Source organism: Peromyscus maniculatus, chromosome 2 (assembly GCF_049852395.1).
Source record: "Peromyscus maniculatus bairdii isolate BWxNUB_F1_BW_parent chromosome 2, HU_Pman_BW_mat_3.1, whole genome shotgun sequence".
Classification (NCBI taxonomy): Eukaryota; Metazoa; Chordata; class Mammalia; order Rodentia; family Cricetidae; genus Peromyscus; species Peromyscus maniculatus.
In genome coordinates this window covers 158,509,566-158,651,396 of record NC_134853.1, presented here as the reverse complement: position 1 = coordinate 158,651,396, position 141,831 = coordinate 158,509,566, and the positions used below count along the sequence as shown (strand labels likewise).

Genomic DNA, 141,831 nt, shown 5'->3' with positions numbered 1-141,831 from the left:
TATCTCCATCATCACCACCATCTCCATCAACATTACCACCATCACCATAATCTTCATCATTTTCATCAACATTACCACCATCAGCAGCAATAGCACCATAATCACTATTATCATCACCATATCCATCATTACCATCATCACCATCATCTCCACCATCATCACCATTATCATCATCACTACATCCATCATTGCCATCATCACCATCTCCACCATCATCACCATTATCATCATCACCGTATCCATCATTACCATCATCATCATCACCATTATCATCACCATTCCCATATCCATCATTACCGTCATCATCATCACCATTATCATCACCATTCCCATATCCATCATTACCATCAATCACCATCATCTCCACAATCATCACTATTATCATCACCGTCATTATTGCATGGGTTGGTGCACATATGTCAAATTAGAAGTGTTGAGGTCAGAGATTGACTGGTAAGAGCTGGTTCTCTCCTTTTACCATGTGGGTCCCAGAGGTTGAACTGATCACCAGGTTTGGTGGCAAGCATCTTTACCAGCTGAGCCACCTTATTAGTCCTAAAATTTCCATTTTAACTTCGAGGTGACACAAGAAAATTTTGAAGCAAGTAGTGGGTGGTCCTAGCACGTATGAGGGTAGATAATAACCTGTGCAAAGGTCCTGGGGCAGGAAAGAGCTGCCACCATCCACAATGGCAAGAGGCAGGGTGATGGAAACAAGGATGAACTAGAGACAGGGTATGGTAAGGACATTGGCTTTCCTCTGGGGGCGCTGAAGTGCCAGGCAGAATCTGATTCAGGCTCCTCCTGGCTGCAACATATGAATAGAATTGTAGGAGGAGGCAGAGAACCACAGAGCAGGCCACTCAGCAATCCAAGGCTGACGGGATGGGGCTCAGAACAGGGATTCCAGGGAAGGCAAGCAAAGCACTCCCACCTCCCACCTCTTGTCTCATTTTACCGCAGAGTTAGCTGAGGCTGGGAAGCCAGCTCCTTAGGGGAGCCACCACTGGTATCTAGAAGCTTCCAGAGAGGAGCCAGGGGCCCAGATCGAGGGCAGCTAAGGAGAAACCTTCTTGCCTAGAACCCCATAAAATGAGCCAGAGCATGAACTGATGGTCTGTTAACAGCCTGGAGCCCCCAGCAGCATGTCTCGGCAGTTTATAAACCCATAAAAACATCATGATCACAGTCATGACCTCCTTCAGCTGAAGATGAATGGGCTTGCCTGGGACAGAGACTCCAGCTGTGGGGATCCCCTGAGCTGGGCATCATTTGGCCAACTGTGATTGTCCCCTTCTTCTCTCACCCCTGGGCTGGGCCCCAGGCTGCACAAAAGCCTCAGAGCTCTGTCCCCACCTCCCTAACTCTCCTAAACACAACAAGGGAAGGAGATGTGCAGCTTTTTACAGCCCAGCGTCCCCATGAGGTTGAATCACAGCTCCATCTTGCTCACTGATGGGTCAACTAAAGCCACAGCCCTGAAAGATCCCGTCTCAGGTCACCTGAGAGGTGAGGTTCAAACCCGAGAGACGGCCAAGCTGGTGCCATCCAAAGCCACAGAGCATCCACACACATGCTTTGGTATGCATGCCTGCTTATGTGGATAGATAGATGATCAGGCTGGCACTGATGTGGGGATTCCAGTGTCCCCCTGAGTAGTCCCTGGCATGAGTCAATATGTGGGTTACAGGAACATCCTAGAGCTGGAGCTCAGGGTACCACCTGTGGCCCTTCCTCCCAGCCTGCCTCTGCCACTGTTGAGTGACTTGTCACACATCTTATCATTACCAGCGGTGTCACACCAGGCTCACATCCAAACATTTCATAAATTGTATATTCCTTTTCCTGCCTTGGTCCCATGAGTGGCTGGGAGAAGCCTGACACCCCAGTAGCTCACCAAACCCCACATAATCCCGTGAACCGTGTGGTTTTAGGGGAAAGTGTGGAAGTTCATCAGTCCAGCTCTTTGTGATGTAAAAGGAGAAACTGAGGCCTGCTTCTCAGCACCACAGACTTGGTACTGGAAAAGGTACCCTTAGAGCATGCTCACACGGCCAGGCCGCAGTCATGTCTTGGTTGGTAAAACGACTGTGCCCAGGTCCCCTCGGCAGGTGACACTGGGATCAAGGTCTGGATTCAAATCCCACCACCTCTGCCTAGCTCTGCCCCCTTGCACGAGTTACATGCCAACCTCAGCCTCTCCTCTGTGGGTGTGGTGATGACACCAAATGCCTTCTCAGCAGGATTTTGACTTCCAGGAACCAGAAACCCAGCAAAAGGAACCATGAAGCAGGCGTGGTGAGGTCTGGTTGGGCAAGGGCTAACTACACAGCCCTAATGCCAAGAATCCTCTGCTTCCTCCGTGATCTCTGCCCTGCCCTAGAGCTGCTGGATTTGCCGCTCTTCTCTTGGCTACGACAAAATACTTGACAGGAAGGAGTTTAAGGGAGAAAAGGTTTGTCCTGTTCACAAGTCAAGGACGCACATCCCGTTATACCAGTGAAGGCAGCGGTGGCAGCAGGAGGAGGCCGGCCGTCACACTGCATCTGCAACCAGAAAGCAGGCAGTGACTAGGAAAAAGGGCCACCTTCCCATCGCCACTGGGGACAAAGTGTTCAAATGCTGTGGGGCGGGGGTGTTTCACCTCCAAACCACAAACAGCTGACCGTTGGTGTCAATGGGCTAGCCATTGGCCATTCTGGGGCCAGAGGCACCCTCGTTCACACCCTGCAGGAATGGAGAATGCTTGTGTGTGCACACATAGTTAACATCTGACCGTCCCAAAATGGGCTCCGTCACCCACACAGGCACAGGCATGAGTGTCTGTTCCACAGTGTAACTAACTAAAGGTAGCTTCTGGGAAAGGGGATGTGTGTTGGTTTGAAGAAGAATGGCCCCCATAGGTTCATATATTTTAATGTTTGGTCCTTCTCCAGCACTGTGCTGATAATGGACTAGACCTCTGAAACTCTAAGCAAGCTCCAATTAAATGTTTTCCTTTATAAGAGTTGCTGTGGTCATGGTGTCCCTTTACAGCAATGACTAAGGCAGAAATTGGCTGTCATCAGAGAGGCTTCACCCAGCAACAGATGGAAACAGAAACAGATATTAGGCAGAACTTGGAGAATTCTGCAGGAGAGGAGGAGGAAGGGCTGTAGGACCCAGTGGTGTCAAGGGCACCACAAGAAAACCCACAGAACCAACTAACCTGGACTCTTGGGGCTCACAGAGACTAAACAGATGACCAGGGAGCCTGCATGGGACTGACTTAAGTGCTTTGCATATTTGTTACAGTTGTGTAACTTTTTCTTCCTGTGAGACTCCTAAGTGGGAGCAAGGGCTGTCTCTGTTGCCTGCTTTGGGAACTCATTCTCCTACCAGATTGTCTCATCCAACCTTAATAGGAGGTGACTAGTCTCGTTGCAACTTGATATACTATGGCTGGCTGATATCCATGGGATGCCCACCTGTATCTAAAGAAAATCAGTGGAGGAGTGGATGGGGTAGGGAGATAGGGGAGGTGGGGAGAGGAACTGGGAAGAGGGGAGGGAGGGGAAACTCTGGTTGGAATATAAAAACAAAAATAAAAAAGGACAGAAGTTGGTACCAATGAGCAGGATATTGCTGTGACAGACTTGACCATGTTACTTGACGGCTGAATGTGGACTTTGGATTAGGAAAGCAGTTGAATGCTTTAGTCAGGGCTTAATGGGCCAGCATGGAAGACAGCAGTACAGAGGCCAATGTAGATGATGAAGATCCAGCTCAAGTTTCAGAGAATATTATCAAATGACCTAGAGACCATTCTTGTGATATTTTGGCAAGAACACTGTTACTTTTTGGCCTTGTCCAAAAAAAAAAAAAAAAAATGCCTGAGGCTAAAGAGTTTTGGATTAATGGCATTGGCAGAGGAGATTTCAAAACCACCTAGTATTGACTGTGTTGTTAGGTTATTAGAGGCCACCCTTACACAGATATATAACTGAAAGGAACAAGCTGAGAAAGGAAAAATACAAAATGTACAGTTTGAGGAGAAAAGGAGCACCAGGAAGTATAATGGAGCTAAGTCCTGTGTTCAAGGAGATAAAAAGTTAAAAGAAAAGCCTGATGCCAAATGAAATAAAGGCAGTGGTGACCTCAGGGCTAGACCCCAGCCAGTTAAGTTTCCAACTTGTGAAAAGGAACTAAAGAAAAGCTTAAGAGGTAAAGGAAAGAATCAACAACAGAACAGAAAACCAATGCAGATGTAAGTGATTGAGGGGCCACGTCCCAGTCCCAATGAGCAACAGAACTTGGCAACTTTGGACACGTGGTTCTGGCTTTAGAGTCAAGGGTAGAAGAAAGAGGTTATGGAATCCCCCTCTGTGGCTTTCCTTAGCCACAGAAGCCAGGCATGTGTCAGGGGTGTCCCTGCATGGAGACCTAGAGAGGACACTTGATGAAGATATGAAGGTGAAGCCTGGATTGGCTTGGGGGCCTCAAGATGTTGGAGATGACAGAGCTGTGGGACACCTGCTGAGGGAGGCTACAGACTGAGTGTGGAACCAGCCCAGGAGAGAAAAGTATGTTGCAATCAACAAAGCTGAAAGGAGTTGGAGATCTGAAGAGTGATTTGACATCAGACATGAGATGCAGAGTTTAGAGTTTGCCCAGCTGGTTTTCGGTCTTGCTTTGGTTCAGCATTTCCTCACTATATTCCCTTCCCTATATTTTGGAATGGTATTGTATATCCAATGCCATTGTGTGTTGGAAGTATATGATCTGCTTTTTGATTTTGCTTTTACAGGGGATTACAGTTAAGAGAGTCCTTTGAGGCTCAGAAGAGACTTTGAACTTTGGACTTTTAAACATTGTTGAGACTGTGATAGACTATGGGGACTTTTGAAGTTGGACTGAATGTATTTTTGCATTATGATATGGCTACAAGCCTATGGAGCCAGGGAGTGAATGAGGTGGTTTAAATAAGAATGGCTCCCATAGGCTCGTAGATTTTAATGCTTCATCACCAGGGAGTAGTGCTATTTGACAGTGATTAGGAGGTGTGGCCTTGTTGAAGTAGGTGTGGCCTTGTTGGAAGAAGTGTGTCACTGAGTGTGGGCTTTGAGTTTCAGAAACTCAAGCCAGGCCCAGTGTATCTCTCTTCCTGTTGCCTGTAGATCTGTAAAGCTCTCAGCTCCTTCTCCAGCACCATGTCCTCCTGCCTGCCACCCTGCTTCCCGCCATGACGATAATGGACTGAACCTCGGAAACGCCAGCCCCAGTTAAATGCTTTCCTTTATAAGAGTTGCCATGGTCATAGTGTCTCTTCACAGCAACAGAACACTAAGATAAGATGGAAAGGGGAAGGAGGTGGAGGGGCTGGACCCCTGTCAGAGCTCTGTGTAATTCAGGGAGATTCTTTGGTGCAGCATTCACAGGGGTCTGCAGTCTGTGGAGCTCGGGGCCACCAGAGCAAAGATCATTCCCGAGGTTCAGCAGGAATCTTCTGGATTGGGGCCAGAATATAGGTATAGCATGCTTCCTTGGGGATTATGTTAAATTTTAGTTCATCTTCAGTTATGAAAAGCTGATACATTCTCACATTCTTACAGTAGGTGAGGTAGAAGCAAGAATATGAGGAGTCCATAGACTATTTCAGCTACATGGTAAGCTAGAGGCCAACCTGGGCTACATAAAACCCTGTCTCAAAAAAGAGAAAGAAAAAAACAGAGACTTAAGAGCAGTTAAGAGCATGGACTGCTCTTGCAGAGGACCTGGGTTTGGGTCCCAGCACCCTTATAGCAGCTCACACAGACTTGTAATCCCGTTTTCAGGGGATCTGACTCCTCTCCTGACATCCACAGACCAGACATACATACATTCAGGCAAAACACCCATACACATAAAATGAAATAAATAAATCTTAAAAAATGTTTTTAATGAAAAAATAAAAACAAGGTGAGCAGGTGTCTTGGTTTCCTTGTGCTGTTTTGTTGTGAACAACAGCAACTGACCAAAGGCAACTTGGGGAGGAGAGAGTTTATACTTCCAGGTCATAGTCCATCATTGTGCTGGCTGGTTTTATGTCAACTTGACATAAGCAATATCAGCCAGTGCCTGTGTGCATACATACAGGCAGCTCTAATTGGACTCAGCTTTATCGAAAACAAAAAATGGAGGACATGAAGTTGGGAGGAAGATGAGTAAGAGGTTCTAGAGAATTGGAGGGAAGTGGTGGTATAAGAATATGATCAAAATACATTGTATAAATGTATATAATATTCAAAGAATAAATATAAAACAATAAGAACAAACTAACAACAATAAAAACCCAACCCTGTTGCTGAGTGTGAATGTGTGTTTATGTGGTGTGTGTGTGTGTATGTGTGTGTGTTTCTTCACACATGTTCAAGTGGTCTTGCACCATTGTGAATGGGGCAGAGGACAGCCTCGGGTGTTGTTGCTGAGGTACCATCCTTCTCAGGGTTTTTTGAGACAGAATCTGGCCTGGAGCCCATGGAGCTGGCCAGGCTGGCCAGCCAGTGGGCCTCAGGGACCTGCCTGTCTCCAGCTGCCCAGCACTGGGATTACAAGCATGGGTTACCATGACCAGCTTTCCCATGGAGTCTGGGGCTTAAACACAGGTCTCTGCTTGGAAGGCAAGCCCTTAACTGACTGCATCATCTCTCCCAGCCCAGCTGCTGTCATGATCAGAACCAAAGTGTATTTATCAATTAGCTCAGAGATAATTAAAATTACATGGTGCTGAGCCTCCTTCCTGGAATTCGATGTATCTTCCTGCTCTTTCTTCTCCTTTGTTTTGTATTAGTTTTGTTAATTAAAATATTTCTTGAAATAGAACACGTGTATAGAAAAGTCACAACTCATTTGGGGTTGATATGATGGATTTCCACCATGTGAAACAGCTACCCCCACTGAAAGCCAGACATGACCTGAGGCCTGGAGGCCCCTGTCACACACAGAAGGGTCACTGTTCTGTTTCTATTGTCCTTAGCATTGGCTTCTTTTAATCATTGTTACTGTTGTTTGGCACAGAGTCTTCTATAGCCCAGGCTAGCCTCAAACTCACTAAGTAGTGGAGGACGACCTTGAACTCCAGATCCTCCTGTCTCCATATCCCCAGTACTGGGAGGTCAGACAGGCATCATCATCCCTGGTTTCTGCAACAGTGGGGGTTGCACCCAGTGCTTCAAGCATGCTAGACAAGCACTCTTCAGACTTGCATTGTCTGGTTATAGACAGGAGGCATGTCCTCTGCCACTGGACCCCATCCCCTGAGCTGTCATTTAGTCCAGCTGTAGATGTCCTGGGATCCGGCTGTCAGTGCACCATGAAGCACGAGCTGCCCATGCCCTGCAGGCAGTGGCCCTTCTTCCATCTTCATGGCTTCGGCATGCTCCTTGGGCCGACAGCGTCATAGTGCATCTGGGCATTTTCCCTCTAATGGATGTTTGGGTTATTGGGAATAGAGAACAGCATTGGGGGTGCTGCTGACAATTTAAAACGGGTCTTAATAACAGCAACAAATAACAGTATCAGGAACAGATCGTCCTAATCCACATCTGCTGCTCACACTGGTTGACTCCCTAAAGTCTGCTCACCTCATCATATAGGGCACCAGGGACAAAGAAATCAAAGACACGATGCCACCCAAGCCTAGCCTGGTAAGTCAATGAGTTTATTGGGGTTACTTATAGAAGCATGAGTGACCCCTAAACAGCCACATCACTGAAGGGTCTAACTCCATTGTGGATGACAGTCCCATAGATGCATAGACGGGGTTCCCACTTCATCAGCTCTCCACCCTCTACACACCTCCTGTGCTGAGGCAGAATTACATACAGCTGAGAGAGATATGTGCCCCTAGTCCTTCCATGGGGGACTGTCAACAGGCCTGATCTCACTGAAGGTCTCCATTGGGTAGCCGTGTTGTGATGATTAAGATGATAATAGCTGTCATGCCCAACAGGACAGTCTCCTGTGGCCCTGGGTCATAGGTGTATGGTGATATTTTATTTGTACTGAAATGTGATTTTAATTTTATGTTAATAAATAAAGTTGCCCTGGGGTCAGAGCTATTAGAGCCATAGCAAGAGCATGATGGTTAGAAGAGCTAGGTAGATTTCTGTGTGTTCAGGGATACAGCCAGTATTGGAGACATACGCCTTTAAGACCTGGAGGGCGGTACTTACAGGCAGTGATGAGGCAGTCATGTGGTTGGGTTTACAACCAATGAGAAGGCAGAACAGAAAGACTATTTAAACACAGACAAACAGGAAGTAGCTCTCTCGGGGAAGCTAGGAGCACTGCAGGAGGTAAGATTTTATCTCTGAGCTCTGACCTCTCGGCTTTCTCTTTTACATTGGCTCTGTGTTTCTTATTTTAATAAGACGATTGGTTACATCTACATAGGTGTGTCTGTGAGCTGAGACAAATGCCACCAAACAGCTTTCCGAAGGTTGACTATTTCTTCCCTCTGCCCGTGAGTGGCTACTTTACTTCCTACTTTGACAAATGCCTAATGGAAACGTAGCCCCCTCTCTCTGTTGTATGCATCCATCATGCATGTGCAGGTATGTGCAGAGGTGCTCACCTATGCCTGACCATGTCGAGGTCAGGGGTCAACGACATGTTCCTTCCTCCACTGCTCTATGCTTTATTTGGGGGAAGGGGCAGGATGTAGTTGTTTGAGTGAGAAATGTGACCCGGGGCTCACGTATTTGGGGAGCTAGGATCCTTTAAGAGGGGGGAAACTGCCGGAGGAAGTAAATCACGGGCGGTGGGCTTTGAGGGTTCACAGCCCCACCCCACTTGCAGCTCGCTCTCTCTGCTTTCAGCCTGGGGTTGGAGATATGATCTCTCGGCTTCTGCTCCAGCTGCCAGCTGCCATGCAGCCCCGCCCCCTCCTCTGCCACTGTGGGTTCTCCCTCTGGAACCATGAACTAAAATAAACTCTTTCTTCCATATGCACTTTAGGTCCTGGTGTTTTATCTCAGCAACAGAAGAGTAACCAACAGACTGGGTCTCTCTCTGAAAAGGGAGCTTGCTGTTTTAGAGGACTGTCTGGCCATCGAGGCCCCAAGATCCACCTGTCTCTGCCCCTGCAAAGCCTACAGACACGTGCCACTATGTCTGGTTTTTTACTTGGGTGCTGGGATTTGAGTTCAGGTCCTCAGACTTGCTCAGTAAGTACTTTACCCGCTTGACTCTGCTCCACACACACAACCCCTAACAGAAACCTCTTAAAGGAGGGACTTATTTTGGCTCATGTATTCAAAGGGTTCTCCGGGGCAGAGCATGCGGCAGACTAGCTCCTTCATCTCATGGTCAGCCGAAAGCAGAGGAAGGAGCCAGGGTAGGGTACAGTTCCCAAGAACGTCCTCGAGCCAGGCCCCACCTCTACCTCCCTACCACCCACAACCCTATCGTACCATGACTCTATCAAGGGGTGACCCACTCATTAAATGAAAGCCCTCAGATCTGATTGTCTCTGGTAAAGCTCTCCTTCACAAACAGATCCAGAGAGGTATGCCACTAAATCTCCAAGGCAGAGGTGTTTGTTTTTAAGAAAAGGCCTCACACTGTAATTCAGAATGGCCTTGAATTTGAAGCAATCCTCCTGCCTCAGTCAACAGAGTGTTGGGGTTACAGATGTGCAAGGTGAAGCCTTGCTTTTTTTCCAGGTTCTGTGTGTGTGTGTGTGTGTGTGTGTGTGTGTGTGTGTGTGTGTGTGTATGTGTGTGTTTGTGTGTGTGTCTGTGTGTGTGTGTGTGTATGTGTGTGTATGTGTGTGTGTATGTGTGTGTGTGTATGTGTGTGTGTCCGTGTGTGTGTGTGTGTGTGTATGTGTGTGTGTATGTGTGTGTGTGTATGTGTGTGTGTGTGTGTGTGTGTGTGTGTGTGTGTGTGTGTGTATACAGAGGCCAGGTGTCCCCCTTGTGTATGTCCCCTCTAGTACTCCAGTGACCAGTATCAAATGGTAGTGACCAATGAGAGGGCATTGAGATGTGCAGAGGTTTCTGCTTCCTGAAACCCTCTGTGGAGCAGAGATGTCTACATTCCGCCAACCGAGCAAGTCCAAGTGTTCAAAGCTCAGTCCCCAGAACGGCATGATTGGGAAGTTGGAACCATTACTTTTCTGTGACCCGGTGTCTGACATAGACAACTTCAGGAAGGACAGGGTGGTCCTGGCTCAGCTTGACAGCACACATCATAGTGAGAAGTTACCAAGGCAGGAGCATGAGGCAGTTGGTCACATGGCACCCACAGTCAGGAAGCAAAGAGAGATGAACGCTGGTGCCCAGCTCCATTTCTCCTTTTTGTTTGGTCTTGTATAATATTAGTAGGACCAGCCTAAATAGTATACAACCCAGGGGCTCAGGAGAGAGAACTACTAACGGCGAGGACCATTTCAGAAAATAGAATCTCAGCACACCGAGCTCTATAGTCCACTTGCTTTAATTCCTCTGGCATAACATCCTATATACACAGCTTCAATTCTGTTCTCATGTCTAGCTCCTTTCTTGCCTGATTTCTCTCTATACTTATCTATTGCTCCCTATAAGTTCTATCTTAATTCTCTCGTCTTAACTCTGCCTCATCTAGGTCCTTTTCATCTTGTTCTTACCCAGCTAGTACTTCCCCATCTGACTCTTCCTCATCTTCCATCTCATTCCTCTAGTCCTCTCTTCTAGCCCTTCAGTCTAGTTCTTCTCCATCTCAGTTTGTTCCTCTCAAGTTCTTACCCATCTAGTTCTTCCATTCTCTTTTCTCTTCTCCGTCCCTCGTGCTCTGGAAGTCCTGGTATATAAAACCAGGCTTCCAGGGTCAAACAGAGGGGTGATAAGAATCACATTGAGAGGCAATAACCATTAATTATCATTTGCAACTCCAAAGGGAAGTGACCAATGGGGAAATGAATTAACTAAAGGCTAAATTTGGCTAATATCTAAGAAGAGTGAATCTTATGTACTCCACTATAGTCTTAAATGTGATTAGTAGAAAATGTTAAAAATCTATAAGTTGCTAGGTCAATGGGAGAAAATAAAACTATCTTCTTTATTCCTGTGGCTCCTATCTGTCCAAGCTATCTGCCATTTTTCTGCAGGGTGGGGAAAAGTGTGCTCAGTCGCTAGGCAACCTGTGTACAGCTAGATGCCTCTGGTGATAGTTAAAGAGAGATCTGGAACTGGAGGTAAGGTTTGGGAAAGGAGGAAGTAAAGCTTAATTGGCACATCCGCCAGGCCTTCTCAAACAGGTAGCCTGGATGCTTAAGTCTGTTCTTAGAGAGTACAGAGGTATCTCTGATAAGGTACTTTCCTCCATCTGGGGATGGACCTGGCCGGATGCTGCCAATGATGATAATTACAGGGAGGCTTGAACTGCGGTTCTGGCTGAGCATAGCTGTCAGCGCAGAAGGTTATCTAAATATTCCTAGAAGTGATTAGATAAGGAGTTAGAGGTCTATAAAGTTATTAAGGCTGTAAGAAAGGAGGGTCCGAGCTAAATTGTGTAAAGCTATTACTTAATGTCTACCTGACCTAGACAGTGTCTCCTTGTGGAATTTATCTTAAATCAGGAGACTTGCATGTGGACTATTATGTCCTTGAAAGTGGCCAAGGGAGATATCTGATTCCAGAGAAAGCTTTCCTGAGGCTGTTCTCCAAATACCTGGAATGTGTATGTCCAGAGGGTGATCAGTCCACACTGTTAGCCCTTCTTAGGGAAAAATCAGCTGGGAAAACTATGAAGGCACACATGATTTTCATAACAGAAGACAGCTGATATATAACAAGCTGAGTAACACCAAAAACTCCTTGGAATTTGGCTTCCTCTGGAGGAAATCCCTGATCCCTCCAGGTAGTGGCTTTGCCATAACTAGCTGAGTTCTTAAGATATATTCCTGCGGCCTGCAGCAGTTTGGTCCAGGCCCCCAAGCCATGGGACAGTGACAACTGAGGGTGGTTCTCCCTTCCTCAATGAACACAGTCTAGAAACTCCCTCACAGATATGCCCAGGGGTGTCTCCTAGGTGAGTCTAGATCCTGTCAAGTTGACAGTCATGTTCACATCACAAGTTCAAGTTCCCCACTTGCCAATTTGACAACTAAACACAACCACTTTTTTTTTTTTTTTTTTTTTTTTTTGGTTTTTCAAGACAGGGTTTCTCTGTGTAGTTTTGGTGCCTGTCCTGGATCTCACTCTGTAGACCAGGATGGCCTCAAACTCATAGAGATCCTCCTGGTTCTGCCTCCCAAGTGCTGGGATTAAAGGTGTGCACTACCACTGCCCAATAACACAATCACTTTCAAGCCATAATTTTCTTTCCCTTGTTCCCATGGCTTAAGGCCATCCAATAATGCAAAACCTATACAATCAAAACAATTTACGGGCTGGAGAGATGGCTCAGTGGTTAAGAGCACTGTCTGCTCTTCCAGAGGTCCTGAGTTCAATTCCCAGCAACCACATGGTGGCTTACAATAACCTATAGTGGGATGCAATGCCCTCTTCTGGCATGCAGGTATACATGCAGATAGAGCACTCCTATATAGATAAATAAATCTGAAAAAAAAAAAAGAAAAAGAAAACAATTTACATACTTCCAATATGTGATGGCACAAAATGAACATTTAGTCCCCATTCCAACAGGGACTAAAGGGGTCACCCCAAGGCAACATTGGACCAAAGCAAGACTGAAACCCGGCAGGAAGCACACCAAATGCTGCAGCTCCTTGTCAGGCATCTAGGGCTCATGATGGAATTATCTGTGCTCCAAGGGGCTTTTGTACCCTTGCTCCTCCAGCTCCGTCACCTGCAGCACACACAGCTTCCTTCGTGGGCCACGCTATCCTCTATAGCTGACCTCAGTGGATGTCCCGTGGTTCTGCCATCTCCAGCATCCTGGAGTCCCCATCATCATGTAGGCTTCACCTTGTCAGCTTTATAAAATGGACTCTCCACATCTGTTTATAAAGACTCCAATCCTGCCACCATTGTCTGTCCTCAGTGACTTTCTGGAATCTTGGTGCAAGCCTCCATGACCCACTCCACCCCAGCCTCATTCTCCCCCTTTTCATGTCTGTAAAACCAATATCACATGGACAATGCCGTCAAGTTCTGCCACCAGCTGGAGGTATGACTTGAACCCTTGGACCACAGCTGTGGTGACCTCTCTAAGTCTTGGTGGTTTCATTGGTGAAAATACTTTCCCAAGCATTTATTCCGTGAGCAGGGGACTCCTTCTGTGGAATTCTCAGTACAAATGCTCTCTGTTCAAAGAAATTTGCATTTTCACAAGTGGAAGCCCTCCATGGGTGGGGCCTTGTCCTCAGGGTATCTTCCCATTGTCACAGTGTAGAGTGTGAGGTTTCTCTGTGACAGTGCTCATCTCTGTAACAATTAAGTTGCATTCTCTGCAGTCTCCTCATCTGGAACTGTACACTCGCTCACACTCCTTTCTTCTCAAACTGTACACTTTTCATATTCTCTCTCTTTCTCTCTCTCTCTCTCTCTCTCTCTCTCTCTCTCTCTCTCTCTCTCTCTCCAATAGCAGTGAGCAGTAACCATCCACAGCCTGAATGCAGAGTGCAGCCAGATTCCTTGTCAGAATATAGCATGGATTTCTAGACCAGTTCCTAATAAAACTCTTGCTTCCTTCTGAAGCATCACTAGACAGGTCCCCATGCCCGGCCCCTCAGCACTTTGGTCTTCTAAATTCCCCTTGGAGTTGCTCATTAAGTTCTGCTTATAACATTCTAAGGCTTCTCTAGCCCACAGCTCTAAACTCTTTCACGTTTCTCCTACAAATCCATTCCAAATGCTGCAAACCACGAAGCCAGCTGTCACAACAGCATCCCCCGCCCCTCTTCAATGTCAACATTCTCAGTTACCTCTATGACAAACAGCTTCAGAAAAGAAAGGTTTATTTCACCTCGCAGTTTGAGGGTGCACAGTCCATCGTGGTGGGGAAGGAGTTAAAGCAGGAACAGGAGGTGCCTGGTCACATCACCTCTGCAGTCAGGAAGCAGAGACAGATGGATGCTGGGCTCAGCTCACCTTCTCCTTTTTATTCAGCCCTGGACCCCAGTCCACAGGCTGATGCCACCCACATTGAGAATGGATCTTCCCTCCTCAGTTAACCTAATCTAGAAACTCCCTCCCAGATCTTCCCAGAAGTCTGTCACAGAGATGGTGAATCTGTAAGAAGTGGGAGCCAGTAGGAAGTCCTTAAGTCAACGGAGATGCTCCCTTGAAGGGAGCTGCAGGGCCATTGTCTTTTTTGTCTCTTTCACTTTGGACCATAAAGTAAACAACCTATCTGCATGTGACAGTTCACCTTCTCTGTCCATCAAGTCAGCATAGAATAGCATCTTTTCCTTGCAAGAGTTAGCTGTGTCTTCAGTGATGTTGAGATTAATACCAGGAGTGGGGTAGCATCACCTGAACTGAGTTATGAGTTATGGGTAAGAATTACTGGTCATGTGGTGGATATTTTCTACATTCCTTACCTATTGAAGAATGAGAAAAGTTGATTAAAGTGTGTCTTCTTGGGGGCTGGAGAGATGGCTCAGTGGTTAAGAGAACTGGCTGTTCTTCCAAAGGACCTGAGTTCAATTCCCAGCACCCACATGGAGGCTCACAACTGTCTGTAACTCCAAGATCTGACACCCTCACACAGATATACATGCAGGCAAAACACCAGTACACATAAAATAAAAATAAATAATTTTTTAAAAAGTGTGTCTCCCTGTATCAACCATGACTGCCCCCTTGTACATGCACCTGCTCTATGATTTAATACATAGATGCCCATGGCTCCCATCTTTGCCATGGATGATATGCCTGAACATTACAGATTTCCTTTCTTTGTCTTACTCCTCAGATCTGTGTGATGTGATCTAGATTTCCATTACTATAACAATCAACTTGCAGAGAGAAAACATTAAAATTAGCTCATAGTTCCCAGCCATGATTGACTGGCCCCATGGCTTTGGCCTGTGGTGAGATTGCACACCACATGGAAGGTTGTGGTAGAGAGAAACCATTCATCTCACATCCAGGAATCAAAAGAAAGGAGCAGGAGAGAGATATGTTAATGTTTCATCCATATTTGCCTGGTATGCCTTGACCCATGGTTTATGTCTACTCACCTTGAATTATATTGGTTTGGATGGCCTGGTATGGAAGGCAGGATTTGATTTGTTTTTCTGATCCAATCTGAAATTTTTCCTTTGACTCAGCAAATTAAGCTATTTATTTATATTTACTGGTATTTCTATTATCTGTTTGTTATTATTTTTGTGACGGAGGCAGGTTCCAGAGGAGGATTCTAGAATCACCTTTCTTCTTCCCTTTACTTCCTGACTGTGAAGTAGATGGCTTTACTCTACCGTAAGCTCACACATAGTTGACAGGCTCACCGCAGACCCAGAGCCATGTGACCAATCAGTCATGGGTGGGAACCTCCAAAACTAGAAACCAATACAAACCTTTCCTGTTTATAAACTGGCTGAGTTGGGTGTTTTGTTACAGTAATAGAAATCTGACTAACATACGCCCACAGACCAACCTGATCCAGATCATTTCTGAGTCTCTCTCCTCAGTTGACTCTGAATTGTGTCAAATTGACAGTTAAAACTCACGTGCTGGCAAGATGGCTGGTGGGTGGAGGTGCTTGCCACCCAAGCCTCTGACAGCACTAAAAAGCCACATCAGAGGGGAAAAAAAGGTGAACCAAGCTGGGTAAAATGGTACAAGCCTGTGATCCCAGCCCTCTCGAGGCTGGGGCCAGAGGATCACAGGGAGAGGACATTCTGGGTTACCTGGACTCAAAAAGAATTAAAAAATTGGGCTGGCAAGATGCATCAGTAAGTAAAAGTACTTGTTACCAAGCCAGAAGACCTGAGTTCGATACCCAGGACCTACATGGCAGGAGTCGAGAACCAACTTCTGAAGCTTGTTGTTGATCTGTGGGCATGTATGATGACATGCACACACATGCATGCACGAGTATGCACATGGGCCTGTGTGTGTGCATGCACACACACACACACAATAAATAAATAAATAAATAAATGTAATTTTAATTTTTTAAATTAAAAGGAACTAATTATAGGCCAATGACAGAGCTCTTGCTTATCCTACTCAAGGCTGGTAGGTTCCATCTTCAATACTGGGGTGGGGAGCATTGCATACAGAGAGAGTCTTGCCAGACATGGTGCTGCTCACCCCTAAGCCCAGCACCAGAGAGGAGAGGCAGGTGGACCTCTGTAAGTTCAAGGCCAGCCTGGTCTACCCAGTGAGTTCCAGAACATCCAGAGCTACAAAGTGTGTGTGTGTGTGTGTGTGTGTGTGTGTGTGTGTGTGTGTGTGTGTGTACATCATTGTGCATCATTCCCTTTACTTCCTGACTGTGAAGTGTGCTAGTTAGTTTATTCATTTGATGCCTGTATTAGTCATGATTCTCTAGAGTGACAAGTTACAGAATAAATACATAGATAGATAGATAGATAGATAGATAGATAGATAGATAGATAAAAAAAGGGATTATTAAAATGACTTACAAGCTGCAGTCCAGTTAATCCAGCAATGACTATGAACAGAAAGTCCAAGAATCCAGAAGTTGCTCAGTCCACAAGGCTGGATGTCTCAGCTGGTCTTCAGTAGATGCTGGAATCTTGAAGAAGTAGGCTCTAATGCCAGTCAAGGAATGGATGTGTTAGCAAGACAAGGGCAAGCGGGCAAAGAGCAAATCTTCCTTCTTCCGTGCCCTCATATAGACTACCAGCAGAAGATGTGGCCCAGATTAAAGGTGTGTCTTCCTACCTCAAAGGTCAGGACTAGAAGTGGATTCACCCACTTCAAGCAAAAAAATCTCTCACAAGTGTGTCCTTTATTTCTGGATTGTAGTTCTTTCCAGATGCAGTCAAGCTGACAACCAGTGATAGCCATCACAATCCCCCAATTCAAACACCACAGTTCTAAGAACAGCCCCATCACGAAACAGTGCATGAGTATGCTGCAGGAGACCTTTGTAGGAGGTTCTGCTGGGACAGCTCCCTAGGCCAGGCATCCGGGTCAGTTCTGGATTCCAGAAGGGAGGAGTGAGTGTGGCCACTGGGTGGCAGCATTGCTCCGCAGAGAAGGCAGTGGACTCTGCGGTGTGCTGTCCAGGCACCTCACCAACTCTGGCCCCTCACTGTTATTGATGGGGACAGATATAATGATGCTCCATTGTTGCGGAGACAAACACCATGCGGTGCTCAGAAAATCCATGAGCTGGCGTCCATGGGGCATGGGATGCATGGTCCATTCACATCTGAAAACAGGGACAGGGCTTGGCTGGCCCAGACACCCCTTCTTTCCCACTGATTGACCCTTTCCAGAATCTCACACACTCGCAGCTGGGAGGAGGGGCCGGAAGGTGGGGGGGGGGTCACTGTCTGGTTCTGGCTCAGGTGTGGAGCTCAGCTGAGAAGGGAGAGCTAGGCAGAGAAACACTGTCACCTGGGGACCCTTCTACGGGGTCAGAACTCCATCCTCATTAGCAGAAGATGATGTCCAGAGTGAGCCTGAGGCAAATAAAGATGGACTAAGACATCCATAGTGGCCTTTGTCTGTCGTCACAGCACTAGGAGTTTCAGGCAAGAGGACTGTGAGTTCACAACCAGCCTAGGCTGCAGGAAGGAAAAGAAGGAGAAAAACAAACACCAGCAGAGAAGTATGCTGTTATTACCTGACTGTCCTTATGACCCTCCGAGTGCCAGGGCCTGCGAGAGTTCTCTGCAGGTATAAGGGCTTGCCGATAATCTTGACAGCCTGAGGTCCACCCCCAGAACCAACATAGGAGGAGAGAATTGACTCCTGCAAGTTGGCCTTTGACCTTCACATGCACACTGTGGTACATACACACACAAACATACATATGTACATACCTGTGGTACATACACACACAAACATACATATGTACATACATGCATACATACATAAACACTTTTTAAGGAAGAGAGTGCTTATGTCTCTGCCTCCCACCCTAGGCCAATTCAAACACCAGTAGACCTGCTCTTCAAGCACTCAACAACCTCTTGAAGGATTCTTGGAGCCCCACGCCTCTTCCCCACCTGGCCCATTTTGGCTCAGTGCCATGTTCTCATCCTCCAAAATATGCTATGTAGATGGGGGAGGGTGTGCACACTAGTGAATGAGTGGATGGGTGATGGATGGATGAATGGATGGATGGGTGGATGGATGGATGGATGGATGGATGGATGGATGGATGGATGGATGAGTGAGTGCTCTGACCAGTTCCCATGACCTCAGATCAATCCTCCTGCCTCAGTCTAGAAGTAATATGGTAGTCACCTCCCCAGGAAGTGCCCCATAATCCCCATGGGTTGAGGCAGCCATTGGAGGCTCCCAGAGGTTTTTCACTCCTGTCTGTTGGGTAATTGGGATTTCTGCCATGCACAGGGACACTGAGGCGGGGGGGGGGGGGGGGGAGTCACTTTGCACTGTGCATCCTTTCTGCTCTACCCAGGAAACAAACCTTGCCAGATAAGACACAGGACAAAGGTTGGGGAGCACTTATGCTAAAAATGTATTTACCATTCATCCAAAATTCACATTTCACTGGGCAATTTGATCTGCTCCATCTGTGCTATGGTTTGCTAAACCTGCATATTTTTTTTTTTTGGTTCTTTTTTTTTGTTGTTGGCTTTGTTTGCTAAATCTGGCTGTCTTCTTGCTTGAGACATGCCTGCTCCCCCTCCATGCCCTGTTACTACTGTCCTTAGGAATCAGGACAGGTAGGACAGGATGACACATGCCCAATGTCTGTGTCTGTCCCTCCCCAACCTGAGCCATGCTGGCCTGGCACCCTGGGCCCTGCTGTGAACACACACCACACGTTTGAACAACAAAGACCCATGAAACAAGAGCCAGGAATGCTTGCCTAGCACAAGGCCCTTGTTTCCAAGGCTGGCACCACAGAGAGAAAAAGAAAAAAAAAATCTTTGAGAACAATCACTTCCCACAAAACTAAGTCCAGCCCTCAGCAGTGTATTCCCAGCTCTCTAGGGTGCTCCCGGGAGAGTGTTAGGGCAGTCTGTGGCTCCTAGAGTCCAGTACAGGCCTAGGGACGTGACCTTGGATGAATCCTGTCCTGTCTCTGGGCCTCAGTTTCTATCCCTGTGGAATGGAAACTGCCCTACCCCAGGAGGCAGAGCTTGGGAACACTCCCCAAACCTGTAAGATCCTGGGGTGGGTCTATGTGAAGGGCCACCTCAGTCTTGCTCTCTAGTGAGCAGAGGGGCCTTCCTGGTCACTGATGAGGGCCCTGCATGTCCCAGCCTCTCAGCAGGGCACCAGCGTGGCACCTATGTGACTGAATTCTGGCCCTGGCTAAACTCCATCTGAGGGGCCTTGTCACTGGGTATATCCCCACAGATATCACACACACACACACACACACACACACACACACACACACACACACACACACCATGATGGGCAGGTTGGAGCCCCTCCCACAAGTCACATGACTTCCAGTCAGTCCGGTCTTGCTCACTGGTATGTCCTGGGGTAGGACAAGGGCCAGTGCATAGTAGGTGTTGGATGTGTCGCTGTGTAGTGAGTTCAGGGACATGCTGTCAGCACAGGCCACTCACTGTGCCCCTTCCACACATGAGGGAACTGAGACTCTGAGAGAGAAAGCTGTAAGAGACCCCCTGGCTCTCAGACTGACCCTGGAGAGCCTCACCAGAGTTCACACTGCACAGTGAACCATCCCTGCATGGGCACACGCAAAACCAATCAAGGAAGGTGTGGGGCAGGGAAGGAGGCGGGGAGGACCACTTCCATGCTCACCCTGCCCCCTCTAGACCTGAGTTTCTCCCACCTGCTCAGGGAGCATGCACGACCAGAGACAGGCAAGACAGCCTGGAGTCACACAGCATTATAGCGCCAGGCCACACCTCCTGTCCAGGAACACACACACACACACACACACACACACACACACACACACACACACTGCCGCCCTACTGCCCACTCTGAAACCACTCTGTTCTGAGGGGTGCCACTGCGGTTACACTCGTAGCTCGCTCCTTCTTGCCTATGTGACTTCAGATGAGTCCCATTCCTCTCAATGTACCTACCCTACCCTCAGCACTGTGCTGAGCAGCAGGCCCTGAAACTGTGGACCAGATCCAGGCTGAGATGAGCCAACAGAGCCCCCAACTCAGCCCCTGGACCTCTGCCCACATCCACTCAGGAACACAGGGGGACAGAGCCCACCTGGTAGCTCCCAGAAGCTAAATCAGAGGGAAATAATTGAGGTTAATTCCTGGCCTGCATGATACCCCCCACCTCTCTTCCCAGCAGGCCTGAGGATTTATGAGTTGATGGCGGCATTGTCATGTAAAGGCTTGGGGATCCTTAGAGAGGGCTGTGAGGATGAAAGAGGAGGCAGGCGGTAGGATGCATCCTTACCCAGCGGCCCCTCGGTGCTCATGCAGACACGCCTAGCCATATTCCAGCCACCTCTCTGTTGTCCCCCACAAGGGCCAGGCTGGGGCTAGAGGTGCCCTCTACACAAGACACAGTCCTTCCAGATGCTGTGTGGCCTTAGGAGATTCACATGCCTCTCTGGGCATCTTGGCCCCACAGTTGTGTGCCAAGTGACCAAAGAGAAGGTGAATTTGATTGGGAGGAGCCAGAGCACTCAGCCTACCCCTCATTTTAGCCTACTGGGAGACTAGTTAGTGCTGACTGAAGTTCCAGAATCTTCCATAGTAATGCATTAATCCCAGCCAACCCTCTATAAAGTCCTTACTGTCTATCATCCTGAATCTGTGAAAGACGAAACTGAGGCAGGTGGTCAAGACCTTATGAAGGTCCTGGAAAGTAACAAACCAGGGCTCAAAGCCAGAGGTCTCAAGGTAGACCCTTCTCATCCTGGGAATCCTTCCCAGCATGGACACTTGCTGGCTTCTGAGTACCCTGGCTGATAGGCCAAAGGGAGCCAGTGTGACCTTTGACACAGAGCCGGTCCACACCAAGCAACCTCACTCCTGGGAATCCTGAAGAATAAGAGTAGAAGTTCGGGCTGGGTGTGGTAGCACACACCCTTAATCCCAGAACTCAGGAGGCAGAGGCAGGCAGGCCTCTGTGAGCTCCAGACCAGCCTGGTCTACAGAGTGAGTTCCAGGACAGTCAGGGCTACACAGAGAAACCTTGTCTCAAAAATTAAATTTTTTAAAAAAATGGAAGGATGGGGGGAATTAGCCAGATTCTCACAGCTGAAATCCAGCCAATGGCTGCCTGTTTTCTATTCAAAAAAGCCCAGGCTGGCCTTGAACCCATGACCCTCCTATCTCATCCTCTTCAGCCATTGCCTACTGGTATGTGTCATAACGGCCACCACCACAACGGGCAGCTTTCGTGTTCCTTGGAACATTCCTTGCTCCCAGTGTCCATCTGCACCTGCCCTTGTGCCTGGGAAGGTAAGTGGTTTGGTCTGCCCTGGCTCCACCCCCTTCCGCGATGGGAGCTCAGAGCGTGAAACAGGTGCATAGTAAGTAGATGTTCAACACACCCGTGTGAGTGTGGGTAGAAACGGTGTGTGGCAGGCCGAGGGGTGGGGAGCCTTAGGGGAAGTCACCGGAGGGAGGCAATGAGACCAAGAGGGCAGCTCCCCAACTTGGAGAATAATCAAAGCTGACAAGCCAGACCTCCAGGGGAGGCAGAGCTGTGGAGCCTGCTACTTGGTACAGTCAGTACCAACAGAAGAACTCAGACACCTCCCCTTGGGCATCTCAGAGTCTCTGAGGTCTTCCCAGCTATGTGTCCCCTGACACACACACACACACACACACACACACACACACACACACACACCAGAGCAATGCAATCCCCATGGCCTTGACCTCTGTCCTCAGACCCCGAAGAAGTGTTCTCTTTACCCCTGTCCAGGTCCTCCTCCACTCCTGCTCCCCCACTCTCCTTGCCATGCACCCTCATGCCACCTTCTCCACCCATCCGAAGTTAATTCCTGAGAAACTTTCCTTAAGAGCAATTTTTACTTCTTATTATGCCCGCTGCGCAGGCCCCACTCCGTGCTATCTGGCTTCTTCAGCAGGGAAGCCACTGTGACACTTGCCTGGAACAGCAGAGGTGACTGGTGAGGGGTGGGGGGTGGGGGGGTGGCTGTCTCCTGGGATTATGATAAGGGCTGGCGGGCTCTTGGTATGCCGGCCAGGCCTCGCCTTCCCCTCCGCACTGACTGATAGGGGTAATTTTCCATGCTGGCCCTATCTGCTATCGAGAGAGAACATTCAAACTCAGACCTCCGCTTCCGACGCCACACCACCCTGCGAGACGCTACCCCCTCTCCCAAGGAAATAGAACCTCATGATTTGAAAGGGGAAAAAATTTAATTGAAGTAGCCAGGTCACTCCTTCCCTATCGACTCCCAGATTTAATAGAAAACTCCAGACGGTTTTTTGAAGCCACATGTGAACGTGGGGTGCCGGAAGACAGGCTGGAGGGTAGGATGGATGAGAGCTCAGGCAGGTCCCGACCCCAGGACTATTGTGACCTCACATAAACACCAGAAGGTACCCTAGCCCAAGACTGAAGCTCTGCTGTGGAAGTGAGGGTGGGCAATGAGGAGTCCTGAGGAGCCATGGGGGACAGGGACAGGGAGCTGGCTTCATTTCCTATGTGCATAACATTTTACCAAAGAAGAAAGAGGCTTCTGGAAGGTTCCGGCTCTTGCCTTTATTGTCTTTATTGTTATTATTGGAGGGTCGGGGCTGTTTTCTAGGCTCGGAGCCGTCAGCAGAATATTTACTGTATTGCACGGTGCGTTAGTAACTAGATTGTCTCCCGTTCCTCCTGACTCCAAACCCCATCTCTCTTAGGCAGGAGGAGGGTTCCCTTTTTGCCAAAGTCAGCAGCTAGGGCAGAGACGCCCGCCTGGCTCCCAGAACTCTGGCTGGCTTTGGTGGTATCGCCCCAGGGGCCTCAGACAGGGAGAGGAGGCTGCCCGGCTACAGGATCCATGCTCTTGCTCAGCCTAGAGTTGGCTGCTGTCTTCTGTGCACCCCCTGCCTCAGAGTCTCCCCGCAACCCCCTTGGCAGGACACCACACCTGGAACAGCCTTCACTGGCCACAAATGACAGCCTAGACAGCCAAGGGTGGCTGGCTGCAGGGAAGGGCTGGGCCAGGAGGGGAAGTGCCATCAACCCGCCTCCTCCTACCTTAGCTAGGGGACAAAGGAGCCCAGCCCACGGCAGCTTCCCATACAGGTTTAGCAGGTCTGCCCCAGAGGCCAAGGAGACGTGGCCACAAGCCATTCATTACAGATTGGTTCAGGGGGAGAGGGCTTCTGCAGGCACAGCCCAGCTTGGGGCTTTCGCTCTTTCTTTAATCTGTTCCTCCTCCTGTGAGCAGAGGCAAGTGCTCAGTCCTCCATCAGCATAGGGCTCTGGGCTTCATTTGCATCCATCGTGATGGACCGGACTGGACATCTCTGGGGCCTCCTAACTCTGAATGTAAGAACTGAGCAGTGGGGCTGGGAAGTGTGGCTTAGCAGGTAGAGTGCTTGAATAGCATGCACAAGGCCCTGGGTTCAACCCCCCAATTCCACATGAACCAAGGGTGTAATCTCAACACTTGGGAGACAGGGAGATCAGAAGTTCAAGGTCATCCTCAGCTACAAGTTGACTTAATGATAGCCTAGACTACGTGCAGCCCTGCCTCAAAAATAAGAACTCAGGCTCAGGCTTTGTAGCATACAGCTTCTCAGAGTCCTCCCCACTGCCTTGCAGGGGTGGGGTGGGGAGCACTGTTTTATCCTTACTGCAGACAAGAGGAAAAGATGGGGTGGAGACAAGCTGGTGGGGGTGGGGTGTGACCTGTCCTGCCCTGGGTGTCTGCAGGACTGTACTCCAAATCCCTTCTGGGGACCAGGCATCAGCACCCACGATGCTTCTGTGAGTCTAGGATTAAACCTTCATCTTCCAACTTCTCATCAACCTAAAATAAATACAACTGTGTGCCTCGAATCTTAAAGCCCCACGCCGATTCCCATCCACGGCAGACTTTGTGTGCCAGGGCAGACATCCACGAGCTGGGGCATATTGCAGGCTTTTACTCTGAGAGATGGACAGGGAGTGGATGCAGCTGCCAAACCCAGCATGGCACTGGAGGCACCGGATCTTGGTCTGGTTTCTGTTGCTGTAACAGGATCCCCAGTTTGTGGTGTTTTGTGAAGAAAAGAGGTTTCTTTAATTCACATTCTGCAGACTGAAGAGCATGGAGTAGGGGCTGGCCACATCGGGACATGGCAGGGCATCTGATGGGAGCCAAGAGACAGGGAGAAGGCACTTGGCAAGAGAGGAGGCCTGGAAGATTCAAGGACAGGTTCATTATTTTCCAGCAGCCTGCTCTTGCAGGAACTAACCAAGGTCCTGAGAAACCCTCGTGAACCTCTGCAGTGGGCAAAGCCCATGAACTAATGGCCTTCCATTAGGCCCTGCCTCTTAAAGGACCTACCACCTCTCAACACAGCTGTGCTAGGAAGCACCCTTCCAGCTGAGGACTTCAACAGAAATCCTTAAGTCATACCCAAACCACAGCACACCATTTTCCCAGCATCCTCTCAGCTTCTCCACAGTTCCCAACAACACCAGGCCTATTCCACCCTCTCTGGATCACTGTCCAGAGCATGGACTTCCCACTTCTGCATTGCTGCTGACTCAGGTAGGATATTCAGCCTCGACCCAACAGGCACCTGCAGACCAACCCTCCCCAGGTATGACAGCAAATTCATCGACATATTTGCTGCTCACTGGAAATTTTTGCTCACTGAGGAGGGAACTGACCCACTAAGAACCACAGGCTCTAGCAGCTAAAGCCACTGGAGTAACTTTAGCCAATGACTTAACCTCTCTGACCTTTCATCTTCTCATCTGTGAAATGGGATCATCAAGATTCTAATATATGTACTAGGAGCCCCAGGACATAATGCTTGTGGGCCATACTCTAAACACTTAGCCCAGCACTCAGGGAATGAGTTCACAAAGGAAATGGCATCCTACAGGAAAAGCTAACAGAGTCATTAGAGGAGCTGGTGACTTCCCAGATGGGACACAGTGTCCTGGGGTCACATTGCCCTGCCCTTTGTCCTCAGACTTCACAACAAGGTGTACTTCTGGGTCTCACAGCTGAGCTACAGGGGTGCGTCCACATCTAATGGGCAGATGCCAGGGAAGCAGCTGGGCACAACTTTATCTCATTATGTTATGTGTATGAGTGTTTTAACTGCATGCCTTGTGCCTGAGGAGGCCAGAGACAGCATCAGATCCTCTGGACTGGAGTCATAGATTACCATGGGCCACCATGTAGGTGCTGGGCATAGAACCTGAGTTGTCTGCAAGAGCAGCAAGTGCTCTTAACTAGTAAGTCATCTGTCCAGACCTGGGTTTCTGTGTGAGAGTGTCAGATCTTGGAGTTACGGACAGTTGCTAACTGCCATGTGGGTGCTGGGATTTGAACCTGGATCCTTCAGGAGAGCAGTCAGTGCCCTTAACCACTGAACCATCTCTCCAGCCCCTAGACCTAGGTTTCTAACTTTAACTCTTTCTCATCCAATTCTCATGTTCACTTGTTCTCTCCTTTTCTCCTCTCAACAGGCCTTCAGGACTTTCCTTTTTTTTTTTTGCACATGTATGTAGTTTCACATGGTGTGTGCATGTGAACCTGGAACTTGCTGATTCAGCTGTCCCCCAAATCCTCCGGGCTCCTCCTCTCCAGCACTGGGATTAGGGATGTATGCCACCACAGACAGCATTAGATGGATTCTGAGGACAGAACTCAGGTCCTTGTGTGACAAGTGCATTACCAACTGATCCATCTCCCCAACTGAGCCAACCCCTAACCTGATGGACAGTTTCTCTTGTGAATTCTTTCATCATTTTTAAAGCCATATAAAGCAAGCAGGCAGGGAAACTGAGGCAGTTCCAGGTGTTCAGTGAGTAACGAGCTGAGACTTGCTGGAGAATTGAAGGGAACCTCCGAGACCAGGGTAATCAGCGTCACACACTTGGGCAGTGAGAGTGATTCACATATGATCTGAAGTGGCCAGTTCATCTGCATGATGACCCCTGAAAGCATGGCATAATTTCCTTTAACTGATGAGAAAATGCAGCATCCCCAGCCAGCATGGATGAGCAAACCAGATCACCTCATCCAAAAGCAAGCTGCATTAATTCTCACCACAGGATTTATTTTACTTTTGCAAACAGTGTGATCCAGAGCTTCAGCATTCTTCCGAGTGGACACAGCAGCTGCGTTGTTCACTGCTCCCAGCTGAGACCTGGGTGGCCCAGGCCATACCCCACCCCCCCACCCCCAGGGTAAACAGTGACCCAGCACACCTGTTAAGTACTCCTCCCCGGAAGAGCAGCTCTGGGTCCCCTTGTTTCGTCATTCTCTCCCTGGCTTGGATTGAGACCAAAACTGACTTTGGCTCTGATTGCCCGGGGGCCAGCTCCTTCAAAGATAGCCCTGCCCCTCTCCTATTAACTGGCCAATTTGGATCCCTGGTCTTGAGTGAAAATATTATTTTTCCCCAGTCAGTCTCAAATTGCTTCTTCATGAAGTTAAAGTGGCCAGTCCAAGCGAAGGAAAAGAAAACAAAAATCCAAGCTTTGAACCAGCTGCACACTCTTGTGTAGACAAAATATCCCTTTGACCGGCGTCCCAGGCAGCCCCAGGACCCCAGTCCATCCTCCCAGCTCCATGCTCTGGGTGGGTTTGTGATACAGATGGGATTCCAATATTGCAGAGATGGGATGAAAAGGAGCTGGCCTTCCCAGGCTCCTGGCCTTGTCTTGCTTACTCATCACCGAGAACTGATCTAGAGCCTCATAGATACTAAGCAAGCATTCAACCACATGCCCAGCCCTTTTTTGTTGTTTTTGTTTTTGTTTTTCGAGACAGGGTTTCTCTGTGTAGTTTTGCGCCCTTCTTGGATCTCGCTCTGTAGACCAGGCTGGCCTCGAACTCACAAAGATCCGCCTGCCCCTGCCTCCCGAGTCCTGGGATTAAAGGCGTGTGCCACCACCGCCCGGCCCTTCGTCCTTTTTTGTGTGATTATTTAATTATTTACTTTAGAGATGTAGCCCAAGCTGGCCTTGAACTCTTTGCAGAAACAAGTATGCCTTTTGAGCTCTTGCTCCTCATGCATCCACCTCTGGAATGCTGGGATTACAGTCATGCTCCACCATGCCCAGTTTATGGGGTTGGACTCAGGGCCTCCTGCCTGCTGTGAGCACATTCACACACACACACACACACACACACACACACACACACACACACACACACACACACGTATCCCCAGCCTTCAGATACTTTTCCTTCATTCTCCTGACTGCAAAGGATGAATCTGTTTTTCTCTCAAGGATTCTTTTTTCACCTACATGGGTGTTCTCCCTGTATGTATGTGCACCATATGTGTGCAGTGCCTGAGGAGTCCAGAAGAGGGCCTTGGCTCCCCTAGCACTTGAGATGGTTGTGAATAGCTATGTAGATGCTGTGAACAGAACCCATGGCCTCTGGAGGAGCAGCTAGTGCTCTTAACTGCTGAGCCATCTTTCCAGGCCAGTGTTGCTTTTTAAATCCAAAACATTTTTTGTTTATTTTTCTTTTGTGTACATGCACATGTTTTGCCATGGGTGTTAGGTCCTCTGGAACTGGAGTTACAGACAGTTGTGAGCTGCCATGTGGGTGCTGAAATGAACCCAGGTTCTCTGGAAGAGCAGTCAGTGCTCTTAACCACTGACCCATCTCTCCAGCCCCCCCCCCCAACCTTTTTCTTCCCAAGAAAACCCCAGGGGATATCAAAGAACAGCCTCTCTAAGGGCTCTCAGTTTGAGGCCAGCCTGGTCTACAAAGCGAGTTCCAGGATGGCCAGGGCTGTTACACAGAGAAACCCTGTCTTGGAAGAAGAAGAAAAAAAAAAGGAAAAGAAAGAAGAACAGGCTCTCAGCTTGCACCTGCCTTGCAGCAGCATCCACAGTGGGGATTCTCACAGCAGGAAGGGAAGGGGATGGGGGGGCAGTTGCCGGTGGTTTAGGCCTCCCAATCCTGTGGCTGCTCTCTGCACAGAAGAGTCAAAAAGTGCAACCCAAAAAGGACCAGAACAGCTCTGGGGAACACAGCACACACATCCACTCAAACAGGCTCCCACACTCAGACACCCACTTACACGGACTCTCAAACATGCTCACTCGTACTCACACGAACACTCCCCCTCTCTCACATAGCAGAGCACAGGCTATCAGACACACAAACTTTACAGTCAGGCTTGCTCTCTCTCTCTCTCTCTCTCTCTCTCTCTCTCTCACACACACACACACACACACACACACACACACACACACTAATCAGTTACTCACACAGGACTCAGCTTCCTTCCCTAGAATGAGTCAGTGCACACACGAAACTCAGCTTCCATCTCTCACAATCAACAGTACTGCTCTGGATATGCAAAGCCCAATAGAAGTTCCAGATTTCAATTCATGGATTCAAGATCAGGACCCCCCCGACTCTGTAATTAAATCAAGGGACAAGGAAACCAGCGCAAGAAGTAACCTACTGGGCTGGAGAGACGGCTCAGAGGTTAAGAGCACTGGATGTTCTTCCGGAGGTACTGAGTTCAATTCCCAGCAACCACATGGTGGCTCACAACCATCTGTAATGAGATCTGGTGCCCTCTTCCTGCAGGCATATGTGCAGACAGAACACTGTATACATAATAAATAAATAAATCTTAAAAAAAAAAAAAAAGTAACCTACTGTGGGGCAGTGGTGGTGCATGCCTTTAGTCCCAGATCTCAGGAGACAGAGACAGTCAGATTTCTGTGAGTTCAAGGTCAGCCTGGTCTACATAGTGAATTCCAAGCTACACAGTTAGACCCTGTCAAAAAAAAAAAAAGAGAGGTAGGGAGGGGTGGGAGAAAAGGAAGGGAGGGAGGGAGGGAGGGAGGGAGGGAGGGAGGGAGGAAGGAAGGAAGGAAGGAAGGAAGGAAGGAAGGAAGGAAGGAAGGAAGGAAGGAAGGAAGGGGAAAAGCACAAGATCATTTTGGTAATTTATGTTAACTGGAGTGGGCGCCCAGGCCTATGACCCCAGAGCCAAATATAGGGAGAGAGGCAAAAGATTGAAGACATGGGCTGGGGATATGGCTCAGTGGATAACACACTTGTATGAGGACCTGAGGTCAGATCCTAGAGCCCCCTCAAAGCTGGGTGGGGCAGTGCATCTGCTGTAACCCCAGCATGTCTATGGTGGGACAGACAATCCCCAGAAGCCCCAGGACTTGCCAGTCTAGAGTACGCACCAGAGATTGTCCTCTGACCACAACGCATAAGTCATGTACATACACACTCACACTTAAACATACATTTATGAAGAAGGAGGAGGAGGAAGAGGAGGGCGATGGATGGAGAGATGGCTCAGTGGTTAAGAACCCTGTCTGTTCTTGCAGAGGACCTGAGTTCAATTCCCAGCACCCTCACCTCCCAGCAGCTCACAACTATCTGTAACTCACAACTGTCTGTAACCCTAGATCCTGGGGATCCAATGCTCTCTTCTGGCCTCCAAGGACACCAGAAACACACTTGGTGCACTCACATACACACAGGCAAAACACTCATACACATAAAATAAAAATCAATAATAACAAACATTTACAAAGAATTGAGGACAATGTCTAAGTCACAAAGAAACAGATAATGCTCCCTTCCCAGAGGAGAGCTGTGGAGGGAACTTCTGCAGACACCAGCACCACTGAGAATTCTCCAAGACTCCTTTGCTTAATGTATGTGGAGGGATCTTTGGGGAGTTGTTCCCATTAATCAGCTGTCTCTCTGTGCTGAGACAGAGGGCTGGCGGAGACACTAACTCATTTACCAGAGCCTGGCTTCCCAATTTCAGAAATGAGTTTAGCAGAGCCAGCTACTCTGGGAGTATTCGAGAAGATGGGAAAAGCCCACATCCTCCTCAGACACCCCAAATTCTGTGTATACTAGTCCCTCAGCATCAGTGACTCACTAGTTATGTGCCCTGGAGTCTTTCAGAAGGCTTAGAGGAGCAGAGATTGCCGCCTCCGCCCGCCTTCCCACTCTTCAGAGCTCTGACTCAGCAGCAAGTCTATTGGGGTAGGGGATCTGTTGGGGGTGGAGGTCTGTTGGGGTGGGGTCTGTTGGGGTAGGGTGGAGTCTGTTGAGGTGAGAGTGGGGTCTGTTGGGGGTAGGGTTGGGGTCTGTTGGGGGTAGGGGTGGAGTCTGTTGGAGTGAGTGGGGTTTGTTGGGGTGGGGTCTGTTGAGGTGGGGTCTGTTGGGATGAAGTGGGGTCTGTTGGAGTAAGGGTGGGGTCTGTTGGGGACAGGGGTGGGGTCTGAGAAGCTTCATTTCCCACAGGCTCCCAGGAGACACTGAGAGGCTGCTGGTCTGTTGGGGTGGAATAGGGTGGTCTTCAGGGTTCATCAGCAATGTCCTGAACACTACGTAGATGGTTCAGACGGGAGAGTGTCTTTCTTCACCTGGAGCAGAAGGGTGCGTTGCTTTGGACTTGGGACTCAAAAATCAAGCAGGCACTGGGAGATGGTTCAGTCCATAAAGTGCCTTCTCTGAAAGCGTGGGGACCTGAGTTCAGATCCCTAGAACCCATGTGAAAAACCAGGAGTATCAGCACACACCTGAAACTCCAGGAGCGGAGACGTGGAGACAGGAGGATCTTTTGGGGTTCACCAGCCAGCCAATCTAGCCCAGTTAGTGAGCCCCAAGTTCAGAGGGAGACCCTGTCCCCTCCAAAATGGGATGAGGGGTGATCAAGGAGGACACCTGACATCAACCTCTGGCCTCCACGTTCGTGCACACACATGTGCACTGCCCCCTGTGTTCTCAGGAACACACACGTGCACAGAGTCATGCAGACACGGTGGTCTTGGGGAGCTCCAGCCCTGGTGGGCATGCTGCAGCAATGATCGAAAGGGTCTCTGCTTGTTACCTTTGCTGGTGAGAGGGGCAGACCACAGCGGGGCCTCTTGCCTCCTGAGAGAAGAGCAACGGGAGAGGGCATGGGGTCACAGGTGGGGTGGGGACCGGGAACAGAGGCAGATGCCGTCAGAGCGGTTTTCACACACCAGGGTTGGATTGGGTTATCCTTGGCTATTTTGTTTTGCTATTTTGCAGTGCTGGGGTTAGGAGGAAAAAGAGGATGAAGAAGAGGACGGGGGATGGGCTGAAGGAGGGGACGCCATGCCCCCCTTCTTCTCCAGCAGAACTGAAATGCTGTTAGTACCTCACAAGCTGTGAGAAAGGCGGGAGCTAATCCATATACAGATGGCAGCGAAGATGAAGAGGAAGAAATACATGGAGCACAACTGTACATCTTCTTTCAGGTCTGCCCAATGCTTCTAGAACATTCCATGCGATGAACGTTTCCTGCTGTATCTGTCGGTATCCTATCATTACGAGTTTGGGTCCTATCCCTCGTCCCCATTGTGGGAAGGTCGGGATGTTTTTATGTCTCGGCACACATGCGTGACCAACCCCAGACACCACGAACGATATGCCAAGGAAGGCGCTAAGCACTGCTATAGCTTCTCAGACTTTCCAAACTGCGCCTCAGCAAGCTGGTATCAATTTACTAAAAGTTTCCAGGGCCTTAGCCCCGATACCATCACCCCTTCATGGCTGCCACTTTGATGGGCGAGTGTGGCGTCTCGTTCCTCTCACTTCCCTTTCCTTGGGTATTGGGTGAGATTGACATTTTTTCACACCCATGAAGCCCTCAGGTACGTCTTTCATAAACTGCCTGTCTATATCCTTGCCCAGGAATTTGTTTATCATTCTTATTGATTTACAAAATCTCTTTATATAGCAAAGATATCAGCCCTCTAAAGCAGAGACTCTAAATGTATCTTCTCTGGCTTGGCATTTTCTTTGTTTTTGTTTTATTTTAGTGTGTGTGTGTGTGTGTGTATGTGTGTGTGTGTGTGTGTGTGACATGCATATGAGCATGCACCCATAAGAATCTATGAAGAGGGTACCATGTCTTTCTTCATTGCTTTCTGCCTTATTGCCTTGACCCAGGGATCTGCCTGTCTCTGTCCTCTAATTCTGAGTTACACACACACACACACACACACACACACACACACACACACACACACACACACTCACACACTCACACACACACACACTCACACACACTTTTTTACATGAGTGCTAGGGATTCGAACTCAGGTCCTCACACTTGCATAGTAAGCACTCTTACTGAACCAGCTCCCTGGCCCCACATTATCTCTGTCTTATTTTCACAGAGTTTCCTTCCTCATATGTTTCTCTGTTCCTCTGAGATCCACTTGGTCACCAGTCAGGGGGCCCCTTGTCTATCAGCCTGTACCCTCCCATCCCACCAGCCCTGGGACCTCTCCAGCTTGCAGCCTGGGGCAGTTTCTTTGATTTGCTACATAATGAAAAGTCCTAGTTGGAAAATGGCGCATCAGGTCCTTCCAGAATTCCAGTATGACCCCCAACCCACTGGGCTCCTACCCCTGCAGGCTGGGGTCACAGGTCACAGGTCATCACGCCCCAGTGACCCCCAAAGAGGGATGACTCCAGCCCCCTGGTGACAATAGTTGATGCCAGCCAACTGGTTCTGCTGTGGCTGGAATGTGGGAACTACTTGGACTGGAAGACAGAAAGTGACGCTCCCACTGAGGGCAGGTGTGTGGAGCGGGCTAACTTAGAGTTGCCTTGCTCTGCCTGGCCCGAGGCCTCCACATGCTGAGGCTGCTGTGTGTGTTCTTTGGGAGAGAGGAAAGTTGAGGGACTTCCTTTGGGGAACACTCCCAAGACATGAGGCCAAGGTTACCCTTAGTCTGCTCCATTCACAAGCCTTTCTCCATGCTCAATGCTTAGCTAATTATTTTAAGGCACCAGAGAACCACTCTGTGGAGCCAGCACCATCTGAGATGAGAGTCCCCTTCACACCACACAGTATGGAAGTGAGAACTGTTAAGGGGTGAGCAGTCTTCACACCACACAGTATGGAAGTGAGAACTGTTAAGGGGTGGGCAGTCTTCACACTACACAGTATGGAAGTGAGAACTGTTAAGGGGTGAGCGGTCTTCACACCACACAGTATGGAAGTGAGAACTGTTAAGGGGTGGGCAGTCTTCACACCACACAGTATGGAAGTGAGAACTGTTAAGGGGTGGGTAGTCTTCACACCACACAGGATATAAATGAGAACTGTTAAGGGGTGAGCAGTCTTCACACCACACAGTATATAAATGAGAACTGTTAAGGGGTGGGCAGTCTTCACACCACACAGTGTGGAAGTGAGAACTGTTAAGGGGTGGGCAGTCTTCACACCACACAGGATATAAATGAGAACTGTTAAGGGGTGAGCAGTCTTCACACCACACAGTGTGGAAGTGAGAACTGTTAAGGGGTGGGCAGTCTTCACACCACACAGGATATAAATGAGAACTGTTAAGGGGTGAGCAGTCTTCACACCACACAGTATGGAAGTGAGAACTGTTAAGGGATGAGTGTGAAGAGGGCTGGAGAGATGACTCAGATGTGTTAAGAGCACTGGCTGCTCTTTCAAAGGACCCAAGTTCAGTTCCCAGCACCCACGATGGGCTGTTCACAACCATCTATAAAAACAATTCTAGGAGATGGAATGCCCTCTTCTGGCCTCTGAGGGCAGCACACACACACACACACACACACACACACACACACACACACACAGTCACACTCACCCATTTATTTAACAGACATCCATTGCATTCAAGGTCTAGGACCTCAAGGAACTCACACTAATGCACACATGTCATCCTGCTATACATACATGCATACAGCATGCACACATATAAACAAATGCATGTGCTCATGCACCTGTACCAATGCATAATTATTAGCATGCACACACATGTAGAAAATATGCATATATGTGCATATGTGAACACTACAAATACATGCCCACAATCACACACACACAATTTTTTTTTTTTTTTTTTGGTTTTTCGAGACAGGGTTTCTCTGTGTAGCTTTGCGCCTTTTCCTGGAACTCACTTGGTAGCCCAGGCTGGCCTCGAACTCACAGAGATCCGCCTGGCTCTGCCTCCCGAGTGCTGGGATTAAAGGCGTGCGCCACCACCGCCCGGCACAAATTTTTTTTTTTTTAATTTATTTTTCTTCATGTGTATGTGTGCATGTTGGTGTATCTGCCACATGGGTGCAATATCTACAGAGGCCAGAAGAGGGCATCATATCCCTGGGGCTGGAGTTACAGATGAGCCACCCAATTGTGTTGGGAACCAAACTCAGGCCCTTTGCAAGGAAGAGCAGCACACATTCTTAACTGCTGAGTCATCTCTAGCCCTGGGAGCTATTAAAAATAAAAAGAATTAAGTCCAGATGCTCCAGCATCTAAGCTGTGTGACTCTGTGGAATGCACTTCACATCTCTGGGCCTTTGTCTCTTCATCTCCAGTGTGAGGCTACTGTTGCTCACTGTCTGCCTTTTTGAATGTAAAATAGGCCTTTCTGAAGGCAAGGACCACTTTCTCCAACATGCACAGCTGTGCCCCCACAAACCGGAAGAGTCTAGGGTGAGAGAGAAGTCCATTTTCAGTATTCCAGGCCCTGGTTTCCGAACCTCAGCCTTGGTGGGGGCGGGGTGCGGGGAGCCGACAGCCACCGTGGTGGAAGGAGCCTCTGACGGGGCACTTTTTGATCTGCTCTAACTGCCACTATAGAAAATTAGATAGAATTCATTTCTGTGATGAAGGAATTAATGGTTATGGAGAGAATCGAGTTCAGGTGGAAGGCTTGAATCCAAGGAAGGGAATAAAGCCTTGAAATTCAAATGAAAAATTACGATATAAGCATAAAGGAACCCTATTTTACACCTGTAAGACCAAATGTATAAATATGAACCAACGGCTCCCTCTGGGAGACCGGAATTGTGCTTCTAATTCACCCAGACAAATAAGCCATGCATCCCTTCCACCCACACATTCCAATGAAGGCCAGGCACCAGCAGCCCCAAAGGCCCAGGATGGCTGCCTCCTTCCTCCACTGTGCACCTGCCAGTCAAGCCGAAGCCCTTCTGGTATCCCTGGAAGCTGGAGCTCCAGAAACTACAAACGCCTTGGACCAGGTTGTCCATCCCCAGCCTTCCTCCTAGCTCTAATTCCTGGTCTTCAATTTCCCCACCCCCACCATGCCTCTAGGGTATAAAATCCTGTCATCATCAGATGCTTCAACTTCTTTCATTTATTCATTCACTCACTCTTTGGAGTGTCCACTCCGTGCCTGAGATTGGGTATCAACATGAAGGGGAAACTGAGGCCACGGGCTTGGGGATAGGGGAAGTTTAAGTTAAAATCCTTTCCTACTACCTTGAGTCAGAACTTAGACTGCTTCCTCATTGTAGAACACCGTTTCCCCCAACACAGGGCAGCTCAGAGGTCACAGGCTTGCTCTACATACTCAAAGCAGAGGATGCATATCCCAAAGGTCCAGGGCAACTCACAATCATTCAGCTTGGCTACCAATTGAGCATCATTTACTCTGTACTTCATGTGCTCAGCCCAAGCACAGCAGAGGTACAGATGGACCCAAGCCGCCCACTGCCACGGAAAAGAGCAAGCAGGAGCCAGCATGCATTGAGTGCCAACTATACACAGGGCACCAGGCTCTGTGTTTTCACCCAATCGAGCCACCAAACTCAGGGCTGGCAGGCTGTGTCTGGGGTTCACCATGCATAGATGGCCACATACCCTCCTGGTGTGCCACCTGGTCACAGAGGACACAAGAAAGTTCAAAGGCTCCAAGCAAATCACTAAGTCCGCAAGATTTGAGCTGAGGTCCTTCAGCTTTTCCTTGAGCCCAGACAGCCTGCTTATGTGAAAATCATTTATTTACTCATTCATTCATTCACCCAGTGAGAATACACTGAGCATCAACAAGGGCAGTTGAGAGACAGCAGTACATCGGTGGAGCTTCCAGGAGATTCCAAGACCTTTGCTCCAGCCCACAGCAGTGGAGGAAGACACCTCCCTCTCCAGTGAACTACTTTGGAAGCAGGAAGAAGCAGGAGCCCCAGGGGCCGAGGGAGCCCAATTCCATCAGCTTCCTCTTGGCAACTGTCCAGTCTGAGGTGGAGAACAGGTAGTGTTTGATCCTTCTGTCCCTATTCTCATCCTTCCTGGGGCCCCTAAAAAGCCTGGGGTGCTGAAGGAAAGTATTCCCGGGCTTAGGGGCTTCCCTGGACTGGCACACAGTCCCACGCTGCAGGTTAATCTCAGAGCTGCAGGCCGGACTGTACTGGGCTAACTGCCCCCCACCCTCCACTCCCCACCCCCGCTTTGGTTTGTTTAATGAAAATATTTCTCGGGTGCCATAGATGCTCGGCAGTGATAAGGTAATTGTGCAAGGTCAAGGTCTACAGCCCATTACCGCCCAGACTTGGTGCAAATTGAACTTGGAGAACGGATCTAAAGGGGCCAGAGCCAGCAGCCCCATGCCATCTGACACTTGGTCTTTTGTTTAGACTGCAGGGAGCCCAGAGGAGGCACGTGTGCACCAACCCTGGCTCTGCTCTCTGGGCTCTTGTACGCCTGTGCACACACATGCTCCCAGCCACACACAGTCAGCATGCACATTCCCATACACACAGTCACCCCCATCCCACTCAACTGGATGGGGGCACCCACTCTTCCTCTCCTGGCAAGCTAGTGACTGCCCCTCTGCTGGCAGCGACCAGATCTCTAGAGGCCAGTCGCAGAGGGCAGGAGGGGGAAAAGGAAACCAGGAGCCTTCCCCCGTCAAGGACAGCAGGAGGCACTCCTGGGCCACTCCCCAGCTTCATCTGCCCTGCCTTTTATTTCGAGAAACTTCGGAAGTGCAGGCTCCCAGGACCAGCCTGAGAAGAAGACAGAAGATGAAGAAGTGGGATAGAATGGTGAGGAGAGAAAGGGAAAGGAAAAATGGGGGAGTGAGGAGGGAAAAGAAGAGAGAGGAGAGACCTAGAGCAGGAGAGGGAGAAGAGCAGAGAGAAAGAAAGGTGAAGAAGCAAGAGAAGGGCAGGGGGAGGCTGGAGGGGAAGAGGAGGAAGGGGGAGGAAAAGGGGGGCTAGTGGAGGAGCCTCCAGACCCCACCCCCAGGCTCCTGGCTCTCAGCATGTAGTTCTGCCTTGAGAACGGCAATCTCTATGCAAATTGATTTTATTTTTCTGGGGGAAATTAAAATGTGAGATATGAAAACAACTGGGCTTCCTTCTCTTTCCCACTCCTGCGTGGGCGGGCACTTCGGTGTCACCCCCAAAGAGCACGCTCCTTAAAAGAGAAGGTGTGGCTGTGTCCCCAAAGAGCCTCTACCAGCAGGGAGGGCTCCGGGGTCCCACCTGGGAGACCCTGGAGCCTCAGGGCCCTCTTGTCCAGGCTACCCCATGCCCGGTCTCCTTCCCCACATCCACTCTCCTGTCTCATCCAACCGCAGCACTCCAGCTGGTGCCTCTGGCCCCTCCCAGCTCAGCAGGGGTGTCAGGGGCCTTGGGAAATGTCAAAGGCCCCAAACCAAAAGCCTCATTTCTCAGTGTCTTTAGCACCCTGTAAAGAAAGATGCACTGGGTGATCACTTTCAAAACTGCTCTCTGCATCTGAAGTGAAATAAACAGCCTCTACTCCCTAGAGCTAGGGGAGCAGCCGTGGACACTGGGGGTGGGGGTGTCGTCTAAAGTCTCACACTTCCTGTCGGTCCTGTGTGGATCTGAGCAGCCAGGGCCAAGGTCTCCCAGCTCTTCCGAACAGTCCATACTGGCTCCATTTCTTTCTCCCCTGCTTAATGCAGTTTGGAGGGTTCCACTAAAAACTTGAAAAGAAGACTGTTGGTGTTGCTGTAGCCCTTTGAGAGAGAGAGAGAGAGAGAGAGAGAGAGAGAGAGAGAGAGAGAGAGAGAGAGAGAGAGAGAGAAGAGGAGAGGAGAGGAGAGGAGAGGAGAGGAGAGGAGAGGAGAGGAGAGGAGAGGAGAGGAGAGGAGAGGAGAGGAGAGGAGAGGAGAGGAGAGGAGAGGAGAGGAGAGGAGGGTTATGTGCAGAGATTCCAGAAGACAACTGCCCAAGTGGGGACAGCGCTGGAACAGAAGTGGTTCCTGGGGGGATGAAGAGGGTGGCCTGCACCATTAGACCGTACAGAAGAAGGGAAGAGAAAAGATGAAGGAGGGAAGAGGGAGGAGAGGAGCAAGATGAGGAACAGGAAGAGAAAAGGAGGGAAGAAGAAAGAATAGGGGAGAAGAGGAAGGAAGAAGAGGGGGAGAGGAGGGGAAAGAAAGGAAGGGAGGAACGGGAAGAGGAAGGGAGGGGAAGGAGAAAGAGTTAGAAGGAAAAGAGGAAAGGGGGAGGACGGAAGGGGGAAGGGGAGGAAAGGGTGGGGAGAGTCTCTTCCCCAAGGTCCAGCCCCATCTGGACCAAAGGATCCTGGTCTGAGTTCCAGCCCACAGAGCAGTGGAGGCCGGTCATACTTCTGGAAACCATGGAGATGGGAGGTGGGAGGACCAGACCACAAAGTCGGGCAGAGGAAACCCACTGGGGAGGAGTCAGAAAGGCAAGGAGGAAAGAGAGAGAGCGCGCTCGAGATGGACCCTAAGCACAAAGCAGAGGAAAGGAGAGGAGACAGATGGTGGGGTGCAAAGGGAGACTGGGACAGAAAAAGTGTGCAGAGAACTGAGGCGGAGAGAGGGAGGGTGGGCTGGCGGGCTGAAGAGAGCTGAGCAGGCGCAGGCTGTAGCACACAGCTGGGACAGGAGTCCTGGGAGCAAGCCGCAGAGGCTCTGGAGGTCTGGGGAGTTGATTGATGACTTGGGAGGGGGTGCACAGGGACAAGGGGCTAGCCAGGGGGACCAGTCGAGTAAGAGAGTTTCTCCCCCCACCCCAGCTGCAGCCACCCATCCCCAGGTGAACCCCCCTTTCCCCTGCTGGATGTGAAATCGCCATTTCATCCCGCCACACTTCTTAATTGTTGCAAAAATCATTTGTGAAATTGGTCTCCAACAGGCAAGAACGGCCACGCTCATTCTGACAGACAACCCCGCTTCCTCCCCCCTGGCGCCCGCCCTGCCTGGGCTCCTGGGATCCCCAGCTGCAGGAAGGCAGTGTGGCCAGCACAGGGCCTCCTGGGTAGTGCGCCTCTGCCTCTGTGTCTTCCTCCCAGGAGGGTAGAGCGGAAGATCACCTCAAGGGCAAGGTGGCCCCCCACCACAGGTCTGAGGATCCCTGCAAATGGGTGTCTTTCCCACTCCACCGGGTTGCAGGGTTTGTAACAGAGACTGGGCCTGAAACCGCAGGTGGCAGCCCCCTCCCCCAGGGGAGCTAATACAGACCACCACCCCTTCCAGACTTTGCTCAGAGCTATGCTTAAAAACACATGGAATCTACAACACGACACCTCTATTGAGGAACCCACATTTAATTTACCTAGCCTGACCCAAAACGGATCTACACAGACCCCACCAGCACGTAAAAACCCAAATATGCCAGTGAAAGCCACTCACGCTCACCCATGAGTACACTGGGACCATGCCACCATACATAGGAGGGTACCTAAAAACCTGCCATGCCAGGGGGTGGGTGGATGGACAGACAGATGGACAACTGAATGAGAACACATCAAATGTGTGTGTGTTGTATGTTTATAGAGAGATATATGGACATAGACATGTTTATATCAAAATGAATATCAGGAGTCAAAGCAGGCTAAGGTTCCCAGCAAGTTACCTTTTTCCCTGCACAAACTACAGGCCAAAAACTCTCTCCACCTGGCTGGTGAGGGCGCCTGTGTCTCAGGCAACAGTGGAAACCAAATGGCCTCTTCCCTCTCCCCTTTCAGAGCGGCAAGCATGTATTTAACAAGCTTTTCCACAGGGCTCCCATCCCCGGAAAGCCTCCCCCCCCCAAAAAAAAAAAAAAAGTCTGGCGCTTCCCCCACGGTTGGAGAAAAGGTCGGTAGCATGCTGAGAGGGGCAAAGGTCACAGGTGAGGAAGGACACACTAGGGCCATCCGCAGAGAGCACCCCCAGGCCAATGTCCCCTCCGCCACAAGGAGAGGGCGGGCGGGCGGGGGGGGGGGGGCGAGTTTGGGGATGGATCTATTTTATTGTATTTTACCTCCAGAGCTGGGCCAGCGAGGCCTTTGCCTGGAGTGTTAGGGGGCGGGAAGACACAAAGGGTCTGTAGAAGTGGCGTCCTACCCTGCTGGGAGGGCGTTTCACCCCTAGGAATCTGTCCTGAGGCTGAGACCTGGTTACTCCGGCTTCAGAGAGCAGAGAATTATGGAACCTCTGACCAAACCCACACACACACTCTGGGCCATCTAATTGGGGCACCACCACACCCCCGCCAGCCCACCAGTGGAGGAAGCTGAGTTGGTACCAAGGTCTGCCCAGCCAGCCATCTCCCGCTCATCTCCCACCTGCCTCCCAGATCTACAGCCTTGCCGCTGTGGTTTCCGGACACCACACAGTTCACTAGTAAGGGGTCCTAGGTGGTGGCCTGTGAGCCAGAGAAAGAGGAGCTGGAAAGAGAGGGAGGCTGTTCCCTAAGGGTTTGTCAGACCCAGGTTTACCACCTCGGGCTAGGTATGTCCTGCTAGGCTTCTCGGAGCTGCTAGGTGAGACCGGAGGAGTAAAGCCTGACGTCGTAGTAGAGAAGTAAAAATCCTTCCCCCGACATCACCCCAGTATGTTCCCCCAGGGAAGGAGTCGTTGCCAAGGAAAGTTCAGAGCTGGTGAGTGTTAATAAGAGAAGAGGTGGACGCTAGTCCCAGAGGCCGGAGACCACGAGAGAGGACAGAGCAGCGCCCAGCCGCAGGCCGGCTTTCCTACAAGCGGGGAGACTGCTGAGAGCAGTGGGGAGAACCCGGGCCGCCGCCGGGGAGCACGAGACCATCCGTTCATCTCTGGACCTCACTTCTAAGAAGTTGTCCCCGCCCTCTCTCTGGGCACCCCCAGCCCACCCCATCCCTGGACTCTGCTCCGTCTAATTTTACCAGGGGTTCAAATTATCCCCCCCATGCCACCCCCTGCAGAGAGAGAGAGAGAGAGAGAGAGAGAGAGAGAGAGAGAGAGAGAGAGAGAGAGAGAGAGAGAGAGAGAGAAATGAAGTCGAGTTGGAGATTAGAAAGGAAGAGAAAAAATATTCGTTGGTGACTTCTTTTCGTGAGCGGTCCCCTCTCCCTCCCGAACTGGCCCCCTTCGCTCCTCATGAATAAAAGAAAAGTCAGAACCTATCAGATCTCTCTGGCTGTCGCCTGCTCCCTCCCCTCCCCTACGGTTGAGCACTTTTGCACAACTTACCCAGCTGATCGCTCGCGCCCCCTCGCTTTTCCTCTTCTCACCCCCAGCCCTGTCACTCGGGTCGCCTCCCCTCCAACCAGAAACCCGAGCAGACGCGCGTCCCCGCTCCAGTCCTCCCGGGGACAGGGTGTGAGGGCGAGCAGAGAGAGGCGTGGAGAGGAGGGATCCAGGGGAGGAGGGAGCCCGAGCCAGAGAATAAATATATAAATAAAGACCCAAGGAAATCCACTCCGTAGCCTCTCGGCTCGGGAACTTCGGCTGGGCGCGCGGGAGCGAGTGGCCCGCAAGGCGCAGCTGGGGACAAGGAGCCCGGCCTGCAGGGCCCGTGGCTGCCAGTGTCACTCGGCTCAACTTCTGGCCCGGCCAGGCGGGTGGAGGCGGACTTGGGGTTGGAGTGTTTGTTTGTTTGAACTTCCTGGTCGCCACCTCTCCCCCCCACCTCCGCCCCCACCTCACCCCCCCTGCACAGCTTCTGGAAGGGGCGCGTCTGCAGCCCGGGGGGGGGGGTGCAGGAGGGAGGGGGAAGAGGCTGGGGGGGCGGGGGGAGAAGAGGAGAGGAGAGGAGGATCGCAGCAGGGGTGAAAGGAAGAGACGCCGAAAGGTTTCTCCAGCCGACTCTGGATTCGTCTCCGGCGTGCGCAGGAATGGCGGCGCTGCCCGGCGCGGTTCCCAGGATGATGAGACCCGGCCCGGGGCAGAACTACCCGCGCACCGGCTTCCCCCTGGAAGGTAAGAGCGCACAGGAGGCCTTCACCGGGTACCCCGAAGGCCTCGGGGTGCACCAACCCGGGAGCGGGCGGTGGGTCTTCCTGGCTCTGCTGGGTCCCAGTCTTCGCGTGCGACCCGAGAAGTTTCTAGAGCCAACACTTGTCGGTTTCTCCGTGGGCGCCGCTGACCCGCGGCACGGGCTTCGCGGGTCACGGGCGGCAAGCCTTTCCCCGCAGGGTGCGACTCCCCGGGGAGTTTGAAGCTGGTCCGTTTTGCATCCCGATAAATTCCAGTTTTCCCCACTGTTTTCTGACACTTTGCGGAGTCTCTGCGCAGTGCCTCCCGCTTTCTTCCCTCCTTCTGAATCTGTCCCTCAGCCTCGGGATGGGGTCCTAAACCCTTTTATTTCGAAATACCGACGAGCGATACTCTATTCCTACCCTACCAAACTGTCCGCTTCCTCCAAAGCAACTTACTAACCGGCTTGTCTTTTGGGCCCGGAAACAAGCTAATTGGAAATAATACATAGTACCATATTTCCCCGCAAAAAACAAAAACAAAAACCTAAAACACAACTTTTCCCTCGATCTTTCTAAAGTCTGCAAATGTCCCGGAAGAGAAACTCGAGACAGAGAGCGGGTACAGCAATGTCCAATACAGGGGACTGTCGTGGTGATGAAACATATTCCGCCAAATTCTTCAGCCACTCGAGGGAGTAGAAGGGACCAGCGCGCGGTGACGGGGCCCGGAGAGGAGAAAGGGCCCCTTTGCGCCCCCCTCCCCCTTTTCTATTTAAACTGGTGGAAGGCTTTCAGCCAGTCACGGAAGGGTCATCAGGCATCCTCGGGTCAGGCAGCCCAGGGTGTCACGGCAGCGGTTAGAAATGGCGTGCCAATTTTATTTTATTTTTTAGTCGCTCCTCTTGCTATTATTATGTGGGCCCCACTTGCGGGTGCAGGAGGATGGGGAGAGAAGGTGAGAAGGGGCTGTCTGGCAGCCTGCGATCTGGGGAGGGAGACCCCCCTCAGGCAGCGAGAAGCCGCCGGGTCCCCGAATTAGACAGAGGCGAAGAGAGCGGGCTGCGTGATCAAGTGTGCGCGAGCGGCCACGCAGGCGGGAGAGCGCGGCAGCCGGGGATTTGCCAGAGCCCTCTCCTGGAACGAATGCAAGCAAAACAGGCGGCTGAGGACGCGCGAAGGATTAGGACAATATTTGCCCAACATGACGCAGAATACTGAGGAGAGCCGAGTGCCGGTCGCTAAAGTGGCTCTTGAATATAAAGTTGGGCGTTCGAGAGCTCTCCAGCGCTAATGGCGTATCCCGCCACGGAGACCGAGTGACTCTGGCTTGGCGACGCACGATTTCTGATTAAATCCGAGGGTGGCTTCAGATACCTACTTTTACAAAGAGAAATTGGTGGGGGGAGCAGGAAAGTAAGGAGGGGGCGGTAGGAACAGCTCAGCAGCCTGAGCCTTTTCTAGCCTCCTCCTTTCCAATTATTCTATCTGCTTTCTCCGCTTGGGCCGCTGTGAAATCGTTGTAATCTTCCAGATCTCTGCAGCAGCGAGTACCCAAATTGGGGGTATCGAGACCGGATTAGTGCACCGGGTGTCCCCCAACCTTCTGTGAGAAAATTGTGTAGACTTTGCATTAAGGCCTGCCTGAGTTCTCCCCTCCCCAGAACACACCCGGTACGCCTATCTTCCCGGTACACACACACACACACACACACACACACACACACACACACACACACACTGGCCCATCTTCACTGCAGCAAAGACTTCTGGGACAGTTACTGCATTTCTGAGACCAAGTGGGGGTATTTTGGAGCTTGTGGTAACTGTGGCATGTGCCCCCAATTTGTCCCTAAACGAAATGAGAACTTGGAGTGTGTTTGGAAGCAAAGGGAATCCGTCAAGGGATGGCCTGGGCTCCCGGAAGCAGTCCAGGACAGCTTTATATCACCAATCCTTAAGCTGTGAAGACTTATGGTGGCACAAGCCTGGCTGCTTACGCCAGAGCTGTGAATGTTGGGAGTCGGGAGCCCTACTGGTAGTGGAGTCCTGACTGCTAGGGTCGTGGAACTGGCCTGGTGGGCTACATCCCACTGACTGTCAGCCTCTTCCAGAGGCAACAGGCCTGTGACCTCAAGCTAAGGCCTCAGAACCATTTGCCACTGCTACTAGGCTCTCTAGTATCCGCCAGACTCCACTCTCTGTCCCTTCCGAAATCCACATCACCAAAGGTGTATCTTCATTTCCCGCAGCGGAGAGTGACTTTGGGGACAAACACGCCAAGACTCTGAAGCCAGGGCCCTTCTCTTTCTCCGTGTAGGAGCCTCCCAGTGCTTCAGGAAGATCTGGGAGACAGCTGTTGGGAGTCTTGGGTCTCAGCTCCCCGTCTCACACACTAACCCTTTCCTGCGTTATTCTCACTCATCATCTTCCCCCTCTCCTCCAGTGTCCACCCCTCTTGGCCAAGGCCGGGTCAATCAGCTTGGCGGGGTCTTCATCAACGGGCGACCCCTGCCGAACCACATCCGTCACAAGATAGTGGAAATGGCCCATCACGGCATCCGGCCCTGCGTCATCTCCCGTCAGCTCCGTGTCTCCCATGGCTGCGTCTCCAAGATTCTGTGCCGGTATCAGGAGACTGGATCCATCCGGCCTGGGGCCATCGGTGGTAGCAAGCCCAGAGTGAGTGTCATTGCCTCTGAGGCAGGCAGCAGGCTTTCCCGGGTGTGGGACCTTGGTTGTCCACCTCTCACTAGCTCCTGTCACCCAGCAGCCCTGGCTGTCTGGAAGCTTCCATGGAAAAGACTGTAGGAGCTCCTCCTTATTGCTCAGATACTGCACCAGTATTTGAAAATGTGAAGGATTGTTAGCTGGGCTTTAGATTGTCCACGACTGTGAAGCCGATAATCCCTCACCAGAATTTCCCCACATCTGCCCCAACACCAAACCTCCACCCTAGCCAGAGGAAATCTCCCTTTGGTGCTGCCTGAGGTGGTGCGGAGGGACCACAGGGTTATGAATTAGATTTTATTTTATTTTATTTTATTCCCACCGATGCCATCCTGGGAACCAGGAATCGTTTCCTTGAAAGCCCTGAAGTCCATCTCAGGAGGAAGGGCATGACCACGGGAGCAGCAGGCCTGCCTGGGAGCTTCTGGGAGGTTGATACTAAAACGATTTCCCTTCCCCCACCCCATCTCTCCATTCCTGCTACCCCACCTCCACTTCTGAAGCAGGTGGCGACTCCGGATGTGGAGAAAAAGATTGAGGAGTACAAGAGAGAAAATCCCGGAATGTTCAGCTGGGAGATCCGGGACCGGCTGCTGAAGGACGGCCACTGTGACCGCAGCACGGTGCCCTCAGGTGAGAAGGTAGCCGAGCCGCCGCCGCCGCCGATGAGGACGGCAGAGCTGCCAGGGAGTCTGGCTGCAGACTCGGAGTTCGGGGCTGGAGGGTGGACAGAGGGAGGGGATGGGTGGGTGGTACCTGGGAGAAAAATAGTTCAGCGTGGAAGTGAAGCGAAAGCAGGGAACCGTGAAGGAAGAGGGAAACAGGAAGTTGGGAAAGGAGCGGTCTAAGAAGGAAGGAAAATGGGAAGAAAGGAGAGAAGAAGGGAGATGGGGATGCCTAGAGGAATCGAAGAGAAGTTAACCTTGAAGGTGGGATCCCCTTGAACTTTGGGGAAAGTGATCTGGAGAAGAGACACCTGCCCCAGGAAGGTTGATGTCCTTGGCACACACACTCACACCCATTAGCACCTCTATTTTGAAGCTCAGATCTCAGACTATGCTGTGATGAGGAGGAAAGCTTACTCAATTTGTTTCTGACTGTGTAATTGTGTGCAAGCATGCAGGGCCTGCACACACCTGCGTAGCTGCAGCAAGGGCTGGGCTTCTCTGGGTCGCACTAGGGCAGTGGGCATGCTGTGAGTGTATTGGGGCACGAGGTAGGGTCAGGCCCCTGATGAGGGTATAAGGGTGTGTACTGAGAGGCACTAGGTGGGTGCTCTGTGGGCTTACCCAGGTCTGGACCTGGACATGCATGCCCCAGGAGGGACCTAGGTTCCTCTGGAAACCTAAGCTGCTGCTGGAGCAAGCCTAAAATGTCTGGGTGCGAGGGAGCTGAAAATGGGTCTCTCTGACCTTTGCCTCCTGGTCCTCTGCCCCAATAACTTATACTCTCTCTTTTGCCTTTAATTTCTGAGGTTTAGTGAGTTCGATTAGCCGAGTGCTCAGAATCAAGTTCGGGAAGAAAGAGGACGATGAAGACGGAGACAAGAAAGAGGACGATGGCGAGAAGAAAGCCAAACACAGCATTGACGGCATCCTGGGCGACAAAGGTAAGAACCTGCCGCGGCCTGCGACGCCGCCGGAGACCACGTTTTCCCTTGCTGGCGGTGAGGGAAACTCCTGCGGATTAACCTCGGCCACAGCTGGGACGGTCGGAAAAAGTCGCAGGCTGCAGGCGGCCGGGGTTTTGGAGGCTTTATGGTGCGCCGGTCTATCCCTCCCCACCAAGCCAGTCCAGGGGATCGCGGCTGCGGAGTAGCACAGTCGTGCGCCTCAGCTGTCACCCCCCACCCCCCGCCGCGCGCGCACCGGCCCACAGCCTGTGCATCCTCGGGAGCTGGCGTTTTGGCGTCGATCAATTATTTATAGAAAACTTGGGCAAGCTTGCCGGGGCGGGGGGGGGGTACAGGGAGGAGGGCGAGGAAGGAGGAGCCCGCCCGGGGCTCCCTAAATGAATTTGTTAACCAGACCCGCACACGCTTTCTAAACGGTCCCTTGAAACCCCGCCTGACAGCTGACTGACCGCTGAAATCAATAAAAATTAGCTCGGGCCGCGCGGGCCGCCTCTCAGCCCCGCATGGCTAGGGAGGAACGGGGGCACTCGAGTGCTTTCCTCTTGGCAAGCACTGTTGTGGCGGGGGCTGGAGGCCAAGTTCCCAGATGCCAAGGGTCGGTGGATTCAGAGAGAGTCAGGCGCCCCACACCCGCTGCCCAACCTCAGCTAGGCTTTTCTGCGTCGTCTCCCTAGCTCAGCTTTCTCTCGGGAGCTGCTAATACCGAAGTTTATCTTTCAAGCGCCTGCACCCCGGCTTGGAGAAACCTGCTGTGTTTCTGTTTCTGGATGGGGAAGTCTTTCCTCGCCACCCCTTCCGTAGAAGTTTTCTTGTCTTTGTGAAAGTGGGGCCAAAGGGTGGGTGAGTAGAAATGGGGATGGAAGACTTCAGAGCCACAAAGACTAAACCGGGCGGCGCGGGGCGCGGGGCGTGGGGGGGGGGGGCGGGGGTCGTCTGGGGAAGGCGCCTGAAATACCCATGCCAGGGAGGCAGAATGAATTCGAAAGCCAAGTGTCTTTGGTGCAAGTGGAGGACGTTTACTAAGGATCGATCGCTTGTTGCCCAAAATTCTTCCGGAGGTTTCTGCAGATTCCCTTCCCAGCACCGCCTGTCTAGGTCTCTCTCTGGTTTTCAGGAGTGCCTCCCAACCTTGAAGATGAACTTCACAGACAAAAGCCCACTTCTAAAGACAACTCCCAGAGACGGAGGCCCAGCCCCCACCAGCCCCCAGTAGCTCAGTCCAAGTGGGGAGGATTGGGAGGAGGCAGCCCCCTTCTTAGGGCAGCCTCTTGCAAGAGAAGGGCAGGCTGCTGACACTCTCGGGGCCCCTAGAGGAGCTGCTGTCCCTCCAGGGACAAAAGGACCGGGGAAGAAAGGCTGAGAGCAGTGCCTGGTGCCCTGCTGTGCCCGGCCTGCCAGAGGGGCCTAGGGTCTGCTTCGGGAGGCAGCCTCTGCACTGCCAAGTAGCCGCAGGCTTGGCCATTCTGCCCAGAGCCCTGGGACTCCTTCCTGGGGACCCAAGGTTTATCTCAGTTTATCAGAAAGACAAATTGGACTTTTTTTTTCTTTTTTAAAAATCGGTGTTACTATTGGTGGACCCTGAATCTGAATAATCTTCCCAAGGTACATGCTACACACCAAACACCACCTAGGAGTTACCCCCAGGAAGCAGTTGGGATATTTGAGTTTGTTTGGAGATAGCTGGCATGTGTGTATGAAGGGGGATGTGTCTAGTTCAGTGTGGGATGAAATGCAAGAAGTCAGTGGCCTCTGAGAAAAGGAAGAGAAAGAAAAAGGCTTGTGTCTTGAGGAATCCCTCCGACTCAGAGAATTCATGGGCCTCACAAAACCCGGTGGACCAGTGGCTTCAATGGAGAGAGGGTTTCCCTGAAAGAGACCCAGGACACTTCAGGACACTTGGCTCCTCCAGGGGTTTAGAAACCAGACAGGACCTTCCAGATGGGGACAGCTGAGAACACCAGTGTTGACTGTAAGAATGAAATGGCTTGCAGGGGGCTGATGTCCGGACAGATCCCCAGGGTTTGAGATGCCGTAGGGGTAGGAGTAGCACTCAGGGGCTCTGGATAGCTGCATGGATGCTTGCATCCTCCAGGTGACTATCTGCCTACCTACGCGCCTTTGGATCAGGTCAGGAATGTCTCGGATCTTAGCAGGCAGAGTCTGCAGCTCAATCAGAGGCGACTATGAAGAGGCAGTGGTGATTCAGTTGAGAGACTGTTTTCATCCTGGACAGATTTGGTGTCCGGTGTGAACCCTGGCTGGTTGGCTGGCAGGCAGGCATGTGGGGACCGCTCATCTCTCTCTTAGACCCTTAAGACATCAGTTTCCCAGCTGAGTTAAAGACCTTCCAGCCTGCACTCGGGTTATAGGAGTCCGGGAGAGGACCCAGATGCCCAACCCCCTCCCCACCGTGGACAGAGCAGGAGGAGGGTACACACTCACAACTTTGTTTTGGCTTCTTGCTTTTTGACAAATGCTTTCTCCCAGGGTCGCCCCTCTCGTGGCGGGGAGCCACCAAAGAGGGGTTTAAGAGGGCTCCTCTTTAAGCGCTAAAGAGAGATCCCTCCCTGAGTCCGTTTCTTCCTATCGTCCGCTTGGCATTTAATAACGTTAAGACTTATTAGAGCTGGTAATGAAAACTGAGGCTGCTGAATAGGAAGCTGTGTAGGAGAGGGGTGTAATAGCTTCCAGGCATGGTAAGAAACTATTTATCCGCAATCAGTCTTCACTCTCGGAGTTGGAAGCACAAACGTTAAGTTGAAGGGGTTTAAAGCAGATTAAATTGAGCTTTTATTTCTGCGCACTTTCATCTCTGAACGGCTCACTCCTGCTTCCCTTGGGCTGATATTCATGAGACTGTGGGCTTTTTTTTCCCCCTCTTCCCCTCTTATCCTAGTTAAGACTGAGTTATTAGGATTGTTGCTTGTGAGAATTCTCAGGACTGCTGTCGATAGGGACTGTGGCCTCGCTCAGCTTACCTGGGGAAGGAAGGAGACAGTTTGCACCCTTGAGGGGTTGGACCCTGTCCCCTTCATCCCTCTCCCCAAGAGTCAGGGCATGGGTAGTTCCTCGAGCCGGCCTGCTAGAGATCTGAGCAGAGAAGGTAGAGGAAGACGATTGCCCCCAAGAAATTGATAAGGGCATGCAAAAACGGGTTGTAGTCATGGAGAGAGACAAGGTGGAGAGATAGTCAATGAACAATGGCTGTACAACTTGCGGCCCATCCTTCAGGCATCTGATAGTGCTCCAGCTGAAGCCGTAGATGAGCACATCAGACACAGGATTGCTCTGGAGGGTACCAGGCCCAGTGGGGTTATAATTAACATAAAACACCCCAAAGTTACCGGGGGATGAGAGTTGTTTTCCTGTGTGACCGGGAATACCTATGGGTGTCAGGGTCCAATGGGGGAAGAGTCCTGGAGTGTGAAAAGCCGGGAAGGCTAGGGAACTGACTAGGGGACTAGGACTTCAGTTTTCCCCCGTGGTGAGGACTGAACCAGAGTCTTGCACAAGCCAGGCAAGCACTCTCCCACAGAGCTGCCGCTCAGGCCTTAGGTTTGTTTTCTTTGCATTTTCCCCTTAATTTATTTGAAGAAAGGCAAACTTACAGGTGTGGAGTGGGGATATGACAGGGAAGGATGGAGAGGAGGGAGCGCCCGAAGTGTCGGGTTTAGACACTTGTAAAAGGAGGTGGGAAACAATTTAATTTGGCAGCGGCGATGGCTGCTAATGCGGTTTTCGGTCGTTTGCCGCACCGGAGGAAGCTGTTTTGATTGTGTGTACAAGGACCTGCCAAATTTAATTAGGCTCCGGGGGAGCGAATGAATAGGGAAGGGGGGCAGGGCTCCTCGCGGCCCACACTTTTTCTTTTCTTTTTTCTTTTTTCTTCTATTTTTTTCGGGAGACTTCACACCTGGAAGGGTCGCTGTTTGTGGGGGGGATAGGTGAGAAGGGGGCTGGGAGGGGCCTTGGAGAAGAGGGCTGGGCGGAGAGGGGACCTAGTCGGCCCATTTATCAGGGGGCGATCTGCATTGATTTAAACCTACAACTTCCCTCCTCTGTAAATGTGTGTTTAGAGAAAGGTAATTGACACTCCACCAAATCAAAGGATTACCCCGGGTTGGCAATCTAATCAAACACAGTCCAGGCGGGATTTGAGTCTGTTCAGAGGAGGATCAGCTTCGCATAATGGGGGCTTCGAGGAAGATAGGGGGTGTCAGGCAATTCCTCGGCTTCAGGCAGCTCTCCGCTACGGATGTGGAGGGAACAGAGCAAGCGTGGGAGGGGGCCCTGGAGGCCCCACGGTCCGATGGGGGATGGGACGCGGGAAGGTCCCGTGGGGGGAGCTCCTATCGAGGGGGTGAGCCCACACTGCGCTGACAAGACCCCCCCATCCCCCTGAACCCAAGACAAGAGTGAGGAGGAGGGAGCTGAGACTAAACGACACTACAATGAGGCGATAACTGTTACAAAGGCGAACACGCGCTCGCATGCTCGCAGACTCGCATCCCGCGGTAAATAAAGTCTGCAAACTGCGCTCCAGATAAACGGGTGCCTAAATCTAGTGTGACGGGCCAGGAGAGAAGAGACAGAAGGAGATAAGGTTGGGGAGGGGCGATGAAGGAGCGTAATCTAATAGAAGACATTCAGAAAACAAACTTTATAAACAAGAGAACCAGCGAGTGCCGAGAGCGCGAACCTCGCAGGGCCACAACCGGCCGTTGGGCCTGGTTGCTGGGGATGCCTCGGGGATACTGGGAATGCTGGGGCGGGAGGGGGCATACAGGAGCTGGGCGCGGGAGTGGGGGGGGGGGACGTTCAAGGAAGAAGCCCTGGCCGACAGAAGTTGCTGGAGTCTCACAAGTGGGGTTCCCTGCTGCGAGGACGCGCGGGTTCTGTGTTCACCTCCGGGCACGCACCCGCCGCGCAGCGGCCATTTCAAGGCGTTTGTACCTAAAAGATTCGTGTGCACAGAGCGGCAGTTAAAGGAATTAGATATTTACCAGTTTGAAATAAGCCTGCCTAAGAAGAAGAGAGAAGACACACACACACACACACACACACACACACACACACACACACACACACACATTGAAAAGATGAGACTGGGGGAAGACTTCAAACGAATTCATCATTTGGAACGGTGAAGGGAGATTTACCAGACAGTATTGGGAAGTTATTTAGATATTAATAACACATTTTCCTGAGGCGCGACCACGGCAGCCGTCTGCGCAGCTCTCCAAGCTATTTGGCTGGGTAAAATATGGGCGTCTCAAATGTTGGGAGGCGATAAGGCAATCGGGCCAACCCTGGTCCTGAGTCTGCAGCGCAAGAGCGTTAAACCCGGATTAACCTCCCCCACCCGCCACCCTCCCCTTTCACAGCTTTCCAAATTTTTGAGTGGAATTTACATGGAAGGGTTTTTAAGCACATATAGCGAGGCCACAAGGCAGTGAGGTGACTATTGAGACTTTGATTTTTATTTAGTCGCCTCTTTCTGAAAAACAATTGTTACACGTTAAATTGCATATCGATATTACATAGAGCACAGAGAGGACCGAGCAAATGACAGTCTTTATAAAGTTGCGATTTGCCCTGAGTCCTTGGCCATCAACAAAGTTAAGGCAGCCTTGGCCCTCAGCCCCAGGTAAGGGCATCTTAGGATATAAACCCGCAAACTAACAGGCTGAGAACAATCGGACTGTGAGGAGGGCTCCTGCTTTGAAACCCCAAAGGGAAGGTTCTCTCTGGGGCCATGAAGGCCTGACTAAGGGGGGGGTGCATTCCGGGAATTCCTGAAAAATAGCCACATCTCCTCCCACTCCACTAATGGGGTAATTAGGAAACCCAGTTGGGGACCCAAGGTGATTGGAAGGCTGAGATGCCCCCCTAAGTTTCTGTTACTCTGGGCCCTCCTTCTCTTTTTCCTTACCCATAACTCCTGCTGAACATGGGGAGGAGGTGGAAATGGGGTCAGCACTTTCTGACCCGCTCTGTTGGGACTGGCCCCACTGGGGTCAGGCCGGGGGAGGGAGGAAACTCGCCTTCCCAAATCTAATCAAGGCAGAACGGCGACCTAAGGGGGAAGCTGCGCCAGTGGTAGCTAGATCTCTCCACAACTTCAAACAAAGTGGGGCTGGGGAGAGGCGAGGCCGGGTTGCAAAGGGGGAAAGAGCTGAGGGGAGGGAGTGGGGAGGGGAGGGGCCTGCAGGAGGAAGAGAAGGGGTCGAGGGCAAAGGGGAGGTGGGGGCCAAATGAAGGGGTGTGGGGAGAGAGATGTGAAGGCGGGGTCAACAACTTAAGCCCCGGAGGAAAGAGAAAGCCTCGGATAGATCCCAGCAGCCTCGGGAGGGGTGCGGGAAAATTGTGCGCCCCAAATCTAGTTTCGAAGTGCCCCCAGAGCGTGTGTCTGGTCCTTTAGTGAGGCAGCTAAGTTGAGCTCCGGCAGATTTCCAGGGAGCGGGAGGCCGCCGCAGGTCTCTGGAAGTCCACTGCAGCCATGAATTGGCCTAGCGCGTCCGAGGTCTAGGGTCAGCCGGGTGGCTGGGTTGCCAGGCCCTGGAAGTACGCGACGCCCGAGTCCGAGTGGAGAGCCAGGCAGCGGTGGGATGGAAAGTCGGAGAGAGTCTGCAGAAAGGGCGCGACCGTGGAGAGCCACGCAGGAGAGACGACTAGGAGTGGAGTGTGGGGACTGCTAAGCAGCTCCAAGGGCGGGGGGGAGTTCAGGATAGCAGCTGGAAGGACAAAGGGATGCAGTAGCCGAGAGGCAGACCAGGTCTGCGAGCGGCGGGCTGCAGAGCTAGCGGGGCCGGCCGGCGGGTCGCAGCGCTTTTGATCCTCGGCGTTGGGTGACATTAGTACAAAAGCAGCTCATCGTATTACCGCGCGGCCCGGCGGCTTCCCGGGATCCAGCCGCTTAATTAGAGGCAAGCGCGCCGAGCTGGTGGGGCGGGGACCCGGGCGGCGCGCTGTGACCCAGCGCTGGGCCTCGGCCAGCGGCGCAGCGGTGCGCGATTCCCCCTCAACCCCCCACGCCCCCAGCCTTGAGCCCCGCTCTCGCCTTCCCGCTTAGCTGTCCCACTGCAAAGTTCCCGGTGACAGCGCTCAAGTCATCAGCTCCAGGTTTTGGTCTCGGAGTCAGAGGGATGGGGTTGAGGGTCGGGGGAGGGGGGCCCTGGAAGACTGCACCCTAGGGCGCGATGAAGGCTAAGTGCTGCCCCGGGTCCTGTTGCACCCACTGCTCATCCGCAACTGGGTGTTCGCGGCCCTCCACCGTCCTGTGCTCCGGTCCCCAGCAGCTCCGGGTGGGGGATGCTGGAAGAGCAGGGAGGGACAGAATGCTCCAGTCTCCAGCACACTAGCCTTGCAATTTGGGACGCGTCGATGAATCTCTCTGTGCCTCGGTTTTCCATGGACAGGGATTTACACAAAGGTTCCCATCTTTTGGATGGGATTCTGGAAGCCATTTGAGAGTCAGGTAAAAGGTAAACAAAACCAACAAACAAAAGCCCAACCCTTCACTGGAGTCCATAGGGGCAGAATTTTAAATAGTGTGTAAAGACGCGCCTCTGCTTCCTGAGGTCACACCTTGCTCAGAACCCCACAGCTACTTTTTTTTTTTGATAGCATCATATTCTCTAAAGAGCCCCAGCTTCCCAGAATAGGAATATCTCTCTCTCTCTCTCTCTCCCTCACTCTCCAAAACAGTCAAAGGACCCATGACTCCAAAACAGAGGCCACCTCTCAGTTTCATGATTGGAAGGGCCTTTTCCCAGACATTACAGATTTTCATTTATTTGTTTATTTGGGATTGAGTATGCACTGTGGAAGACAACTTGCAGGAGTCGATCCTGTTTTCATCATGTGGGTCCCGGGATCAAACTCAGGTGATCAAGCTTGAAGGCACGCACCTTTACTGGCTGAGCCATTTCACTGGTCCCTGCACGGATAAGTACTTATGCGACGTCCCCTTTCGCCCCCGTCACTAAAGGAAAAAAAGAAAAAGAAGGAGAGAAAAATCTTCCCAAGGAGTAGGAATTCATCATTTGTTCTTTAGAACTTTTGTTAAGTGTATTCGAAGTACTGGACACAGTGTCAACCGCCTAACTTATACTCCAGATATCAGGTCCCCTGCCTTCACCAAGTTCTGATCCTGGTAGTGGGAACAGACAATAAGCCCCAATAAACAGACCTCTACACCACTGTGTGTGTCTGTGTTCACCTGGGTCTCTGGGAGTGAAGTGTGTGTGTGTGTGTGTGTGTGTGTGTGTGTGTGTGTGTGTGAATGTTGTGCAAATGTGTCCCAGTCTACCTGGGAGCACACAGCAGGGTGTGCTTGGGGCTGCCACTGAGTGTAGCTAGCAGCCCGCTTTGCAGTTGCAGGCATCCGCTGCCTAGCTTCCCTGCACTGCGGGTTCAAGGCAGCAGTGGAGGGAGATGAGAGCCTCTGGCCTTCTCTGGACTCTTTGTCTGTGGGGCCAAAAGAGCTGAGATCAAAGAGGTCCCGGCAGGACAGAAAAGGGGGTGGGAATGAGAAGTAGCTTAGAAAACTCTAACCTGGACTTTTCTGGGGTCCTTTGGGGGGAAGCCCCAGCAAGTGGGCTGGGGCCTTTCTGGGGGGTTCCCCTCCCAGGCCCAAAGCCTCAGCAGGGCTGACAGGTGATCAGCCACGCCTCCGGATGTGGGTTTAATTTCAGACAGCAGGTCTTTCGGTGACTGGAGAAAGCGGAGCCCAGCCTTCCAGAGGTGATCTGTGTGGGTGTGGAGGTGTTTGAGGAGTGTGGTGTGGAGACGGGGAGGAGGGGTGTCTGGATCCAAGCTTCCTCGGTCTCAGGAAGTTTGTCTTAAAGTCTAAGTTGAGTTTATATGACCTGTGTAGACATGAAAATCAAAGCTGGCGTTCGCCTCCCAGGAGAGTTTGGGGGTGCTTAGGGATTGGGGGAGTCTTAGGGAAAGTTTTTGGACCTCTACTTGCTAATGGAAGCTTCCAGAAGTATCCCCATCTCCAGCTTTCTCTTGTGATCGCAGAACCAAGGGAGTGGTATACTGAGCCCTTCCTTCCTTCCCCTCCGCATTAAGCGCCTGACCCCACCTCCATCCTGACCCCACCCCCATCCTGACCCCGCCCCTATCCTTGTTCTTTCCTTCTTCGACGGGACTTCCTGGATTTGGCCTTTCCAGGGCCCCCAAATCCGGTGGAAAACAATAAATTCCAATGGATGGGGTGGGGGCTGCAGCTGGAAGGCACCTTGGGCTTCAGCTTTGGGCCTCTCTGACCTGGAGGCCATACCCTTTCTCTAATCTTCCTCCTGCTGTCGGAAAATAACCAGAAGTCCGAATGCCCACCCCTCTTTAGTCAGGGATAGAGTCAGAGTGAATTGCTGCAGAACCCCTGCATTCTGTGCCTTTATTAGTGGGATTCCAAGAGGACCCTAAGAAAAGAGGCCCAGGAACTTTATTGAAAAGTGGGAGACTCTCGGTGTGCTCCAGTTCGGACATTCCCTTCCATAACCAGTTGAGGCTACACTGAGGTCCCACCAGAGAGTGCCCCTAGCCAGGCTGCAGACGCCTTTTGCTCTGCCCCCCAAAGACTGGTATTTTTCTCTCTGCTGTTTGGTGGGTTCAGATCCCGAAGTCCACCCCCTGGCAGGGAGCCTTGCAACAGCAGTGACTTCCCAACCAGCCTTGGCCTCAGTTTCCCCAACTGATCTACGGGGTGGAGAGATTTTCCCAGCAGGAGAAAAGACTGGGCGGGCAGTTGGAAAGGTCCCTGGAGCCTGGCGGGGAGTCCCAAACTGGAGAGAGGCCCTGGCTCCTCCTCCCCTCAGTCTCGGCCTGCTCTCGCCTCAATGGCCACTTTAGAAATACAAACAACTTTAGAAATAAAGTAACCAAACTCCCAAGGGGCTTTGAAGCCGCGAATGCCTGGTGGCGTTTTGCTGTGGTGTGGGCCAGGCCGGGACCTAATCTCGCTTTCATTTCCACCGGTGGCTGCCGGGGGAAGAGCTCCCGGCCTCCCGGCCCCTCAGGAGGCTGATTAGGCCACAAAGAGCCCCCATTATCCCGAGAAGAAAACGGTGGGGGGGGGGTGCGAGGGGGAAGCGAGGGGGGAGCGGCCCCTGAGCCAGTCTATTGACTTTGTGGATGAAGTCAAGAGTCGCACACACGCAGGGCCTCGAGGGGCGGGGGCAGGCCCACAAAACCCCAACAGGGGAGCAGCCAGCCCCCGGTACAGGGATTGGTCTGCTGAGCTGCTTCCGGGTGACTGCCCAGGCTGCCCACCGAGGGCCTAGGACAGTGAGCCCCACCACTCTAGACCTCGGCTTGCTGGGTGAGGAGGGTGATGGTGATGGTCCCCTGCTGCTCTGCCTCTGGAATGTCCCTCCATTGTGAGTCCAGGAAGCAGATGCATCCAGAAGTCACCTGAGCAGTGGCTTCCTAACTGTTAGAGGCTACCACTCAGCAGCTGAAAAGCAGGTGGTCGAGACTGGGGAAGGAAGGGTTCAGGGAGGAAGAAGATCCTGGTAATTCAGTGAGATTTTTCTGAGACTCCGTGTACTTTTACTTTTTCAAGACAGGGTATCTCTATACAGCCCTGGCTGTCCTGGAACTAGCTCTGTAGACTAGGCTGATCTCAAACTTAGAGATCTGCCTGTCTCTGCCTCCCAAGCGCTAGGATTAAATCCAAGTACCTTTGGCAAATGGCAGGTGGGCATAAGTCTCAGGATGCTGGGAAGAGGGAAAGATGACACCATACAAATCCAGGGCAAACCGCAGGCTAGGTAAATATCACCCCCAGCTTCCCCAGCATCCTTCATCCTTCAAGGATTCCTTTATGAAGCAGAGACCCTCCCTTATGACCTTGGCATGTGGGCTGTGAGTCTACAGCCATCATCCAACAGTGAGTGGGGTGGAGGCAGGACGTGTACAGATGGCCACATCCTTCCGGTCTACAAACCTGAGCCAGGAAACAAGATCGACTCTGGGGGAGCTGCCCATCCACAGAGGACCAAAGGAGAAAGAGCCAGTTCCTAAGTCCAACAAACACCGTTAGATGAATGCAAAGGCCTTGGTAGCTCCATCCCTTGATAGATAGAGGCTGGGAAGCTGGGTAGAGAGGGCGAGGCCAAAGGCCGGGGACCAAAAATGGTAGAAATCCCTCCAGATTCTTACCCCCTAACCCGCTCAGACTGCTGCCCATTGTGTCTTTGCCCTACCCCAGGGCCCCCTTGAGACAGGGTACATGTGACCCCTGCATGGCTGGGCCGTGATGTGCAGACCTGCTACTCTTCAGCCGGTCTTCATCCCCTCCCGAGAAACTAAACTTGTCACAGTGGACAATGCTGGCAAGGTGCTCCACCAGGGACCTGGCTCCTCCAAAGCTGAGCTCAAGACTTCAACTTAGGGCTTATTCCAAGGGCGGTGGGGAGCCCTGGAGGGATTTCAGCTGGAGAATGATGGACTGAGCAGAGAATGGTGTGGAAGGTGTGGAGGTTGACGCTGTGACCCAGAAGCTGGGAGAAATGCAGATGGGAGTGGAGAGCAGAGACGCAGGGGAGATGTGGGGGGGGGGGGGAGACCATTCTGCCGCTGATGGAGGAGGGAGGAGGCAGCTCAATCCCTGAGTCATCCCTGCCCTGGAGGCTCCAGGGTGTGGAGCCAGCAACTGCCACCCATGGATTCCTCTTCAGGCTGGGAGGGCACAGACTTGGACGGGCCCCTGAGCTCATCGTTTTACAGTGAAAGTTCGGAAATGGTGACAGGAGTGAGCCTGAGGAGGGACAGGCCACAGAGCTTGTGGGTAGAGGACCGAGACCAACAAGCGGATGGCCGGGCATTCAGGAGGCAGAAGGTGAAATCCCCTTTCTCATCTCTGCAGACTCTTTTTTGTTTGCTTGTTTGTTTGGTTTTGGCTTTTTTGGTTTTTCACGACAGGGTTTCTCTGTGTAACAATCCTGGCTGTCCTGTTTCTTACTGTGTAGACCAGGCTGGCCTTGAACTCACAGAATCCGCCTGCCTCTGCCTCCCTAGTGCTGGGATCAAAGGCATGCACCACCACCACCCAGCATCTCTGCAGACTCTTTGTGTTGAGTGTGGTACATGCTTAAATCCTCCACTGAGGGGAAAACTGAGGCAGAGAGGTGGATGGTGGGGGAGGAGAGCTCTCTTCTGAGTCTGCTAGACCCTGATGTCCTTGGCTCTCAGGGTCCTGGAGGGACCCAGTCCTGTTCTTTTGTTTGGGCTGGACAACTGAGGCCCACCACCTTCCTGTCTTTCATGAGCCCTGGACCTTCTTCAGTCCCAGGGGAGACTGTGGCTCCAGCAGGCATCCTATTAACCACTTAGGATGTCAGTATCCCCAAGTGTCTTATGAGAGCAGAGACGAGACAGATGTCTCAAACGTGGCCTCTGAAAGGTCTGCTTTGTCACCTAGTGAAAAATTCAGTAGACAACAGGAAAATGAAGCTCAGAGACCACGTGGCCGCAGGCGGCCAGGAGTTGGAGGTAGACAGAGTGAGCCCCTTCAGGAGTCTCTGGTCCTCAGGGCTCTTTGTCCGAACCATAGCAAGGCTCAGCCCAGTGATTTTCAAGTTGTGTTGGACGGACACACCGCCCCAACACTGCACGGGCGTGTACTGGAGGGGAAGATGTACGAGGCCGACTTGCCTGGTCCGATGGAGGGCGTTCCAGTGAGGCTGGGCTTTGTCCCAGGGAGGCTGCTCTCCAAGGCTTCTCGGGAGGGGGTGGAGGGGAAGCTCTGTTTCTCTTGGAATCAGAGCCTGAGGCTGTGGTTATTGGTCCTCAGAGATAAGGTGGTGATGCTTATCTGGTGACAAGTGAATCCTCTCCCTTTCGAGTCCCCTGATTAGGGAACTTTCTCTCCTGGCTGAGAGTCTCAGGCAGGGCTGTTTTTACAGACACTGGTGCCTGCCTCACAAGGTTGCCTAGGTGCTCTGTGACCAGGGCAAGAGCATCCCCTGCGCTTTCCGGGTAGTGGTGGGGAGGGGGTGGGTGCTGGCAGTGGGACACATCAGACCGGTTCTCAAGGGAGGTGCTAGGCGGAGGATTCGCCAGAATGTGAAGAATGGAGTTTCTCCAGCCAGCAAGACAAATGTGTGTGTGTCCCAGAGACAATCTTCCCAGGTCATCTGAGAGTCACTGACCTAGTATAAAACACAGGTATCTAGATAAAGAAACAGAGGCCCAGAGAGGGGAAGGGACTTGGTAATTGTCACAGAGTAAGTCAGGAGCATTGAACAGAGCTGCCATCTCCAGACCATTACGGTAGGTCCTTCAATGGAGCATTCTTCCAAAGTTGCAGGGTTCCTTGTCCTGTCCAAGTCACTCCGCTCTGTCCTGCTGATCCCAGCCCTTGCTGGGTTCATGGGATGGCCTCCTAGGCAGTGTGTCTCCATCTCAAGCCTGGCTCTCCCTGAGCTGTGGCTGTGGAGGACCTGAGCCTCTGTCCTTCGCCTTGACTTTCCACCCAGCCAGTGAGGATGAAAGTCACACAGACAGGAAGGGAGCAGAAGCAGTAGGAGAGGCACCTGGCTTTTGGGAGAGCCTGGTTAAAATGAGGGAAAGATTGGAGGATGGTCTGTGTAGGATGGAACAGGCACTGAGGCTGACTGGATGAGGGATTCCCAAGCCAGGTGTGCGCCAGTCACCAGGGGCTTTGAAGTAGACAGGAATAGAATTCCCCATCTTGTGCATCTATTGCAAAGGTGACACATGCTTGTGAAATGTTTTATTGTTATTTTATTATATAGTTATTGTTACTATTATTTATTTATTTTATTTTGGTTTTCTGACACAGGGTTTCTTTGTTGTAACAGCTCTGGCTGTCCAGAAACTCATTCTGTATACCAGGCTGGCCTTGAACTCACAGAGATCCACCTGCCTCTGTCTCCCAAGTGTTGGGATTAAAGGCATGCGCCACCACCACCCCACTGGAAATTTATTAACTTATTCTTTTTTTTTTTTTTTTTTTTTTGAGACAGGGTCTCGTGTATCCAAAGTTAGCTGCAAACTTACTATGTAGTCAAGGATGGTCTTAAATCTCTGATCATCCTGCCTCCACCTCCCAAGTGCTGAGATTACAGGGTCATGGCACAGGGCTCATGCAGTACTAGTGATTGAACCCAGGGCCTCATACCGGCTTGGTGAGCACTCGGCTAACCAAGCTACATCCCCAGACCCTATGAAGTTTCAAATAATAAAAAGTATTAACTGAGGCTGGAGAGACAGCTCAGTGGTTAGGAACACTTGCGGCTCTTGCAGAGGACTCCAGCTAAGAACCCACCAAGTGGCTCACAGCCATCTGGAACTCCGATTCTAGGGAACCTGATACTGTCTTCTGACCTCCGCAGATACCAGACACACATGTGGCATACACACACACACACATCAGGCAAAACACTTATGCATGGAAAGTAAAAGAAATTCATTTGAAAAATAGTTTAAAGTATAGAAATTAATGTTTAAGGATTCACCTTCAGACCCATGGGCAACCTTTCAGAGTTGGGGCAGAACCGGCTGGTGTCTCTCTATGTGGCTATGGCTGTGTGTATCTGAGTGTTCCCTGTAGACCTGGAGCTGGATTGGGGTGTAAAGTGGACTATGTCCATTCACTCCGTGACCATAGCGGTGTGGAGGGGGTGTGCATGACCATGAACCCCAGGTCAAGCTTCTATTCGGTCTGTGTGTGCTGTTCCCCTGGGCTGTGTTTCTTTGGGTTTTTTTTTCTTCCCATGAGGTACTTGTGATGTTCAAGCTGTACCCTTAGCTCTGTCAGAGCCCAGTATCCCTAGCAGGTTAAACACCCAAGTCAGAATATTTGCAGGTGTGTGTCCTCTCAAAGAACCCCCCCCCACACACACACACCTAAATGCCTCCCCTCCTTTCCCCCTCCTGCACCTGCCCCAGCTTCCGGCCTCCTCTGCTTCAAAGCAGCAGGCTGGGCTTTACCTGCCCGCCTTTGAGAAAAGCAGTGCGGCCTGAAAGGGGAAGTGGTATTTTAGGGGCTTAATTAGACACAGGATAAGAATGGAGGCTGGCGCTCTGGTCGGGCCAGAAGAGATTGTCGGGATTAACACCCAGGTAAACCTGTCAAGGCCTCAAGGCTTGCTGGCCTCCTGGCAGCAGGCAGCAGGGGAATCCTGGGCAGCAGAAAGGCTGGGCTAACTGGGCTGTCACCCCAGGAACCATACCCCAGGGGTCACAGTGATGTGTGTTCAGAGAACACCTCTCCCCCCCACCCCCCAGCTGTCCCTTCCCCCACTCCTTTCCCTTGAGAAAGAGGAGTTAAGAGCTCTCATTTTTTTTTTTTTATTACGGCTAGAGATCAGGGGCATACATACTGTGGGTGGGTCAGGGCTGAGAGCGTAGGTACAAAGGGGCAGGACCCCACTTCAGGCATACCCATTGGGGAAACTGACAGTGAGCTGGCCCACAATCTAGGAGAGACTTTCAGAAGGCAGAGATGGGGCTGTGGAATGGGAAGCAGGGGATGGGGGATGTGGAGCTGGTAGATGCTTGTGGAGGAGGCTTGCGGGGCAGCAGCAGTTTGGCCTGAGTCCTGAAAGGCAGGAGGGATCAGACATCCACTGAAGATACCAACCAACCAAGCAAGGTGGTAGCATCTATAATCCCAGACCCGGCACTGTTGAGACTGAGGCTGGAGGTTCACAGTTTAGAGACCAGCCTGCACTATACAGTAAGATCCTGACCATGTCTTAAGAAAACCAACCTGGTGGTGGTGGTGGTGGTGGTGGTGGTGGTGGTGGTGCACGCCTTTAATCCCAGCACTAGGGAGGCAGAGGCAGGTGGGTCTCTGTGAGTTCAAGGCCAGACTGCTCTACAGAGTGAGATCCAGGACAGCTAGGGCTGTTGCACAGAGAAACCCTGTCTCGAGGAGAAGAGGAGGAGGAGGAAGAGGAGGAGAAGGAGGAGGAGGAGAAGGAGGAGGAAGAGGAGGAGAAGGAGGAGGAAGAGGATGAACAAGAAAACAAAGAAAAAACAAATAAACAAAATCTGCTACCAACTCTGTACTTTACAGAGTGAATTCTCCAGGCTCACCAGACAACACTTGGAAGTAGGAATGATCACACAGCCCATTTCTAGATTAAAAAAACAAAACCCAAAACTGAGACATCCTGGTCACACTGGGGCAGGACCATCTCAATGGGCATCCACGGTCAATGGGGCCGCCTTTAACTAACGTAAAGGACAATGTGAGTCAACCATTCTCATCCAACCAGTCAGCCCCATTATCTGTTGTCTGGTAAACAAACAAACAAAAACCAGCTCAGAAAGGTTCATTCATTCACCTGGAGTCACACAGCCAGAAAGAGGCAGAGCCAGTAACGCATATAGGTCTTTCTATTGTGGCATCAGCTTTTCCAAAGGCATGCAACTTTGGAACATTCTTCAGAAGTTCACAGGGTCCTGTGTCCTTAGAGAGTGGCTTCCCCGTCTCCTCCTGGGAAGGGTTTATCCTTTAGGGAAGATTCATGGAGAGTAGTAGCAGGCTTCTTTTTCAAACGGAGTTCCAGCGGGCAGTGTGGCCAACTTGCTGTCTGTGATCCTAAATCAGGAAACCCCAGTGGCCCGGGAGTGTGTTGGATGGGTAGGTGGAGCAATCCCTGTTAAGGGTGTTTTTATTTTTCTTTTGTGTGGATTTTGTTCACTTTGTCACTGTCCTGTGTAGACCTGGCCTGCACTGGGCTGTATCTTGGGTCTCAGGAAGATAGCACAGCAGACATCTCTGGTCATTGGCGTGTGTGTGTGTGTGTGTGTGTGTGTGTGTGTGTGTGTGTGTGTGTGTGTGAAATAGCCTAGGCTGTGTGCCAGCTGAGTGCTGTGTGCACGCAGGTGTGTGGCTGCTGTTGCCACGTGTCGGGGTGTATCCACTGTATAGCTACAGAACAAAAGAGGTGTGTGGCTCGTGACTTGGTGGAGAGCACTCTGCTGGGTGTAGGCTTGTCGATTTGCCCACGGCCCCATTCATAGATAGGAAACGGGATCGAGGGACCCAGTCAGTTTTGTGAAGGCATCTAGCTGTGAGTGCCTGAGTAGGGAGAAACCAAGGCTGGCTTCAGAGCCTGGCCCCTCTTCCCTGCTCCCCAGGGAAGATTTAAGTGACAACAAAAAGTTTAAAGGCGCTGGCAGCATGCAGTGGCCCCACTGTCATCAAGGGGTCTGGCGAACGGACGTGTGTGATCACATGCATGCCCCCCTCCTCATCTGGCCTCTCAGCTCTTGCCCGTTCCTGGGCCCCCAGCCCAGCCCCGTCACACGAGGGCCTTTCTTTCTGGGGATTGCAAAGATTAACGCCTGCAGCTGGCTGTAGCCCTAAACAATGGCAAGACCTAGGAAGTGAAGGAATCGCCAGGGGACTACAGAGCCCTGTCCAGTGAGGCGGGTGGGTCACGGTCTGCCCGCTTGACTCCAAGTGACCCCGACCGACCGACCGCCCTTCCCCCAGCTCCAGCTCCAAGCTCCAGGCTGGAAGCCTAAGTAGTCTGTGCAGAAATTCTCCCTCCAAAGACTAGACCACTTTGCACAAGTAAAGCCTTCTACTAGAGATGGGTGGGGGGCACTTTGAGAAGAAGGGGAGCACCCCTCCAGCCAGGAAATAATCAAGTGTTAGGGAGGGACCCGGTGTCAGAATCCCAGCTGGGGGCTTCACCCACCCTGTTCTACAAAGACACGACAAACTGACAATCCCAGCACTTGTCAGGCTGAGGTAGGAGATGGCCAGCCTGGGCTACTAGCAAGATCCTGGGGGTTGAGGGGGAGATGGGGAGAAGCGAAACCAACCCAGGCTGGTACACTGCCTTTCTCTTCCCCATATCCCTACCCCCTCTCTCCTGTGGCAGCTGAAATAGCCCTGGCTACTTGAAAAGTTCATCCTGAGCTACGAGTGGGAAGGAAGCCAGTGTGGGAAAGGCCAGGTGGTCATCTGCCCTGGTTTTCAAGGGCAGTGTGAGTGGGAGTTAGTGCTGGGACATGGAGCCCGGAGATCCAGCTACGTGAGCCGGGACAGGGCACAAGGTGGACAGAACCTGCTGGCTGGTGGCTGGAAGGACTTTCTGGGTGCAAACCTTCTTTGGCAGATGACTTGCTGTGTGCTAGGCACAGCCTTCCATCTCAGAGCCCTGAGAAGGAGAGGTTTCAGTGATGCCAGGAGATTTAGTCACTCGGCCCAGACCACAGAGCCAGAGAAAGAGACAGAGGAGCATTTGATCCTAGCCCGTCTGGCTCTGGGCTCAAGACTGATATCTTTCTGGGCATGGTGGCACATGCCTTTGATCCCAGCCAGCACTCAGGAGGCAGAGGCAGGTGGATCTCTCTGAGTTCGAGGCCAGCCTGGTCTACAGAATGAGTTCCAAGACAGCCAGGGCAGTCACACAGAGAAACCAAAACCAAGACCAAACCAAAACAAAAAGATTGATATCGCCCTGCTGTGGGGGTGGGGGTGGAGGTGGGGAGGGGTCAGAAAGAGTCCATCAAAAAGAGAACTGACCCTGCCTGGCTTGCCTAGCTGGTGTCTCCAGTGCTGTGGAGATTTTAGCTCCCAATCCAGAGCCACCTATGAGTTTCTTGAATTTGGGCATTATTGGTAAATTCAGCCCTGTTCTTTCTCAGGGGCTGTTCCCATCTTTCTGGTCCTTCCCATAGCACACCAAAAAAGAAATAAAGACACTGGGTGGAAAACAATGCACCCCTGCTTCTAGTAGCCGGATGTGGGTCTCCTTGGATCAGAAACAAGGGCTGTGGCAGGTCCCAGCCCGTGACTGCAGAGCTTAGAAATGCAGGTGGCGAGTCCCCTCCGCAGATGAAACCACTTAATTACCACGCAATCAATATGCAAACAAGTGCCAAACTGGGTTTGAATCAAATTTCTCATTGGGGACTCGGTGGGGGAGGAGAGTCAGGCAGAAGGGGGGGCACCGGGGTGGGCTGCAAAGGAGGGGGCTGGCTGATAGAGAAAAGGGTATCAGTAAGACCCAGGCACCCCAGGGCCACTCAGAGGCCCCCAGAGTCTGGCGTGGGGCCCTGCTTCCCATTGAGAGGAGCTGGGGTCCTCTGCCTTCAGGCTGCCTACTTCAGGAGGCTTCTGAGGCCTGTCAGCTGAAGTCTGGCGGCCTCTGCTAATTCATTTGACTCGGAAATCTCAACTTGACCAGGTTCCCCCTCCCCTCTTTAAAACAAACTCATTAAACTTGTCAACACTCATTAGGCCTGTAAAACATTGAACTGGAGCCACTGGGGGAACTCGGAGAGGGTATGTGTTAGCTGTGTGTGAGCATCTGGGAGCGCGCACTCCGGAGCTGAGCCAGGCCCTGGGAGACTCAGCTCAGGCTTGGCCACAGGACCAGAAGTCACAACGGTTCGTTTTCTTGCATCTGCCGGTTATCAAAGGCAGAACAATGCTGGGTGTGAGGCCCCCAGAGTCGAACTTCAATTGGAGTTTGCGTTCGACTGTCTGGTCGATCACAGCGGGACTTAGCTCATTGGGCCAAGCACTCTGCCACCAAGCTGCAGCCCCAGCCTGAGTCTGCTGCATTTTAGAGCCTGGCATTGGTAGCCGCTATGATCTGGAGCAGCTGTTTCCCCAGCAGCAGTTTGAACGTCGGCTTCCTGCTGCAAGCCAGTCTTTGCAGGACAGCTTTTTTCTTTGAGCCTCAGTTTCCCCAAAGTAAAAAGTTCAGCGAAGAAGCAGTGTTGTGGTGAGGAGTGAGCTGGTACCTGCCGGGACTTCAGGAAGGGAATTTCTTCTTTGTCGCGCGCGCACACACACACACACACACACACACACACACACACACACACACACACACACACACCTTCTACCTGCTGCCCACCCTCAACTCCTTGCCAACACAGTGTGGAATCCAGGGGTGGGATCTAGATCCCAGTCCTTGGGTGAGAAGGGTATGTGTTTGGAAGGGGGACTCTAATCTGAAGTTGAGAAAGTGGAGGCTTCCAGAAGAGAGTCTGAACCCAAGGACGGAGGGACGCAGGGCTCTTAGAGGGAGAAAGCACGTTTAGCAGGGGAAACCGTGTCACAGAGCTCTTGCCTAGGTACAGGAGACGAGTCTCAGGCCCGCACGCCTGCTTTTAAACACTGCCTGTTGCAGAGGAACCCAAACCACCCAGGTCTATAAATTGCAGCAGGAAGAAGCCTGCTGCTGCATCCAGAGTCTCCTCTTAGGCCCCAGTCTGCAGAGTCCAGAGATGGCCTCCCTGCCTCCCTGGGTCTGCTCTCGGGGCCGGGGAGACAGCATCCAGCCGATGAATAGCCGTTTTGTCTGGGTCCCCTTTTAGCATCTATGATGTGTTCTTTTTCCCTTTAAAGTGGGGTGTCTGCAGTCTCCGGCTCTTTTTCTCTCCCCTTCCCCCTTCCCCCTCTTATTGAGAATACCCTCTTTAAAAGAGAGAGAGAGGAGAGAGAGAGAGAGAGAGAGAGAGAGAGAGAGAGAGAGAGAGAGAGAGACGCCAGCCTTCTGCTGTTTTCCTTCTCCTTGAAAATGAGAACATCAGCCATTGAAGTGGATTGATGAACTCTTCCAAAAAGTTTATTAAGGGAGGTTAGACAAAAGCCCCCGGGTCTGCAGGCAACTGAGCAGTCAGTATATATACTGGGCCCTTTTGTCCCCCCAGGGCCGACGCTTGAATACCTCTCAATGGCCCTCTTCAGAGTGACAAGATCAAGCCAGACAACGGCTTGTTAAAAGGAACTGCTAGCCGTTTCTCTCTGGCCGGGCGCAAAGCTGCGTCCCCCCACTCCGCGCCTGCATTAATGTACATCTGCACCCGCGGGAATAATCGCCTGGAATTCTGTTGGTTTTGTGTGGGTTTTTCTTTTCTCTTAAATACACTCTCCTCCTCCTCCTCCTCTGCCCTGCCCCCACCTGCCCCTCCCCTAGCCACCTCCTCCCTCCCACAGCTGTCCTAGAGGCATATGTTACCCAGCTCTGCTGTCTGTGTCTTGGGAGTACCCTTGGATGAGTGTTTCTGGAGAGGAAGCAAAGAACAGGGCCCTGGAGCCTCTATCTCTTTGGTCCATCACTATGGATGCTCCTGTGCCCCGGGGGCGGGGGGTGGGAACTTAGCTACCTTCTCACCCTGTAGCTTTGGACATCAAGTTGGGAATTCTCTGTCCCACTTATGGATGGAAATCCAGGCAGGTGTGTGGAAGTCTGGGATATTCTCCAGACCTGGCCACCTCAGTGTCTGTGTTCAACAGTCCCTAGGTATGGTGGGTTTCCCCTGCGGCAAGCTGTTGAGAGCAGGGAAGCTATTCTCAGAGACAGGGACAGCTGGATGCCTGGCCCCAGGAAGCGGGGTGGGCAAGACTGTGGGAGACCCATAGGAGTGGGACAGGAGATGAGGAGTAGCTGCCTCAAGAGGACCATGGGTGCTGACAGGGGTGGACACTGGACAGAGGAAGCTAACAAGGGTCAGATCTGCCTTCGTCAGCTGGGCTGGGCAGTGTGCATGCGTGTGCATGCATGCAAGCCTGTGTCCATGTGTGTATACTTCGAATCACTGTACTAAGGAGTTTCATTTTACCATCAATGCATTTTGTTCTGTCTGGATGCCCCAGCTCCAGGATCAGGACACTGTAAGAGATAGGTGCTCAATCAATGCTCTTTGCATCTAGAACCTTCCTGAGATCCAGAGGGGCAGCTGCTGCTTCTGGGGGTTGATGATCTTCCCTCCCAACCTCAGAGACAATTGTCTTCCTTTTCTGAGCGGTCCTTTCCTGGCAATGCTAGGGGAATAGACTATTCTCCCCTTGAGAATAGGGATAGCATGAAGGAGAGAAAGGGGCCGGGGCCAGGGCCAACAGCCTGAGCAGGAATCCCTCTACCTCCTAATGGCCCTCTCTGTTGGGGAACAGCTCTTAGCTTCCCCTTATTTCTGCAATGGAACGCACTCCCCCGTCCCTGTCACCCCAGGCCCTCTAGGCCCATGGATGGCCCACAGGGCTCAGGTGGATCAGCACATTCTACTAACAGGGTGGCCTCAGCTTTACTACACCTTTGGTGTAGACCAGCACAGGTTCAAATCCTGCGGCTTGCCAACCAAGTCACTGCGACCCGAGTCTATATGGCCGGCAGAAGGGAAATGCTCCAAAAATAATGTTCGGGTTGGGACAAATGTTCAGGCATCCAGGCCAGGCCTGTCTCTGCTCTTGCCCCAGTCCCCTTCCTGTCTTCCTGCTTAAGGATAGAATTGGGAGAAAGGAAATCCAGATGCGTGCGTTTGTGTGTGTACGCATGTGCACGTGTACACCAGGTGGGGGGAGGTGATGGGACACTGTAACTTAAGAAATTCGCCTCTCACCCCTGCCCACCCACCCCAGTGAAAGATAACTATTTCACGGATGATTCAAGCCAAACTTCCCTGGAGGAAGGGCTCTGACCCATGACCCCTGTAACCTGTATTTAGCACCTTCAAAAGCTCCTCTGAGCCCCAGAGAGCTGCCCTGAGACAGACCTAGGGAACAGGGCCATCAGCGAGCCAGGTCCTGAGCTCAGGAATCCTGAGTGAAAAGCCAGATGGATCTGGGAGGAGCTGGGCTAGTCTGTGAGTGAGTGGCCACAGGGCACCTGGCATGGTGGAGGGAGAGAAGAGTGGACTCCCAGAGGGTGACTGGGAGGTAGAGAGAGTTAGGGCAGCTGCCCCTCCCCCACGTGAGACCATACCTCTTCTCTCTGGCTGTGTTGGCTTACCTGTAAAATGGAATGGCAGCCTTCCTTGTGGGTTTTTGCAAGGATGCGTGAATGCTGTGGGGAGAATGGCAGCTCCCATTGGTCTAGCCAGTAGTGGGGACTTGTCTGGGTTGGAGGGGACAACGCAAAGGTCTGTGCCCAGGCAGGACAGAGGATGGGACAGCTACAGTGATGAGGGTTGCAGTTATTAACTCAAAGATGGGAGCTCATGACCTATCATCACATTAGCAATAGCAGACAGTGCAAAAGCCAAGAACAGTGTGGACTCATCTCTGTCCCCAGGGACCCCTGTTGTGATAGATAGACAGGCAAATGTGTTCCTTCCCATCTTGTAAAAAAATGTCTCATGTTGGACAGGTGATGGGTGGGTTTCTCTGTCTCTCTATCTCTGTCTGTCCCTCTATCCCTATCTGTCTCTCTGTGTCTCTGTGTGTGTGTGTCTCTGTCTCTGTCTCTGTCTCTGTCTCTGTCTCTGTCTCTCTCTCTCTCTCTCTCTCTCTCTCTCTCTCTCTCTCTCTCTCTCTCTGTGTGTGTGTGTGTGTGTGTGTGTGTGTGTGTGTGTAGCTGGCTGGCTGGCTGGCTGGCTGGCTGGCTGGCATTTTGAGACATGGTCTCATTCTGTAGTCCAGACTAGCTTGGAACTCACTCTGTAATCCAGGCTGGCACAGAATTCATGATCTTCCTACCTCAGCCTCCCAAGTGCTGGGATGACAGATATGAGTTACCATCTGGCTTGTTTTTGTCTTGATTTTCTCAAATTGTATTTCCTGTGCATCTCTGCAGACTTTCAGATCTCTGGGCTGGGGAGATAGTTCATCTGGTAAGAGCCTGCTCGGCAAGCATGACGCCTTGAGTTCTAATCCCCAGTGCCCGTGGATATGTGCACCTGTAACCCTGGCACTGGGAGGGTGCAGCAGAGACAGGAGGATTGTTGGGGCTTGCTGGCTGCTGATCTAGCTCCAGATTCAGTGAGAGACTCTGTCTCAAGGGATAAAGTGGAGATTGATAGAACAAGATAATGTCATCTTCCTGTGGTCTCTGCATGCGTGTGCACACATGTATACATCACACAGAGAGAGACAGACAGAGACAAAGAGGGAAAGAGAATGAAACAGAGAGAGAGAGAGAGAGAGAGAGAGAGAGAGAGAGAGAGAGAGATTCTGATCTCTGCTCCCACCTCCTCCTTCCTGCCCCAGCCTTGCCTTTGTCTACCCATGTCTCTTAAATTGGACATCAGCTTTCCTTCATCTTTCAGGCAGGAAGGTAAAGGCTGGGGCGGTGGAGGGGGGTTGGTCTGTGCTCCCCTGTCCCTCCAGGTCTCTTTGGAAGCTGGCACTGGGCAGACTTTTAGCTTAGCTCAGCCCTTGCTCTGCCACCTCAGGCAAGACACCAGGGTAGGGGTGGGTTTGCCATCTCACAGGGGGAGGAAGCCACATGCTGACTTCCTGACCTGGCCCACAGTGGACCCTCGGAACATAAGTGCCGATGTCCAGGAGGCCCTGGGCCCCGCATGGGCTTCCTGGCTGAGTGCAGAGCCTGGGCTCCCACAGCCTGGCCAGCCTTTGAAGGTCAGTGCAGCCCTTTATTGCCACAATTAATCATCCAGGGACAATGGTGCTGTCATGCCCTCAGCCTGGCCTTCAAGGGGCAGGGGTGGGTGGAGGGCACCCGAGGGGGGTTTAAGCAGCTGCCCGTTTGTTTAGGGGTGTAGAACACTTGGCTAGCTTGTGCTGCTGCCCCACGTTGGAATTAAAGAGCGTTCCTAGGGAGGGGCGGTAGTCAGCCTGGATCTAGAGGGAGATTTGCTTTTTTTGGAACGCAACTTGTTCTCAGCTCGTGCCAGAGTCCTTTTAGGTCTGCTCAGGGGCTGGGTGACAGCTGTGGGTAGCCAGTGGTTAGGGATGCCACCTTTCTAGGTTGGCTAAGTAAAACAGGGAGCTTTGGTGTCCCCATCCCCAAGACAGTGTGTGGCTTGAGCTGGGTAGAGCCCCTCATCTCTGAGCTTTGGACTCCTCTTCCACAGGTGAAAGGTAACCAGTACCTCAGGGATGTGCTGGGGACACTTACTAGTGGCATCCACTTAACAAGCCTTTGTGAAGTGTTAGGGTTTGACTTGCATCTTCCTTCTGTTGACCCTCATTCACTCATTCATTGTCCATTCATTCATTCATCACCCACTCATCCGCCTAGTCTTCATCCATCCATCCATCCCATCCTTCAGTACTTATTCATTATTCATTCATCATCCATTTATTCATCACCCACTCATCCGCTCAGTCTTCATCCATCCATCCATCCATTCATTCATTCCTTCACTACTTATTCATCATTCATTCATCATTTGTTCGTTACTCATTCATTATTTGCCATTCATTGCACATAATTGACCATTCATTCATTCACCTTTTACTTCCTGAACCTGTGAAACTGAAGCTTCATGTCTGCCTGGAATTTGAACAGAAGAAATCTGGTTCTTGAAATCTACAAAAAGTTTATTAACTTTTTAAATTGAGGATCACTTGCTTATTGTAGAAAGAAATCATTCAAAGGGATAGAAAGTTTGCCTGTCCATGCTTCCTACTGCTAGACTTCAGATGCAGATAATTTGAGAGTCTGATAGTCTAGATGTTTCTCTGTGGAGAAGTGTGCTTATCTCCACCTAAGTGTCCTCTCACAATGGGACAGTGCAGTGACACTGTTGGAACCTTACCTAGATGACAGTGTGCCTGGAACAGTGTTTGCTAGGAGCTTAGGACGTGAGGGTCTTTCCTCAACATCTCACTGGTGCAGGGCTTCCTTGTCTCCTTTGGCTGCTGTTGATTTGGGCAGGAGTAGCTGAGGTGCCAGGAGTAGCTGAGGTGTCCGGAGTAGCTGAGGTGCCAGGAGTAGCTGAGGTGCCGGGTTCCAAGGTTTCTCCTGGTTGTCTTTTGGCTCAGCGAGCCAGTGCCATCACTGTTTCACAGAGGGTTAGACCTACCGCCACAGAACTATTGTGACTTCTAATTTCGAAGTATATGACATTTGGGGTGTGTGTGTGTGTGTGTGTGTGTGTGTGTGTGTGTGTGTGTGTGTGTGTACATGTACTCCCTTGCCTGTACAGGAGCCAGGGTCAACCTTCAGTGTTATTCCTCAAGGTCCAGCCACCTTCTTTCTTTTATTTTTTAAAAATATTTATTTTATTAGTGTGTGTGTGTGTGTGTGTGTGTGTGTGTGTGTGTGTGTGTGTGTTTCTCTGCAAGTGCCAGAAGAGACCAGAGGCTTTGAATTGCCCTGGAGCTGAAGTTACAGGCAGTGGTGAGCTGCCCTGTATGGATGCTGGGAATTGAACTCTCGTCCTCGGCAAGAGCGACACACACTCTTAATTTCTGAGTTGTCTTCCGGGGCCCCCCACCTCATATCTTAAAACAGAGTTTAATGGCCTTAAAATAGCTGGAATTCATCAAGTAGGCTAGGCTGGCGAGTCAGCAAGCTACAGGGATCCGCCTGTCTCTGTCTCCCCAGCACTGAGATTGACACAGAGTACCTGCATGACTGCCCCGCCCTCTCAGTTCTGGGCACTGAGATTGACACAGAGCACCTGTATGACTGCCCCGCCCTCTCAGTTCTGGGCGTTAAATGAAGGGCCTCATGCTTGAAAGGCAATCACTTGACTACACCCCCAGCCTCTGAACTGAGGTCTACTGAATCTTCAGGAATATTCTGGGATATACAAGGACTGCTCCCCACTCAAAGGGTGGAGGAAAGACTCCTGCTGTCGTAGCCTGGTGTGGCCCTGTGGCAGGCAGGAGGCCCCAAGCTCTGGCTTTCTCTGCAGCCCAGGAACAACTGAAGGACTTTAAGACCCAGCCTTGACACAAAGGCCAACTGCCAACAGCTGAGACATGATGGTACCTGGAACACGAGCACCTTGGTCCTTGGCATTCCTGTGAGAACTCAGAGAAGGGATGGGGTGTATAGAGCCCCAACCTCTAGCCCAAGAGAGGGCCTCTTGGGCTGAGTACCCTTTCCCTTTCTGCCCTGTGGAAACCTAGGCCCCCATGCACCCCCTATCACAGCTCCAGGCTTGGCAGTTGTTTGGTTTTGTGTTTGAAGTCCTGGGGATGGAACCCAGGGCCACTCAAGTGTTGGGCAAGTGAGCTACCACTGAACTACAAACCTAGCCCTTAAATGTTTTTTACATTAATTGAGTCGTTTCTGTATGTGTGTATCTGTGGATGTGTGGGCATGTACTCGCCACAAAGCTTGCATGTGAGTGTATGTTGGGGGGGGGAGCGGTCAGAGGACAATTTGTGGGGATCAGAATCAGGTCTCTTTTCCACTCTGTGGGTCTCCAGGATCAAACTGGGCTCGGCAGACTTGGCAGCAGGCGACTTTACCCACTGGGCCATCTCAGTCCCCCATCAGCTCTCTTTATTTTTTATTTTGAGACAGGTTCTCTCTAAGTTGCCCAGGCTAGCCTTGAACTCACACTATAGTCCAGGCTGGCCTTAAACTTGTGATCCTCCTGCCTCCGACTTCTAAATGGCTTGGATGACAATTCTTAGCCACCAAGTTCAGTTATGGTTTGAGTTTGCACTGAAAACCCCCTAATCATCAGATCATGAGAAGCTTCTGGATGTTAGGTCTGGAAACACCCAGACCCTCTCACTCTTCACTGTGTCCTCAGGAAAGTTACCTGACTGTCCCAAGGTCATGCAGCTCACTGCCGGCAAAGCGGGGACAGGTCCAATCTTCTGAGACCGAGGGATGGTTGTGACACAGGAAAAGCAAACAAAGGCAGGGAAGGATGGCTGTGGCGGCAGCCTGGGAGTGCTGTAGGGATGAGGGTGGAGCAGTCATGTGGATAACCAGGAACGAAGCATCACGGTGCTCAGCTGTGGCTTATAACTTCACTCTTCACAACGTTCCTTCAAGGCTGTAACGCTCATAACCCTCTGTGAAGGAACCTTGGCCCCCTCTTTTACAATTGGAGAAACCGAGGCTCCAAGGGTACTATCAGTCACTCAGAGCACACCGTAAGTGATGGACTATCAGGCCTGGGTGGGCTGAGGACTTGGGAACCACACAGTCCTTCCCTGCTTTTATAAACGGAGGTGAGGCCCTGAAGAGTGGAAGCAGTGAACTAACGGCCCTGCAGCCTCTTCCAGACAGAGGACAGTGAGCCCCGAGCCGGTAGAGAGGCCAGCCCTGGACCCCAGCGGTTCTGAGCAAGGCAGGATTCATAGCGGTCCCTTCCAGTGTCAGCTGAACTCAAGTTCCAACCTGAACCTGCTGTTTGTCCTTGGGAAAATGGCACTGTCTCTCTGTTTTCCATCTTCTTGCATGCCGTGTGCATTTCTTTATAGAGTGCTTGGGAGGGGAGATGACCTCTGGCACGCACTCAGTCTGGTCACAGTTAATGGGTCCAGATACTGCTAGCAATCCACAGACTTTGCTGAAAGGGCAAAGGAATTTATTAGAGAAGGAAAACTCACGATACAGAACAGAGGAATTATTGCATTGTCCTGGAAGGCTGAGGCCCAGCCCTTCACTGTTCTTTCCCTGTCTTCAGCATCCAAAAACCACTAGGGAGTGAAGAGAAAGCTGTGTACGTACATCCCAGGTCTTAAGGGTCCCAAGCAGCCACACCCCAGGGGAATGTACCCCAAGGTCATAGGCAGGTGTAATAGTTACCTGCTACCTCACTAGGGACGGTGCTTCAAGGTAGAACAGCTACTCAATACACACAGTAGGTCCTCAACATATGTCATGACCTAAGTGTGGCTGTCAGGCTGACTGGCTAGGAGGGGTTGGCAGCATCTCTGTTCTCAGTTTTGGGTCCCTGACAACACATCCATAGCTTGTGTCATTCGTGGCATAAGCGTTAAGAGTTCAAGGCCAGTCTTGGCTGCAATGAGACCCTGTTCTCAAACACCCAAACAAAAATAAATAAAAACTCAAAACAAAGGCGGCTGAAAAGAAATTGGTTAAAAAGACAAAATAATTCTGCATTCCAGGATGAAAGCCAAGACCAAAACAGTGTCTGTTCACATGCTGCCATACACACGGCCCATCTTATTCTAAGGGGAGACACTGAGCTTGCTCTGATGCGTAGCAACCCAAGGCTCCCAAAGAAGTTGTCGAGGGAGGCGTGGCCCATGCTCTGCCTCTGCCCTGGAACGGCCAGTGCATGGGTGGACACACCCCAAGGCGCCACAGTTCTCTCTAGGTGTAATGCCACAGGGCCCAAGGGGCTCTACCTGCTGCTGCTGCTGCTGCTGCTACTGCTGCTGCTGCTGCTGCTGCTGCTGCTGCTGCTGTGACTGCTCAGCCTCCGGTGTGACTCAAGGCCCAGCTGGCCTGTGACCGTGGGAAAGTCTTGGGGTAGAGGGTCCAGTGAGGCCACCAAAGAAAGCATCTGGCCGTTTACCAAGTCGGGCACCTCCCTGGTCCCTGGCAAGGTCCTCGGGGTCCCACCTCTCACCCAGGTAGTGTGAGGCAATACTTTACCTAAAGACAGGCTTTGAAAGTCAGTTATTTGAAGCAAGGCAGCCAAGGCCTGTTGGGCCTCTCAGAGTGCTTGAGGCAAACAGAATGTTGGCAGGTTTAGGACCTGAAGAAACAGGATTGAATTTCCCTTCACCTCACCTGGGGAAAATCCACACTGCCTGCTGGTGAACTTGGTTCAGAGGCTTAAGGGGTAGGGGCCTTTTATGGTTATTGAGGAAAGGCCCAGAGGTGTCTAGAGCCTCTCCCCCCTTCCCATCCCCCACTGCCGGCCCTTATCAGCTGCTTCTGTCTAGGGCCTAGAACTACCAAGGCTGGCTGGTTGTTCCTTTGGTGTGGCTTCATTTCCTCCTGCTTTAGATTAAAAAAACAGAAACAAAAACAAACAAACGAACAACAGCTTGCCCTTAGTTTAGAAGCTGAATTAAGGAGAGATCCAAGCCTTGACCCTTCTACAGGTAGCTGTGAGTACCATCGGGTAAGCCTCTTTACCTCTCTGTCATAACTATCTGTGAAATGGAGGAAGGTGAGAACGCTCAGGTTAGAAGGTCCTGGCCAAGTGTCGGGTGGTGGTGGCACACGGTTTTAATCCCAGCACTCGGGAAGCAGAGGCAGGCAGATCTCCGAGTTTGAGGCCAGTGTGGTCTATATAGTAAATTCTAAGACAGCCAGAGCTACATAGTGAGACCTTGCCTGGAAAAAACAAAAGGAAAAAAAAAGTTCCTGGCCAAATGTAACACATACAGAAAAAGGGAAGAGCTAAGGGGAAGGGTGTTGGTTGGGTGTGCTTCCCTGAGTCCTTCTGAGAGCCTCTGGGGTGTAATAGTGGCTTGTCCTGCAACCCCATACACACACACACACACACACACACACACACACACACCAGGAGGAGGGTTGCCTTTGTCCTGCTTTGGGGCGCTGGGGTGTGTCTACAGCTGGAGAAGGCCCTGGGCTGGTGCCTGTTGGGACATATCTAGGCAACCTTCAGCAAACAGTGAGTCAGCCGCTTGGCTACAGATAAGTCTCTTCTCAGGCTAGTCCGAGCTTCCTCAGGTTTCTCCCCAACATGTCAGGGCTCAGGAGGATGTGGCAAGCCCCTGTGTCAGTTTCCCCCAGAGGCCCGGGTAGGAGCTGGGGGCTGAGAGACCCTCCCCTTCTCTCTTTAATTCCGCTTCTTCTGTCCTTGATGCCTCTGGTCCTCAGCGAGCAGAGGCTCCCAGTCTGGTGGGACACTTTGCTCCTGGCACTGTGAGGGCAGGGAGCGGGGTCTCTCCTTTTCCCCACTTCTGGTTTCCGGGTCTAGGGCACCCTCACTGGAAGTAGGGTGGCCCTGCTTCCAGGCTCCCAGGGGGAGAGCAGAAGGGAGCCAGCATGCTTTAGAGCCAGTGCTGGGTGACCTCAGGACTGAGTGAAAAGTAGCCACAGGAAGGACCCCGGACTCCTTCATTGTCTGTCAGGGCAGGCTGTCATTCACCCTGCTCTCCAGTGACATACTCTAAGCACATCTGGGATTCTCTGGGAACAAATGGAGTGGGGGAGGGCTTGATGTCAGCCCTCAGCGCCCTCAGTCACCCGCTGTGTGACTTCCCATGAATTCCATCCCCTCGCTGGGCTCAGTCTTCTCATCAGTAAGGCAATGAGACTCTTGATGTGGAGTAAGTCTCAAACAAGCAGAGTGAACACCTCTGAGAACAGCAGCCCTGAGTTCAGCCCCATAGTCAGCCTGGAAGTTCTCTCACAACAGAAGGTAGCTTCGCCTCTGTGGGCTGCTTTCTCTGTAATGTGATGGGTGAACAGAAAGAGCTGTTCTGGAAATGCCTCTCAGGCACCTGAGGCAGGGGCGCTGCCTTCCGCACGCCCCCAGGGTCACTGGTGGGGTGGCACTGCCATTTGGAGCCTCCGTCTCTCACGTGGATGTGATGGTTTCTGTCTGCAGGAGGAGCTCCTGTAAGGATTAAATGAGATACTAGGTCCCTGGAGCTTGGTCGGCAAACAGTCTCGATCATTGCAAAAGCCAATTATCCCCACACGGGTGTGGCCGAGTCTCTCTCCCTTTGCCAAATCCTGTCTTGAGAGCAGGACAGGAGAGTCTGGGAGCCAAAGAGTGTGGCACACAGAGTGGTGTGGCTTTTGGTGACCTTACTCGGGTACCTGGACATCCTGGGTGCCCAGGCTCTGCATGCCACCTGTGTTCTACCCTCCTCCTTTAGCCCACGGCTGTGGGTCCACCTAAGCTGGGTCTGTTTCCTCAGCAAGCTTTCCTCCCACCCCCCTTGTAGTCCCTGGATCAGGATTCTCCACCCCTAATTCCTGAAGCCCATGGATTCCTGATCGCAATATGCAGCAATACCCACCCACCCTACACTGTCTCCCACTCCCCCACCCCACCCCCACCCCCACCAGGCATCCAATCATCTGTCTATTCTCCCATGGTAAAGGAAGTCTTACTAGCCAGGCTTTGGGGAGTAGAGGGCGGTGCTGACCAGTGAGGGCCTTGGGCTGTGCAGATGGAAGCCCTGGCCTGTGGGGATACTCTCCGCCCGGCTCCCGAGCCCATCAGGCCCCACTTAAGAGGATGTCCCTCACGTGGAGGGCCCGTCCGGCTGGAGATGCCTTCAGAAATGGAAATGTGGTCCATTTGTTTGTGATTTACTCATTGACCCTTAACGGGAACCCGATGGGACCAATAAAGGCTCCCAGCGTGCCCAGTGCCCAGCCTCGGGAAGGCTGGAGCCCATCCAGTTCTAGAGGCAAAAAGTACTCAAAGTGGAACCGACTGCTCAGCTCCCACCTCAGGCCACCTCACCACTCACCGCGGCTCCCTAGACTTTTGAAAGAGTCCTCACTGCTCCCCAGATCGGCCTCAGGCCACTCGCCTTTCCATGCTGGGGGCAGGAGGCAGAGGATTCTGCTTTGAAGGCGTGGAGGGGCTGCGGACCAGCGTGAGAATATTCTGAGCACAAGGTAGGTAGAGAGAGGACTGGGATGGAGAAGAAAATCCAGTTTTCAATTTTCCTCAAGAGAAAAGTAAGCTCGCAAGAGACAGGATAATTTTCCAGCGCGCCGGCCATAAGTACAACCTCCTTGAGACGTAGCGAGTTATTAACGAGGAGAAAGAAAAGCAATTGTGAAACCTCTTTGCCTTCAGCAGAACTGTACAAAACCGCTTATTCCCAGGGGAATCTAATTAGAGGGTGGGGGCCAAGCTGGGAGGGATAGAAGCCAAGGTTGGGCTGGGAGGCCCCAGTGGCTGGTTCAGGAGGAGGACAGCGTGGAGGAACATTTTCATTCACAGCACCACAGAAGGTTCAGGGACCTGAGCGAGAATCCTGTAGCTTGACTTTGCCGAAATTATAGCATAGAAAATAGTTGGACTTGCTAGTTCATGTCTGTCACCCCCAAGGCTTGGGGGGGTTGAGACAAGATGGTTGTCAAGAGTTTGAGACCAGAATGGTATACACAGTGAGGTGCTCTGTGTGTGGATTTTGTTTTGTCAGGAATCCTAGGCTGGCTGGAACTCCTCATGGAACAAAAACGAGTTTGAACTCCTGGTCCTCCTGTTTCCGTTCTCATGGTGCTAAGGCTCGAACACAGGACCTCACACCTGCTAGGCAGGCACTCTCTCAACTGAGCTGTGCCTCCAGCACATAGTGAGCTTTAGGCCAGCGTGAGCACAGAGTGAGACCTTGTCTCAAAAGGGACAGTCGAGAGACATCCCCAGAATTATAAGGAAGACAGGCACACCTGTGCCTAGCTGACCCAGGTCTGGCAGTGCCAATGAGGCCATCCCCATCAGTTCCACCATACACAGCATCTGCCACCATATGCATCCTTGTCCAGAATGCTTCATCCATTGTCACCAAATGCAGCCTCAGCCCACAGAGTTCTGGTCCTCATCAGCTCCCCTCACAGGCCATTCACAGCAAGCAGAGCGTGGTTCTGGGACAGGGGAGAAGGGGCCTGTCAGGAGAGCAGAGACATCGGCATCAGTCCGAGCGTGATCTATAGTCTCCACGGTCTGTTCAATACCCTCAATTCACAAAGGGCAATGAAATGTCTAGAGGTCTGGATTCAAGTCTGCCTCAGCCACCGACAGCTGTGTGCTCTGGGTAAGACCCAGCCCCTCCCTGGCTCTCGGCTTTAGAATGAGGTTGGCCTTGGTGCCGAAAGGGACACAACATAGTTCTGAGTGCAGAGCCTGAGTGCACAGCCTGACACCTGATGGAGCATCTCAGATAACCGGTTCCAGTTTATCTTTACCTAGTAGCCTCTAGCTCTTCAGCCCTCTACCCTCAGTTCCTTCAGTGAGAACATATTTTTCTGTGTTCACAAGACACAGGAGCAAGGATTCTGCCCTCTGAGGACCAGTGTGTCTTCGGAATTTGCTACCTCCTGGTATCTTAATGCCACTGCCCTACAATGGCTGACCACCTTTTAGAGGAAATGACATTATTTATTTTAACAAGATTCAGCTAACTGAGCTCAGAGCAGTAATTGCCGCAGGCTGCAAGTAACAGGTTTGTCTGTCTGTCTGTCTGTCTGTCTGCATTATCAAAAACACATAAACCTAGAAACTGCATAGGCAACAGGGACAGATTGGATTTTAACTCCCTCAGCAGTCTGTTTATAGAGCTGTTTGACTCTAGTGAGAATCCAGGGAATGTCAGAGTCCCCAGGTAGAGGGGCTATTCAGCAGTCATGAAGACACCATGTTTACAGGGGGACAGGAGTGAGTTGAACATCTGGATACAAACGGGGTACTGGATGGATGGTCTGCGTGCTGGTTTCTAGGGCTTATGTCCTCAGCCCTCTCGGAGCAGTCAGCAGGGACCAGGCAGGTGGCTGGTGCCACATAAATCAATCTCTAATGAGATTCTTGTGCAAGGAGAGGCTAACAGACTGGCCAGCAATCACACTGACTTAAATAGCAAACTGTTGTGGGCATCTGCTGGGGCCCTGCAAGTTAGGACACCCATCTGGACACGAAGAAGAAATCATTCATTCATTCTTCATTCATTCATTCATAACCATAGGCCAGCTCCTCTCCTGGGCATCAGGAATAAAGCAATGAACAAAACAGAAATGACATGTCATCAGTCTGTGACAACACACACTCACGTGGGTCCTCCAAATCATTCAACCACAGAGTTGGTCCAGGACAGGTGCAGTCCTGATTTTGGCTTCTTAAAGCCTCTCTTGACTGGGTGACAGTTCTTTGCTCTGGAAAAATTCAGGGATGCCTCTGACTATAGAGTCCAGAGGGAAAGACTGGGGGTGAAGAGAGGACTTAGGTCAGACCTAGGTGGAAAGGAGGTGTGTGTCCAGAAAGGGCAGCCCGCAGGCTGGGGCCTGTGGGAGGCGGTCAAGAGAACTGGGGATACCGAGAACCATGTGATGCAGTGGCCATGTCAGGTGGTAGGAACTGGCTCAGGGTGATTTTCAGCTCTCCGTTCCCTTCCACCATCACCACAGGGGAGGAGAGCTGTAAGCCTTCACGACCCTTCCCTCTCTGCAGAGCAGGCAGCCTTGTCCTGGGGATTGCTGCGGAGCCCTGTCCATGAGTGGCCCTCAAAGCTGGCAATGACCAGCCCTCACAGGTGACACTTGGGATCTAGGTTACAAGTGCACCTCCTTGGGCACTACCCAGAGACCCACCAGCTGATCCCCACATGGGAAGCTTGGAAGGAGTTGCTGCTGTACAGTATGCTGACTGCATGCAGAACCCAGACCCTGCATGTTACCATCCACTCAGGTCTCTCTCCTGGCCTTTCTGACTGTTTCCTGAGGAGTCCCGATTGTCCCGTCCATAAGGGACTGAAGATTCTAACTGCCTTATGAGCTGCTGGGACATCTCAGGTCAAAGCCAGCCCTTAATCAACAGCCACCTTCTTCTTCCCCCGTTGTGTGGTTACGGACAGACAGAAACCACAGAAGGCAGTCGCTGTTCAACCGGCCCATTTCTGCAAATCAGTTTCCCCAACTCTGAGAATGACTATCACCCATCCTGAGAGCCTCAGAGAGGCCGGATGTTGGAATTGATACAAAGATGTCTAGCCTAGCCCCTTCTTGGCAGGAAGAGGCAGGATCATGAGGGCATAGCACTTGGTCCAGGTGACACAGTGTGTGAGAGCCAGCTGGCCACCCCCTCCTGAGTACTCCCCCCCCCACCCTGGTGTCACCCTTTGGGTCCTCACAGCCAGGCAGCTCCAAGGGAGCTCAGCCCAAGTTCCGTATTATCTTTATCTCCCAAGCATGGTGGCTTTCTCAGGATGGGTGGGAGAAGAGTGCAAAGGCCAGGGGCACAGACAGAAGTTCTGGGTCCCCCTTGCCCTGATGGGGCCAAGGGACAGCTCCCACTTTCTCGGCTGCCCACCGGCACCCCAGTGTCAGGACCTGGTTTCAGGCCAGCGTCTGCTCTGGACCAAGCCTTGCAGGGCAGGGGCGTCAGCCTGCTGTAAGACGTAACTGTAATTAAGAAATAAGCCGCCTCGCCCAGCACCTCGGCAATCATTTGGCTAAGTAACTAGCATGGTCCAATGCCTCAGAAATCACCATTAGAGTACGCTCCTTATGGCCATAAAATTTCTCGTTTTCTGCCTCTCCTCAGCCTCCCCCGCCATCTTCGCCTTGCTTTATTTACACATTCGTCCTCAAACAATGGCAATAAACTCTTTCCCAGAGTGTTGCAAATCAGAAATTTGTCCACATTTTTCCACCACCTTCCACTGTGGACCTGCTCTGCCTGGGAACAGCCCGGCCAGGCCAGCTGGAGAGGGCTGGGCAGCTCAGATTGATAGAGGGTTGTCCTCACCCCACCTCACCTCTGCCCCAGGAAGAGGTCGCTGGGGAGAAGGCAGGAGGGGAGGGGGCCAGTGACCAGCAGGAAGCAAGGGGCCCTCTAGGACTAGGAGAAAGAGAGAGACCGAGACAGAAAGGAGGGAGGGGAGAGGAGAGAAGAGGAGGGGAGAGGAGGGGAGAGGAGGGGAGAGTCTACCTCTTCCCTCCTCCCAAGAGAAGAGGGCTTAGGAGACAGAAGAAGCAGAGCTGGCCCCACACAGCTTGTGAGGGAAAAGCCCTTCCTGTTCCATGCAGGAAACTGATTTTAGGATGTCCTGTGGCTCACACTGACCCCCACAACCTAGCATCCAGGCCCCTTCTGGAACTTCATCCTCAATGATCTGTAGTCCTTTCTAGGGTGACAGCCAGCCCTACTATGTGCTGAGCACACTGCCCTGGGCTTTGGTGAGCGATGAATAAGTCACATGCAGCTAGGGCCCCTTCTCAGGTTGATCTTAGACACCCAGGAGAACCTTCTTCTCAAAGATGGGGGAATGGGGCTCAGAGAGGTGGTTGAGACTCAACAAAGGTCACAAGGCAAGATGGTGAAACTTCAAGGTCCCCGTCTAAAGTTCCTTTATTTTTTTAACCATCCCAAAGACTTTCTGGGAACCTTCCCATGGGTGAGGATATAGTCCTCTTATCTAGTGAGTTGTGGGGCTTCTGCAATCACACACACACACACACACACACACACACACACACACACACACACACCACACACCACACACACACACACACACACACACAGTCTTACATAGCTCAGGCTGGCCCCCAAGTGCTAAATTCGAGGCAGAGGCATGCCCGTCTGGTTTATGCAGTGCTGGTGATGGCATCCAGGGCTTTCTCCTTGCCAGACAAGCACTCTGCCACCTGAGCTACGTCTCCTGCCTCATGTGCGGTTTTATTAACTCATCTTGGGCTTTTTGATGTGTATGAGTTTTTGTCTACATGTATTTATGTATACCACATGTGTCCAACGCCTGTAGGAAAAAGCATCAGATCCCCTAGAACTGGAGCTACAGACAGTTGTTGGCCACTGTGTGGGTGCTGGGAATTGAACCCAGGTCTTTAGGAAGAACAATCAGTGCTCTTAAATGTCGAGCCACCTCTCCAGTCCCACATCTTAATTTCTTAAGTGACTCATTGTAGTTGCCCATGTTTTGGGGGTGCAGAGGACATTTTAGGGGCCACCTACCTACCCCCTCAGACATGTGCCATTCCTTTGTGCCTGAGACATGTACACTTCCATGTCCTGGCCATCTTAAAATATTCCATTAGTCATTGTTACCATCATGACCCACCGTACACTAGAACACTAGAAGAGATTCCCTCCACCTCCCACAGCATCCATGTCCATTAGCCAGTACCCGTATTTCCCATCTCCCTGGAGCTCCTGGAGGCAGCCTAAGGAGACAGCGAGGGCACTGGAATGCTCAGAGGGCTGTCACTTTAAGTCACTTCTGGTAAGCAGGTGTCCTAGGTAAGGCTTTCGGTCTCTAGAGAGGAATGCATGCCCTGCACTAGAGCGCCCTGCCCCAGGGATGGAGAGATACCCAGCTTTGCAGTGACCCCCGCCCCAGTCCCCTAGCAGCCAGGTAAGTTGTGGCCATGGCAGTGGGAAGCTGGGCCTTTACTAGAAGCAGGATGGGGACAGTTGGTCTTGGTCTGTGGACCTGTGCAGCCTGCAGGAGGGACTCAGTGGTGTCTACAGAGACACGTAGAACCGTACACCTTCCCTGGCAACAGAACGCTAGTTCCAGAAATTTCTGCAAGGCCTACTTAATAAAAATGAGGAGTGGTGTTGCGGGGGAGGTGTTGGGTGAAGGGAACGAGTTGGAAAAGGAAAGTGGATGGCAGGGCCTTGGGGAGGAAGCTGCAACCTGGGGGGCATGCTTGAGTGTGTGTGTGTGTGTGTGTGTGTGTGTGTGTGTGTGTGTGTGTGTGTGTGTGTGCCCATGCATATGCAAATGTGTACACTTGTGTGGAGAACAGAGAACAACCTCAGATGTCATTCCTCAGGTGCCATCCGCCTTTGTTTTGAGACAGGGTCTCCCAGTGGCCTAGAACTCCCCAGGGAGGCTAGGTCTGTTGGCCTGTGGGCCCCAGACTTCCTCCTGCCTCAGTTACTCCATGACTGGGATGACAAGGCTGGGCATGACATCTGGCTCTTACTTGGGTTCCAGGGATCAAACTCAAGCCCTCTTGACTGACAACTGAGCATGCTCTCCAGCTCCCATCAGTTTTTGTGTTTTTGGATGAGTAAGGCCTGTGGCTTCTGTATTTAGGGGTGGCTGCAGGCTCTTCCATTTTAGTTTTCAGACAGGGTCTTACTACATAGCCCTGCCTAACTTTGAACTCACTATGTAGCCCAGGCTGGCCTGGAACTCACAGAGATCCACCTACCTCTGCCTCCCGAATCTACCTCAGCCTTCCGAGTGCTGGGACTAAATGTGTGGGTCACCATACCTGGACTCTCTTTTAGTTAGTCTTTCAACCTCAGGCTTCTTCGTGACTGAGCTGGGAGAGGTGTGGGCAAGAAGCAAAGCCTGAGTCCCGAAGCCAGTTTCCATGTTGAATCTCTCCATGACTGCCACCCTCCGTCTCCCGGGCTCAGCACTGAGGAGGCTGAGGAGCAGGGAGAAGGAGGGCAGATGCTGGCTTCATGGTGCCAGGCAGCCAGCCTCATCTGGTGGGAAGGCTGACACACGTGGACTAGAGCCTGAGGCTGCTGGTCGTCTGTACCAGGTGAGATGAAAAGAGGAGGTCGCTGAGCTGGTCACCTTGGAACTCTGTCACACACAGGTCTGGGAGCTCAGCCTGGGGTTCCACTCCATCAGAGCGGTTCCCTCTCTGCTTAGCTTCCCCCGACACTGTCATCAGTGACCCTTTTAGCAAGGACAAGTCCAGCAGCACCTGTGGCGAAGGAGGCAGGCAGATCCTCCCATTTCTCTGACGCCCTGGTCAGCTTTGGTTGCTTTGGCCACGCCCCCTTAGAACTAAGCCGGAAGAAATGGTGTCCTGGCCTCTACTCTGACACTGGCTGTCGCTTTCTCTGATTGATGTTCATAGGTGGTGTCAGTCAGCCAGTTATTGGAATAACCCAATATTATTGATTATTCCAATATAGGGATAGGGAGACGGTTCAGTTGGGGAAGTACCTTGCCTTGCAAGCAGGAGGATTCGGGTTTGATCCCCAGAAACCACTTAAAAAGCCAGGCACTGTGACGCATGCTTGTAATCCCTATGATGGGGAGGCTGAGACAGACATGTTTCTGGAGGCTCACTGGCTAGCCAGCCTGGGCTACTTGTCAAGTTCCAGGCCAGCCAAAGACCCTGCTTCAAACAAAAGGTGGAAAGTGCCTGAGGAACGACACCCAGGCACACCCACCCCACCCCCACCAAGCATATGCACCTCAGGGTGTGTGACACACACAGAAATAACCTGAGGAAGAAGAGGATAAAATCAGTCTTCTTAAAGCCGGAGTTAGAGTATGAAGCTTTGGAGTTCAGATCCAGTTAGGGTAGGTTTGCTCCTGTCTCCAGGGCGCTCACACCTCTCCCCACACAACACATTAGCCACATGGGACAACATGTTTAAAGAGACTGAGTTAGACAGGCCCCCAGGACCCTTGACCTTCCGTCTTCAGGCAGATACACTCTAGTTTTGAACTCTGCACCCTGACTCAGTGTCCTTGGCTAAGATGTTTCCCACGCAGGACACCTGACTCCCACACATGACGTATGCTTGGTTCCCAGTTCAGTGCAGAAGAAAGAACACTAGATCCACGCTGGAAAACATGGCTGAGTTCTCATCACACAGTATTGTTCTAAGCAGAGCTACTTCCTTCTTCCTGGACCCGCCCCTTCCTGTCGAGAATGTATAGACAGCATCCTCTAATGCCTAAGGACAGTACTATGCTCTTAGCACAGGATCATGTTCAAACTGCCCCACATGGACCCCACATTTTCTGATACAAACCATGAGGACTGTCTAGCTGAGGACTGCCTTTGTCAAGTTGTGAGTGGATGTGAGTTCAACTCCAGCTTTCCCAGAGAGGCTACATCTTTTCTCTTGTTGGGTGGGGGGTGGAGGGTTAAAACATCAAAAGACTGGGGGTCCAGGGATCCTGTTTGCATCTGCTCCTCTCTATGGCCCCCACCTCTGGAGGAGCCTCTAAGGAAGCAAGGGTTCTGACAACCGGTATCTGGTTCTGGTTCACAGGGATCCTTCAGACCTGAGGGGGTAGACGTCTTACTCTCTGACAGACCAGGTCCCCTTAAGAAGTAGGAGGTAGCCTGCTAGATTGGTACAGTTCACCCACCTCCCTAGACAGGGGTAGATATGGCAGAGCTCCTGAACTAGACTGGGCTCAGGCTGTGGAAAACCCCAGAGCAGAGCCCCACCACCCGCCTCCGCCACCACTGCCTTCTTGGCTGTAGCTATGAGCACATCCCTGAGACTCTGACCCCAACACAGGCTCTCAGCTCTGTGATGTAGTCTTGGCCCAGAAGCTGGAGTTAATGAAATTCCTGGAGCCAGGACATTTGGGATCCACCAGATCCCTCACATAGGGTGAGGGAGAGAAGGCAGAAGGATCTGGGAGTTGATAGAGACCCCCCCACGACCTCTGCATAGGAGAGTCTTTGGCTGCTTCTGAACTCCCAGCTCCCTCCCTTCTTCCCGAACTGGTGGACACACAGCCTGCATAAATAGGGCAGGGTGCATGGCTGGGTCCTTGCTACCAGGAGCAGGGGAGATGTGTATACGTGGAAGGAAGAGCAGTCAGTGTGACCAGAAGGGAAAAGAGAGCTCAGGGCCAGCAATTGCTCTCCTAAGCACCTCAGGGCAGGACCCGTTTTTGAGCCCCAGGTGATGAGGATAGAGAGGGTGTCTGGGATGCTCTATAATGAGTCGAGGCTAGACCATTCTGCTCTTCACCGGCAATGCACACACAGCATCCCTCAAACTCAGACAGAGCAGGGCACTGTTGAGAAGAGTGGCATGTCGCCAGCATCCATCTCCTTGTCTTGAGACAAAAACCCATTTCATCATCACTTATGCCATGCACCCTCAGTGGCTCTCAATGCCCAGCGTCAGAGGTTCAGCGATGGAAAAAATGCCAGGCCAGGGAGAACTCCCGTTTCACACAGCTGGCAGTGGTGTGTGTATAGGGAGTGTTTAGGACCTGTATGTCACTGGGAAGGTTGGGTCCCCAGTATGAGATGATTCCACACAGGAGTCCTGTGTAGGTCAACAACCAGCATCACACTGTTTTGTCCACTTCCAACCTTCCTGGGCCTGGCTAGCTAGCCACAGACTTCATGAGTGAACCAGGCCAGGGGGCATGACGAGGCAGGGTGCCCAGTCCAGGGTGGGACCGAAAGGGCAGAGCCGGGCAGGACAGAGAGTTGGGGCCTGAAGCTGAGTTGCTTGGTGCTGGGCTGGGTGGAATATGGGTAGGAGAGGTGGGCTGGAGCAGGGTGCTTCTTCTCCTAGCAGGAGCCCCTGTGTCTCTGTGAATCATGCATTGGCCAGTTTCTGCAAACCGGCCTGGCCTGTGCACACCTGGTGAGCCAGTTACAGCCGAGCACTTTGCACAGAGGGCCGAAAGGACAGGCCACCACTAGGCTGGCGGCCCCCAGCTGAGCTGTAAATGACTTTTCCATTTGCTGAGGCCTGTGCCCGGGCCTGCTTGGTATTCAGAGACACTGGGCCCATACTCGCCAGCTCTCGGCTCTGCCCGAATTACTTGATTAAAACGCATATCAACTATTATGTGATTCGTTTCTCTGCCGCAGCTCCAGACCAGGGCCTATGTTAAACTGTAATAACCGGGATGGGAGGAGGAGGGAGAGGGGTGTAGGGAACGGGGCTGGGAGGGCTTCTGGGATGGGGTGCCGAGCAGAGAGACCCTGTGCCTCTTGGCTGGTGTTGGCTTCCACTGCCTGAGGGTGAGGAGGCCTTGGGAGGTGTGTGGCTTCAAAACCACCACTGTCCGTGAGGCTTCTCCAGCCAGAAAGAGAAGGGAAAGGCGGGGGAGGGCGGAGCAGCCGCCATGATTTCAAGATCACAGGCAGACTCCTCAGAGAAGCTGCTGTAGCAGGTGTCCGCCACCAGGTGTGGAGCCAGGGTCCCAGGCTTTTTTGTTCCAGCCCCACTGCTCCAGGGCTCCACTGGGCACCTGTAAAATGGGCCGACCTCATCTTCTGGCATTCCAGCTGATCAGAACAATGGTCTCATGTTAGTGGCATGAAGGGTCTGCGTTCCTGTACACAGAGATAGGTGCTGCAGGATGCCAGACTTCAAAAGGCATTTGAGATTGCTCTGCCAGGCTGCGGGCACTGGTGCTGCCATCCTGAGTGCCTGCTGTATGCCAGGCACCATTGGTGTCACAGTCAAGGATCTGCTGGCTTAGCAAGACCAGTAGGGCTCATCCACAGACATGGCCATGGTCTCCAGAGACTTAAGATATCACTCTGCATAGGTATGTGTGTTGGAGGATGGGAATGTGCATGGGGATCAGAGGTCAATCTTGGTGTTGTTTCCTGAGGAGCTGTTTATTGGGACAAGGTGTCTCACTAGGACCTAGGGCTCAGCAGTTGAGCTGGGATAGCTGGCCAGTGATCCCCAGGGGTTCATTTGTTTCTGCGTCTCCTGTGCTGAGATTACAGATGCACACTTCCACGGGCTCCCTATGTGGTAGCTGGGGATTGAACTTGGGTCCTCACACTTGTGCAGTGAGGACTTGGCCATGGAGCCATTTCCCAGCCCTTCATGCCTGTTTTCTGACGGTTGAGACTTAAGAGCCCCCCAAAACAGTGCTGAAATCTACCAGTGCTGGCTCCTTGCTGGTAGATCACCCACTGTGAGGGGTTGGACTGGATAAGCAGGCTCCATCCCACAGCAAGGACGTAGCTAGAGGGAGGGGCAGGAGATGGCCCTACATATTCACACAGGGAGTGATGAGCTTGATTGGGAGCCTTGTATGTGGGAGTATAGAGTCTGGACACATGAATGGCAGATGGTTAGTAGCCTCACTGGTTTACTGAGACTTCTTGGCATAGCCCAGCACACGGTGATGGCTTCCTGGGATGGGATGGGCTCTAGAAGAAGATCTTGGAGGAGGCAGAAGCAGAGTATCTGCGGGAGGTTATGGTAGCCATCCCAAGCGACTTTCCCTTTGTCTCCCACCATCATCCAGGGCTAAGCTATCCTGGGCTTTGACAAACCCGTATCTCTGGTCCCTGAACTGTCCTCAGATTTCTCTGGCTTTTGTGGGTCATGTAGCAGTCTTGATGTCTGATGTCTGTCTGTCCTGTGCACCCATTCGCTGGATACGGTGCTTCCCACCTTGGACTAGGAAATCCCAGCACAGGAGGGATGTCTCCTCCATCAGACAAGCTCCCTAGGACAGACTGTTTCTCCCCAACTTAGAAAAGGACAGGGGAAGGGCTGGCTTTGACCTTAGGTCATTGAGCTCCATTGGCTCTCTGGCCATGGAGCAGAGTGTCACAATCAGACACAGCCTGGCAGTGGTCACTAAAATACAGAGATGAGTCCCCAGTGAACAAGACGAAGTGATGGAGGGAAGGGAAGAGCTGAGGAGGAATCCAGCCCAAGCCAGGGCATTGGCCAAGACTCTCCCCTCCCCATGTGCCACCTGTCTCCTGGCAGTGGATGCAGCCCTGTGGCAAAATGATCCCATGTGCTTTTGATGCACAGGGCCTTTGCACATGCTCCTCAGCCTGGCACGTGATTCTCTTGACTCCAGATGACTTCTAAATTGCTGTATTTTGTTGTTGTTGCTCTCACTGTGTTGTGAGTGGGGTGTGTGTGTTGGGAGAGGGTTTGTTCTTTGTGGGAAGGGCCTAGACTCTCATGTAGCCAATCCCAGAAGCATCTGAGTGTATGCTGGTGGGTAGGTCAGAGAGGTCAGTGTAGGCTGACTGCAGTGTAGACAGCTGCCCAGAAGCTTTGAACACTTCCGCCCACCTTTCTGTGACTCTGTTTCCCCATAGGTATTGTGAGCAGGCAGCTGCCCAGTCCCTCTAGCTTGCCTTAGACTGAGTGCTCTGGGCATAGAGTCTCGGTCACACCTTGTCACCGGTGTGCTTGGCCTATGCAGGAGCATGGTAGGTGCTCAGTAGATGAATGAATGAATGAGTGAATGAATGCACAAATGAACAGAAAGGCTCCAAGAATCCCAATGACGTGGCAAAGGGAAGGGAAAGATAAATGAAGGTAAACAGAGGGAGAAACAGGAAGGAACGGGACCAGTCCAGTCTCTCACCTACTCCACCAGGCCAGAGAAGGGCATGTGAAGCCCACTCCGTTCCCCAGGTCTAAGCCCCAACAGCTGGGACAACTGATCAAGCCGTTTCTTTTCCTTTTTTTGGTTTTTTGAGACAGGGTTTCTCTGTGTAGTCCTGGCTGTCCTGGAACTCTCTCTGTAGACCAGATCTGCCTGGACCTCACAGAGATCCACCTGCCTCTGCCTCCTCTGCTGGGATTAAAGGCATGTGCCACCACCACCCGGCTGATAAGCCATTTCTGCAGCTTCCTCCCCGGCTGGACTGAGAGCTCAGCTGCCTGTCAGCCCCTTCCTGAACAAGCCTGGCCCCAGCCTCCCACACTCACGGGAGACCAAAGCCTTTATCTTGCATGCTTTCCCCAAAGGAGGAATTGCTCCTTGCTCACTGGTTTTTGCTTTCCTGCTTTTCTTAAAGACGGGCTTACTGGCGTGCAGTAAAAAGCAACCACACTCCCTGCCTCAGAGCTTATCATCCTTTGAGGATTTTTCAAACTTTATTTTACATTTATTTATTTGGGGGAAGGGGCACATATCACAGCTTGCACATACTTGTGGGAATGGATTCTCTTGCTCCATCACGTGGTTTCCAGGGAACTGAACCCAGGTCAGCAGTGTTTGTGCAGACTTTACCCCCAGAGCCTCCTCGATGGCACCTATCCCGTGAGTTTTGAGAGATGCTTTTCATCAAGTCTTAAGTCAGGGGCATCCATGTCAGTGTAGATGATCTAAATGCCTAGCTGGAGGGGCCAGCTTTAAAGGCAATGGAATACTTGGGCAGAAAGTGTTTACCCAGTCTCCTGGGCTGGGCACAGAGGTTCTCTCCCGTCCTTCATTGCTCAGCCATGATGTGGTAAGTAGTCTTTTCCCTTTGGGAGAGACTGGGTCGCCAGGACAGTCTTCAGAGAAAGACGTAGGCGTGACCCCTTGCCCACTGTGTCACCCGGCTCTAGGGAACCGTCTGGATGAGGGCTCAGACGTGGAGTCAGAACCTGACCTCCCGCTGAAGCGCAAGCAGCGTCGCAGTCGGACGACATTCACTGCTGAACAGCTGGAGGAACTGGAAAAGGCCTTTGAGAGGACCCACTACCCGGACATCTACACCCGGGAGGAGCTGGCGCAGAGGACCAAGCTCACAGAGGCACGAGTCCAGGTAGGGAGAGCTGGGTGCTCGCTGGTGTCAGAGGCGGGGGTGGAGGAGCTAATTCCAACAGCTCCTGAGTCGAGTGCTGACTCCAGAGGTTCGCGTGGGAGATCCCGGGATTGCCTACACGGTATTGCACCCAGGCACCGAAGAGGCGGCACTTGTCGGTTGGTTACAGATTGACAGATTGAGGTGAAGACCTCAAAGTAGAGGAGGGACGCAGGGAGAGAGGAGAAGAAAGAAGGCAAGGGAGAGGGAGAATGGGAAAGAGAGGCGGAAGGAGAGGAGAAAGGGGAGTGGACAGGAGTCAGTCAGAGAAGAAGGCAGGCGCACAGAATCTCCAAACGTCCCTGTGTGGAGGGAAATTTCCCAGCAGGCCTCTCTTCCTCAGCCAGGGAATGAGTTTCCCGTTGCTAGAAGAATGCAAGATGTGTTCTGAGTAGGTTCACCCGAGGCCCTAAACACCCCCAAGTACACAGTCCCTAGTCAGTGGGGCTGGTGACTGGGGAGAGAGGCCAGGCTGAGGGTCAGGTCTGCGTGGGGGAGGGGCAGCCCATCTCACCTGCCCCAGGCTGAGTCCTGAGCATCTCTTCTCCTGCAGAGCGCAGACTAAGAGTCATCTCTGCACCTGCCTGGAGAGGACTAAGGCTAGGGAGGAGGTGGGGGAGGGCAGGGTGATTTGACCAGTGGTTCAGCATGGGAGCCTTGTCCGGGACTGTTGCCTTCCTGGACAGAGGAGGCGGGTCTGCAGAGGGGCTGCCTCGAACCACGCCGTCCCAAGAAGTGGCTCTCCTCAGCAACTCCATGGCTGCCAGCCGCAATGTCGCAATGTCAAAGGTGATGGAGCCTCACACTCACACTCAGGTTGGGTTGGCCACTCCCCCAGCCCAAATCCCAGATTAGGAGGCTGGAGCTCAGAGAAGTGGCCTGTGGGACACAGAGCTAGGCTGTGGCAGCTTGGCCTGGCTGACACTGAAGCCTACATTCTTTCTGTGCCCAAGAGAAGGGAGCTGAGTCAGAAGCTGGAATTAGAAAGCATTAAGGAAAGGCCTAGAAGAAACCGGCCTTAAACCCTCCAGGAACCGGTGGACCTCCCTCCACTTCCCCAACCTCTAGGGGAAAAGGGCAGGCCATGGCAGCCAGCTAGCATGTCTCATCATCTCCTCCCCTCCTGATGACACTGGGGCTGCAGACTGCCTGCCCTCTCTCCTGGATCCCCGCAGCTGTTGTCCTGGTGCATTCCTCCCAGCTTCCTCACTGCCTAGTCTGGCAGCCTGTGGCTTCCCACCACCCCGGAGCCTGGCAACTTCTTAGAAAAGTTCCTGGCCATCAGGACAGTGCTTTCATTGGCCCGGGGGACGGGGAAACAGGTGTTACTCAAGGTCCAAGGAGGGAGGGAGGGGTCTGGGAACGGAGGAGGCCAAGCCTTGGCGAGCCACAGAAAGGCCACCAGCCATCGATTCACTGGGTCCCTCTCTTCTCGTGGCCTGTCAGCTTCCTGGGTAGGATAGAGCAAGGAGGAAAAAACAAAAGCAAAATTATAGAGAGGCTGACCCAAAATCTGAAGCCTTAGCCCTAAGGGAGGAGTCTGGAAGCACTCAGACACTTAGGGGCCCTGGAGGTGGGACAAGGGCTGACGGGACATACACTGCAGTCCAACAGAGAGGTCTGCAGGAAGAGGCTCCAGGTGGACAGCCTCCATCCCTGCCACTGACCAGCTGAGTCTCCTTCGGTAGCTCAGCCTCCTCTTCCAAAATGAAGTTGGTACCAGGAGCTCAGGGTCGGAGCTCAGCGGTCACTAAGACTCCTTTGGGTTCTGAGGTCTTACTGGCGTAGTGGATGCCCAGTGAGGGGATGAGACCACTGTGGATGGAGGTGTTCAAACAAAAACACAGAGACTTTGGATTGGGAAGCCTGGCCTGGGGTCCCTGCTGTGGAACCCAAGGCCCTGGGTGCTGCTGCCATTCTCCAACTCTGCATCTTGCCACTTAGCCTCTGCTTTGAGGAACGTGCACTTCTAGGGTCTCTGGGACATCCCGTCTCAGCGTGTGGGTGAGTGGAGTGGTTGAAATGAGCATGGAGTTGGAATCCGGGGCTCACTTGCCCCACCTTAGATGCAGCCATGAGGGTGTTGGTGTGGCAGGAGGGCTTTTCTGTCTAAAAGCTGAAGAGCCTGATACAGGAGCTGCCGTTGGTGAAGGGAGCAGCATGTGAAAAGTCCAGAAGTGGAAAGGAACCTCCAGCCGTAGTGTGTGTGTGTGTGTGTGTGTGTGTGTGTGTGTGTGTGTGTGTGTGTGTTGGTGTACATTCATGTAACGTGTGTACCTGTGCATGTCCTAACAGTGCTAAGGCTATGTGAGCAGGGCAGGGTCTCAGCCTCCAGTTGGCATAGCTGGGTGTCAAGGACGTCCTTACTCAGGGCATTCTGTATGTGGTACCCTCTTGGAGGGCTTCCTGGAGGAGTTGGAGGTTCAGAGTAAGGACTGGAGACCTGGGCTGGAGCACTACCCCGGGAAGAGTGCTAACAAACTTCTCCAGGCCTCCTGTCACCCTGTCCTGTGACTGGCACCTACTCCCTCTGGTTCTTAGTCCCTCACCTGTAAAACAGGGGGCATTCTAGAAGACCTTCCCGGATAGTGGTCAGGGGACCCTGCCTTTGAAGTTCCCTGCAGACCATCGTGGGCTGCACGTCGGCGGGCTCTGCTTCTTGGAAGAAGACACTGACCAGCTGGGAGTCACCTGCTGGGGCATCACCTCACCCATGCGTCAGCTCTCTGCAGGGACCCAGGCTCAGCATCTTCTCCCCCTCAGGTCTGGTTCAGTAACCGCCGTGCCCGCTGGCGCAAGCAGGCAGGCGCTAACCAGCTGGCCGCCTTCAACCACTTGCTGCCTGGAGGATTCCCACCCACTGGCATGCCCACCTTGCCACCCTACCAGCTGCCAGACTCTACCTATCCCACCACCACCATCTCCCAAGGTGAGTGTCTGTGCACAGTCCTGCTGTTCTGACCCTGAAACTCCTGGTCACTCGGGGCTGAAGAGCAAAAGCTCCTCCCGCCCTTCCACCCTCCCGGGGCAGCCCTGGACCACTGAGATCCCCCTCAAGGAAGGAAATGCTTTGGGCACAGTTCTTCTGGTAGCCCCTAAGATGCCACACAGCCCCAATCAGGGGGATGCTTGAGGGAGGTGGCAGGGAGAGAGCCCAGGATATCCAAAGGAAGGATATTCCTTCCCCAGGTTCCTTTCCAACCCCAATCTTGCTCCCACCCAGCATACACAAGAAACCCCTTGTCATCTGAGGCACAGGGCTGCCTCCTGAAGGGCCTGGAGGCTAAAGAGTCAGAGAGCCCTGCCCATGATTCTCAATACGAAATCAAGCCAATGCTGAGGACAGCAGGGTCCCAGCCCTGGAATGCTGTGAGGGACTCTACTGGCCGGGAGGAGAAACAACTGAATTCTGTCATCCCAAGCATCACTCACTCATTGACCTCGACTCTGACCCAACCTGGCTGAGCCTCAGAGGTCCCTGTCCCCCACCCCATAAGCTACTCTTGCTTTGTACCTTCTTCAGCACGAGTGAAGGCATCTGACAGATTAACAGTATCCACAAAATGCTAATTGGACAAGTCTGGGTAGATTATAGTTCTCATCAGGTACAACTTTACAATCCATTTATGGAGCATCCACTGTATGTGTAACACAAGGAACCAGGACCCACCTGTGTGTAAACTGCCCAGAGGTCCTCTCTACACATCAGCTGGGTGGCAGTCAAGCCTGGGGCCAGTCTGTAGGGCTGCCTGGGAACCAGCTTGTTTCAGCCCAGGTCACTTGAGAAGCTGGTCCCTTCGCTCCAGAGGGCACGTCTGGGTGGAAGACTCCCAAGGCTGCTTTGCCACTTGCTTAGGACCTCTCTGGGTCTCTCCTCAGATGGGGGCAGCACAGTGCACAGGCCCCAGCCCCTTCCACCGTCAACCATGCATCAGGGTGGACTGGCTGCAGCCGCTGCCGCCGCTGACACCAGCTCTGCCTATGGAGCCCGCCACAGCTTCTCCAGCTACTCGGACAGCTTCATGAACCCGGGGGCCCCCTCCAACCACATGAACCCCGTCAGCAACGGCCTGTCTCCTCAGGTAAGTGGCCTCTTTGCTCCATTTAGGAGTCTCGTTGCCAGACTCCTGCTGACCCAACCAGAGAGGCTCAAGGCAACCCAAGCTGTCTCTCTCCCACAGGGGAAAAGTGTCACTCAGAACTCAGTGGTCTTGGGAAGCCTCTGGGTGCGGGGGACCCTGAGAGAATTTGAATGGGAAACAAATGTTCCTTCTTTTTTCCCTTGCCTGTGTCTGTGATCATGGCTCCGGGCTGACCTTCCTCTTGCTGTCAAGCTGGAGATTAGGGAACAGGTTGTCATTTCCCCCAAATCAGCAGGGAATGATTACAGGACCCGCTCTTGGCCTAACAGCCATTCTGAGCTTGATAACTGACCCACGGTGTCATCACGTGCACCAGGCACTTTTCTGCAGTGAGCAGGGGAAGGCTGGTGCTGGGTTTGAACCTAGAACCGAGAGTTCTTCCTAGATCCAGTCAGAGCTCCATGCCTCACTTGTTGTCAGGAGTGAGCAGTCGTTGGGATGAAGGGATCTCTCCTATTGGTGGAGAGAATTGCTGTCCAGGTTCTGTGCCAGGATCTCTACTTTCGATGGGAGCTCAGAAACTCAGGTTCACTCACGTGCAAATGGTTGCTGGACCAGTCACTCTTGGCCCAATGGAGTGGTGGCTTTGGAGAAAGATGGAGCAATAGCAAAGAGCTTGGAGTGGTTACTGGTGGGTTTGTTGGACAGACCTGCTGTTTGGGGTCTGAGTGATTTTTGAGGAGCTGATGTGTTTGCTTTTGTTGCTACAACAGGCTCCCAAGTTCCCCTGAGGAAAGAGGTCTATTCTGTCTCCCACCGGCCATGCTTTTCTTCCTCTTGTCAGCAGGAGCCAGGCTTGGCAAGGGGAGCAAACTGATCTGAACAGCTGTGTTGTGCAGGAGAAGGTGCAGGCTTTGGGGGAGACAGAGAGCCTCTCTCTGCTGCTCTGGGGCCAGTGTGCATCTGGGTACCTCAGCTTTTCCCTGTGTTACAGGGTCTATTCCTAATACTTTACCAGGAATACAGCTGTGATATGTGGATGGTTGTGTGTGCGTGCGCCCATCCATCGAGGGTGGCAAGGGTATCCTCCGAATACCGAGGGTGGAATGGAGTCTGGACGTTAAGTCAAAAGTCTCAACATGTCAAAGCCCCCGCTTAACTCAGGGTTCACTCTTGTCTTCATGACTCTGGGGTCTTGGGAGGGATCTGTCTGGGGGAGGGAGAACAATTCATCCTACAAGTTGACCTCCCTTGTCCTCTGTCCCCAATAGGACATTCCCCCAGGGTTCATCTAGGCCCTTAGGAATGTGTCACCTGAGCTGAGGTAGGTTGGCACACTATTTATTACCCGAGAACAGAGATCTGGTCCCTGTCACCTGGATAGTGTTAGCCATGCAAGTTGGAAGGCGTTTTTGTTTTTCCAGAAGCCAAAGGGGATTCTGTGTGTAGCTGAAGCTGGGAAATTTAGGGATGGGACCAGCCTGCCTGCGTATCTGACTGGTGGTCTGTGGCTGCCTGTGGGAAAACAGACCTCTCCTCTTCCCATGCTTTGACTAGGATCTCTTGTCCCCATCCAGTCTTGGAAATGGGTGACTCTGAGCATCAGGGACTCCCTGAAGAGACCCAGCAGGATTTCATAAGAAATCCCTTTGTTCCTTGAAGTGATTCAAGGTACCCATCCTGGAGGTAGCTCCTCAGAGGTCTGAAGGACCTATTGCGGGCTGTACATCAGGTGCTGTCCCTGCACTTGGGACAAATCAGTAAAAACAAGTGGATAGACCCTGCCCTGGGGAGTCACCAGAGCAACCACGTCCTAGTGACTCGATGATGACAAGGGGACTGAGCTTTCCGAAGTCCTTGGGACAGACACTGTCCTGTTGTTATTTATATTTTAACCCATGTATGAGTCAGGATTCAAACTCACATCTCACAAGTCCCAGATACTAACTTCTCAGCTGGATGGAAAGAAGGGTTCCTTTGAGTCAAGCTGTGAGTTTAAAAAAAAAAAAAAAAATCCAAACATTGGAGGCTACTGGCAGAGAAGCCTTCCTTAGTCCAAAGTTTCCCTTGAAGCTCAGAACCTCTGATGGCCGCACTCACAGACCCCCACCTTATAGCACCGGCCATTAAGTACTCCACAAGGGACCTCCTGGTTGAGTCCTTCTGGTGAGGTGCAGGGAAAGAGATGCCTGTCCAGGAACCTCACTTCTGATGGCTCCTCTGGTTAAGACTTTGCTCCTGGCTGAGGTCAGTTACTTGGAAAATGACTTAAAAATAGCTCTAGAGAAACTGGGCATGGTGGTGCACACCTGTAATCCTGCCCAGCACCTGGGAGGTAGGAGCAGGAGGATCAGAAACTCAAGGTCATCCTTAGCTCCACAATGAGCTCAAGGTCAGCCTGGGCTACAAGAGACACCATCGGCAAGGGGAAGGCAGGCAGGTAGACAGACTGCCTTTGCAAGGAGACTCCCCTGGGTCCTTAGTACTGCACGTGGGTAAGATGGGCAGTTGCTTCCAGACCTGGTTCCAGGAACAGCATGAAAGACCCACAGGATAAGTAAAATGCCAGCCTGATGGAAGGGTCCCAATCTGATGGCAAAGCAGGACCCCTGACCTTAGGAGAAGCACGGCAGAGACACATTTCTTGTCTCGGGTGCCCTGGTGTGATGGCCTCCCTTGTTGAGGTCCCAGGGGGCTGCAGAGACAGACATCAAAAGACTATGCTGAGCTGCCAGACTTACCCACCCAGAACCAAAGCAAAGAGTCAGGAGCAGAGTTCTGCCACGCAGGGGACCTCCGCTGCAGGCAGGGGACCTCCGCTGCAGGCAGGGGACCTCCGCTGCAGGCAGGGCACCTGTGCTCACGCCTCTTCAGGGCAGACTTTTGGGACCTGGGGGGAGAAGTCATTCTCTGGTGTTCCTTTCTTATCCACCAGGTGGATGGACCTGGGAGTGGAAACTGAGGTCTGAGAAGGGCCTAGTGTGCCAAGACTCTTGCAAAGTCACACTCCAGACCTTGAGTCAAGGGCTCTTACTGCTGTGTCACGGAAGGTGACAGGGTCGCAGCTCACACTCACTCTTCACACCTTCACTCACCGTCATCTTCTTTGTCCCTCTCCATATTTACAGTTCCCTCCAAAATAGGTGAGCCATCAGTCACGTGCCCATGATCTCAGCAAACGAAGCCCTTTTGCCTTTTCTTCCTCTGGGCTCCTTCTTCCTTTTTCCTCCTGTGCCTAGAGTAGTTAGACGGTGCCCTGATGGGCTGGGGTAGGGAGTGTGGCTCAGAGGCAAAGTGTTGCTGATCCTGCACTAGGCCCTGGACTTGACCCCTAGCAGTATAAATGTAAATAAATGAATAAATAGATCAATAATAATTACAGTGATTGTCAACACAAAGTTTAATGCTAAATGCAGGCCAGGCATAGGAGCAGCAAACCGTGGTACCTCTTTCCATTCCTAGAATCATGGTAGTTGTCTTATAACCTCCATTCTGCAGGTGGGAAGATTATGTCATCCATCCATTCATCCATCTATTCATTCATCTACCCATCTACCTAGTCACCCATCTATTCATCCATCCATCTACCTACCAACTCATCCATCTATCCATCCATCCTCCCTCAGTCCTACTTATCCATTCATCATCCTATCCATCCATCCATCCATCCATCCATCCACCAGCCACACATCTATCCATCCTCTCATCTATCTATATAGCCATCCATTCACCCTCCCACCAAGTCCATCCATCTAATCATTCATTTGTCTACCAACCAATCCATCCCTTCACCTATCTACTCATGCACACATCCAGATATCTATGCATCTATCTGTCTACCCACCCACTCATTTATCCTCTCATTCATTCATCCATCCTCCTATCCACCAACCTGCCCACTCATCCCCTATCCATCCACCCAACCGATCCACACATCCATCCATTCTACAGTTTATCCATATATCCATCTATCTACCTATCCATCCATCCACCCTTCCATTCTCCCTTCCTCCCATTTATCCATTTGCCATCCTATACCATCCATCCATCCATCCATCCATCCATCCATCCATCCATCCATCCAATGTGCTGTTCCAGTCTCTCCAAGATTCTAGAAAGCATCAGAGCTGAGATTGGAGCAGCTTGCTTGCAGAGTCCACCATGTTGTTGTATTGTATCTGCCCCATGAGGTTGGTACGATGGTCCATACAAAAGAAGCTTTGTATGATGGTCCAAACAAGGAAGGTCTAAGGCCAGAGGAGCAGCTAAGGGCAGATCCCAGGTTCAGCGTCTGCATTCACAAACAGCAGCATCGCCTTCCTCCTGAGACAGAGCTTCACATCTGCAAGGTTATTGACAAATGCCATCTCCCTCAATGGTAGGTGCCCAGTTCGGCCCTCCATCATCATAATCCAAAGCCTCCAGGGGAGACAGACCAGCAAGGTCAGACACTTAGCACCAGAGTCCTGTAAACATCTGGCCTCTTTGAGGTCATTCAAGCTCCACAACACCTCTCCTCTTGGGGAGGCATTCTTTGAGAGGTTAAGAAATTCATAGGAGGCCTCAGGAGCCACTGAGCAGTGGAACTGGGGTTCTAACTGAGATTGACTTGACCTCTGAACCTCACCGCTCTTGACCCTTAAGAGGACAGGAGCAAGGCAGTCAGCTGGCTCCTGGCACTGGATTTCACCTGCACCAGAGACTTCTAGCCTCTTTCTCCTCTCACTTCCTCTTTGTCTCCACCCCTTTATTGGTGACATTGCGTTTCTAATAAGCATTTAAAATGAGTCTTGCTGGACCAGGGATGAGGAAGGAGGAGGGAGTGAGAGACATGTAGTTAGGAAGACGGGGCGGTGTGGGGGGGATCATGGGGTGTTAAATAGCCCAGAATTTTTAAAAACCTGATGCAAATCATTGGTAGGAGAGAAAATTACGTGCAATTATGCCCTGATACTGGAAGGTTTGCCTAGCCCAGGCAACAAGATCTCATTAACAAGCAGAAAATAAGATTGAAATGGTGTGTAAAAGAGCTGAAAAATGAATTTGAATGCTGCGTTTGTCCACAATTACCCCCTCCTTCACACATATTTTATTGCAATTTTTTTATTATTCTTAATCCCTCCATTCCTCAAAGCAGATTGGGGACATCCTGGCATTACCGGGGCGTTGGGAGGAGGTGTAGAGGATCTTCCGCTCCCCTGAAAGGAGACCCTTTCTCTCCAACATCTTCCAAGGTTGGGATTTGGAGGGATCGGAATTCATTTCTCGGGCTTAGCAGGTTGTAGGGACACGGGGCTTTAACCCCAGCCAGAGTCTCCTCTACACCAGCTCCCGCCCTGCGCTTCCTTTGCCTCCCTTCTTAGGTGACTCTCCTGCCATTCTGCCTTCCTTCTGCCTTCATGGGGGTCTCTATTCACTCTTCTCAGGGAGCCTCCCACTTAGGCCCCACAAGTGGACTGTGGGCAGGGTCGGAAGGAACCTTAAGGCAGATACCAAGTTCTGATTCTGCTACTTGTTATGGTGCTGTGTGACCCTAGGGTAGCTTATGTAACCTCTCTGGGCTTCATTTGCCTCACCTGGAAGGAGGGACATTCTCCCGGCTTCTCAGAGGCACTGTGAAGACTAAATAGAGACTTAAGCAAAGTTCCTGGCACACAGTAGGTGCTCGGTAAATGTGCTTCTCTGCATCCTCTCGTCCCTCATGCCTTCCCCCTTCCTTGCCCTTCTCTCTCATCCCTTTTGGTTGGCCGGGAAATGGCTGTGCTAGTTTCTTCCTTAGAGCAGTGTGGTGTGCTCAGCTGACCCAACCTGGACAGAGCAGCGCTGGGCCCCAGGCAGCACGCTCTTCTACAGAAAGCACAGGAAGCTGCCCACTGTGCTCCCCAGAAGGTGAGCTGAGAGGGGAAGGCTGGGGATGACTCAGACTCCGCATGGCTTCCCAGGGTCAGGGGACAGTCAATGGAGTCATTCCCACCCTCCTTTCCCTGCCCCGTTTCTCATCATGACTGGCAGTGCCAGCGTAGGGTCAGGGGTCAGTTTTCAGATGGGACCAGGAGTCTGTGGCTGGATTTTTTTTTTTTTTTTTGACCCAAAGACCAGTACCATTTTTTTTTCAACATCTACCCTCCTCAATTTTCAACATCTACCCTCCTCAACTGGCTTTCCTCATACCCAGTAATAGCCCATCTCTTAAAGATGCAGGCCACATCTGCCAGCCCCAAGTTAAAGCCAGATGGGGCAGCAGCTGGGGGATATGTCACCATCACTCTGCTCTCCAGGGGTCCCTCACACTGCGAGCATCCTCCCCTCTCCACCGGCATCCTTGGCTGGCCAGCTCTGGCGAGGAATTAGCCGCTGCGGAGGTATGAGCCCACGGTCTTGGTAGCCAGCTTTAGTCCAGGCCTGGATATGCCGAGCCTCCGTCTCGGGGGTCCAGACCCTGCCGGTGCCTGCTATCCAGCCCTTCTGCCTTTGTCCGAGGTCACCCAGCTCCGTGGAAAAGCTGAGTTATTTCCCACTGGCTGCTGCTCCTGACACAGCCACCTGCTTTCATCCATCAGAGGCCACGGCTCTGGTCCCCGGGGAGAGACTGGGCAGCCGCCTCCAGTGAAAACAGAGCCCTGTTTATGTCTCTGCTTCTGCCCTTTATCCTGGGTGGAGGGAACAAGGGGGGCCAAGGGTGGGAACTGCCTCCCTAGAACAGAATGGGAAGCCTCTAGGTAGCTAGCTGAGGAGCGGGTACCATGCCTGTGGTGATCAGGGTGAATGGCCTGTGGCCTGGCTTTCAGGGTGACACTGGAGACTTGAATGATTGAAAGGACAATGGCTGGGTCTACTGGTCCTTTTTCAGAATGAGACCCTGAGAGCTGCAGCTTAGTCCACTGTAGAAATAACGACATCTATCTAAGTGTCCACATCCACGCCAGGATTCTCTGTCCCATGTGGGGCCAAGGGCACCAGGAGGGACAAGAGTTTATGTGGAACTCCACATCTCCAGGGGCCGAGGGAGCTCCGTGTTACTCAGCACACTGTTCGCTTGGTGACACACGTCATTCTCGGCATCTGGAACATAGTAGGTCACCAGCAATTGCTGGCCAACCCCAGACCTTCAGGCTTTGATAAGGCATAGCTCAGATTGGCTTCCAGGGGTGGGGGTTATTTGGAAGCAGCTGCTCATCTGGTCTGCACTTGAAATCTTCATGATGCCTGTCAATGTACATGCCTGGGCACAGTACATGGGGAGGCTTGGAAAGAAGGGAGGTCACTTGTGCTCCAGCAAGGTGCATTTTGGGGAGGATAATACCTCCTCCTCTCCTCACCATGACACCACCCCCACCCCCCGCCACACACACCCTATTGGAGAATTGATTGTGGACAATTCCGAGGGGTTTCTGGTTCGGCAGGAAGAGACAGGGAGATATGTAAGACAGAAGGGCTGTAACATAGCAATGATTGTGACAGCCAGTCACAGAGATGTAGTGTGGGCTCAGTGGCATGGTCTGCAGATCAGAGTTTCCATTCCAGCTCCCCTCTCTACTGTGTGACCACAAACAACCTACATGAGCTTTCTGAGCCTCCCTCTCCTCATCCACACTGCTCATCTACAGCCTTAGACTTAAGTGAGGGGCTGGGGGCACAGCTCAGTGGCCAGAGTGCCTGTCTAGCATGCAGGAAGCTGAGATCCATCCCCAGCACCAGACAAACTGGGCGTGGTAGTGCACACCTGTGATCCCAGTACTCAGGAGGCAGAGGCAGGAGAATCAGAGGTTCAAGTTCCGCTTAAGCTCCACATCAAATTCAAGGCCAGCCTAGGACACATGAGACCGTGTCTAAAGAAAGACAAGAAGAAAGAAATGGTTCGTGGGACAGAGCCCTTGCCATACCTTCCCTGTACAAGGCAAGAACCTAGTAACCAGGTTCTTTCTGCTTCTCCCACTCTGAGCAGATCCTATTGTGGAGAAGTCTGGCTAGGCCCAGCCTGCTGCAGACCCAGGCAGCCGCTGGTTGGAAAACTGAGAGGTCTGAGCTCTCTTCCCAGCTCTATCTCAGACTCACTATGTGATCTGATGAGATGTGTCCTTGCTATGGACCTCAGTTTCCTACCTCACGCCATGAAGGAGGTGGGCCAGCTGCTACCAAGGCCCTGTTTACTTCCCAGGCCCCCTGGCTTGGGCTGCTGAGCTTCGTAGAAGGTCAAGGGTTTAGCCTTCTGGAGCTACTTGGCTTGGTGGGGAAAAATGCAAATGGCTGATTTCTCCTCCTTTCTGAGTAATGCAGGGGCTCTGGGAGAGACAGTCCCGGGTAGATAGGGGGAAGAGAAAATGAGGAAGGTTAACAATTAATATCGCAGGCAGGCTGGGAGCCTTGAGAGCTGTTTCCGGGCTCCCCCGGGAGGAGAGGTGAGAGTCACATTGAAGGTCTCCAAAAGGCCACACTCTTCCTGCTTCCTGGTCCTGCAACTGCTGCCCCTGTGTTAAGATCCCCTTCCCCACCCTCCCCTGGAACCCAGTCCCATTTACTTTTTCAGACTTCTCCTCCTGAGAAGTGTTCCTTTGCCTCCTCCTACTGGGCTAGCCATACTTCCTCAGGCTTTTTATCAATTTTTATCAGCATATGGAAAGTGCTCGCATTGTTAGACAAGTGCTTTTAAATAGTAATAATGATGATTACATTTTTTTTTTGAGTGCTCACCCCAGGCCAGATGTGCGCTGAGCCCAGTATGTGGGTCACTTCATTCCATCTTTAAAACATCCCCTCGGAGGAGGCCCTGGAATCATTTCTGCATCACAAGTGGAGGCGGGTAGGGGCATGGAGCAGTTTAAGCAATCGGTCTAAAAAGTTAACACAGGCCAAAGCCTGGACCGAAATCCAGCTGGCCTGGCTCCAGACATGCTGCTCTTCCCCGGGCCATGTCACAAGGATAGGAGAGACTTTTAAAAATGTACATTGATTTAGTTTTATTTTTTGTATGCATGTGTGCATGCATGCATGCATGGTAGGTGCACCCCAGCGCGCATATGCATATGGAAATCAGAGGACAATTTGAGGGACTCAGTTTTCTGGGTCCTAGGGAATCAAGCTCAGGCTGTCAGGCTTGGTGCAAGTCCCGTTACCCTCCGAGCCACATCTCACCCTCTGGTAGGACCTTGTAAAGCCCCCAGTGGGACTGCTTGACCTTAGTTGATCACAGACCCCTCTAGAGGAAAATAACAGAGGTGGAAGACAGGAAACCAAAGGCCAGAGGCTGGAGAGCAGAGGGCAGACAAGTGCTGGCCTTGGGAAGGGTATCTGCAACCCTGTCACTCCACACCAGTGTGATCCCAGGCAGCCTTTCTCCTGCCTCAACATCTCCCCATGGAAGGGGGTGTAAGGAGGAATGAATGGGTTTGCAGATATGGGCGTCCAAACTGCACCTGCACAGCCTATGTGGTTGGCTGCAGAAAGGAGCTGTGTGCTTTGTTAAGGGACCGCAGTGGGTCCAAGGTCACAAGGGGACAGTGTAGGTCTCGGCCAAACCTCCTGCTTCTGAATCCCTTTCCTGCACCTCTCGCTAGCTCCTGCTCTCCGTCTTGTTCCCTTCGCTCCTGGCTCCTCTCTAACCAAGAGCCCCCCCTAACCACTCTGGCTCTCTCCCCAGCTGGGACACTTCCTTTAGCACCCTTTTCACTTGGGACAGGTGTTCGACCGCTAAAGCAAAGGCAAGGGCTCGGGAGACTCTTGCTTGGCATGAAGCTTCTGGGAATAGCTAGGTTATCTGGGCTGCTTCCCTCAGTGTTGTTGGAGACCCTTGGAAGGGCACGCTGGACTGGGATCTCATTCCTGTGTACCCTGGCTGTGGGTCACTCACCCCAGGGATCCTCTCTGTCTGTGCTTTCCAGGTAGGATGGTCAGCCTTTCCCTTCCTCTTCCCACACTTCCCTCACCTGAGGTCCTAGCCCAGAATTTTCTCAGGCACACAGCTGTTGGGAAGTGCATCTTTGGTTTCTGTCCATTCCTCTCCTGTCCCCATCCTTCCCTCGTCTCGGGGGGGCCCCACTGTCTCTTGAGCCATTGGCCCCACCCCCCGACATCCTCTTGGACCCTGTCTCACCCTTCTGCATACCTGCACACAGGTGCAGGCCCCTCTCCTCCAGGGCATCCCCCATCCCTCAGTTCAGACCCTCTTCCTTCCTCCCTCCCTCCCTCTTTCCCGGCCATTCCAGCCCCCAGCCCCATTGTCCTGCCCTAATCTTTCTCATTCTTCTCTACACCTCTCCTTTCCCTGGCTCCACCGAGGGCCTCTTCTTCCTCATCTTCAGTCCCTCCTCCACCCCTTCCACGATTCTTCATCTCTCTGGTCAGCTCATCCAACCTATGGTGCTTGCGGCTGAGCTGGGTGCTTGCGACTGAGCTGGGTGCAGGGTCCCCAGGCCTTGTGTGGGGGTGGGGAGCAGGGGGGCCGGGATGGGGACACGGACGGGGGCGGGGCGGGCAGCTGACACCCCTCCCTCTCTGCTGCTGCTTCGCCTGCGCTGCCGCGCCTTTGATCCATGGCCTGAGGCCGCCTGACAGTGGAAAATGCAGGGAGACAAAACCACTCAGTCAAAGTGATTCCCAACAACTGTCTCCCCGAGATAAGGACTCACTGGGCTCCGCAGCCTGCTTAATTCCTGCTGCCCGGCCTGGGATCCCGTGCAGCAGCGAGCCGACTGCCAGCCCAAGCAGCTCTGAGAACCAGCCTGGTCTCGGGACCCAGGATGGGGTGCAGCCCTGGGTACCGACATTAGTGAGGGGAACCCAGGACAAGGCATTGTGCATCCGGTGATCTGGCAGGCTAGCCCCATTTCTCTTGGCAATTTCAGGGAATCCTCCTTGTGCCATCCACACTAAGGCATTTGCCTTCTTCCCTGGAACATTCCTGAGCCGACTCCCTCTTGGTCCTTAGCTCTTCCACCCTCCGAATGAGTTCCCCAGCCCCTCTGTTCCTGTGCTTGCAATATTAGCTTGGAGCTCTAACTTTCTGGATAGTTCCCTCAGTAGAGCAGGGTCCAGGCTGTCTGGTGGCCTATATCCCCAGTACAAAGCTTTACACACAGCAGGGTCCCAATTAATGCTTAGTGCTAGGGACAGAGAGCCAACCAGCCTTGCTTGGGCCCTGCCTCCAAGAAACAGCAAGAAGCCAGCACTGAGGCAGAAGCCTTCAGAGAGGGAGATGTGCCCAAGATAAAGCAGGGTGTGGTCTGTGGGTCCTGGACACCCCAACCCAGGGGCATACCTTCTTGGTGTGACAGACAGGTCTCTAGGAGGCTGGGCTGGCCTCTCTGTCCCTGGCAATAGGGTTCAGCATGGAGACCAGGAGATAAGATTCTGTATGGTAAGGTCTGGAGGACCCCCACTGATGGGAACTTTCAGGGACCCCCATGACGAACCCCCTCCCTCCACGGTGTGTGGCACAGAGAGCTTTTGTGTGTGCATGGTGGCAGAAGCAGGGGTCAAAGGAACAGTATTCAGCTCAGGAGTCCTGAAGGCCGGGGATGGAAGGGAAAGTTGGGAGAACTAGAGAGAACCCGTGGGTGCTGGGATGGTACAAGCAGAGCAGGTTCTTCACAGGCCAGAGATACGAGGTCAGTACCAGATCAGGGTTTTCCTGAGCTGGGCACCAAAAGGGTCTGGGGTGTCTGTTAAAACTCAAGCTCCCAGATTGGTCCACGACAACCACGAAGGTTATGCAGTGGGCCTGGGAACCTGGCTTTAAAGACAGCACCAACTGAGGCAGCCCATTGGCAGCCTGGCACCTCAGAGCATTGGATTAACATTGGCAATCTTACCCAGTATGGCTGGAGACCCTGTCAAAGGCCTCCCTGGTGTCAGTATGCTTGGGTGCCCCGTGCACCCCAACAGCCTCAGCATGTCAACCCCCTTTTCTTTATGATATGACTCTAGAACAAAGTATGGTGGTACAAGCCAGCAGCCCCATTGCGTGGGAGGCGGAGGCAGGGGACCTGTCATGAGTATGAGGCAAGCCTGGGCTGCACAGCAAGACCCTCCCCTGGGACGGGGAGATGGCTCAGCTGGTTAAGCACTTACTGCACAAAGCATGAGGACCCAAGTTCAGTCCCCAGTACCCACCAAAGAATCTGGGTGAAGTGGTGCACACCTGTCACCCCAGTGCAGGGGAACAGACAGAGAAAGACCCCTCGGGCTCTGTGGACAGCTGGCCTTAGCCAGAACGGTGAGCACAGGTTAGGTGGGAAAACCCGGCTCAAAACATGAAGTGAAAAGTGATTAAAGAAGACACTTGAAGGGGCTGCAGAGAGATGGCTCAGGGGTTAAGAGCACTGGCTGCTCTCCCAGAGGACCTGGGTTCAGAACCACATGGCAGCCCACAGCTGTCTCTAACTCCAGGATCCGATGCCCTCTGTCCTCTGTGGGCACTGCAGGCATGCAGACACACCCATGCACATAAAATCAAGATAAATAAGTATTTCTTTAAAGAAGAAGACACTTAATATCCACGTATCCACCTCTGGTCTTCATATGTATATCCAGGCATGTGAATGCACACACACACACACACACACACACACACACACACACACACACACACACACACACACAAACACCACTCCCTCCAAAAAGGAAAAACAAAATCAACTATTGGGAACTGCCCTAAAACTTTGCCCCTGACCTCTCAGAGCTGGGAGACACCCCGGAATAGCCTCTGTATTACCTGGTACCTAGAGAGGCCCCCAAACCTTGGCTGCCAGAGGGACCTATTCTTAGACTTCTCTGAGTAGCCGTCTCTTTCTACTGCAGAGCCAGGGTGACGTCTTGACAGAGCCCGCTAAGTCACCAATCCAAAACAGAGGCAGAGGCAGCCTTGTGGGTGAGACAATAGTGACCAAGGGGACAGGAGACCCGCCCTGCCCTCTTTCTGTCCTCTCATCCTGCAGTGGATCAGACCTCAGCTCCCCAGGCCCAGAGGTCTGCCAAGTGGAGCTGGCCCGAGGCCAAATGAACAAGACCCTCTCATCAGTCCAGGGCTGTCTGACCAGAGGCATCAGAGGATTAAGGTCCCATGAGGGCCCTGGCAAGTGTCTTATCAAAAAGGGGACATGTCCAGGCTGAAATTGAGACGTGGTGCCCAGGGGCAAAAGTTCCTGATCCTTACCCAAAGGGCTCCCTTTCCCTTCCAGCCACAGGCATGCTCTCCCTGCAGCCTGAAACTCCAGCATCCTTCCCTGAGCTCCCTGGGGGCTCATCCCACTCCCAGCCAATTTCATCCTCTCTCGGGGCCTCTGGGGTAAAATAGCTGCCGCCGTCGTCATCGTCATCATCGTTGTTGTCGGGGTTTTGCTCTGTTTTGAGCCACTGAGAAGTAGGTCTGATATGATTACTGCACACAGTGGCTGAAGTAATGCTTCTATTTGGTTTTCACCGTGCTGGGCATGGAACTCAGCGCCTTGTAAGTAGGTGCTGTACAAGTGTGCTTCCGCTGGACTACGTCCCAAGCCTTGTTTTGTTTGTTTGTTTGTTTGTTGGAGACAGTCTTTTACCCTGTAGCCTAGGCTGGCCTGGAACTCACTGTGTAGCTCAGGCTGGCCTCAAAATGGCTGGGTTTACAGGTACGTGATTTCACACCCAGCTTGACAAAGCACTTTTGTTCCCCATTGGCAGTCTGATGGTGACTGGGCACAGAGGACCTGTAGTCAGCCTGTCCATTCTGCTGACTCAGACGTGAAATCCAAGGTCAGCATGCCAGGACAATGTCAGAATCCAAAACCCAGATCTGCTCTGGGGCAGATGTCGTCTTCTCCATGGGCCACCCCAGTAGGAGGGACAGGCTGGTTGTCACCTTTGCTGTTTAGATCTAGGCTGTTCTTGAGAAGGTCTCCAGGGATCTGTGCCCCGAGGGTGTGAGCAGTGCTGGCCAGGTGGTCTCTCCAACCTTCCTCTCCCAGCAATCCAACTTACACTGTACCACCCTGGGCCACAGAGGGTGAAGAGAGAAGGGCATGTGAGAGGGAACCCCCGGATCCCGGACCCCAGAGCCCAGGAGCCAAGAGGAAACAGCCGGGGAGTGAGACAGGTAGCCCAAGGGCTCCTCACCCCTGAGGTCTGTAAGAGCTGTGCTGACCATTAGCTGGACCAGGCTTGACCAGGAGGCCTATGGGTGAGGGGCGGGGTATGGACAGAGGGGAATAAAGAAGAAAAAGAACCTATGTATGGACAGATGGACCAGAGAGCTGCACTGTGAGATACTGGAGAGAGAAGGAAGCGGGGTCTGAAGTGATATACAGAGTCATGGAAAGAAGAGAGGGGCGGGGAGAGAGAGAAGACGGAAGACTAAGAGCAGAGGGGTGAATTGGGGCTCAGTGACCGGGCAGAGGCAGGGAGAGAGGCGGAGGGGAGGCAAGGGCGCTGTGGCCAAGTCTGACGGAGGGCCAGAGCCCTCCCTCAGTGAGGCAGAGATCAGGAGTCTGGGAGGACGGGCCCAGAGCATGGGGGCAGCCGGAGGGGTCAGAGGGCTCCTGTGAGGAGGGAAACCAGCATTACTCTGTAGCCAGAGGAGCACAAATCAGAATTCCAGCCGCACCAGCACCCAGCTGTGCAGCCTTGGGCTACCCTGTCTACCCGATTGGCAGCCACACAGGCCCATTTTGTAGCCCAGTGGGGTGACCTACTAGAGCTAGTATTGGCACATTCTCCCTGGGCAGGGACCTTTTTCAGAGTCGCCGGGCCTGCACCTCAAAAGTCCTGGCTTCCCAGCATGGCAGTGGTGGTCTGCAAACTCCCAGAGCCCGAGGTGAGAAGCCCTGCCCCTGGCCAAGTGTTTTCCTTTAGTTCCAGATGCCACCCTGACAGGTGCTTTCTGTGATTAATGTCACCATCCCCTAGCCCCGGGACCAGCTTCTCCTCCCCAAGCCGTGGCTGGCTGTGGGTGGGCAGCACAGAATCCTGCCTGGCCTTTTAGAACCTTCTCCTGGTCTCTCCCTTCCCTAGATGCCCCCAATGGACATGGGGTACAGACTCGGACTCCTTCAGGAATATGGGAGGGAGACTGTTTTCAGATCACACCCAGAACCTTGAGAACTCGTGGTCTCTGCACAGAATGGCAATAGAGGGAACCCTACCTCACTGGAAGGACAGCCAAGGTTAGGGGGTCTTGGCCAGTTTAGGAGGCGGTCGTCAAGATTTGGGGACCACAGTTAGAGTTAAATGTCAAGTCAGAGAGCATTCTTTGGGTGAGAAGCAGTGCTCACCAGCTGTGTGATCGCAAGCAGCTGACTTGACCTCTCTGTACTGCCAATGTCCTAGGTACTCTGAGGATTATATGTACCTGGTATGGGTCAGCAGTCAGAAGACAATAATTTCAGTTATGTATGGCTATATTTAGAAGTGTAGCCAACTCCAGGGTCATGGAGTGGGGGCTCAGAGTGGAGCTGGGGATATTAGTATAGCAGTTTGGTTCCTTCCCCGTGGCCCCCCTTTCCCGTATAACCATATAAACTGAGCCATCAGCATCCCCATCCCAGCCAGTGAGCCCCTCCCTATCTCTAGCCGCATCTCTCCCGCCCCGGGATGGGAGCAGACAACATCTCAGTGCCGTCCCCAGCTTCTTGTTTGTTTGCTATGGAGCCCTCCATGCCGTGGGCACGTTTTTTTGCTAATTTTGTAGCTGCCTTTATCAAACGGGGATTCACAGGCGCCTTAGCCTTGATAAGTGGATTAGTCTCTGCGCTAAACAAGGAGGTGCGGGGCGTGGGGGCTGCGCCACAGAGGATGTTTGTTTCCGGAAGAATGGAGACTGCGTTCTCTGCCCTGTGCGGGGTGTCTGAGGCGCTGGAAGGGCCATCTGCGTGCCTTGTCTCAGTTTAGAACTTGCTGCAAAGCAACCAGGGAGCCAAGGGGAGGGGGTGGGAGTTGGGGGGGTGGGGAGGGGACTCTGGATTCTTTCCAGGCACATGATCCACCTGGGCTCACCATGTGAGCATGGGAGCACCTGCCTGGGTGGAATTCTCCCGTGGCTGTCCCCCTCCTCCCCTCCCCTCCAGTCTCTACTTTCTGTCTTTTCAGCCTTTCCATTGTGACTTGGCTGGGGATTCAGGCTCAGCTCTTGCCGACTTCCCCAATCCAACTGAACAAAACCACAGCAACAAATTTGTAGGCCCTGGAACTCGGGAAGCAAGAGACTCTAGAATGTTCCCTGGAACTTCCTTAGCATTAGTGGGCTATCTGGGGCCCATGGGGCATCTTCCAGTCACCTCAGATTGTAGTTGAGAGTGCTTCTCCTTGGGGCCCTGAGTGTTCCCTGTAAAATGTGTGTTAGCTCTTCACCGTTGGAGCTACGAGACATTAGTTAGCATCACGTCAAGTTGACCCTTGGTCTCCAGGAAGTTCCACCATGTTTAGCTTGTGACTTTGCATGGCTCGTGGTGGCCTGCCAGGTGTTGAGTCGGCGAGGGAAAGCAAAGACGTCTGGGTGACCAAGACAAGTCACAGGCATAGACAGGGAGTCGTGGAAGGCTCTGGACCAGGCACATCTCTTTAGAGGTCAAGGCAGGAGGCAGCCAGATAGGTGGACTGGGGAGAGGTCAGAGGGGTCCCCGCAGAAGCCTGGAGATGCAATAAGACACAGGGAGGAAGAAGGTAAATGGGGTGCTCACTCAGATAAACCCTGAAGGCTGGCTGAGAAAGTGGGGTGGGAGACCCCAACGGCTCCTTTTCCTTGGCCCTTCTTGGTGTAAGTGGTTGGGGTGACCGGATCTCCACTCTGTGCTGGCTGAGGAGCGTGGGAGCAGAGGTGCTGAGAGAGAAAGAAACGGGTGGAGCGGAGCACCACAGGCCCTCAGCTGGTCCTTAGCCGCTCAGGCTCCCAAGCTGCCTCCAGCTGAGTGTGATTTTGCTATTTATTTACATGTAATTATTGCTATGAGGTGCAGATATTAACGCTGTCAAGAGCAATTTGCTCTGACATTTTTCACTCCCTCAGTGCCCCCGCCACTCTTGATGGGGCCCAGGGCTCTCCCTGCTCAGCCACTGCGCGCTCGGTGGCCCGGCCCAGAACCACCCAGCCGGCAAGGAGCTGCGTCAGAGAGTTCACCAGGCTCTTCTGCAAGCCCATTAAGCTTTGAAATTGAATTTGGTCTGGGAGAGGGTGGTTCCTCCCCACCCTGCTCCAGTTCCACCAGCCAGGCTGGCTCAGAGCCTTCCTGCCCTGCCTTTGACAGACAAAACTGGTGGGCAAGGGCTGGCTTGCTGAGGGCATGGGCCGAGGCTTTGAGGATGGCGGAACACAGCCGAGAGGATGATAAGGACCTTCATGGCCACTGTCAGAGAGGCAGGATGCACATGGCCTCGGCCTCACTGCTACAGCCTAAGATGGATGTGGCCACTCATTCTCTACCTCACCATCTGGTCAGCCAACAAGAATGGGTGGGGGCTGGGGTGATAGGGAAGTTGTAAGGCATTAGGGGGAAAGGAACTGACCTGAGTTTGACCCTCAGAACCCCTAAAAAAAAGCCTGCCATGGTGGTGAACACCTGTAATCTAAGCGCAGAGACAGGAGGCCCAGGTTAGCTCCAGGTCAATGAGAGACTCTGCCTCAAAAAACATATGATGGAGGGTCACAGATGAGGAACATACAAGGTTGTCATCTGGCCTCCTCACCCAGGTGTATCAGTGCATATGTGCACAGAGAGAGAGAGAGAGAGAGAGAGAGAGAGAGAGAGAGAGAGAGAGAGAGAGAGAGAGAGAAGGAAAAAGAAGGCTAAGTGGCCCTGGGGACAGGTGGCTGTACCCACGTCACAAGGAAAGTTTGCTCGGTAGCGAGTGAGATCACTGTGGAGTAGGAACAGGATCTGGGCTGGCCCCACAGTGAGTTCCTCCAGGAGATACTAGGAATGGAATTGGCTTTCAGTGTATACCTTATGGGTTCCAATCCCAACCCCAAAAGTGACCGAGCATACTAATCTGGGTAAACTAGTTTGCTTCCTGGAGCCTTGGTTTCCTTGTCTTTAAAATGAAACCTCTGTGTTGTTGGTTTTTTTCCTTTTTATTAAAAAAGGATTTACTTTAGTGTGCGTGGTGTGTGTGTGTGTGTGTGTGTGTGTGTGTGTGTGTGTGTGTGGTGTACATGCAGGTGTGTGTAGGCACCATGGAAGCCAGAAGAGGGCACCTGGAGTTAGACTTACAGGTGGTTCTGAGCCACCTCGTGTAGGTGCTGGGAACCAAACAGGAAGTGCTCTCAACCTCGGAGCTGTCGCTCCAACCCCTAGACAGCTGCTTTTCATTAGGCCCACACTTCACTAGGTCAAGGCCGTGGGGTGGATGCTGGCTCATTCTTGAGCTGACCAGGAGGTGTCCAGAGAAGGTTTCATGAAGCATCCCAGCAGCCTGCTGCTCATTCGAAGACACCTGGTGGGTGGAGGGACAGCCCCGTTTCAGACCGATGGAAGGGTGTGTCCCTGGGCCAGTGGTGTCTTTCTGATTGGTGGGAAGGAGTGGCTTCCTGCACACAGTAGGGATATAGCAATGTGGGCCTGTCAGTGTCAGGGACAAAATGGAAGAACAACTGAGACCCATGGGTCCTTTTACCCTGCTGTGGGGAACTGGCACTCTGGGAGAGCAATAGGCCTGAGCCATCATGGCTGTGGGTCCCTAACACACTGTGATGCATGCCAGCTTGTCTGCCCAGATACTAATGAGGCCTCACTGCCACCACCCAGTCCCTGCCACCGCCAATCTACACTCTCCTCTCTGACAATTATGAAGGGGACCCCCACACACACAGACCCGGGGAACTGAGGCCCCCCTCCTGCTTGCCTCCCCTTCACCCCTCTGCCTCCTCCTCCCCCTCAGCTTGGCCAATTAGGCCCCTGACACCTGGAGCCGCTGACAAACTGTTTCTGTCACTTGCTCTCTGTCTTTCATTAGGGCAGCAGAGGCGGGGGAGCGGGAGAGGGAGGGGACCTTTCATGCTTAGTAAGGCCGGCTACATTAATTACAAAACGGCCATTTGCCGCGTGAAACTCTGCTAATTAAATTTATGCAATCATTATCTTTAAATAGTCATATCTTTCCCAGCGATCGGCTGGTCCCTTCCTTCCCAACCCCTCCGCCACTGCTCTGAGCAGTCAGTCGCTCTAATCCCCTGGCCGTGTTTATCCAGCTATCAGAGATCTCACCCCCCCTGCCCACCCCCAACCCACATGGACACCTCCAACCTTGGCCAGCCTAAGGAGCTGCCCAGGGAGGGATGGCTAAAACCTCTGCCATGTTTCTAGATATCTGGAGAGTGGCACTTTGTGTGTGTGTGTGTGTGTGTGTGTGTGTGTGTGTGTATGTGTGTGTGTGTGTGTGTGTGTGTGTGTGTGTTCATATATATGCAAGAGGTCATTCCATCCACAACTCCTGTCCTGCTTCCCTGGCTCTGTGAGCTGGGGAGGGGTCCTTTGAGAATCTTCAGGATTGGGAGACATAAGCATGCCACTACACCTGGCCCTTTTGATTTTCATTTTAAAAAAAGCCAGATATGTGCCAGGCCTGGGCTAGAGAGAAAAAGATCCAGTCCTTGGTTCCCTTCTAAACTTGCTCATTTAGCATATGTTTATTGGACACCTACTGTGTGCCAGGCACTCAGTCTGTCCCCAGGCAGCTCCTGCCCATGCTGGGCTGTCGTGGATGATCACAACGGAATGTGTAAATGTTGAAGAGGTGTTGGTGTGCATGGGGAACTGCGGGTGCGTGGGTGAGTTTGCCATGTGCACAGCGGCACTCAGGGTTAGTATCAGCCTGAGCCTGGGAAGAGTATGGGGCGCAGGAAAGCTGAGGGCTGCCTCTGTGAGGCATGAGGCTCCAGCCTCTCCCTGCTGAGCCTTCTCCAGTCCCTTCTGATTCCAGGAGGGCCTTCCAGTCTCACCTGGATCCCTTCTGGTGCTGGCTCCCAGAGAGCCTTTCCCCTTCCTCCTCACTCCAGGAGACCTTACCTGCAACTTTTACCTTGCACACATACACCAAACTCACAGGCGTACTCACATGTGTGCACAAACAATATATCCATGTATACAGAGATAAATAGTGCCATGTACACAAATGTACACAGACACAAAAAGATTCTCCTGGGAATGTATAATACTCCCCTGTACACACACAATCCTGAATACAATAGTCCTTTGTGCACACACATGTACACCTGATGCTTGTGCATACACACACACGGTTAACAGCCATGCAAACATGCACTCAGTATTTCCGTACACATGTACCTGCTCACATAGCCCCCCCACACATACAATTTTCACACTCATGTCCATATGCAGACAAAGTCCTCTGTGTGATAATCCCATGTATACACATATACACACAGTAATCATGCATATACATATCTAACAGCCATGTGCACTTTGCACTCCCATGCACACATGTGACCCGTACACGGCCCATACACACGGAGTACACACCATACTGAGCTGCTGAGCTGTCTGGTAGCGCATACCTCAGGACAGGGACAGACCAGAGCACAGCACTGAAGCCAGGGCTCAGGGTCTCACTATTATTTGCCCCTTAGTTACTCCCGGAAGCCCCTGAGCCGGAGTTTCCTCTCTGCCGAGTAGGGCAACTGCCTCAGAGGAGGTGGTGGGCTTGACAGGGACAGGCTCTGGGAACCAGAGGGTACTTCAGCAAGTGAAGAATTTCACTGGAGGCTGGAGGGATGCAAGCCTGGGGGCTTCCATGTGAAGTGGGGGATGGGGTGCAGCCCCTACACAGCAATCGCTGGTGAAGGGGCGGGGCCCGGGAGACCTGGGAGAAATCTTGTTTGGAAGTTCCGAGTCAGCACCCGAAGCCCATTACTGCTGTCCACAGGGGGCAGTGGGGGGGGCATAGATCCTCTTAGCAGAGAATTGAGAGGCGGGAGAGGGGAGCAGTGGTAGCTGGCTGCCTGGGTGGGGGATTTCTCGCTTGCACTAATCCCAGCTGGAGACAGGCAGGGGACCAGCAGGGGGAAATGCTTCTGTGTGTGTGTGTGTGTGTGTGTGTGTGTGTGTGTGTGTGTGTGTGTGTGTGGTGTTGGGATTGGAGGAGGATGATATAGATGCATAGGTCTGCACAGGGGAGCTGGATAATGTTGAGGTGTGAGGCTATGGTGTGTGGGAGTAAGTGTGGGTCAGTTTGCCACTGTGGGGTTTGTGGATGACTTGTGGACCTAACATGTATGCACATTTGTGTGTATGTGTGTGCATGTTTGTATATATACATATATATATACATGCATGTGTGCATTTGTGTGTGTGTGTGTGTGTCGTGTATACCCCATGTCTTTGCCCAAGAGGAACTGGCTATGTTTTGAGGCTACCTGTGTAGCAACTGCAGTGATGATTTGTAGGCATTTGGTACCTATTGGAGTCACCTGGAGATACTGAAAATATTCCCAGTATCCAGGCAGGTGACACCAGTGAACAGCTAAGTGGAAGGAACAGAGATTGGACCACAGTTCTGCTCCACTTCCCTCCTCAGTCCACCCTGATGGAGTGCGCGCCTGGAGCCAGGGCTATCCCCAGCTAATCTCAATCTGGGTTAGCCCCTGGTCCTTCAAGACATTTTTGTAGCTCCAACAAACCCTGCCTCCCATTCTCGGCAATGGAACAGGCTGTCACTCTGTGCCCACTCTGGCCTGGCCACTTTCAGAAGTCACAGTGATGTGTGTTAGCAAGAGGGTGAGCCAAGGATGGAGCTGGGCAAGAGGCTGGAGAACCAGTCTTTTGAGTGCTACATCAGAGAGTCCTTTATGACCAAACAGTCTGAGGATGGGAGTGGCAATGGGTAGACCCTTTACCAAAATGTGTGTGTAGAGATAAAAGGGTGTTCTTGATGGGAAAGAAGGAAAAACTGTTTGGGGACCGGAAGAAGGTTTCTCCATCCGTGTGGCTATATGTGCCTGTACCAAAGTGTGAGTTCCCAGCAACCCAAGACTGGGAAACCTCATAGACTTGCCCCAAATCCTCCCAGCCTCCTCCTCTCTAGTGGTGAGCACCATCATGCCTGAGGGGGTGTGGCTTGCTGAAATGTCCTGTGCCTGCTCCCTTTTGGAGACTGTGGCCAACTCTTAGGTAGGACAGACCTTCCCAGAGCTCCTGGAGGAGGCTTGGAGACAGAGTGGAAAAGCACACATTCGCCCAGGTGGCTGGAGAAGAGTCCCCTATGTCTACTCTCTTAGGTCCATTTCCATCTCAGGGGGGTCCCAGGGCCCCTCCTTGCTCCTCCCTTGTAACCCAGGTTTTGGCAGAATCCAGCAGGGAGGGAGGACAGGCTGGCCGGATGTAGGCGCATCCTCACTGCGTCTTCCTCTGCATGCTAACCCTCCGGGCATCTTCAGTGTTATCCCACACTATGTTTTGAGGCTCAAAACCACAGAGAGAAGACAAAGGCCTTGCAGGTTAAAGAACTTCAGCAGGGGTGGTGGTGGGAGACGGTGTGAGGGTCGGGGTGGGGGCAGAGTCGGGGCAGCGACTTGGTCTTGAGCACCTGAACTAAAGGAACTGTTCCCAAAGCCAGGTGTGGGAATGCCCGCTTGTAATCCCAGTGCTCTGCCTGTCGAGGCGATTCAGGATTTTTTTTTTTTTTTTTAGCTACACAAGGAGTTCCAGAGCAGCCTTGGACTATATGAGACTGCATCTGGTAGGAGAGTTGAGTGTTTGAGGCCAGCCTGGGCTACAGTGAGACTCTAGCTCAAAAAGCAAACACCTTCCAGGCTCGAGGAGGATCCCCGGCTTTTCTGCCTTCGGCGGGTCTAGGGCCCTTGGCAAAAAGTGCTGTAGCTCTCGGGGCCTCAGAGAAGGAAGTCTCCAACCTGCAGCTTTGACCTAACAGTAACCCTCCCATTCCCTTCTCAGTCCCAGGCCCGTCTCCTCCCTCTCCCCCCCACCCAGAGCCTGCCACACAGCCCTGGTTTAGCTATGACACCTCTAATTTCAGCTCCGCTCCCCAAGCCATGCTGGGTTATCACAGAGGGTGCAGAGCTCCAAGCTCAGGCTCTTCGGTCCCAGGCCCTCAGGCCAGCTCAAGAACGGAGGGAATTAATTACATTCTACCATCCCCTTTTAAAGTAGGGGAGTGCGTCGGGGCGTCCACAGAGGAGGGGCTGCCGAGCAGAGACTGTGGAAGGGGGGGGCCCACCCCTGAAAGCAGCAGGCCTCTCCCCAGGGGCGGAAGGGGGTGGGTGAGGCTGGCCCCTTATTGATTTAGCCAGGTCTGGGCTGGGACTGATTTGGGGAAGGGGGTGGGGGTGGAGTGTTGGTGGGGGGTTGGTGAAGGGGGAAGAAAGGAAGAGAGAGGAAGGTAAGGCTGTCAGTCAGGCTGACGGACAGCCCCGAGATTTGCCTTCAGATAAAACCTTACAGATGTGGAGGTCAGTATTGATTTTGAGTTAGTAACGGTACCTTACCAAGAAGTAATACATTAGTGGGAGCAAGGTCACCGGGATAAAGCCAACCCCACCCGGGAGAGGCCTAGGCATTCCTGAGGGGGTGTACATTACCACATCAGACCAGTACTTCCTCAAGTTCAAAAGTGTGCGGGGCCCAGACCTCCACCGGGCCTCACTGTGGGCAAGATGCTTCCTGCTTCTGTGGCAGAGGGACTTCCGGCAGAGGTCCCCAGGGCTCTGTGCCATCAGTGCTGGGAAGACCCCGAAGCCTAGTGTGAGCAACATCTGAGAGATCTGAGACCCAGGCACAGACCCTAGAGTGGCCACTGACCAGCTGCATGAAATCCAACAGGTCTTTCACTCCCTGGTGCCTCAGTTTCCCCACTTACAGATTAGGGGCAGAAAACCATTTGCTTGAGAAGCTGCTGCAGTGACCTGGCACAGCCCTGGCTGAAACCTCACCTCCATGGGTGCCACCTGGCTCTCTCAGGTTGTGCCCTGTCTGTTTGCTGGGAAGCAGCTCCCAGGCAGATGAAATGGAAACCGTTTGATCCACAGGCCTCCAGGGACTCAGCCACCATTCACACCTACCCCAGATGTGGATTTGATTTGATGTTCCAGGCCAAATCCCATTGAGCAAATCCCATTATGGGAAAAGCTCCCTGGGCCCAGCTGTCTGTTAACCGGCAGGGTCCAAGGCCTTCGGAGCCACTGGGCACCACACAAACCCCTTCCTACAAAGGGCTGCGGGAGGCCTCACAGCTCGCAGGTCTCCTTACTGTGCAGCCCTGGCTGATCTGGAACTCACTATGTAGACCAGGCTGGCCTCAAACTCATGGAGCTCCATATATATACCTCTGCCACCCAAGTACTGAGCATCTAGAATCATGCTCCGCTTAAAATATTTTCAAAACGGATTTCATTACTTTCCATTATAAAATGGCATGTACATATATATACACATAAGTGCATATATGTGCCTGCGTGAGAGGTTATGTGCAACATGTATGTGCAGGTGCCCGAGGAGACCAGAAGAGGGCGTCAAATCCCCTGGAACTATAGTTACAGGAGATTGTGAGCTGCCTGATGTGGGTTCTGGGGACCAAACTTGAGTCCTTTTCATTGGAGCTCTCTGTGGATTCAGCCAGCCCTCTGAGCTCCTCATAGGCAGAAGACACACACATCACACACTGGAGCCACAGAGCAGCTGAGAGCACGGACTTTGTGCCCATGGCACCATTCCATGACACATTTGTTGAATAATAAACGAGGGCATGAACGTTGTCTGCTTCAGGGAATACAATATCACAATATCACAAGGTCGCAAAGGGGCCGGGAAACTGGACGAGTAGAGAAAGGTGTGGTCACAAGAAGCCCTTGCTGGGGCCCTTGGTAGTTCTTGAGTGACGCAGTCAGGTCTGGCCACCATGTGTGTGGGTGTCTGTCATAGAAAATATGTGTGCATGGGGTCTGTGGAGTACCGCCTTCTCTCCCTACCCATCCTTCCCCTTTCTACCTCCCCCACATCTTTTCTGAGCTGGCCATCTTGGTAAAGGGCAGGACTAGAGTCAAGCTGGGTCCCAACCTCCTCCAGGATCCTGCCACCCTGATGCATGTTCTGAAAGAAGGGAAGGGGCCACTGGGTCTGTTCTTGAGGCCCAGGCCTCCTCTCAGGGGTAGCAGGCTGTTTGTGAGCGACAAGATGAGTGACAGCGTCATCGTTTGGGTGGGAAAATGGGGTCTGGATTAGGAGTCAACACAGAAGCACAGCTGGGAAGAGAGGAGTCTCTCAGGACCAATTCAGCTTTAGAGTCCTGAGTTCACCATGGAGTCCCTGTACTGCCCCCAACAGCAGGTTTCCCAGGCTTGGGGACACCCATCTTGAAGATCTGAACACCTATACAGACCCAGCTCAGGGTTTGGCTGTCTTCACATCCCCCACACCCAGAGCCCTGCTATTGATCCTGCCCTGACAGATGCCAGAGGCAGGGTCAGTCTGCGAGCTTTGCAGACAACTCTAAGTGGTCCAGGTGCACCCCACCCTGCCTCATACCTCCCCTTCACACCTCCCCAAAGACACATAATATCTTCACCATCTTGGACCAGTCCACGAGGTTCCATCCAGCCTAAAAATCCCGCCAGCAAAGTCTGTGGGCAACCTGCCACCCCCTGCCCTTGGCTCTGCTTAGGTCAGGTACCTACTTCACAAAGTCTGGGTGCTGAAGGAGGTGTTCCATTCCTCTTACGTTGGCTCGTCAAGAAACAGATGACTACATAACCCTGGGTGACACCCTGCAAAGGGCTTGGATGGGTCAACTTGATCCTTGGAAGTCCATGGCAGGTGATCTGGGCCATGAACCAGGCCCTAGCCTGCTGGCTCCCTGACCAGCTGTGAGGTCTGGTGGAGGCATAGTTCTCTGTGGACCTCACTGCTTTTGCCTGAGAAATGGGTTCTTAGCTCTGCCCCACATGTCTCCATACATAGTGCTCTGGATTGGGGATGCCATGTAGGTGAACGATTAAGAAAAGGTGTGCAAGGAAGGGAGGCTGAGGAGGCCTGTGAGGACAGGACCCCGTCTCCCCAGCTCTTCGGCAGGCTCAAGGCAGAGCATGTCCCAGCCGGAGCTCCCAGCATCCTCCCAGCCCCCTCTGACTCGGGCAACCTCACAATTCCTTCCCATGGGACCTCAGGGGTCATGGGATTTCCGGGCTGTCCACACCTCCTCAGCCACACAGCTGTTAAGTATGAGAGCTCTGCCTCTGTCCAGGGCTTGAAGAACCCATGTGTCTGCCCTTGACCTGTTCTCTTGCCTCAGATCCTGTGCAGGACAAGTCACTGGGGAGACAGATGTCCTCAGAAGGGTCTGTCCGTCTTCATCTTTTCCTGTGCTGGCGGCTAGCCTTATTCCTAGAGACAGGTGAAGAAGTCACAGTGCAGTCACAGGGTCAGCAGGAGCTGCCTTGTGTTCTGCCCAGTGCTGGGCACAAGCCCAGCTGTCTTCTCCTGGCCCAGGGCCTCTTTCCCATAGGATGGCATCCCCAGGAGGTCACCAGAGGCCCGGGCCCTGCAGACAGGTCTGTGAGGCTGTTTTCCTCCACATTTGACCCCTCTGGATCACCGTGCCCTCTCATTCTTTAGCATCGTCCACCTGTCTCACCTGTCTCTACTGTCCCTGGAATGCTCCATGCCAGGTCCCACCTTCTCCAGAAGTTTCTTTGGACCTCTGAGCAGTCTGGGTGCCCTCCGTGCCTCTCACAGCCAAAGGTGTCTCTACAAACCCCTCAATGCACTGTGCTTTGGGGGTCTTTGCTTATTACCTGGAACCTTTGCTTCCTCTCTCCTGCTTCAGTGGGCAGGGGCTAGGACTCTCTGCTCTGAAGTTCCATGGCCTCCACCCTGGGGCACGAGGCTAGACTTATTACCAATACCTATTGAATGACTGAGTGAGCACCCCAGTGCCCCAACATCCATTCTTCAGGCTCAGTTCCTAGAGCTCAGTCTGGGGGTCCTTCTGCTGAGCCAGGCCAAGCAGGGTCATGAGTGAAGGCCAGAGACAGCGGGGATGCTGGTGAGATGTGTCAGTGGGTAAAAAGCACTGTCTGCCAAGCCTGACGACCTGAGTTCAATCCCCAGGACCCATGTGGTGGAAGGAGAGACTGGTTCTCTTCGGTTGTTTTCTGATCTCCAAATGCATGCTATGACATGCATCCACACACACACAAGCACATACTTACAAGTAAGTAAATAAAATATTGAAAGCACAGACTTTGTGTTTTCCTGTCGTAGAGGCAGGAGCTCAAAGTCCAGAGAGGTCGAGAATGGTACTGTCTTAGCCCAGCAAGGGTGTGAGGGTCTTGAAGTCAGGAAGATCAGCCTCACTTCAGTGTGTGTGAGGATGAGGGCATCCCAGTCCGATGGGGGCGGCCCAGTCATCTCATTAATGGAGGGAAAGCCCCCTGACTGGTGAGAGAGACACCATCATCTGGTTAGGACACTTGGGAATGCACACATCAATTCATGCACAGATCAGTTCATTCATTCACCCCTTCAGCTGATAGGCCCATGGTGCCTTTTATCTAGTTAGTAAATTTATCTCTTGTTAATGTGTGAATTCAGTCAGTCTGTCTGTCCGTCCATCAAACATCTAGAGTGCTCTTTATCTAGTTAGTGTCCATTCACTCCCTCATTCATTCATTCATTCATTCATTCATTCATCCGATGGATAGACGAACCCTGTGTAGTGAGTGCATTTGTTAGTTCATATATGTATACACCCATTCATTGATACATTCGTTCATTTCTTCACTCATGCCCTTTGTGAAGTTAATTCATTTATTCATGCATGCATGCATCCACTGGTTCATTCATGCATTCATTGATAAGCTGGAAAGTTCAGTGTGCCTAGTTAATGTACTATCATTTATTCAGTCATTCAACTGACAGGCCCAAGGTGCCTCTTGTCTAGTAAGCACATTCATTAATCCATGCACTCATCTATCCATCATTCACTCACTCATTCAGCCAATAGATTCAGGATGCCTTTATCTAGTTAGTGAATTTGCTTGTGCATGCAATCATTTATTCATTCATTCATTCAGCAGAAGGCAGAGGGCAACCCCTCAAACTAGGCCATGAGGGACAGAGAAGTGACAAAGGGCTTGCTTTGCTCCTGGAGCTCTTGATTGGCAACAGCCCTTTGGGCCCACATTTGGTCAGGGGAAACACTGGAGAACAGCGCCCATTTCCTGTATAAAGCTGTGACATTGCTGAGGTCTGCCGGGGCCTCCAGACCCGGTCCCTTTGTGATGGTGCCCTGGGGTCCAGCCTCTGGCACTGTCTGTCTCTCCCACAGGTGATGAGCATCCTCAGCAACCCGAGTGCAGTACCTCCACAGCCGCAGGCCGACTTCTCCATCTCCCCGCTGCACGGAGGCCTGGACTCTGCTTCCTCCATCTCTGCCAGCTGCAGCCAGCGGGCCGACTCCATCAAGCCAGGAGACAGCTTGCCCACGTCCCAGTCTTACTGCCCACCCACCTACAGCACCACTGGCTATAGTGTGGACCCTGTGGCTGGCTATCAGTATGGCCAGTACGGCCAAAGTGAGTGTCCCCTCATTGCCCATCTCCAGTGGGCTGGCTTATTCCTGGGCAAGGTGGTGGCCAGGGTGGAGGGTGTCTCTCCCTTTGAAAAATTTTAAAATTATCTTATTGGTTTATGTGTATGAGTGTTTTGCCTGCCTGTCTGTCTGTGTACCATGTGCATCCTGTGCTGCAGTAGCCAGAAGAGGGCATCTGATCCCCTGGAACTGGAGTTACAGATATTTATAAGCCACTCTATGGGTGCTGGGAACTGAGCCCAGGTCCTAGCAAGAGCAGCCAGTGCTCTTAAACACTGAGCCATCTCTCAGGCCCTCTTTTAAAATTTAAAGTAAGCCAGGTGGTGGTGGCACACTTCTTTAATCCCAGCACTTGGTGGGCAGAGGCAGATGGATCTCTGTGAGTTCAAAGCCAACCTGGTCTACAAAGCAAGTTCTAAGACAGTCAGGACTGTTACAAAAAGAAACAAATAACAACAAAAACAAAACCAATTTTTTAAATTGTGGTGTGTGTGTGTGTGTGTGTGTGTGTGTGTGTGTGTGTGCTGCATGTGAGTGGAGGCAGGGACTTGCACCTGAGTGGAGGTCAGGGGACAAATTTTGGGGACTGTTTCTCTCTTCCCACCTCTACCTGGGTTCTGGGAATCAAACTCAAGGTTGTTTTTTTACCCTGTGAGTCACTGCACAAGTCCAGGTGTCCCTTTCACAGGTGGGAAAACAGAGGTCCTTAAAGGAAGCAGAGGTGACCTAAGATGTTTTCAGCTGCCCATCCAACCCGGCTCACTTCTTGGTGGCTCACTCCTGCTTCTGTCCCAGGAGCCACAAATGCCCCTGCATTTTCTAAAGGCCAAACTTTCTTCTTAAAGTATAAGAAGAAAGGAGCAGAATCATTCTTACTAACATTTTATTTAACCCAATATACTCAGAGTAGGTCACTGCTTCACACAGTCCACACATAATTACCCAGGAAACAGTTTATATTCTTTTGTTCAGACTCTGTTTTTGAAATCCAGTGGCTTGTGTTGCTATCCTTTGGTGGTACTGGGGATTGAACTCAGGACCTTGCCCAAGTAAGAGAAGAGCACTACCACAGAGCTACATCCTCAATCCTCTATTTACTTCTTACTTTGAGACAAGGTCTCACTAAGATGTCCACACTGGCCTGAACTCACCCTGTAGCCCAGATGGGCCTTGAGTTTGCTGTCCTTCATCAACACTTAAAGTTCATGAATGTGCTGTTGAGGACGCAGTACTGCACACCCAAGTCCTTCTAAATAGACTGGTAAGATTTTCAACCGGGAAACAATTCAACTGAAGATGAGCTTTTAAAATTTGAATGGCACAAAACTAACATCTGCGAGTCCGCTCCCCGTTGCAGTAGGTCCAGGTCAAGTGCAGGACAGCTAGCTGCATATGGGCAGTGGCATGAAGAGGGGACAGTACAGTGGGGGGTCTGCCCCCTTCCCCCCATGCATGGGGGGCGGATGTGTGTAGACCCCCCTTCTCAATCTCCAGAGTTTCACGTGCCCATTCCAGCCATGGTCCCCTTGGCATCTTGCCTTGATGGAGGGACAGCAGACCCTCAGGCCAACAGCTGGGCAAGATGGGTTTGGCCACAACCTCTGGCCGCCACCTGACGGGGCCAGCAGCAGGGCAGGCCCAGACAGGATGGGGGAGCCAAAGGTCACAAGGCTGCCCTCCTGCCACCTCCCAGCGAAGGCCTCACCTGCTGGTATCAAACTAATCAGGAGGGCGTGTGGAGAGAGTGAGGCCCCCAGCTCGAGGGCATCCTCTCCTCCAGCTGCCGCCTGGGCCTGCCACACTGACCTCTGCTTCCTGAGGCCCCCAGCCCATTCCAACCGCATGGCCTTGGCCTCCACGGTTAAATGAGGGCCAGCTGTGTGGGCCTCTACCTCCCATGTGCATATGTGCATGCTTGCATGTGTGCATGCATCACAGGTATGTTACAGTCCAAGTGTCTATGCACATAGTGTGTACAAGTGACGGGGCTTGAATAATTCAGCAGTTGCTAAGTGTCCACATATTTGCAGATAAATGAGTTGACTATATGTGTGTAAATATGTGATGGACATATGTATATACATTTACCTATAACTACATGCAAGTACATACAAGTGACCATTCTGTGTACACACTGGTATGTGTACATGGCTTTGCATGTATGAGCACACACAGACACACATACATATGACAGTATGTGGTGGCAATATGCACACATTTTAGTTTTCATAGGTGAGTTCTTATAGGCTGGTGTGTCAATATATGTGTGTGTGCATTGACATGTGTGTGTGTGTCCTTTGTATACAATGAGAATGCAGATAAGTGTGGTCGTGGTACATGTATATTTTGGTGTGTGCATGTGCTTAAAGGTGTCTATGATTATGCATGCTTGGGTGCTTGCATGGTTGTGATGTGTGTGCCTTCGTATGTTCATATGCTGTGCCTGGGCATGATTGTGTATGCGATTATGTGTGACTATGGATATGCAGGACCGTGAGTGTGAATGCATGCATGGGAAACAGTTCTCTCTACACGACCGTCTGTGAGCAGGGCACACCCGTGTGCACAGAGCCTTTCCAGTGGGTCCCTGGTTGACCTCCTGACCTAGCGCATGTTCCCAGCCCAACACAGGACACACATGCTCTTGATAAAACATTGGAGAGCAGAAAGCAGCAGCGTGGCCGGCCCCGGGCAGGCGTTAGTCACACCCGGAGCCTGGAGCCCCCGCCCTGCTCCAGGGCGCCTGCCCAATTCGGAAATAAAATTAACCCCAAAGTCAGCATGGGGGTGGTTGGGGAGGGGGATCAAAAGAGAAGGGGCCCAGGAGGCCAGAAAGGAGAGGCAGTTGCCCTCCCTCTCCTTCCTCGCCCCTCCCCTTTCCCCTGCTCCTCTGTCGCTGCAGGGAGAACTCGGGGCTCCTCTGGGGCCATCTTCTCCAGCCCCACATAGACCCTGCTCACTGAGGCTCCTCCACCACCGTGTGACCCAAGACAAGACACACATGCAGCCGCAGCTTTCCCACCTGCAGGATGGGGCCGGGGACCAGACGGTCATCTCAGAGGTTTCCTGTCATGCCCGGCTCCTCTTCTGTTGACATTCTGGAGCAGCCCAAGGGCATGCCATATTCCCATTAACCACCTGCCGACACCCCTGAGCACACTGAGCACACACGAGGCCAGGTTCCCTGGTAAACTCAGAAAGTCACACATCTTGCACTTTCTTAGGTTGGTCCTGACCCACCTGCCATCTGCTGCCTCTTGTCCGCGCTTGAGTTTAGCCCCCCCAGCACTATGTGAAATGTGTGCTTGTTCACATTGCTTTCACGGTTCCTAGTCCTCAGCTTGTTAGGCTCAGAGAGGTAGAGTAGTGTTCCCAAGGCCCCACAGCAGGGGAATTGTGGCTCAGCTTTCTAACCTCAAACCACAGGTGAACCAGTCTTGTGCAAGATGCTTGGTATCGATTGGTACACGCTCTCCCATGTGCAGACTCTATGCTCTCCCATGTGCAGACTCTATGCTCTCCCATGTGCAGATTCTATGCTCTCCCATGTGCAGACTCTATGCTCTCCCATGTGCAGACTCTATGCTCTCCCATGTGCAGACTCTATGCTCTCCCATGTGCAGACTCTATGCTCTCCCATGTGCAGACTCTATGCTCTCCCATGTGCAGACTCTATGCTCTCCCATGTGCAGACTCTATGCTCTCTCATGTGCAGACTCTATGCTCTCTCATGTGCAGACTCTATGCTCTCTCATGTGCAGACTCTATGCTCTCTCATGTGCAGACTCTATGCTCTCCCATGTGCAGACTCTATGCTCTCCCATGTGCAGACTCTATGCTCTCCCATGTGCAGACTCTATGCTCTCCCATGTGCAGACTCTATGCTCTCCCATGTGCAGACTCTATGCTCTCTCATGTGCAGACTCTATGCTCTCTCATGTGCAGACTCTATGCTCTCCCATGTACAGACTGGCACTATGTGAGTGCCACTGAGCAAATGCACAGAGTCAAGGCATATCTATGCTAAGCACATGTGCAGGAAGGGAGGAGACATGCTTGTTAGTTGAGCATCTACTATGGAGTCGACATCCTAGCCACACTGCCACGCAGAGCTGTATGCGTGGTTATTCCCACCGCAGGCTACAGAAATGGCATCTGGAGAAGTTACTTGCCTGAGATATTGATGGGCAAGGTAGCCACGCCTGCATCCCAGCCCTCAAGCACCACTTTCAGGTGTCTTTGGAACGAGTACACGACCCAACTCCTATGCAGCAGAACGCTCCCCCATCCCCTAGGGCCGCTCACCTTCCCAGGGACACCTTCACACCTTCTTTTCCGGCTCTGGCCATGTCCATCCATCTGCCCATCTCTCACCGTGCCTGGAGTGGGTGGGAGCAGGAGGCCAGGGACGGGGCACGTGGTAGATTAATATGGCCCCAGTGTTCCCAGAGGCCAGGGCCATACTAATGATGGGGCTGATAGAACGCAGGAGTGTGAAAAGAATTTTAATAGATCTGACAACTCTAATAAGAATTTGTGTCTAGAAGGGTCCTCCTCTGGGGCCGCTCGCTGACGAGGCATTGATGGCTGAGATTTGTTTACGGGTTGGCATTGCTGGCCCATCTCCTGCCAACTCCTGATTAATGTAATTGGAGATGTTCAGAGCCCAGGCGGGGTGTGTGGCAGGAGAAGGGAAACACGGAGGGACAGAGGGACAGCGAGGGCTGTTGACAGAGTCCCTAATGAGGAATGTCACCTCCCTGTCTTCTCACAGCCCCCTGGCTCTACTAGGAAGAGGCACGAAAGCCCTACAGTTGGCCCCCTAGAGTGCTCTGGAAGTTGTCAGGGTCGGCAGGAAAGTTTAGCCTCTGGGTGCTTCCTTGCCTACCTCAGGGAGGGCCTGGGAAAGCTCCTACTGTGTGCTAGGGGAGGGTAACCAGGGACGAGGCACAGAGTGGGTAGAGGTGCCAGAGAAACAATTCTTTATTTTTCCTCGATTTGTGTGTGTGTGTGTGTGTGTGTGTGTGTGTGTGTGTGTGTGTGTGTGTGTGTATGCTTATGTGTGTGCAGTTGTCCACATGGAGGTCAGAGGTTAGGCTCAGGTATCATCCTCAGACACTGTCCATCTTGTTTTTTTGAGACAGCATCTCCCACTGGCCTGGAACTTACCAAGCAGGCCACCGGGCAGGCTGTCCATTAAGCCCTAGGGATCCAGCTGCCTGTCTCCCCTCCCACGGCACTGGGGTACAGACACCGCCATGTCTGGCTTTTCCACATGGGCTCTAGGGATCTGATTTTCATGTTTGCACAGTTTGGCCATTGAACAATCTCCCCAGCTCCATGGGGGTCAACTTAAGCTCCTCCGGGCAAGATGCAAAGTGTAACTCTGAACTGGCAACTGTGCGGTGCCTCAGTTTCCACATTTATGAAGTGGGAACTGTCCTGCCTAAGGCACAGAACCCATGTTCCCCTAGTACACAGTAAGTGCCAACTAGGTGTGGACTCGGCCTTTGCTGTTATCGTTGCTCGGTGACAGACCCCACAGCCCACCACAGGAATAACTAACAAGGCAGCGTTAGAGCCCAGCATGGCATAGACTGAGGCAAGGTAGGCCACCGCCTTCTGTCACCAAAGGAAGGTCACCTGAGGTAATGTGTGCCCTTGGTAAGTCCATGGCACTGCCTGAGTGGAAATGGGACAATGTGAGCATGGGGGCAAAGCGCCTCAGTCCTGAGGGCCACGTGCACACTGGGGGCCATTGTACACCAGGGGCCATTGCCATGATGCTCAGACCCCAGAATTATTTCCAGGGGCTGCCGGGGTTTGAAAGCATGAGAGGAAGCAGCTAATTTTAATTACAGTCCCCAAGGGCCTTGGCTGTACCTTCTGTCAAACCAGGAAAAGGGACCGTCACAGTACCTGGCTTGTAGAGCTGGAATGAGACCAAAAAGCACCCTGAGTACAGGGCCGCACAGAGCTAGCTCTCTGCCGCTTCTGGTTCTATCCCTCCGGTGCCTGTCATCCCTTTAAGAGGGTGGCTTACTGGTCCATGCACCCTGGAACTGAAGGAGAAATGACAGAGTGCTCAGAGCTGCGGGGTCTCCCCAAAGCTATACAGCTGGGAACCCCACACTCCCCACAGCTGCCTCTGCTCCCCAAGCTAGGGGCCTGGGACTGAGTGAGCGATGTCACAGACCCTCAAGCCTAGGAACTCATTACAGGACGTCCCTCCATTTACCCACCTTGAACCTGACTAGCTGAGGCACAGACGAGACCCAAAGAGACCCCAGGACATTTGCATACCCTTTAGGATCTGGGGGCCTTGTCCTGAGCCCTCTGTGACAGTGTGTTTAAGAACACTTTGCAGATGGATAAATAGACCTAAAAGGGAAGACAATTTGCTCAAAATCACAGGACCAGGAATATGGCCACCCTTGGCCACCCCTTCCTTCATACCGCCATTAAAGGTCACATCTATTCTGGGCCTGAGCTCACAAGTGCCACACTCTACCCTCAGATACTATGTGTGTGGGGTCTATTAACTTTCCCTGCAGTTCTTTGGTCCAGATGTTCTATCCAGATGTTCTATCCCATGATAGAAACAAGGAAACTGAGGCTGAGGTGGTGTGCCCCAGATCACACTCAAGGTAAACAGTCACAGAATTTAAATCCAGGTCATTTGAACCCCCATGTGACACAGCTCAGTTATTGAGATTGTTCCTCTGGGCTCCCTGGCTTAACCATCAGGCTGTGTCACCTTTCAGCTCTACCTGCCCCCACCCTACCTTATGCAGAAGGTGACAAGCTCGGGGAAGCACAGAGGCTGTCTACAGGAAGCCCTGGAAGGCAGGTGACAGAGGGAGCCCCGCAACTCTTCATGCATAGCTTCCTATCTTCCCCTAAGCCCTCTGTGTCATGGGGGTCTTCTAGGGGTGCACTGGCTACAGTCACAAGGCCCTGCCTAGAAGGCAGCATCCTGCACCCTGGGAGGCTTGGCCACATGCCTGTCGAGTGCCTTGGTCAGGACAGATTTCTGCTAGAGCTTCCATCAGGACAGATCCACATGCTGGCAGGCCAGCAGTTGCATATGACAGACACCTGTGTCTCCCTCAGGTGAGCTCTTATGTTCACAGGACCCGTGTGTGCATGGGTGTTCCCATTTGTGCATCTGCTCACAAGGCGCACATGGCTCACACATGTGTGTGTGCTTGCTTACTGTGTGTGTGTGTGTGTGTGTGTGTGTGTGTGTGTGTGTGTGTCCCAAATGGGCATGGATAAGCATTGTTCTGTATGAACATTCATGCTATGCTCAGCGTTGCCTTGTGAGGAGACTCTCGTCTCCGCTGGTCTCAGCACCCACCACCACCACTGCCCACGCTCACACCACATCCCCACCAATGCTAGCCTGTCTTTGCTGGAACTGATGGGCTGGGGGCCTCAGCCCCCACTCTTCCTCCTGAGGGCCCCCTTGGCCCACGTGCAAAGCCACTTTGGCTCTTGCACAAGGGCCCTGCTGGGCCTCGTGCATGAGTTACACTCAGGGTCCAGCACAGGTAGAGAACCCTCGTCCTCAGTGCCACCTGGACTCACTCAGCAGGGTTCACTGGCCTCCCCGTGGCCTGGATCTCCAGAGGGCTTGTGGGAAGGGAGCTTAATTCCCCACTGACTACTGGGATGTGTATCTGTACTTACCCGCAGAGCCAGCAAGAGAGCTGGGAAAGCAATAAACATTGAGTAAACAGCTGCAGAGGGGCTGGAAAGGAGGTGAGAAAATGAGATTCATGAAGGAATAAATGAAGGAAGAAGGGATGAGGGAAGTGTGGAGGGGTTTTAGTTTTATTGATGCTGCTGTGGCAAATACCCTGACCAAAAGCAACTTAGGGAAGGAAGGGTCATGTTGCTCACAATAACATGCGATAGTCCAGCGTAACAGGGAAGTTAAGGCAGGAACTTGAAGCCAGTCACCTCACACACACAGTCAAGAGCAGAGAGAAACAAATGCGCCCATATCATCTACGCACTGCCTGTGGCTAGCTTTCTTCACTTGTATGCAGCTTAAGGCCCCTGGCCCAGGGAATGGTGTCACCCATAATGGACTGGATTGATCAATAATCAATTAGCAATCCAGACAGTTCCCCATAGACATGCCCACAAGCCTACCTGATCTAGACAATTCTTCAAGTGGTACTCACTTCTCAGGTAATTCCAGGCTGTGTCAAGTTGGCAATAAAAACTAGCCAGCAGAGGATAAGGGAAAAGGACAAATGGACAGGCGGATGCATGAACAGAAGAATGGATAGATGAATAGTATGATGGAAGGACAGAAGGATAGACTGGCAGATGAATAGATGGAAAAATATGTGTACGGATGAGTGGACAGAATAATGGGTGAATGGAAAATGGGTGGATATTAAAATTGATGTGTAACCAGACAGACAGAAGATGGATGAATGGATGGATGGATGAATGGATGGGTGAGTGGGTGGGTGGATGGATGGATGGATGGGAGGATAGAAGAATAGGTGGTTGGAAGGAGGGATGGATAGTGGGTGGATGTACATACAGATGGATAGAAGGGTAAAGGTTTAATGGCAGAATACATGGAAAGAACCTCAATTTCTAGAAGCTTCTCTCTCTTTCTAGCTGCTGTTGATTACCTGGCCAAAAACGTGAGCCTGTCCACACAGCGCCGCATGAAGCTTGGGGAACACTCGGCCGTGCTGGGACTTCTCCCTGTGGAGACAGGCCAGGCCTACTAGGGCCCCTGGGGCAACTTGCCCCAGCCAATGGCCCAGCCCAGCCCTTCCCAACCCCTGAGCCTCCCCACCTCAGTCCCCTCATCCCCCTGGGGCCGAAGGAGGCCAGGGAAGGAACCCCTTTCCTTCCCACAGGTGGCTCTCTGGAGACAGACAACCAGTGTGTCATTTACCCATGGTTAGTGACCCAGATCGGCCCCTTAGGTCTGCCCCTCCCCCATCTCCAGAGAGGCTCCTAGCCATCCTGCAATGATCTCCAGCCCACATCCATTTTTCAGTGTCATGGCCTTGGTCCTGTCTCAGCACAGAGACTGAGGGTCAACCCGAACTGAGCACCCATCACCAGAGGAAATTGGTGCCAAAGACAAGGCCCTGGAGTTCTTGACCTCTGAGTCCTGGGTGCCCTGACCACGGGGGCAAGGTGGAGCTCACAGGGGTGGGTCTCCTGCTTGGCATCGGAACTGCACCCCCTTTCACTGGACACTGAGATGAGGCCCCAGGGTGTTCCCAGGGGAGAAAGCGGACAACATCTCAGCTTTACCCAGGAACCCAGAGGACTTTGGGACTGTCCCTACACACCTCTGCTGGGCATCAGGAGACCAGGAAGAGATTCTTCTGGGGGCAGGGCACGTGGAGGCAGAGATTGTCGGCCGTGGGCTATCCCAGAATGGCAGACCCCGGGGCCAGCATCAGAAGGCCGCAATCTGATAGAGGCTTGCCCGCTGCATTGGGGCCTAGGGAGCCCACGGAACCTGTCAGTCTCCCCAGCTGGTAGGAGAGGGGAATACCTTGAGGTGACAGGAGGCATAAGGCAGGCTCAGAGGGTCTGAGGGCATTCAGCCTTCAAGTTCATACCGCTGGAGCTCTGCACACCATCTTGCTGGCAATGGGGACCTGCTTCACACATGCTGGTACTCTGACAAGGCCCTCCTTTGCCCAGCATGGAAGATGCAGCATGATGCCACTGGATGCCGCTGGATGCAGACAGCCTTCTGGGACCAGGCAAAACTGCTGGCCCTCACCCCTGGAGAAGATGCTCCAGCTTCTTTGGCGTCTCAGTGGAAGGCCATGTCCTTGTCCTTTTCCAGAGCGGCATTTTTTCAGTGTTGGCTGCTCTCAGTCAGGAGGCTTCTGTGGCCTCACTGGGCACAGTGCACCCGTGGCACTGTTTTTAAGCCACCACCACCCCTGGGCACAGGAAGATGCCAAAAGTCCCAGCAAAAGGGGACATGGCACCTTCCAGAAGCACTCCAGGGGCTTCCTTGCACTCCACCCTCTTTTAGAGCTGGGTCTTTTGGGGGCATGGATTGCTCAGGCCCCCCAATTCTCCTCCCTGGAGCTCTTCATCACCCTCTATTTATCAAAATTGTACCCATCTTTACCCTCCCCCTCGATATAATCTACACCCGGACTACCTTCATCAAGTGCTGGGCTGCCACGGCACCAAACCCATGGGCACTGGGCCGGATTGCTTGTCCCCACCTGTACACGTGAGGCTGCCTGCTGACCCGATCCATGCCTCCTGCCCTCAGCCAGCAAGACATTCCTAGAAAGAGGGGCTACTGCTCAGGAGCCCCAACTGATTTCCTTCTGCCTGGGGAGCTGGACTGGCAGGACTCTGGGACACTTATCTCCACGAACACGTGACCGATGCGCATTTATTTCTCATCTTTAGACCCATCATCTGAAGCCCGTCCTGGGCCATGACTAGGGTGGCTTGTATCTGTGGTTTAGAGATGCCTATTAATAACTGGGGACAAACGGACTCTCTGGTAGTATCAAGCACCAGATGGGTGGGGCTCGTCAGCTCAGTCCAGGTTTCAAGAGAGAAGACTTCTGGGCTCTTCACGGTCTGGACAAGAGGAAAGCCACATTGCCCCTTGGAAACCCAGCTTGTAGTTCTCACAGCAAGCACTCCTGTCTCCTCCACATTCCCCGCTTCCTGGAGGCCTGGCTCTGGATGCATCTGAATCTCCTTCCACCCAGTACACTTCAGGATCAGGGACTTCAAGCAGGTGACATCCACAGGGTCCAGCCCCAGCCCAGGGAACAACATTCCAACGCTTGGACCAATCACAATGATCTACTCACTATGGTAACCGCAACCAAGACGTGCTCGGGAGAAAACAAAACGACTTCTCATTCCGTCCAACCTCTCTGAACGTTCCTCAAGCTGCCGTCCTGGTATAAAACTGGACTTGCGTTCCGAGGGGCCTCTGACCCCCAGCAGATTTGCCCAGCCTCTCATGCTTTTGTGTATCTATCTGTCCACCTTGGTCTGTAAAACTCAGCCTTGTTTGGGCAGCTTGCAGCTTCACTAGAGAGGTGATGTCAGTTTGATGAGAGGCACCAGGCCTCCTTCCCTTTGGGGTTGAGTGCAGCCTAGTAGGGCCTGACTTCCAATTAGCCAGGCCAGACCAGAAACACCCCTCGTCCCTGTATATAGAGTCAATAGCAAGATAAGAGGGGTGCCCTCCATGTCACCTCAAGTGGCTACTGGTTCTGTGGAGGCCCCTCTGGACTCCTTGTATGTTAGTTGGAAATGTGGTGTTGTGCTGTTGTTTATAGAACATTGGCTTTTTATATATAAATCTATATACTTAAAAAAGGGGGGAAGGAAAGAAACCCCCACGGTGTGTGTCGTGCTAGTACCAGGGACCATCTGTAGGGATTTGCTCATCCTGTGTTTTGGATTATGTATTCCAGCCTTTCTTGGGTTCCTCGATTTAATTTTATTTTATTTTTGTCATCGTCCCCTCTGTTCGGTATTTTTCTCTTGCTATAAAGATGGAAGTCGTGGTGGTAAGGACCAAGCTTCTGTTCTCTTGTCTTGCACTCAGTTTACCTTTGCCCTTCTTTTGGGGGGACCAGGAAGGAGCAGGGGAAACAGATATTGGGAAGCAAGAGAGGAGGAGAAAAGAATGAGAGGAGAGGCTGGCTGGGGAGACAAGAGAGAAGGGCAGTTTGTGGCAAGACGATGGCTGTGGTCCAGGACAGAGCCTGGATTGGCATGCTCCACCGGGGTCCAGTATTGGTTTGTGTGGAGCTGATAGAATATTCTAGAAGGTGGAGCTGGGCCTTGCTGAGCGACTCCACAGTTGCCAACAACGAAGACTTTGTGTAGATCCTCTTTGAGGCAGGCATTCTCCCCAGGCTCCTGGACATATCTCTCCCTATCAGACACTTTTTAGGGTACACAAGCATCCTCACCTCCTGCAGATGCACCAAGCCAAGACCAAATGGGGGGTGTTGGGGCTGCCATGTTGAAATGCTTCTGGACACCTGTGCATTTAATGTTGCTTCTGTCGACATTGACTTGGGCAGCCTCGTACTGGGAAAAATACCGGTATTTCTGGAGAACATTCCCTCTTTCTAAAAACGGCAACATTGTTCCTTCAGCCATTTTCCTCCATGTGAATCGAGTGTGTGTGCATGAGGGGTATGAGTGGGATGTGTGCGTGTGGGCGGGTGTCTAAATATAATCGCACCATAATTTATTCAGCTATATGGAGTAGTAGACTAGGAAGACAAACTGGTATTCGCTTTAACTACCTGCTGCTTGTAAGCGCTGCCTCTGTAACTCAGGCGTAACTGTTATACATTAAAAGAAATTACAAAAACATTGTGAAGGTTCTGTATCCTCAACTGACTGCCATCCCGTGGCTGGGGACCAGGATGTCTGGGTACACCACGGCTTGGTGTGGGAATGTTTCTCTTGTACTCTGTATGGGTGGGATTGCTAGAGAAACAGAACTGATAAAATGAACACACACACACACACACACACACACACACACACACACACACGAGATTTATTAGATTGGTTTACAGGTTGTGGTCCAACTATACCAACAATGGTTCTCTCCCAATGGGAAGTCCCAAGAATGCAGTTGTTTTTCAGTCCCCGAGGCTGGATGTCTCAGCTGGTCTTCAGCAGATGCTGGCATCGTGAAGTAGACTCTAACGCCACTGAAGGAATGAACTCACCAGCAAGAGTGAGGGCCAAAAAAGGCAAATAGCAAGCGCTTCCTGATTTCACGTCCTTTACATAGGCTGTCACCTGAAGGTGTGGTCCAGATTAAAGGTGGATCTTCCCACCAAAAATGAGCCAGATTTGAGGTGGGTCTCCCCACTTCAAATCAGTCAATCAAGAAAAATCCCTCAGAGGTGTACCCAGCCACTTGGGTTTTAGTTAATTCCAGATATAGTCAAGAATTACCAGCGCAAGTCTGCCCTTTGTCAGCTTGACACACAGTCATATCTCCTTTGGTACCAGGAGTGGGGTACATACCCTCATTGCATATGACCCCCCAGAACGAGGCAGCTGTTGACATGCTGTGTGTGCCTCTTTGGTATTACTAAGTATCAACACAGATGGATACATATCAGGTAGCTACTGAAGCATCTCTGTGGGCTCAGGGGAGCAGCCCAGAGGCGGAGAATGGGGGAACTCTGAGCAAATGCTGAACTGAGAACCTTTGGTGGTTCTCTGCCTTGGAGGGAATGCAGAAGCACCTGTTTCCTTGAGAGCAGTACCAGATGTAATGTGTGTGCTCTCTGGCAGAATGACTGGGGAGTCCATGCCACCCCAAGGTGCTGGTTTCCTTGGATGAAGTTCTGAACAGAAAAGGATTGTGTGGGAGTTAGAGATGGGGAGGGGACACAGGTCAGTCACTCCTGTTGACCTGAACCTATCTAGCCAAGGTCAAGCTCTCCAGAGCAGGGCTTAGAAGGAGGCTGAGTATGCCATGGGCCTGAGTCCAGTTGGAAGCTGCCAAGTACCTTTACAGAGTTCTTGTGTGTGCTGAGCCCCATACACACCCTTAATGTTATAACTGAAGCTCTCAACCACAGACAATAAGCACCCTTAACCCTAAGTTAAGAAGATTTGGGGACAGTCAAGGCCTCCCCAAGTTCTACCCTCAGCTCTGCCTCAGACTGGCTGTAGGACCCGAGGCCATTTTCTCCCTGCCCCTGGGACTGGATCTCCATGTGTTTTAGAAAGCAGGCCAGATGACTTCTAAGGACCTTTCAGGTTACCATGGAGATCCTGAGCCAAAGACTGGGCTTGAAGGCGGCTTACAGCATGCCGCTACAGCTCAGAGTTGTCCATCTTCAGGGCTGGGAAAAGGAACTGAAATATAAGACACCAAGACACAGACCTTGCCCTCAGGGACCCAGAGAGCTCCCTGACCCACTCCTAAGAAGCATTCCTAGTGGTCATCCATTTCCTAACCACCTTTGTCTGCGTCCCTTGGAAAACTGAATGGTCTCCAAGAGGACACACTGCCACCTGATGTAAAGTCAGATTTCTGAAGAAAAAGAAGAGGTAGGCATTGGACAGATACTTGTATCCGTCAGCTATTTCAGTGATAATACCGCATAAGATGGCGGTCTGGGTGGTCTCCCTGGCCACACCCACCTTAGGGTGAATCCATTCCCAAGCCTTCCCTTGGATGAAGTTGACAAACAAGGGACAGCAGACACATGGAACCACTGAGGTGGGAGGGATACCCAGACAGACACTAGCCCAATCCCAACGGTTGAATATCTGGCTGTCTTAATTAGAGTTTCTATTGCTGTGAGGAGACACCATGACCACAACTCTTATAAAGGAAAAACATTTAACTGGGGTGGCTTACGTTTTCAGAGGTTCAGTCCATTATCATCATGGTGTGACATGGTGGCGTGCAGGCAGACATGGTGCTGGAGCAGGAGCTGAAAGTCCTACATCTTGACCCGGAGGCGGCAGGAAGTGAACTGTGTCAATGAGTGTAGCTTGAGCATAGGAGACCTCAAAGCCCACCCCCACAGTGATACACTTCCTCCAACGAGGCCACACCTCCTCCAGCAAAGCCACACCTCCTAAGAGTGCCACTCCTTTGGGGGCCATTTTCTTTCAGACCACCACACTGGTCTTCCTAAGAGCTTCTGGTGATCCATTCTCTCCCTTCCTCAGGCTACATGACCTACTCTGAGCAAAGATTTACTTTCATAATCCCAGTCACGTGAGCAGCTGCTGCTGGGAGTGGGACTAATTCCCTGGAGGCTTCGGGGAGTGGGTTCAAATCCCCACTACCTCTGTAGCCTCCTCTCAAAGAATTGAAATACATTCCTTCAATCAGGCCTCACCCTTGGGCCCAAGTCCCTTCTGTGTGACCAGAGACAAGTCACTCCCTCAGCTGTCCCACCCTTCAGACAGAAATGAAGTCTGTCCCTCTATATCAGAACTGTAGCCAACAACGCCATGGTTTGCTGGCTTTAAACATCAACAGCTTGCAGCGTGTGTGTGTGTGTGTGTGTGTGTGTGTGTGTGTGTGTGTGTGTGTGTGTGTGTGTCCCTTGTCACTGTTTACAACTCAGAATCTTAGTCCTATTTCTGCTGTAATAACAAACTACTCCAGAAGGGAAATGTATAGAGTGGACATGGCTATCATGATGGCTAACAAGTAAAGAGGATTGCTGGTCACATCTGGAGACCTGAGTTTGATCTCAGAGTCCAGGAAGGCATGAACTGGCTCCAGAAAGTTGTCCTCTGGCCTCCACACTCATGTTGTGGTACACACACCTACACAAACATCATGCATACGTGCAATAATAAAAAAAATGTAAAAAGTTTAGAAAGAGTGCACATTGATTTGGCTCATGGCTGGGAAGCTCAAGAGTGTGGGGCTACAGCTGCTCAGCACCTGGCGAGGGCTTCCTGCCTCATAACAACAGGGTAAGATGGGCTGTGTGTGTAACAGGTGGCTTGGGTGTGGCCAATGGTCGAGCGTCTAGCATGTGCCAAGCCCTGGGTCCAATCCCCAGCACTACAAAGACATAGATGCTTTTCTGGTCACTGTGACCCAATGACTGACAGGAAGAGATTTAAGGGGGGGTCTGCTGTGGCTCACAGTTCAAAGGGGAACTGGAACCATCCTCAAAACAAGCTCTTTCTCCCCCAGCTTTCATCTTGTCAGGCTTTTTTAGCACAGCCACAGAAAAGAAATCAATACATATCTGGTGAGTCCCAGGTCCCAGTGACAGACGGTCTCAAAAAGTGGTGAACGGTGCCTGAAATACGACACCCAAAGTTGTCATGTGCCCTCCACAAGGGTGCTCCCCCGCACATGTATGTGCACTCAAATACAAGAACATGCACACATATGGACACACACAATGGAAGTCACTCTTAAGATTCTGTAGGTCTCCATCATGGTGGCTGGAGAGAGGGTCCCTATCAGCTATAAAGAAATATCAGTGAGAAGTCACACGGATATAAATGGCCATCTCTACAAACTGTGAATCGCCTTGTACAGCAGTAAGGAGGCAAGGTCCTCTGTAGATGTAACCAATCGTCTTATTAAAATAAGAAACACAGAGCCAATGTAAAAGAGAAAGCCGAGAGGTCAGAGCTCAGAGATAAAATCTTACCTCCTGCAGTGCTCCTAACTTCCCCGAGAGAGCTACTTCCTATTTGTCTGTGTTTAAATAGTCTTTCTGTTCTGCCTTCTCATTGGTTGTAAACCCAACCACATGACTGCCTCATCACTGCCTGTAAGTACCGCCCTCCAGGTCTTAAAGGCGTATGTCTCCAATACTGGCTGTATCCCTGAACACACAGAAATCTACCTAGCTCTTCTAACCACCATGCTCTTGCTATGGCTCTAATAGCTCTGACCCCAGGGCAACTTTATTAACATAAAATTAAAATTACATTTCAGTACAAATAAAATATCACCATAGTCCTCCCTCCTGCAGTGACAGAAACAGAGCCCCTCTGACCCCCAAGTGAGCTTGAAACAGGTTCTTCCCTCTGGAACCTTTGTATGAAACCATAGCCCATGCTGGTGCTTGACACCAGAGTCCAGATCCTAAGCCAGGGATCCAGCTCTGCTGAGCTCAGACCTTATGAGGTGCTCAGCATGTGCTGTCTGAATACCAAACTTGTGTGATGATGGAAACTCCCACAGAGGGACAGGGAACATAAGAGCCTGCAGGTCTGACTATATTTCTTCTGGGGCCTGCAAAGAAGGTCTGTATCTTAGTTACTGCTTCTAATGCTCTGATAAAACATGTTGACCAAAAGCAACTTGTGGGGGGGTGGGAGAGGGAGTTGGGGGGGGGGAAATGTGTCATTATTTCATCTTATAGATTGTAGTCCATCATCTAGGGAAGTCACGACAGGAACTCAAAGCAGGAATCTGGAGGCAGGAACTTATACAGAATTCGTGGAGGGGTGCTGCTTACTGGCTTTCTCTGCCTGCCTTCTTATACAACTCAAGACCTCCTGCCTAGGGGTGGCACCACCCATTGTGGGATGGGTCCTCCAACATCAATCATTAAGACAATACCTATAAGCCAATCTTATGGAGGCATTTTCTTAATTGTG

The 141,831-nt window shown here is 52.2% G+C and overlaps 2 protein-coding genes and 1 long non-coding RNA gene across 5 annotated transcripts; all 3 read left to right on the top strand.

Annotated features, from left to right (window-relative positions):
* Positions 1-23,246: 23,246 nt before the first annotated feature.
* Positions 23,247-36,867, top strand: LOC143272037 (uncharacterized). Its single transcript, XR_013049420.1, has 3 exons — positions 23,247-23,552; positions 31,261-31,469; positions 36,035-36,867. It is a non-coding gene; the product is annotated as an uncharacterized LOC143272037 (long non-coding RNA).
* A 5,128-nt stretch (positions 36,868-41,995) lies between these two features.
* LOC102915371 (paired box protein Pax-7) lies at positions 41,996-102,790 on the top strand. The gene is made up of 9 exons (XM_076563624.1): positions 41,996-42,167; positions 44,610-44,845; positions 45,397-45,526; positions 46,374-46,502; positions 91,860-92,059; positions 94,862-95,027; positions 95,978-96,180; positions 102,459-102,542; positions 102,617-102,790. Exons 1-9 carry the CDS (start codon positions 42,083-42,085, stop codon positions 102,788-102,790), a joined length of 1,407 nt encoding a protein of 468 aa, XP_076419739.1. The 5' UTR covers positions 41,996-42,082.
* Positions 102,791-118,006: 15,216 nt separating this feature from the next.
* LOC143272036 (paired box protein Pax-7-like) lies at positions 118,007-137,081 on the top strand. 3 transcript variants are annotated; one of them, XM_076565550.1, is made up of 3 exons: positions 118,007-118,108; positions 124,438-124,684; positions 133,345-137,081. In XM_076565550.1, the coding sequence occupies exons 1-3, from the start codon at positions 118,091-118,093 to the stop codon at positions 133,458-133,460; spliced, it is 381 nt and encodes a 126-aa protein (XP_076421665.1). In that variant the 5' UTR covers positions 118,007-118,090; the 3' UTR covers positions 133,461-137,081. The 3 variants fall into 3 exon arrangements, with proteins under 3 accessions (XP_076421665.1, XP_076421666.1, XP_076421668.1); XM_076565553.1 differs by having other exon boundaries at positions 118,009-118,184; XM_076565551.1 differs by lacking the exon at positions 133,345-137,081 and having other exon boundaries at positions 124,438-124,787.
* The last annotated feature ends 4,750 nt before the right edge of the window (positions 137,082-141,831 follow it).

Excerpts from the sequence above, each read along its gene's own strand:
- LOC102915371 (XM_076563624.1), top strand. The coding sequence starts at position 42,083 with ATGGCGGCGCTGCCCGGCGCGGTTCCCAGGATGATGAGACCCGGCCCG. Across the intron at positions 45,527-46,373 it reads CCGCAGCACGGTGCCCTCAG|TGAGTTCGATTAGCCGAGTG; the intron begins GTGAGAAGGTAG and ends TCTGAGGTTTAG. Across the intron at positions 102,543-102,616 it reads AGGAATTAGCCGCTGCGGAG|ACCCTGCCGGTGCCTGCTAT; the intron begins GTATGAGCCCAC and ends TCGGGGGTCCAG.
- LOC143272036 (XM_076565550.1), top strand. Across the intron at positions 124,685-133,344 it reads GTATGGCCAGTACGGCCAAA|CTGCTGTTGATTACCTGGCC; the intron begins GTGAGTGTCCCC and ends CTCTCTTTCTAG.